This window comes from Physcomitrium patens, chromosome 19, assembly GCF_059467195.1.
Source record: "Physcomitrium patens ecotype Gransden chromosome 19, ASM5946719v1, whole genome shotgun sequence".
Classification (NCBI taxonomy): Eukaryota; Viridiplantae; Streptophyta; class Bryopsida; order Funariales; family Funariaceae; genus Physcomitrium; species Physcomitrium patens.
Genome location: NC_143428.1, coordinates 14,700,268 through 14,844,446, shown reverse-complemented (window position 1 = coordinate 14,844,446; position 144,179 = coordinate 14,700,268). Strand labels below are relative to the sequence as shown.

The window sequence follows — 144,179 nt, the reverse complement described above, 5'->3', positions numbered from 1 at the left end:
TTGCCTTCTGGATTATAAGATGTAGTAAGTGCTAGCTTGATTCTACATCTCTCAAAGAACTATCTAGCCTCAAATGCATCTAATTCTCTATGATCAGCAATAATTTTTCAAATACATCCATATCTATAAACCACATCTTTTACTAAAAATCTACAAACTCCTTCAGTGGATTTTATTCGTAGAGTTCTTTCTTCTACTTGGTTAGATAAATCTTCTCATGCCAGAGCCAAGTACCACATTTGCCATATCTCCGTAGGCATAATAACTAGATTCACAATCCATTTATAATATATTATAAGTGGATATGTAGGATGCAATCCATCTCTATGTCGAATCTCCGAATATATCTGATAGGTTTGGCATGATTCTACAAACTTCACCACATCTCTATACATGTTACGCCACCAATATTTTTCTTTGAGCTTGTTAAAGGCGGCATAAATACCTTTATGGCCAGCCCACAAACTATCATGGAATTCATGGATTAATTGTTCTTGCATCTCTTTCTTGCAAACTACTCTTTGTGGCATTCTATTATTCCGTTTGCATCGCTTCGGTAGGTAACTACCTTGTAACAGGTAGTTGGAAGCCTTCCGTCTAATTTATTTGAAATAAATATCACTCCATCCTGATTGTCTTGATAATGTGCTTAAATAGCGTCTAATATCAATCCATTCTTCTTCATATAATTCTTCTATAAATGATCTTGGATATTCATCCTCTCCTTATTGTATCCTAGAATAGAAGGTAGTACCTATACATTCAGTATCTTCAATCAAATCTTCTTTTTGTTCATATCTAGCTCGGGATAGCATATCTGCTACAAGATTATCCTTGCCTGCTATATGCCTAAATTCAAGATTCAAAGATTTAATATATACTATCCGTCTTAGCATAGGAATATCAGGGATATTATAGTTGGTAATCATTCCCAATAGTGGCAAACAATCTGTTTTCACTATCATTGGTGTCCTAATTAAATAATCTCTTTTATTTTTCATAGTTGGAACTATTTGCTATAGCTCCCGTTTCACCTATGGATAGTTTCTTTGTCGTTCACTTAATACTTTAGCTCCAAACCTAATAACAAACTTGTTTTCTTCTTCATCATTTTATCCTAAAGTCCAACCAATAGCTATTAGATAAGTATCAACTATAAGTATCACTAATTTGCTATCTTTATAACTTATCCTTCGTAATACAGGTAGAGAAGATAATAATTATTTTAGCTTTTGAAATATTTCTATGTGCTTCTTCTCCCATTTAAATCTCTTCTCTTTTTGTAGCAAACTATAAAGAGGATCAGCTACATGTACATAATGAGGAATCCATACACAATAAAATATGCAAGCTCCTAAAATCCTCTGTACCTCTGTTTGTGAGCTACAAATATCTTTCATTCATTGTATGACATCTACCTTATTAGGATCAGGTTTATGACCAAACCATCCACACAAATGTCCCACAATAACAACTTCTTGAACTCCAAAGATAAATTTAGCTCTTGATAGTGTCAAGTGAACCTCCTCAAGTCGAGATAAAATTTTGTCACAGTTTGAAATATGATTAGATAAAAATTTACGGCACCCCTTCTGATCCATTGTTTCATTTTTCTCTTCTTCCACATATCTTTTTATTGAAATATCATCCAAAAAAGGCATAGTCTTTTCTAGAATGAAATCGTGAAGAATCTTATTTATCTCATTTATCATGTAAGCTACTGATTTTGTTACTCCTTGTAACAATGTACACTTCTTAATCAACTCTAAAAGTATCCTCATATTAGTAATATCTTTGCTTCCTTTAATTAGTTGAAATTGATCAAATCTAGAATAAAGTTCTCTAATACAGTAAATAGCTCTATCAGTAAATGCCTCAATAAATACTCCAACAATTGATCCAACTCTAGTATTTCTAATAGTTACTTGATTCACTCATTGCATATCTTGAATGAATTGTAGTATACCATTTTTCTTTGGTATTGTAAACCAACAACTGAAATATAGTGCAAATGATGATTCTAAGATCTTTATTTACATTTTTTCTTTTAAAAGCTCCATAAGTTTAGGTAGATGTGCTTTAGGTACCAAAATTTGTCTTAAATTCCAAGAAACATGTACAACTATAAATATAATTATTGGTGCCACAATACTTGAATCAATACATCAAATTTCTAAAGGTTCAAAAGTAAAAGCCTTTCCATACGTACTTAATATATTTCTAAATTCCAGTTCTTCAACATGTAATAAAAAATTTACAGATCCTATTTTCAACTCATTGAGTGTGTTCTTGGTAAACTTATGGCCAATTTTTTAGGATCCTATAAGCCCTTCTTTCTCAAAGCTTGTTGAACTTGATGATTGGAATCACTAGGTAATGGTATAGCTATAGGTTTTATTTTCTTCTCCACAGTCTTCTACCTAGTTTCAACTTTGACTTCATAATCTTGAAATGCTTGTATAGCTGAGTAGAGCTCTCTTGAATATACTTGTACCACTTGATCTTCATTTCCTTGTTCAACCTCTAAAAGTTCATCCATAAAATCTTCTAAACCAGTCTCCATATATATAGCTACTATCTTATTATCTGCATCAAGTACACCCATTCTTTTTAGGTCTTTTTTAGATTTTTGTAGAACTTTTTTCTCTCACTTTGGTAGATCATTAAGTAGTGTATAGATAACAAATCTATTCTTAGATAATTTTACAACTCTTGTACAAAAGGTACTTTCTTTTTCATGTAAGAATACCTTCTTTGATGTACCACTACATTCCCGCTGTATAGTGGTATTCTACAAAAATCTGTAAACTCTTCACTAATCCTTGGTAATAAATCACTTTGTCAATAATCTTGATTGTGCTCATAGTTTACACGTACTGTTAGAAATTGCACTATCTTTTTCTATCTTGACTTCTAATACAGACATATGCTGATCTATCATCCAAAACATTGGTCTCCATCTTCACAGCTGTAATATATGATTGACCAAGAATTAGTGGGTATGAAGTAGTGTCTTGAACAAATTTTTTTTTTTCTATGGTTACATCTCCAACTTTTACCTTCATATTAGGGTAAGCACCATAAAGATCTCCTCATGTATTACTTGCTGTCTGAATCACCCATCCATAGTTAATATCAATGGGCCACCTTTTACATTTATAGACTTCTTCTGACATAATATTAATTTCAGATCCATGGTCAATGACAGCAATTACTGGTTCTACCAAGTCTTCCATTTTTACTAAAGTCTCTATGGTGGCTCTTGCCTAATGTCCCTTGGTATAGTATCTAAGGCCCTTGTCATCATCCTTATATTCATCCAAATCAAATTGTCCCTTTCTATTGATATAATATTCTGTCAATTAATGTTCCTCTTCTTCAATCAAGATTGTATCAAAAGCATTAGATACAGCAGATTCTCCTATCAATTACCTCTTTTGCTTAATAGTGTCTATGATGATTTCGTGAAACTCTCTCTTTGCAATGCCTAAAATTTCTCGTAGAGTAAATTCAATTTTGGCATTCAATACTCTTTCTTCCAATACTCCTTTCAAATCTGTGGCTGCTTCAATATCTGATTGAAGCTTATAAGTAACATGCTTACTCTTTTTTTTATCTTTATCAACTTCCATCCTTTCTTTCTATTTCTCATTTGGCAGTGGTACTTTTTTAAGGTGCGATGTCAATGGCCCAGCCCTGGATGGTCTATTAGCATGTGGTATAGGTATTTCTTTATTTTGTATTGTTTCTACATGCCTTTGAGATCTCCTCTTCTTAGTTGGCTCTGCAAAAAAAATTCTATTTCATTTCTTCTCCTTTTTACCTCCATTAAAGCTTCATATTGGAACTTTACCAAATAAGCATGCACAAACATAGTATCTACAGGGTCATCCCATCCTATGGTATTTCTAATTATTATAATTGTATTAAATAATTCCTACCTTGTAGTTTTTCTTTTATTCATGTTAATAATAGTATAATTTTATAGATCCCTTGTATTTATATGCTTGTCAAAAACATCCTCCTTCTCTCTTACAGCCTCAATGTCATAAGTAATAGCTTCTTTTGATGCTATAGCCTTTTGAGATAAATGCTCTTCCAAAACCTTTTTCATCTCTTTCTTTCCAAAATTGGTTTTGAAAAACTCACTTGTATCTCGCAATGCAATTTTTTCATCTTTCTATAAAATTACTCTTTATCACAAAATATCAACAAAATCTCCACACTTCTTTCGAGGATGCTTCATACTATCACATCAAATATATCTTTATATATATTCTGGCTTTGATACACATTTGCTCTCACATAATCCTTCTTTCTCTTCTAGCTTTGTCAGTTTGATTTGTAAGTCTTTCATTCTCTTTATCAACTCATCAATCACATCTTTTTGTGGTGCAATTTTAGACATAGGAATTAGAATAGTACTTACTAATATAGCTAGTTCTGGCAATTGCCTACAAGGTATTGTAGTTAGTGGAAGTCTAGTCTCTTGCCTTACTACCACCTTACCTCTACGGTACTCTCTTTTAGCTAGTATGTTCATAACTACAGAGACTTTCCTCTAATCAATAGTAAGTCCATTGTCCTCTATATTATCTTCCAATAGTAATTTCAACTTCCTATGTAAATTCCTATGCTAGCTAATCGAAGAAATAACTCCACCTTATCATTTTTTAGTATAAGCTTGTGTACTCGAGACAATTGAAGAAATGTCTTTCAAATTCTCAAAATAACTCTGTTGCAACCAATTCCTTATTGGATTTATTGACCCATTCTATAAATGATTTTCTTATCACTCTTTCTACATCATCCAAAGAATACTCTTCTTTTAGCTGAAGGATAAAATCCTCTCATTTCTTTCCATGAATTTTAATAATTCCCTTTATATGCTCACAGAGCTCTTGTACAACTGCAAGCTCAAATATTAGGAACATAACTTTCTCCAATACTTTATTGAGCTCCATCTTTCGAAAATAATACTTAAGATACTTCGAAATATTTCTTCCATCAAATTGATCCAATAAACCAACAACAAATTGCAAGGCTTTAGTAGTCATTGCCTCTTTGCGTTCCACTGCTTGCTGTTGTTGCATAAAAAGTGCAAATGCTTAAAACATTTGAATTTTAATAGGATCAAATTGTAATGGAGATTCTCTAGTATTATTCCTCCTATCACTTCTTTGCCCCCTTTCTATAATAGAAAGCCAAAATATTTCTTCAAAACTCTGTATCCCAAAAATTTTTATGTCGGGTTCACTAGGTCTATCGTATGGCATGATTTGCTATCTAAGAATATATTGGATATCTAGCTATGGAGAGTGTAGCTTAAACCTTTATATTAATCTTGTCTTAGCTTCCAAAACTCCTTTATTTTGCATAAAATTCAAAATATAAAAAAATCCCTTCAAAACATATTTTTCTTGCAAAAGATTTTCTTGTCTCAAACTTTTGAAATTCATATCTCTTAATCTAACCATTTTGTTTGTCTCAAATTTATAGGATAGGTAGACTTCATTCTTAATTGATATCACAAAAAATAAAACCAACTGCAAATTCGCTCCTGATCTTCTAAAATCCAAGAAACCCTAATATACACTCAAAACCCTAGTTTACAAGTATCAGAGCACTATTTTCTTAATATCTCAAGAGTCCATTATTTAAATGTCATAAAATTTATATAAAAAGTTTACTTACATGAAATTACACATTGTTTGAAATTTTGAGCCAAAATCTTATCAAATTGCTCAAGATATACTTCAAGATACAACCACTAGTAAATTGGATTACTTACTACCCTTAGATTGCATGCATTGACTTCAAAATCCAATAACTCCTTCATGCGAACTTGAAATTCAATAAGTGGTATGTGAAAAGTGTAGCTAGAAAAGTGCTCTCTAATCATGGTTGCCGATCCTCAATTGCTATTCGTACGCTTGCGTTATGACAAAAAGAGTGACAATAGCTCTCATATAAACACCTTAACTTTGAGTGCTAATATCTCTTTCATATAAACTTCAAATCATATAAAACTTCTACCAAAACCATAGCCAAAAATCTAAACTTGCTGACCCTAGCCTTTAAAGCTCAAATGGCTCCTAGAAACTAATCATAATTCCTAATATGTCTTTGGGTAGCCTCCTCAAAGTCCATTGGTCATGATTTTTGACTAATAGGAATGGAGATTTTCATCATTCATCTCCATTCATCTATATTGGTGCCCTAATTACTTCTTTTGCTACTAAAATCCTTTTTCAATTCTTTTTCTTATAAGATTTATATAATTTATGCTCTAAACATCAAATAAAAGAACGAAAATAAGTTTTCAAAGGTCATCAATGTCTAATAAAGGTGATTCTAAATATTTAGAAGTTACTATAAATCAAAACCAATATTAAAAGCCACTATCAAAAGAAAATTAAAGTAATACAAATTCTATAGTAATCTTTTTAAACAACCTCTTCTAAAAGTAATAATCAAATTATATTCTACGATCAACTAAAATCTACTAACATGGCTCTTACCATGTTACTTAGTAAATTATATATTAAGTACATAATTATATTATTTTCATATAATAGCCGAACCACAATACAATAGTGGATACTTATTTTTGATAGTGATTTTGTTGAATATTTGATAATCAATAGATATTTGTAATGATCCGTCTTTTTTCTTCACCAATAAAATTGGAGCTTCTACTAGAGATTTGAAATGGTGTATGAAGTTCTTGGCCAATTTTTCTTCAATATACTCCTTAAATTCAGCCAACTCATTTTGAGATAAATTGTAGATTGGTCCAAATGGCGGTTGTGCTCTTTCTTAAAGGTCAATTGAGTTGTCATAGGAATGATGTTCCAGAGAAGTATCTGCATTCTTCTTCTCAAACACATCTTTAAAATCTTGATATTGGCTTCAAATGCCACTTGAAGTCTTTCCATCAGTAAAAACAAGTGTGGCATAAATGACACAAGAAGATCCTTCTTTTGCAGCATGCAAAAAAGCTCTTGCACCTACAAATGTAGGTTTAATTATACAAAACTTATGATATTCTACTTGATTAACTACATTCTTAGTTATACTTTAATAAAAGTTAAGACTATGAGAAGTCTAATCTATTTTAGGATTATATTTTTCTAGCTATGATAAACCTAAAATAACTAGATTAGAAAGAGATCTAATAATATTAAATATTACAAAGCTACTATGACTATTAGTTGTTATTTCTATAAGAAAGATTTTATGAGTAACATCTCCTAAAGACAACGGACAACCATCTATGACTTCTACATGAACAAGTTTAGTTTTCTTTACTAAAAATATGCTATGTCTTTTAGCAAATTCTTCATCTAAGAAACATGCTGAGGCTCCTGAATCTAATAAGATAGAGGCTTTGTAATGTTTAGGTCCTAAAATAACATTTATTGTAAAATATGGAGAGGGTTTTGAGGAGAGGATAGGACCTTCACTAGGCATTGTACAAGGTTCCAGCCATAAGGTCCCTATTGTAGCTATACAAATTTGTTTTTCGACATGCTATCTTCTTTGATCCCCGTACTCCTCATTTTATGGTTGGATTGCTTCTTTGGACAATGTTGAGTAGTGTACTTAGGTTCTCCATAATATAAGCACAATCCTTCTTGATGACGATGAGTCTTTTTTTGCTTAGTAAGAGTTTTGAAATGTATCGCATCAATTTGCATATCCTCTACTTTCGAATGTATGTATTGAAGAGATGTTGGTGTTGTCATTGAATTATAGTAATGTTAAGATCTACTTGTACGGTTCTCAGATCGGAATTTAAAAAGATAATTATCACACTTCACAATAAAGTCAATTGCTTGACTCAATGTTTGAGGATCAAGTCAGTTGAACATTAATTATTTTACCTCATATGGTAATTTAAAGAAAAATTTGCTAATAAATGCAATATCATCCCACTTGATATCAGTTATAAGTTGTCAAAAATTGTGAAGCATACAACATTACTAATCGATTGCCTTGTCGTAAAATATAGATCTTATTGATTGCAGTACAAATTGCATCAAGTTTTTCATACATGAATTGAAACTCTGCCAAAAAAGCATCTAGATTATTCAATATTGGATCTCGTCGTTCAAGAAGAGATAAAATCCATGATAATATTGAACCTAAAAAAAGTATACCAATGAATCTAACTTGCGATCCTAGAGTTGGATAGCTTTGGGGTTGAAGTTCAATCACAAGTTATACTTGATTGATAAATCCTCTAGACTTTGATCTCCTTCCATCAAACTACTCGGATAGTATAATTCTTGATTTTCTAACACTGGAAGGACGTTTCACCATAGGAAAAGGGACATGATTTGGTGTAGATATTAAAGCAGATCCAATCATTTCTATATCTTCACTTCCTCCCAATCTTATTACTCCTTTTAGTAGTAAATTGAATTGATGCATTGCAAGCATTAACTCACTCAATTGCTCTTGTATTTGTGCCATTGTACTCTTTATTTCAGCAAGTTCTGCGATGATAACACTCAAAAAAAAAAAGATGTCTAATATTGCTCAAGATAAATAGAAGAGGGGACTTAAAAACAAAGAAAATACTAAGGACAATATCAGTTTGGAAGAGGGTAATCCGTAACTTCCATTATGCTTATGTCTTATGAAGAAAAATGAATAATCAACTCTTAATCAAGATTCGACAAAGCTCTGATATTCTAAGTGTATTCTGTCAATCTATCAAGGATAAGAACATGACAAAAATAAATAAACAAATAAAAACTTCTCTCAAAAAAAGTTGACAAAATAAAAAAAAACTTGATATGTATATTAAAAAAAAAACTGGAATGGCTATTGCCAAAAGCCAAGAAAACTAGAGATCCTTGAAACTAGACTAGAAGCAAGAAAGGAGTTGACAAGAGTAAAGAAGGCTTCACTCTTGTCTCTACATTTACTATCTAACTAAAGGCTATGTGGCGACATTCTATAGGACCTCCAATATATGTTGACTTTATAAAAGACATGCCTTGATTTACAAGGCAAGTTTTTCTACGTATGGACCACATGGTTAGCTTGGTCTTCAAGCTAACAACATGTGTGTCACATGGCCAACTTGTTGACCACGTTTTTAATCCAAAAAGTCAATTAAAGATATCTATAAAGTAAAAGCAGCATCTATAAAGCTTTTAGAAAGCTTCCATAGCAAATACTATAGAATTAATTTATTTTTATCTACTTTTACTTACTTCTATCTATTTATACATGTAATTACTAGCTTACATGTATATGTCCATGATAATAGTATAGAAAGAGCTTAAGAAGAATTGAAGAAAATTCTTCATCAATAGAAGAAGAAGAGATTTAAGAAGAAGAAATAGATAGAAAGATTAGATAGAAGGAATTTAGAACAAGTAAAAATAAATAATTACATAAATAAATAAAAGACGAACAAGTTCAAATCATAATCCAAGGTGAGTATATTTTTAATAATAATTATTTAGTTTCAAAGTTATTTTGCTAATACAAATTGTGCTTTGAAGAGAAGAAGCATAAGAAGAAAGGAAAAAAATATTACTAGCTTGCAATCAAGTAAGTCCTTAAACTTTGTCAATTATTCTTTCTTTGAAATTTTAGAAAATTGCTTGAATATAAGAAACAAGAGCTAGAAGTTGGAGGGTAGAATCTAGGAGAAAGACGCAAGAGAGGTAATTCTTTACTCTCTTTTATAGATATCGATGAGAGAAGGTAGATAGAACCTTTAATTCATTATCCTTAAATCTTAAATCCTTACTTAGAACATGTAGTCAAGATCGGCTAGGCAAGAAGTCATGTATTCTTGAAATTTGTTAAGAAGAGACAAGTTTGTTGAAGATGCAGCTAGGTGAATTCTTCTTCAATGTAGTGTGAAGTGTTTGTAACAAATTATTTTTGTAATATAATCTTTGTTGTTAACAGTTATAGTAGATAATTCTTTAATTATTTTATTGTGAAAAAGCAAGAAAAAAAGAGAGCTTAGACTCCTTGCCGTCCTAATACGGAATTCTTTTTCACAACTAAAATTGCTTAAGGTCACTCTTACACAACAATAGTTCAGTATATTAATTAAAGTTAAGAATAGTTTTACTTGGGATAATACTTAAGCAAGCATTCTTCCTTTAGTTGTTTCTATTTTATTTTCCTTCCATGTCAGAAGGTAATATAAGTGGATTGTAGGTAGAAAAGCCAAAAAATTTTAACTGAATTTTGTAGAGATAGACATGTTTAAATTATGAGTCTAGCTGAATGTTATATCTATAGTTGTGTTAGATGTACTATTCTACTAGATCAAGACAATCTAATTTAGTTCTATCCATTGAAAACTTGGAGAAGGCTATTAAAAAATCTATGCCACAATTTAGAAGAATTGAAGTCCAATGATTCAACAAACAAGATTTACCTATAACCTCACAAGACATATTTGTAATCAATCCATTGAAATTAAATCCTAACCAAGTAGTAGGAGAAGAAAGGTTGAATCGAGAATCTCTTAATTTATTTTGAGGAATAAATCAAGAAGGAAAAGAGTTAAGACCTAGTTCTCCTTTGATAGATTACAAAAGAGAAGGCTTTCTAAATTCTTTATCTATAAATCCCTTGGTTCAACTAAGAGGTTTACCCATTGTAATTCCAAAGGGATTGCAAGAAGCTCTTATATTCCATAACCTCCTTATATTTAAAGGAACTAGAGATGATGATCGATTGGCACACATGGAAAGATTCATGGAACTTCTTACGATAAGTTTAATAACCAATCCGGGTTATTATCTTGTGTGGTTTTCAAGTACCCTATAATATAGAGCTTATGAATGGTATAGAAACCATGCCTCTCAAACCTTTAAGAACTAGGACATGCTTATGAGAATATTTTTAGAAAAGTTTTGGCTAGAAGTAGAGCAAAGCAATGCCCTCACAGCCTTAGCTTCTTTGAGACAAGAAAAAGAGGAAGAAATCATTGAATATATTTGGTAATTCGACCTTATAATAATCAGATTTGTAGGAACTGTGGTTTTGCAAGATTAAATGACTCTTTTAATTAAGAGTCAAAATCTAAACCAAGCTCCACCTCCTATAGAATCTGGTAGACACACCTTAGGGCTTTGGTACAGTCAATGTGGCCAATCAGGGCATACAAGTCAATTTTGTTCAAATCAGCAAAATCACCAAAAAAAATAAGAAGGGCCACAATTATATGCTCCACTTCATAGAAACTAAGGTATGGTAGGTTCAAATTTTCAGTTCTAACTTTAAGAAAATTTCAACTATGGTTTTAAGAACCTGCAATGACAAAAATATGAGGTACACCACCTTTGTAGAAAAAGACATCTACCATGTAGTTTTTGGATAGAAAATAGGATAGTATGTAGAGATTGTGAGAGAAACCATCCTATAAATGTGTGTCAATAACTTAAGAAGGTGATTCCTTTAAAATTTCTATAAGAAAATTATCAATAGCAAGCTCAAGACTAATTGAAGGGGATAAGAAATCTAAATCTAAATGATATCTTAAGACCTTCTTACATGTTTTGTAATTAGAATAATAATCATAAAATCCAACACCTTCCCTTAGGTTTAAATAAACAGAGAGGATTTACTTCATTAAACATGGATCAATCTCAATATGCCCAAGAAAACGATGGAAGAAATCCATAAGATGTAAGATATTTGGAAATACCAATTGAAGAACAAGGTTCTCAAGCTCTTAGAGACCAATCATTTTCTTCTCACACTCATTACATTTTTCATAAAGGAGCACCTTGTAAGGATAAAGAACTTCCTAATTTGCTGGCCTCGACAGTCATGACAAGGTTTAGATATACCAATCCTCCTCCTCCTACTTCAATAGATAGTAAGAAAAATTCAAAAGAATCTCCTCATTTTTTTGATTTAAACAAAGTTACAAGAGTGGCAATAGATAATGTGAGGAAGGTAAGAAAAATACCCTATAATTTAGAATCTACCACCATTCAAAAAACTAAGATAGGAAAAGAAAAAATCCTTGTAGACGAATTTTCTTCTACAGAAGAATAGGAAGGTCCTAAGATTCCTAAACTAGAAGGTGATATCTCATTCCTTCAAAAAAAAAAAAATGATCAAAGGGAGTCTTATGACTTATAAAAAGACTTGAACAAAATCAATGTTGACATAACTATTGGTTAATTATTAGAGATTTCTCCAATAATAAAAAAAGTCTTTTAAAGAGGCTTGTCTATTAAGAGATGCCAAAGGTCTAAGAAAAAAATTCAATCCCATATTAGAACGATTCAAGTGGCATAAGAAGTAAAGAAAATTGAATTAAAAGCATCTATAGTGGATAAAATCATATCTTATACTATTGTGGATGAAAGTAGTGGATCAAATATTATGCCAGTAAGAACTATGGAAAAATTGAGATTTAGTATCACTGGACCTTCTTCATATGTGATTAATATGGTTAATCAAAGCCAAGACACTCCTTTGAAGCAAATTAGTGGTTGTAGGATGATGATAGGAGTTGAAGAGTATTCCCTCACAATACATATTATATACATGCATCCTAGCAAAAATTCATATCCACTGCTTCTAGATAGACCATGATTAAGGGCAACAAGTGCCAAGTTTGATTGGGATGGTAAAAAATTCCATATTATTTATGATCTGGTAAAAAACCTTACAAAAATTTTCATTCAATCCCAAGGATTATTTTTGAAAAAAACTTCATCTTATTCTTTAGAAGATGAGATTCTAAACCTACAACCATAGAATGAATTAAAAGAAAAAAAAATGAGATTTGCTAATTTAGAAGAAAAAGAATTGACTTATCCTAGTATAATCCAATCTATTCCATTAAATTATATGGGTCCATGACTATATGATTGGAAAGGTGATGGAAAATTCACCCAATGGTTAAAAATTCATCCTACAAAAAGAGATGAGATTATAATTGTTTACTTCATAGATAATTTTGCCACTTGGCAAAAAATTGAAGTAAAAGTGGATTTAGCAAGTTTAATAGATGACATCAATTTTAAAGATGTCTTTGGATTAAACTTTGATAGCACTCATGTTCACGAGTTGAATGAGTTAATAAAGGAAGGCAACCTTACTCCACCCTTATAATTTAAACAAACTTCTAATGGTCTTACAATTAGAAATGACATAGTTATTTATCTACAAATTCTAAATGATTGATATAAAGGCCCTACAGAACAAGTTTATATGCATAACCTTGATTAAAAGTTAATGGATGTATCTTTGAAGAAGGAGGATCCAAAACTCATCAAAGTAGGGATTTAATTGATAGAAGATGAATTGACAAGTTACAAATCATTAATTATGGAGTATAAGAATGTATTTGCATGGTCTTATAAAGATCTTAAGGGCATACCTCTAACATAGAATCCCTCTTCTCCTCAATTCAATTCTTGTGAGATAAAAAGAAAGAAGAATGAATCCCAATCTGTAATTTATTGTCAAGGTAGAATTAGAAAAACTCCTCTAAGCATGATTTATTCAACCTGTGGAAATTAAGGATTCAATTTCACCTACGATTTTAGTCAAAAAAAAGAATGAGAAACTTTGAGTGTGCATAGATTACAGGAAATTAAACAAGTTTACTTAAAAAGATCATTTTCATCTCTTTTTTATTAATACCATTTTAAAAAAAGTGGCAGGTCATGAACTTAATATATTTATGGATGGATATTTGGGATATAATCAAATATCCATAACTTAAGAAAATCATCACAAAACTACTTTTATTATATCATAGAGTAGTTTTATTTATGTAGTAATACTTTTTGGATTTTATAATACTCTAGTGGCATTTCAAAGAGCCATGTCCTATGCCTTCTGTGATCTTCTACACAAGTCAATGACAGTGTTTATTGACGACTTTAGTACCTAGTCTTCTAAGATAAAACATTTGGAATATATCCGAACTAATCTTCAATATTATTGAAAGACCAAGATTACACTAAATCTTGAAAAAATATTCCTAGTAGTTCAAAAGGGGGTTCTATTAGGATATGTTCTGTCAAAAAAGGATAGAAAATCCGATCCAAAAAAGGTCAAAGTTAATATAGAATTAAAACCTCCTTCCACGATAACAGAAGTACAAAGGATGTTGAAACATATAGGGTGGTATCGAGAAGTCATATAAGATTATGCAACACTGTCCATGCATATAATTCGACTAATACAAAAAGATGTGAAGTTTGAATGAGGTGAAAAATACCAAGAAGCATTTGATATCCTTAAAAAAAAACTTAGTACCTTTTCCATCTTAAGATCCTTCAATTGGTCATTACTCTTCTATGTGCTTTGTGATGCTTCATCAATAGCTATAGGGAGCACGTTATATCAAGCAAGTAGAAAGAGAAGCAAGGACTATCCCATAGCCTTTACTGGTAGATAATTGAATCTTGCAAAGAAGAATTATACTACCACGGAACAAAAATATCTTGCCATCATTTTTTCTATTAAGAAGTTTAGACATTACCTTCTTTTAAATCTAGTGGTGTTTTTTTATAGACTATATGGTAATCAAGTACCTTATGAATAAGGTTGATTTAAGTGATAGATTTATAAGATGGATGCTTCTATTAAAAGAATTTTATTATACAATAGAATACAAGTCCGAAAAGATGCACAAGCAAGCAGACCATTTATCTCGGTTGTCAGAACAAATGGGTGAAGCCTTGATTGATGATACCTTAATAGATGAAATCTTATTTATAATTTTAATTCCTCTAATTTGGTATGAATTAATTACCAAGTTTTTTATAACTCAATCCTTGCCTTCTCATCTTTCTAAAATAGAATGTAAGAAGGTAAAAATCTATAGTAGACACTTTGGCATAATTGGAGGCAAATTATATAGATGTAAAATTGACGGGATGTTAAAGAGGTGTGTGATGGACAACGAAATTCCTACCATTCTATCGGCATGTTATGATAGTGCATATGGGGGGCATTTTTTAAGGATCTTAATGAACCAAAAAATCCTTAGAGCTAGCTATTATTGGCTTATATTATTCTAAAACGCCCATAGATATACCAAGGCTTGTGATACATGTCAGCGATATGCTAAGAATGACTTAAAGATGAGTCTTCCTCTCCATGTATCCTTACCTTTAGTTCCCTTTGAAAAATAGGAAATTAATTATATTAAAGAGATTCATCCTAATTCCACTAGTAGTATAAAACACATAGTAGTAACAACTGAATACTTGACCAAGTAGGCTAAGGCAAAGGTAGTTAAAGCCAACAATGCCAAGCAGGCTGTAAAATTCCTCTATGAATAGATCATCACTAGATTTGGATGTCCAAAAATTCTAATTAGTGATAAGAGCAAGCATTTTTTAAATAAAGTAATAGAAGACTTAACTAATCAATTTAAAATTGAACATAGAAAAACTATCCCTTATCACCCTCAAACCAATGGACATATGGAAAGGATGAACCAAACTATGGTTAATATTCTCAAGAAAATAGTGACAACATCGAAACGAAGTTGGGATACAAAGCTTTTTGCAACCTTATGGGCTTATAGAACAACCTTTAAAGTGAAAATTCAATGAATATTGTTTTCCTTAGTTTATAGTATAGAAGCAATTTTATCAATTGAATTTGAAATTCCTTTCCTTTGTATTGCCTTGACAGAAAGATTGTCAACTAAATAATCTTGTTAATGTTGTTTCTTCTTTTGTTCTTGTTCATTGCATCTTCTACTTCACACTATCCATTACAAGCAACTCTTAATTGATGCTATCTTATAATTTGGATAGAAGAATGAAATTTATATTCTTACAATACTCTAATATTCATCAAAAGTTGTTTTAGCCATATTGCCTCTATTATACCATAGCTTGCTACCATGTACTCCACCTCCATTATTGATCTTGCAATTATTTGTTGTCTCTTATAATTCCATAAAATAGCTCCCGTTCCAACAAAAAATATATATTCTATTAATGATCTTTTATTATTTATATTTCTAGTCCAATCTGTATCACTATAACTACATAAAGTAATGTTATCACCTCTAAGACGCAATTTGAAATAAAAAATATCTTTTCAATATCTTATAGTCTTTTTGATGGTTATCTAATGGATTGATTTAGCCTTTGCTATGTATTGGTTAACAACATTGACTATATATACAAGATCCACTCTTATGCCAACCATTGCATATATAAAGTGAACCTATTGGTGCTTTATGTGGAACACCTTACATTTGACCCTCAACTTTAATAAAATCTTCATTTTTGAGCTTCATTAACTTCAAATTGGCCTCTAAGGGTGTTCCAATAGGCTTATATTCTTGTATATTGAATCGTTGTGAGCCATTGAATTAACTCACTTTGATATTTAATATAAAAAATATAATTATTGTATTTAAAATATAAAGTTAATGAATTAATATTAGAATTTTAGAAAAAAATAGAAAATAGATTGTTAGTAGCAGACCTGCAATCTAGGATAGCATTTAGTAAGAAAAAAATATAAAGACTATATTTTTTTAGTTAGCTAGTAGTAGACTAATTATAAAAAAAGCCTATTCTATATAGTCCCACTCCTAATTGTGCAACATCTTTGCAAATATTATTTAGCCTCAACTTATAAAGATATAGCAGCGTTGGCTTCTTCAGTCAATGACATTGGCTTACTACCCTTTGAATTGGTGACCTCTTCTTTACATCTTCGTCATCTATCCTTGTATTCAATGGTTCTCCATCCAAATATGCCATCAGATCTTCATTCAACAAACCCAATTTCCATCCCTGAGACTCAAGTCGAGCAATTCGGTTATTACATTCCTCCAACATCTTATGCCATTCTTCTGTCGATTTCAATAGTATCTCTATAGGTGTTGTCACTGAAACTGGCATATTGATCTACACTAAATTATTGGCCTCCTTTGCTAATGTGGCTAGTTTAGTCTGTAATATTGCAACCACTATCTGCAGCCACTCTTGTCGTTCCTTCCAATTGGTCTCCATCCTTGCTTTCTCAGATACCATATTCGCCATCTATTCTTTAACCACAATAGAAAACACGATGCTTGTCAAGAGCCCCCCTCTTACTTCTTACTATGGTCCAATCAATTGAGTCGACTTCCGCTTTTGTAACAAAAAATCCATCTCGGGTTTATGGATAGTAAATTTTAAGCCGATTACCATTAATCCATGTCATAAATTTAATATCCATAAATCTTCCAATTATATTGAACCATTTGGAAATCCGTCAATAACTCAATATGGTCCATGCCATCGAATTTGAAATTTTCCTGAAAATGTTTTAAATCGACTATCATAAAGAAGTATCAAATCATTTGGCATAAGATGGCATTGCTGGAGTTCTAGTAGGTCGACCGTTCTCTGACATGGGTCACAATAATAGACGAATTGGTAGGCATTTGTAATAAGTATTGGCCACCAATAACCAGCCTGTAAAGCTTTACGAGCTATGCTAACTCTTGCAAAATATCCACCACAACTATCCAAGTGGCAACCTTCCAATATAATATGCACTTCAGTCTGATAAATACAGCATCGCAAAACTCCATCCTAGCCTTGTTTACATAAAGCTTCACCAATCATTGTATAAGGTGCACATTTTAATATTAAGCGTCATTTAAGTTTTTCATTAAATTAGGTAGGAAGTTTTGAAATGTCAAGTATTGAACTATTTCACTATACTCCGGAGTAATTATATCTATCACAAATAATTCTGCATTGGATAGTACTTCGTTAATGGGTTCATTTCCCAATATATTGGATAATCGAGATAAATGGTCCGTATTAGAATGTGATTTTTCTGGTCTTACCTGAATAGTAAAGTCAAATTCTTATAAGAGTAGATCCCATCATGCAATACGATCACTCAATTGAGGCTTATTAATCATATATTTTAAAGCATCATGGTTGACTTGGAAAACAAATTTATAACCATGAAGATAATGTCGAAATTTTTGTATGGAATAAATGATCTCCAATGCTTCTCTTTTGGTTATTGTATAATTTCTGTAGCTGCTATCAATTGACAACTTACATAATAAATAGGGTGATTTAAATCCCGATCATCTTTTTGGCTTAGTACAAAACCAATCGCAATATTAGATGCATCCACATAAACTTGGAATGGTTTTGTCTAACAAGGTGCCACCAATATTGGTGCTAAAATCAATTTTTGTTTCAATGTTTGGAATACAATTATACATTCCTTTGTTCAAAATGGACTAGTCCTATCAATTGGTGGTTTTTTTAAGAGATTTGTCAAGGAAAGGCATATAACTGCAAATAGATAGATAAATCACCAACAATAACTGACATAGCCGATAAATGCTCGAATACTAGTAACAGTATCTGATTGCTTTAATTCTACTATAATCTTATTTTATCTGGATCTACAATAATGCCTCCCTTTGAAACTATATGATCCAACAGTTTACTAGAAGATAGACCAAATTGATATTTTTTTGAATTTAAAGAAATTTTATATTTGATACATTGATTCAAATATTGACCTAGACATTCTAAATGCTTGGGTCTCATATTAAATGCACAAAAATCATTTAGAAATATTTCCATTAAAATTCATAAATAATCTTAGAATGCTTATGTCATTACCCTTTGAAATGTAGTTGGTGCATTACAAAGCTCAAATGGCATAACTTTATAGGCAAAGGTCCCCTAATCCATAGTAAAAGTAATTTTTAACTGGTCTTCTTTTACAATTTTAACTTTATTATAACCAAAGAATCTATCAAGAAATGAATAAAATTCATGTCTAGAAATGGCATCCAATATACTATCCATGAATGGTAAAGAAAAATAATCCTTCTTAGTAGCCGCATTTAATTTTCAAAAATCTTGACAGATGCAAATTTTTCCATTATTTTTCGGTACCATAACAATCGGTGAAACCCATTCATTGAAAGGAACCAGATAGATAAATCCAACCTCCAAGAGTTTATTTAGTTCTTCTTTTACCATAAGTGAGTATTTTGAATTAAGTCGATGTTGTCTTTGATGTACTGGTGTAGAGTTCTCCTCCAATATAATTTGATGCTCACAAACTTTAACTCGAATTCTTTTCAAATCCGTATACGATTATGCAAAAGCAGTTTTATGCATTAAAAAGTAATCCACCTAAATTTCTCTCTCCTTGTATTTTATACCATCATAAATCTGAATGATTTGGACAACCTCCTTTGTACCTTAATTAATTGGTTGACATCGTGGAATTTTAGGAGTCCTTGGATTGATGTTTTACTCAATTCCAGAATCTTTCATAATTGAGCTCCTTCATTGTAGTAACATTCATAAGATTTACACTAGATCCTCTATCTACTTGCACTCCAAATAATAATATTCCATCAATTGAAACATCAATCGTAGGTGCACCCGGATCGGAATTCAAACTTACTTGTCAGATTTCTTTATTTTGAGATCTACGACGAATTAATGAGGAATTCAAGATAGTTCGACACTTAGGTACTACCGCCAATAGTTGCTTCATAGAGATCATGGACTGTATGCTGTCTAAATCTTTTAGAATATTTTATGATTCTGTATTAGTGATAATTCTCAATGTCCATTTCTTCTTTCCAATCCTAGACACCAATGCATGTAAATTGGTTTTCTCTATATTGAAAATTGGTAGAGCTATTGGAATTAAATTTGACGAAGCTTGTAAAACCTTATTGAAATGTGTCAAATAAGGATGTCTTGCATTTATAACAAATCCAAAGCATTATTTAAGAACCAAGTATATTAACATTTAAGATCTTTTTATAAAAAAGAAGATTAAAATAGAAGTGATTAATATGAAGTATTGTACAATTGAAGATATGCTTGTTGATTTGTTGATAAAGGCATTAATAAAAGATAGATATCACATGTTGATAAAGGCATTACAATAAGAAGCCTTGACTTATAGTAATGTAGAAGTGTTAAAGTAAATAAGTAAAAATAAAAGTAAAAAAAGTTACTTTATAAAAGATATTACCTTGTATAAGTTGATAATGGTCAAATGATTGAGTCTTGGTAGTTAAAAAGGATATCTTATAGATATAGGAAGGAGTTAAGGACCAAGATTCAAAGTCAAGAGGATAAAGTATGAACTATGTAATATCCAAAGATTAAGTAATAGTAATTAATATTTGGCATAGAATATTTTTGTAGTTAATAAGATGCTAAAGAATCATAGAATCATGTGTATAAAAGTCAAAGAGTGGAATATTTTTTTTTAAGGTAGCAACCACCACCTATAAATATTGAGTGTTAGAAGTGAAAGAAATCTTATTTCATATTCTCTTTAAGTACATCTTTGTTCATGCTAAGTATTGTAATATCATAGTGCTTAATCTTTAATAGCTAAGTAAGAATATTAAAGAAAATAAAAAATATTAAATATAATAAAAAAATATTATACAAGATATTACTTTAGGTAAGTTGCTATTAATTAAATAATTGGCTTTTGATATATAAGAAAGTTAAGAAAGTAGATGAATAAACAAATGATCTTAAAGATATATAGAATTTTTGCTAAAGACATATAATTAAAATAGATTCAATAAAAATGGATAGTCTTTGTATAATATTGGATGTATTAAAATAAGTTAATGATAGTGAAAGTAGAATAAAATACCTCGTATAAGATATTACTTTAGAGAAGTTGCTAATGGTCAAAAGATTGACTCTTAGTGGTTAAAAAGAGCATCCTATGGATATAGGATGAGGTCAAAGACGAAGAGTCAAAGTCAAGTAGATAAAATATGAACTAAGAAATATTCAAAGACTAAGTAAGAGTAATAAGGATTTTCCATAAGATACCTTTGTGGTTAATAAGATACCAAACGATTCTAAGAACATAGTATACCCTCAAGAAAAGTTAGATGCTAAAGGATCTTATAACCATGTATATAAAAATCAAAGAGTGGAAGTTATCTTATAAGGTAGCAACCACCACCTATAAATATTAGATGTTGGAAGTGAGAGATATTTTACTTCATACTTTCTTTATATAGAACCTTATTGATGCTAAGTATTGTGACTAATAGTACTTATTTTTTAATATGTCATGAGTTCACTCACCTTTAATCGTAAGTTTTTAAGTTCTTTGAAGACTTATTTATTGTGAATAGTAGATCTTTTGATTGTTGCTAACGTTAAGTGTTTATGTAAAGTTAGAAGTATTTTATGAGAGAAAAAGGATAATTGATGATTGATAAAGTTTATACATGAGATTTAGATAGAATATAAGATTTTTAAGAAGTCTTATAAGTGAAGTTGAGAGTGATTCAAGAGTGATATTACCAATTCACTCACAAAGATGGTATTTTATGTTTCTAAAGTAGCAACACTTTCTTGTTGATTTTGAGAGTTTTTTTTTCTTTTTTCTTGATTTTCTTTTATACACCTATTATTTAGATATGGCTTTAAGTAATGATGAGGATTTGAAAGTGATTGAAAAATTCAAGAGTGACAACTTCTACTATTGGAAGAAAAAAATGGAGCTTTTATTAGCTTCATTGGATCTTTTGAAAATTGTGAATGAAAGTAGAAAGCCTTCAAGTAAAAATACTGATGTTAAGGTGAAAAAGAAGTAAAAATTTTGTGAAAAGAAGGCTTTTGGAATAATTGCATCAAAATTGGATGATGCTAATTTTTCACATATAATTGCTTACAATGAACTAGTAGAATCATAGAAGACTTTTTACAACATCTATGAGAGTAGAAACCTTGCGAACATTCTATCAATAAGTAAGAAGTTCTTAACAATAAAGTTGGAAGAAAGACATGGCTTCATGTTTCATGTCAATAAGATAAAAGCACTTGCAAATCATCTAATAGTTGTTGACAAGCCAATTGATGGTATGGACATTATATTGACATTGCTAATAAGCCTTTTATAGTACTATAACTACCTCATTATGACATTGGAGTCTATCAATATGAAAGAGCTTACCATAAATTATGTCAAGTTAAGGCGTATCTATAAAGTGATCAAAAGGAAAAAAAAAAAAAAAAAAAAAAAAAAAAAAAACTCCAAAACAACAATTTGGTTCTTTTTTCAAGACAAGGCAAAGACAAATATTTTGAAATTCAGAAAATAATATGAGAAATTCCTATATTTGTAAAAAATTAGGTCCCTTTTTTAGGAATTGCTACAAGGCTAAGAAAAAAATAAAAAGAATGCAAACATTGCTTGTGATAACTTTGATGGAAATAACTATTTTTATAGAAATTAAGAGCTTCCATATTTGCTATATTTAAATAGATTTTAGATTTGGATGCTATTGAATACATGATACTATACAAGTATTCATTTCATAAATATGAAGAAATTCTTACAACCAAAGTTTGATTGGAAGACAATAACATAGTACAAGCCATTGGAATTGAATCCATTATTGTAAAAATTGTTGTGAAGGACCAAATCAAAAATCATGCTTATAAACTATTTTTAACATACTTATCAAGTCTTAGCTTCTAAAAAATCCTTTACTTTGCAAAAAATATTGAATCTTGAATTTAGGCATATAACAGGCAAGGATAATCTTGTAGCAGGTATACTATCCCGAGCTAGATATGAACAAAAAGAAGATTTGATTGAAGATACTGAATGTATAGGTACTACCTTTTATTCTAGGATACAATAAGGAGAAGATGAATATCCAAGATCATTTATAGAAGAATTATATGAAGAAGAATGGATTGATATTAGACGCTATTTAAGCACATTATCAAGACAATCAGGATGGAATGATATTTATTTCAAATAAATTAGACGGAAGACTTACAACTACTTGTTACAAGGTAGTTACCTATCGAAGCGATGCAAACGGGATAATAGAATGCCACAAAGAGTAGTTTGCAAGAAAGAGATGCAAGAACAATTAATCCATAAATTCCATGATAGTTCGTGGGTTGGCCATAGAGGTATTTATGCCGCCTTTAACAAGCTCAAAGAAAAATATTGGTGGCGTAACATGTATAGAGATGTGGTGAAGTTTGTAGAATCATGCCAAACCTGTCAGATATACTCGAAGATTCGACATAGAGATGGATTGCATCCTACATATCCACTTATAATACATTATAAATGGGTTGTGGACCTAGTTATTATACCTACGGAGATATGGCAAATGTAGTACATGGCTCTGGCATGAAAAGATTTATCTAACCAAGTAGAAGAAAGAGCTCTACAAACAAAATCCACTGAAGGAGTTTGTAGATTTTTACTAGAAGATGTGATTTGTAGATATGGATGTATTCAAAAAATTTATTACTGATCATAGAGAATTAGATGCACATCAGGTTAGATAGTTCTTTAAGAGATGTGGAGTCAAGCTAGCACTTACTACATCTTATAATCGGGAAGGTAATGCTAAGAGTGAGTGACGTTATCTTCCTATTATAGAGGCCATTATTAAAGCTTGCAAAGAAAGAGCCAGAAAATGGCCAAGATTATTACCATTTTTTCTTTAAGCTAATCGTACAACTCATAGTTCAATGATAGGATATATGTCAATAGAGTTAATGCAAGGATAGAAGCCCATTATGCCAATTGAAGAGCAAATACCTACTTAGAGTATCTTGCCTTGGCAAGACAATATATCTAAAGAAGAACTTCATGTATTTAAAATTCATCAACTAGAAAGAAGACCTGAAGATGTAAAAAAAGTAATAATAAGACTGAGGGAGTCACACTTGAAGAATAAAGATAGATTTGATAAGCGACATAAGTTGAGGCCAAAAGATATTCATGAAGGTGATTAGATTTTAATATATGACAACAGCTTGGATAACCAACATAATGCTCTTAAAAAGTTCTCTAAGCGTTGGTTTGGACCTTATGTAGTTGTATATGTTTTGGATAATACTACATATGCATTAAGAGAATTACATGGAACAAGATTTAAAATTCTAATTGCAAGAAAACGTATAAAACTTTTCAAACAACAGGATGAAAAATTAGTCCTCAAAGATGTTGAAGAAGAATTTGATCTATCTAGGTATGAAGAAGAAGAATTGGATTTTAAAGAAGTTATTATTGAGGAGGTAATATGATGTCGACCACAACTTTGGTTCTTTTTGGTTCATACCGGAGGATGCATAAGTTTAGAAGGGGGTGGATATCGTATTGTAATTTGGCTATTATATGAAAATAATGTAATTATATACTTAATATATAATTTACTAAGTAACATGGTAAGAGCCATGTTAGTAGATTTTAGTTGATCGTAGAATATAATTTGATTATTACTTTTAGAAGAGGTTGTTTAAAAAGATTACTATAGAATTTGTATAACTTTAATTTCCTTTTGATAGTGGCTTTTAAGATTGGTTTTGATTGATAGTAACTTCTAAATATTTAGAGTCACCTTTGTTAGACATTGGTGATCTTTAAAAACTTTTTTTGATTCTTTTATTTGGTGTTTAGAGCATAAATTATATAAATCTTATAAGAAAAAGGATTGAAGAAGGATTTTGGTAGCAAAGGGAGTAATTTGGGCATCAATATAGATGAATGGAGATGAATGATAAAAATCTCCATTCCTATTGGTCAAAAATCATGACCAATGGACTTTGAGGAGGCTGCCCGAGGCCATATTAGGGATTACGGTTAGTTTCTTGGGGCCATTTGAGCTTTAAAGGTTAAGATCAGCAAGTTTAGATTTTTGGCTATGGTTTTGGTACAAGTTTTGTATGGTTTGGAGTTTATCTGAAGGAGATATTGGCGCTCAAAGTTAAGGTGTTGATTTGGGAGCTATTGTCACTCTTTTTGTCATAACACATGCATACAGACAGCAATTGAGGATCGGTGACCTCAACTAGAGAGTACTGTTGCAGCTACACTTTTTACATACTGCTTACTAGATTCTAAGTTCAAGTGAAGGAGTTATTGGATTTTGAAGTCAATGCATGCAATCCAAGGGTAGTAAGTGATCCAATTTACTAGTGGTTGTATCTTGAGCTATATCTTGAGCAATTTGATAAGGATTTGGCTCAAAATTTTAGGCAATGTGTAATTTCATGTTAATAAACTTTGTACATCAGTTTAAAGACATTTGAATTTTGGATTCTTGAGATATTAAGAAAATAGTGCTCTGATGCTTATAAACTAGGAATTAGAGCATCTACTAGGATTTCTTAGATTTTAGAAGTTCGAGAGTGAATTTGTAGTTGGTTTTTTTTTTTAATAAAATTTAAGAGTGAATTCTACCTATCTTATAAATTTTAGACAAACTAAATAGTTAGATCACGTGATATGAATTTCTAAATTTTGCAACAAAAAAATCCTTTGCGGAAAAAATATGTTTTGAAGGGATTTTGTTATATTTTGAATTTTATGCAAAATAAAGGATTTTTGGAAGCTAAGATAAGATTAATATAATGCTTTAAGCTACACTCTCTACAGCTAGATATCTAGTGTATTTCCAAATAGCAAATCATGCCATATAACATCGGCTCATGACTATCTCAGTCTGACCCTCAGACTAACTTCTACAACTCTTATATACTTACTCCCTATTTCTAGATTCTAACCCTTATCTTGTAATTAACCACTTTTAATAACTAAGTTAACTATCTGTTGTCCTAAATTGACTATTTTATTGACTATTAGTCTATTTTATCAATATCTTATAGAAACAAACTAATATCTATTCTATATAGCTTTACTCTTGTCTGTGCAGCATCCTCGTAAACACACAATTATTACCTATCTAAAAACTACTGAAGAAAACTTTACAAAGTTACTATTTCCACTGACCCATCTAATTGATCATTTTCTGCATTATCTAATGTGGGTTCCATTGATTTTGGTTCTAAATTCAAATCTTCCTCCTCCTCCAATCCATCCATCGACTCCTTCATTAATTAGTTTGAGAGATCTTCATTATACTCTCCCAATTCATGGACTTGAGCCTCCAATTTCAAGATCTAGGCATCACGGAGTTTCAATTGATGCTGCTGTTGACTCATCTATTTTGGAACATCTTCAATTGATGCTTCTGACCAACTCCTCACTATTAACTCTTCTGTCAATTTTACCACCTTTGTTTATAAAAATTTAATTTTGGACCTCAACTTCTTCGTTTCGCATTTGAATTGGTCACTCAATGCCACTTTTTCTTTCATCAATAACTCTACCTTGTCTCCTTCTGCTTGCAATTGATATTTGAGTTTCTTCAATTCTAAATCCCATGTCTTGTGATTCTGGATCGATTCGTCTTCTTGTTCTTCCACAATCTGTAAGATGTGTTCTTTTTCTTTTGTCTAAGACTCATATTGGTGAACCAATTTTTACTGCAATACTAGCTTAGATTCCCCACTTTCTTTTATAGTCCGTTCTTAGTCTTTAATTCTTCAGTTTTGCTTTGATATCACCTTCTTGGTGTCTTCTAAATCTTGTTTGCTACTGCCCTCTATATCCAATGCTCTCATCATATAATGTATTTGAAAAATGTGCTTTAATAAAGCAATCTTAAGAAATATTCCTCCAGACAATCAATCCTATGGAAATATCAACTGATTAATATCCATCGAAATTAAAGTTTCATTCTCTTCCTCGGCCTGGAAACAGATTGGAATCCATTCTGATTCAATAACTAGAACGACCCCTTGTGCCACTATACGACTTGACTCCCTAGTTTTGTGTATTACATTTGTGTAGAATAAGTAGTTATTTTCAGAATGTAGTTATCTAGTGTATAATATAAACAGGGATAGATAACTGCTAAAAAGGTGGTTCAACAAGTAGAATGGATGAATAGTCATGAAAAGTAGTTATCATCCATAGTGTAGGAGTTGGTATCTCGGGGTAGTATAAAGAGGATGAGAGAGAGGAAGAAAATGCCAAACTGTGATAGTCATGAGCCAAAGTTAAGCTTAGTACTTTCTCTTTGTTTCTTTTATTTTCTTTGTTGTTGAAGAATAATGGATAATTTCTGAATACTGAGAAGTGAGTCTGTGGAATAAATCAGAGATTGATTTATGAGTTATTGATTATGTAATTGGAGTACTGAGTAATTGAATTATATAAAAAATTATTGGAAGATTGATTATGGATGGAAGATTATGATTGTTTTTTATTGAGAGTTGTATGTGTGTGTTTTGACAGAGGAAGTCTATGATTATAGGAATTCTGTAAATTCAAATTGGTTGGAGTGAAGTCTATTATTCCTGTTGTTGGATAGAATTTATTGAGTTTTGAGCGGTCTTTTGAGAGTGCAAGGTTGCATATTATTGTTATCAGTTGATGAAGGAGTATTGTTACTAGGAGGAAGCATTGTAGTGTTTCTTAGTATTTTATTGGTTCGGAATACAATTAATTTCTTCCTAATCTCCTTCACTTGCCAATAAAGACTAATTCAAAATATATCAAAATCTGACATTTTCACCTGTAATTCAATCTATAAAACTATTTGCAAAAAATAATAGTAAATCTAGGAGCACTGAGAGTCCAAAAATCAGAATAAGGAGAAGCAGTGATTATTTTAAAATGGAGTTCAGTGAAACAGAAAATTCAATGGCGTCAGGAGGACTAACAATTCCAATTGCAGTCCAAATGGGTGCGGCGGGAGATCGCACAACTAGCGTGGCTCCATTACCTACTTTTAGAGGCATTTTGAATCCATTTTCGACCAATTGGATTTGAAGAGCGACTTAGGAAAAGATTGATGAATAGCAAAATGGTACCAAGAGAAGTGGTACAATTATATTATGGCCGAGTAGCAAATATTTTTAGTAAATGGCCAAATAACCAAATGCCTAATTTGTTTATTTTGTCCATATTAGTTAACAAACTTTACCCAATAGAATTAAAGTTATTTGTGAAGGAGGCCCAACCAACCACTATTGCTTCCTCACTAGCATGAGCAAAGGTGTAGGAAGAATGTTACTATGATCAATTCTTAACCACTAGAGCTACAATGATTTTCACTCAAGCAGGTTATCCAATACCAAGCTAGAGTGAAATTGAGAGCAATTATCTAAGAATGCTGGATTATGGTACAAACCTTAGTGTTAATCTGCAAGGAGTAGTGAATACTGTTCTATTATAGAACATACCACCAACATCTACAGTTCCATATTCTCTATACTCCCCATATCAAAAAATAGTACTTGTGAAAGAGTTATCAAGTAAAATTGGACCAAAGGATCCAAATGAGGCTTTATTGATAACTTTGATAAAAAAAATGGAGGAACTGGGTGTCAACTTAGCAAAAAATAAGAAAAAGATGCATAAACCAACCAATATGCGTCCCAATGTCTGGTGCAACAATTATAAGGAACAAGGTCATTTACTAACAGAATATCTTTCACCACCCCAAATGACTATACAATGTACCTTTTGCGGAGGCAAGCATATTACTACCAACTATTGGAATTTATAGAAACAACAATAATTCAATAACCAGATAATGATCCAACCAACTTCGTGGCATGTCAATCAAGTACAAATGAATAATAGGTTTGGCTGGAATGGAAATCGAGCGAATAAATAAAACAGGAATTATTCTAATTTCTTAAACTGACTAAGTATCAATACTTGTACAGTCCAATAAAAGATCTTACACATTAAAAGAACCTTTAGTAGTAGAAAAGTTGGCAAAATTACAAGTGACAATCTCAATCACCAAGAAAGAATTGCTGCCAAACGGAGTAAAATCGAAACCAATGAAACGATAAAGAGTATTGGAAATTACTCTCAATATGGAATCCTATGACATTCTGAAGGATTTGGATATTATTCAGCCTTCAATTACAATGAAGCAACTTTTGGCTGTAGCACCGGAATGTCGATTTACATTAAATTTAGTATTAATACGACAAAGATCTCGCACAAAAGAAATTCATGAAGTTAGCTTAAACCTAGATTCAGGAGCACCAACAATCGATGTATCAATCGATGATATTTTAATTCCAAGGGTACAAGTCGATGGTGGCTCCAGTGTGAATTTAATGAACACGGATAAAATGGAGGACTTGGATCTAAAGTAATTGCTACCTACAACATTGGTCTTGCGAATGGCAGATCATAGTCGGATAAAGCCAATGGAAATCTTACGTAATATTGCCACTATAATTACGGGATTGACATAAAAAATCGATTATATTATATTTTGATTATAGAATTCTACGTTATCGTATCCCATTTTATTAGGCAGACCTTGGCTTTATCAAGCCAAAGCTAAGAACGATTGGGGCCGAGGCACATCGATAATTGAAAAAGGCCATGACAAGATTGTTCTATAGATGTATCCGGTACAATATCATGGAGAATCTCAATTGCCAGAATCAGAATTTACATCGAACAACAAGAGTCAATCGACGGAGGAAGATGACGATGCTATAGCTTCATCCTAATTTGGCATAGGAAAAAATACTTCAACAGCAAAGGTAAGAGTCTACGAATGTTGAGGTCTTGGTGAATATTTACTTCATCTGGAGGATGCAGCAAACTCCAAAAATGCTATTATCGAATGGATGAACAATCCCGTAGTCAATAGAGTCAGCACATTAGAATCAGAATTGGATAGTTTTCATATGTCAAATAATATTAGATATTCAAATCAGGAGAAGACAATTAAATTAGAGGTTGTTGAAGACCCTGTGTGTCAATCCCTTAACTTGGGCAGCAATGAAATGCTACAACTAGTTAAAATATATGCCGGTGTCGAGATAGAGAGGTTTTGCCTCAAGAAAGCGTTGGACTTTTGGCTGTCACTAATTACTCAATCAAGCTTAATATAAGGAAATCCTAATTTTATATACATAAGTTCTCCTTTTGGGACAATTACACCAAATACTTAAGTCTTAAATAACCAACAACATCCAAATTATGGTAGAAGTACTCTAAAACCTTGTATATCCTTGTGTGGAAATTCTCCCGAACCTCAACAGCTCATAACTCTTGATCCAACCGTCCAAACAAGATCAAAATTTACATGAAGTACTAATATGATATTATTAATTTGTACAACAAATTTCAACTGCAAATTCGTCGCAGATCTTGAGATATCCTCAAAACCCTAACAATCGCTTCAAACCCTATTCTTTATATACCCGCGCACAATTTTCTTCATATCTCACAAACCGTACGTGCAAATGCCATGAAACTTATATAGATAGCTTCTTAACACAAATGTTTACATTCTTCCAAAGTTTGAGCCAAAATTTCGTTCGAAAACTCAAGTTATGGCTCCTAACACTACTTTGAACAAAACCACTCACTTACTGCCTTTGATTTGAATGCGTTGTCTTTAACTCCCTATAACTCCTTCACATAAACTCCAAATGCAAAATTTTCTTCACATAAAATGTATGTCTCGAAGTTGCTCTTCCAGCCGCACCTACCGATCTCCAAAAGCTTCCGTAAGACTCCTCTTAAACTCAATAGAGTAACAGTAGGTCTCAAATTGACACCTTAACTTCAAACGGCTATAACTTATTCACCCTAACTCCAAACCCTATAAAATTTGCACAAAAATTGTAGCCAAGATCCTAAACTTTACAACCCTTGCCTTTGATTTCCTAATGACCTCTTTTAAGTCGCCGAAACCCTTATCAAGGTCGCGGGCAGCCTCCTAAAAGTCCATTGGACATGGATTTCGACCAATGGGGATGAAGATCCTTATTTCTACCTTCATCCAACCATGCTTTGGTTTCATCCCTCTCAATTAACCTCCTATTAGTTTAAATCTTCATCTTTAGGCTTCTACCTTCTCCCAAGGCTTTATACTAAACATTTAGGTCCTATATATATATATATATATATATTTAATGTCAAAATCAAAAGAAATAAAGAAACAAAGTAAAGTTTTTTATTCCAACTCCTTTTAATTTAATCTACTAGCCACTCTAACATACATCTAGATTTATCAACATATAATATGTTTTAACTTATTTTTACATACTGTAAGATTTTACAATACGACACTGATATTATAGGTACAGAATTGGATGCTTAAAAATAGTTTTTTATCTGTCACAAATCTACCTTTGTGTGGTCGTATGCGGATTTGAAAGGGATTCTAGCCAACATGTATGAACATCGCATTATTTTGGAGGAGGGTATTATGCGAGTTCGTCAAAAATAACACCAGCTTAATCTAAAATATTTTTTTTTAGTGAAAGAGGAATTAGATAAACTTCTCGATGTGGATTTTATTTATCCTATTCCGCATAGTGCATGGATGTCACCAATTGTGATGGTACCAAAGAAGAATGGAAAAATCAAGATATGTCAGGATTTTTGGAAGTTAAATGCGCCTATTAAGAAGGACTATTTTTCGTTACCATTTACAGACTGTATTTTGGACGCAGTGGTCGGACATGAATGTTATTCATTTTTAGACGGATTTTTGGGATATAATCAAATTAAAATTACTGAAGAGGACCAGTTGAAGACTACATTTACCACAGATTATGGTACATTCGCCTCTAAAGTAATGCCATTTGAGTTATGTAATACCTCGGCTACTTTTCAACGGGTAATGACACAAGCGTTTTAAGATTATCTATGTTTATCAATAGAGATATTTCTGGACAATTTCTACACATTTAGCACAATGGCTGAATATCTAGCATGTCCAGATAACTGTTTGAATTAATGCGACAAATATGGGATATCTCTAAATTCAAAGAAGTGTCAATTTGGCATACCATCGGGGAAGCTATTAGGATACATTGTCTCTGTTGAAGGTATCGCTATGGACCCTAATAAAGTTATTCGTATTTTGGGTTTACCAAAGCCAGATACGATGATGGGCGTGGGCGATTTTATCAGCCATATTAACTACTATCAGTGTTTTATTGAATCCTTTGGAGTTATCTATCAACAGTTAACCAACTTGTTAAGGAAATCTATGTCAGACAGATCTAGTCCAATATGGACGGAAGATTGTACTTTTGCATTCGACGAATTGAAATAATAATTGATATCTGTCTCAATTCTTATAACACTTAGTTGGACAAAACCGTTTTATGTCTATGTGAACGCGTCCAATGTTGCTATTGGATCCATTCTCAGTCAAAAGGATGAAAAAAGATTAGAACATCCTATATATTATGCGAGCCGACAATTCGTTGCTATAGAACGAAATTATAATACTATCGAATGAGAAGCCCTCAGAGTGGTTTACTTTGTACAAAAATTCTGCCACTATCTACTTGGATATCCATTTGTATTCCACGTTGATCATGATGCACTTAAGTACATGATAAATAAACCTCAATTGAGTGGACGAATTGCTTGATGGATGTTACTTCTCCAAGAATTCAACTTTACAATTAACATTCGACCCAGCAAGAAACCTTCCAATGCGGATCACTTATTCTATTTATCTAATATATTAGGTAATGCGTCGATAAATGATGCTCTATTGGATGCAAAGTTATTTGCTATGGATGTCATTATACCCGAATATGTGTTAGGAACATATTCCTTAGAACTTTCTAGAGAGAAGTTTCTAGAACCTTCTAAAAAACAAGCCTTTGGAACCTTCTAGAAGAGAAGCCTCTGGAACCTTTTAGAGAGAAGTTTCTAGAAGCTTCTAGAAGGGAAGTCTCCGGAACCTTCTTGAAAGGAATCCCCTAGAACTTTCTAGAAGCTTCCTAGTTAATAGAAGTAGCTCAAGAAGTTTCTAGAACCTTCTAGAAAGGAAGCCTCTGGAACCTTCTAGAAGCTTCCTAGTTAATAAAAGTAGCTCGAGAAGCTTCTTAAGTAGGAGTATATATAGGGATCGAGGCTGAAGAGTTCTTTAGTCTCGACCACACATCTCTTGGAGTTCTAATTCACCTTTCTAGTGTTGTTCTTGTACTCATCTGTTTAATCTAGTTCTGTCACTTCTTCTTGAACTTCTTGTTAGATTTTAAGTCTGTATTTTGTGTTCGTGACAGTTTGTCGAGACTACACTAACTTGAGATATTAGAGCTAGTTCTTTCTTAGTAGAGTGTGGATTACTCCTCTACTTGAAGGTATACCAGCATTTTTTAGAGGTTGCGGATTACCCTCCTCTAAACTGATACTTCTTCTGTTACAATATTGGAGTCTTATTCTTCTTGGAGAGAGTGGATTACTTCTCTTCTTGAAATTCTTAAGGCATTTTATAGGTTGTGGATTACCTTCCTATAAACCAATATTGCCTCTTATAGGGTCATTTTTGTCCTTCTTTTAGAATGGCCAGAGGTCAAGACATTAGTATGACAGAAAGTTTGGAGTCTAAGTTAGATGCTATTATGAATGCCCTCGCTACGTTATCACAAAGAATTGCAGAGATTGAAGGAGTGGTGGCAAGGCTTCATAATGATGGAGTATCTGGGATAGCACAATCTAAACTACACCAGCCTCAAATTTCAGCACTTGAAAAAACAACTTTACCTCAGGTTCGACAAGAACCACTAGTTCTACAACATAAGGAGCCTCGAATTAGCCTTCCAGATAAGTTTGATGGAACACGTTCCAAGTTTCAAGGATTCGTCAATCAAATCAGGTTGATAACAATTTTACAGCTCGAAAGATATCCAACGGAGGAGTCACGTGTTGGGCTTGTTGGAACCTTACTTACGGGACAAGCTCTATCATGATTTGATCCTTTGTTTGAGAAACGATCATCTATATTAAACAACTTCGAAACCTTTTTGGAAGCATTTACGAAAGCATTTGGTGAACACGATAAGATTCGATGGGCTACAACAAAGATCCGGTCGCTACGACAAGGGATGCGTTCTACATCAGTCTATGCTTCGGATTTCAGGCAATTAGTATGCGACATCAATTGGGATGAAGAAGCGTTGATGAGTCAATTCTATTGGGATTTAAGAGATGATGTGAAGGATTTGCTGTTAACTCTTCCTAATCCACGAATGCTCAATGAAGCCATTAGCCAAGCTGTGAAGTGCGATAATCGCCTATTCCAATGTCACCAAGATCAAGGCTCAAGACAACATACAATTTACCATGCTCCAACTATGTCGACAAGCGATGTGAATTCGCATTCAAAGATGGAAGACATGCAAATTGATGTGGTACATATCAAATCTCTTACTGTAGAAGAAAAAAAGCGACGTATGGAAGAAAATTTATGCTTGTATTGCAGTGGAGAAGGCCACAAAGTCAGAAACTGCCCCAAAAAGCAAAATCGAGGCATAGTCAAGACTAGGGGAGTATTTATTCAGGAAAACAAGGATGCCCAGCCACAGTAGGAACCGTGCGACAGGAAAATGAAATATCCCAACAACAATCAGGTTCCTTTCTTTCTGCCCAACCTACACTTTGTTTTATAATCGCTCTGTTTATCGGCCCTCAAAAACTGAGAACCTTAGTACTACTAGACTCAGGAGCATCTGCTTGTTTTTTAGACGAAGAATTTGCAAAGCGTCATAAGATCCCTTTAGTACAAAAATCAAAACCTGTTCATGTTGAGGTCATAGATGGGCGACCTTTATCGTCTGGTAGCATCATCCATGAATCAAAACCTATAGAAGTAACGTTTAAAGACCATAGTAGTCATATTATTTTTAATATTATTAGAACCCCATCAAATCCTATTATTCTTGGTCTTTCTTGGTTGGAAAAATATAATCCATTGATAGATTGGAGGTTGCAGAAGATGACTTTTCCCACAAAACCACCCAAGAAAAAACCTAGTAAAAAACCTCGAAAAAAGAAATCCTTATTCATTGGAGCAAGAGTGTTTATAAGATCATCTAAGGAAGGCACTCCATTTGTCATTTATGCGGCTCCAACTACCGAGGAGAAGATCTCAACAGCAAGTATACCCGAGCAATATAAGGATTTTGAAGATGTGTTTCAAAAGAAGAACGCCGACATACTACCGAAACACCGACCATATGATTGTGCCATAGACTTGTAAGAAGGAGCACAACCACCTTTTGGTCCAATCTACAATCTATCGCAAACAGAGTTGGCAGAGTTGCGAAAGTACATCGACGAGAATTCAGCCAAAAACTTCATTCGCCATTCAAAATCATCAGCTAGAGCACCCATCTTATTTGTGAAGAAGAAAGATGGATCATTATGGATGTGTGTGGACTATCGAGGCGTCAACAAGGTAACAAAGAAAAATCGTTACCCATTATCCTTGATTTTTAGTCTCTTAGAACAACTTGGACATGCGAAGATCTTTACAAAAATTGATCTAAGGAGAGCTTATAATCTAGTACGAATCAAGGAAGGAGATGAGTGGAAGACAGCATTCCGTACAAGGTATGGTCATTTCGAATATAATGTCATGCCTTTTGGTCTTACCAATGCTCCAGCGGTTTTCCAACATATGATGAATGACATCTTTCGAGAACACCTCGACGATTTTGTTGTCATCTACTTAGACGATATTCTAATATTCTCTAAAAATGAGGAAGAGCATAAGGAGCATGTTCGTTTGGTCTTAGAGAAACTACGCAAGCGAGGAGTATATGCCAAATTAGAAAAGTATTTATTTCACCAGACGGAGATGGAATTTTTGGGGTTCATTGCGACTATAGAAGGTTTGAAGATGGACCCCAAGAAAGTAGAAGCAATCATGCCTTGGGAGGTTCCGAAGACGGTTAGAGACGTTGTCGTGTTGTAACACGAGTATACCGTGAAAATATAAAGAAAAGGGACTTTTATTAATATTCAGTTACCTCGAATATTGGAAGCAACGACCAACTCCAGTGCAAATACTGAGTGGTCAAGTTCAGTCATCTCGTTATAGTGAGCTGGAGCATACTGAAATGCTCCATTCGATTCCAATAACGGGAGTCAGCAGGAAGGGAAAGGACCAATTCATGCGACGGGTGAGCCTGGTTCGAAGAGCCAATTGGATCTAATTTTGAGAGTCTAATACGGATCCTCTTACCCAATATGAGTCCAGCATTGGTCGGGCAACCCAATGCAGTCTGATTACGGGAAAATCCAGGTCTTACTCCGGGTCCTCTTATCCAATATGAGACCTGTATTGTTCGGGCAACCCAATGCAGAGTAATTACAGGAACATCCAGGTTACTACGGGTCCTCTTACCTAATATGAGACCTGAATTGGTCGGACGACTCAATGTGGATCCGAGTACGGGGTTTCGATTCTGTTTCAATCTGTCCTATTCTCTATGCCATTTTGAAAGCTCTGATGGCGGGAGCTAATTTCGGATCTAAGCTCTGACGATGGAAGCCAATTCCGGATCTAAGATGGAAGATTGAAGAAATTCAGAAGATAAGGTTAGGAGAAGAGGAGATCAAAGGGGGAGGGGTTTTTTGGGATCGAAGAGCTAGGTTCAATTTTTTTTTTTTTTTTGAAGGTTACTAGTTTGGTTTCATGGGAGGTTTTTGAAGATCAAGGAAATTAGAGAGAGGAGCTTCATGCTTCGGGTCGGGGAAGGAAAGACAGAGAATTGGATTTTTCTTCTTCATAGAGTTTTGGGAAGACAGAGGCAATCGTTGCTGAAGTTAGTGTTGTAATGGTGAATCGGGATTTTTAATGAAGTGGGTGTGATCTCTCCTGACTGTTTTGTGAAATCGAGTTACGTCTGTGATTAAAGGATTAAAAAGGTGTCTATAGGATTGAGTATGCAGAGTGAATGAAATTTATTGGGTTAATCTAATAAGACAGTCAGTGGATACAAGATCGTAAGTACAAAGGGGTATGGAAGATTAACAGTTTGGGTTGTTTGGGGTTCTTTGTAATGTCTAGAGACCTAACGGCTGGGGCAAAAAGGACTTCGATAAGCAGTCGAAGGGCATCCGTATAGATTTACGGTGTATTCTTACAATCGTTTATATTCCAGTAGTAAAAAACTGATAGATTGCTTGACTATTGGCGAATCTCCATACTACCTTCTACAGCAAGACGCCCGACGCATTCCCGAGCAAGAAAGCACGTAATACAAAAAAAGTGGTGAACTCGACGTGAAAGCTTGAGGTGGAAGGTATTGGATTTTGGTTGATTTTATCTTTATTTTTATGGAAAACGAAAATAAAAATTTTGAAGGATTTTTGGGAGGAGTTTCTGGTAGGGAGTCTTCTAAAGGACAAGGTATGCATATGGATCCATCTATTGCTAGTATGTTTCAAGCCTTCTCATTATCAATGTAGTAACAATTAAGCAATGATCCAAAGGAAGCTTTGGCAATCAAAGTATTGCAAGCAGTGGTCAATAAAATTGATCAATTTGATGGGAGGAATATTTCAAGGTATTTAATATGTTATGTTCGTGAAATGGAATTAAATCGGGTTTCTGAGAAAAAAATGGTTGCACTATTTGGACTTGCCACGATACCAGAGATAAAAGACCACATTACATCGATTACGGATCGTTATGGGAATTCATGGGAGGATTTTTCACATGCATTGAAAGACGAATATTTCTTGGAAGATGCTGATCGCGTTACTAAGAAGCTGTTTCTAGGATGGATTGAACGGCCCAATAAGAATTTGCAAGCAACAGAGCTACTAAGAAAATTTGAGAGGCAGTACTCTCAATTATCGAAGGTAGAAAAATTGACATTGGAGCCGAATAAAGTTGATCTATTTCTTCAAGCTGCTGATGGAGAATTACAAGAAAAATTAGAACTCCTTCTTGAAGACAAAGAAGAAGATGAAGGATTGACAACGAAGTGGAAGAACGTTGAAGATGCGGTGGGGTTGCTTACAAAAAAAGAAAGGAGGAAGGATAGGAGCAATATTCCAAAAATAGTACAAGCACCCAAAGCTCCAGTACGTTGTTGTATTACGTGCTTTCCTGCTCGAGAATGCGCCGGGCGTCTGGCTGTAGAAGGTAGTATGGAGATTCGCCGATAGTCAAGTAGTCTATCAGTTTTTGACTGCTGAAATATAAATGACTGCAACAATGTACCGTAAATCTATACGGATGCTCTTTGACTGCTTGTCGAAGTCTTTTTTTTTGCCCCAGCCGATAGGTCTCTAGACGTTACAGAGAACCCCGAACAACCCAAACTGTTAATCTTCAATACCCCTTTGTACTTACGATCTTGTATCCACTGACTGTCCTATTAGATTAACCTAATAAATTTCATTCACTCCGCATACTCAATCCTATAGACACCCCTTTAATCCTTCAATCACAGACGTAACTCGATTTTACAAAACAGTCAAGAGTATTCAAACCTACTTCATTTAAAAATCCCGATTCACCATTACAATACTGACTTTAGCAGCGATTGCCTCAGTCTTCTCAAAACTCTATGAAGAAGAAAAATCCAAATTCTATGTCTTTCCTTCCCCGACCCGAAGCATGAAGCTCCTCTCTCTAATTTCCTTGATCTTCAAAAACCTCCAATGAAACCCGAACTGGTAACCTTGCAAAAGCTTGAAAACTAGCTCCCCTCCGATTCCCCTGAAAAAAAAACCTCCCTCTCTAAACTATCTTCTCCTCTAACCTTATCCTCTGAATTTCTTCAATCTTCCGTCTTAGATCCGGAATTGGCTCCCACCTCAAGCTTGGATCTGAAATTGGCTCTCGCTGTCAAGCTTTCTCCTCCGTTTTTACCTTTAAGAAATCCATTTACCGGAAACAACGTTCCCTGAAACGGCACAGAGAACAGGACAGCCCGAAACAGAATCGAACCCCGTAATCGAGACCACATTGAGTCGCCCGACCAATTCAGGTCCTATATTGAGAAAGATGCCCGTAGTAACCTGGATGTTCCCGTAATTGGGTCAAATTGGTCCTCGCGTCAGATTGGCTAAGACCCATAGTATGACCTAGATTTCTCATAATTAGACTGCATTGGGTTGACCGGTGTCGTATTACGTGCTTTCCTGCTCGAGAACGCGCCGGGCGTCTGGCTGTAGAAGGTAGTATGGAGATTCGCCGATAGTCAAGCAGTCTATCAGTTTTTGACTGCTGGAATATAAACGACTGCAACAATGTACCGTAAATCTATACGGATGCTCTTCGACTGCTTGTCGAAGTCTTTTTTTTTTGCCCCAGCCGATAGGTCTCTAGATATTACAGAGAACCCCGAACAACCCAAACTGTTAATCTTCAATACCTCTTTGTACTTACGATCTTGTATCCACTGACTGTCCTGTTAGATTAACCTAATAAATTTCATTCACTCCGCATACTTAATCCTATAGACATCCCTTTAATCCTTCAATCACAGACGTAACTCGATTTTACAAAACAGTCAAGAGTATTCAAACCCACTTCATTTAAAAATCCCGATTCACCATTACAACACTGACTTTAGCAGCGATTGCCTCAGTCTTCTCAAAACTCTATGAAGAAGAAAAATCCAAATTCTATGTCTTTCCTTCCCCGACCCCAAGCATGAAGCTCCTCTCTCTAATTTCCTTGATCTTCAAAAACCTCCAATGAAACCCGAACTGGTAACCTTGCAAAAGCTTGAAAACTAGCTCCCCTCCGATTCCCCCGAAAAAAAAACCTCCCTCTCTTAAACTATCTTCTCCCCTAACCTTATCCTCTGAATTTCTTCAATCTTCCATCTTAGATCCGGAATTGGCTCCCCCCGTCAGAGCTTAGATCCGAAATTGGCTCACGTCATCAAGGCCTTCTCCTTCGTTTTTACCTTTAAGAGATCCATTTACCGTAAACAACGTTCCCTGAAACGGCACAGAAAACAGGACAGCCCGAAACAGAATCGAAACCCCGTAATCGGGACCACATTGAGTCGCCCGACCAATTCAGGTCCCATATTGGGTAAGATGCCCTTAGTAACCTGGATGCTCACGTAATTGGGTCAAATTGGTCTTCGCTTCAAACTGGCTGAGGCCCGTAGTAAGACCTGGATTTCCCGTAATTAGACTGCATTGGGTTGACCGGCCAATTCAGGTCTCATATTGGATAAGAGGACCCGGATTGGATTATCGAAATTGGATCCAATTGGCTCCTCAAACCCGTCATGTGAATTGGTCCTTCTCTTCCTGCTGACTCCCGATATTGGAATCGAACGGAGCATTTCAGTATGCCTTGGCTGACTGTAACGGAGTGACTGAACCTGACCACTCAGTATTTGTACTAGAGTTGGTCGATGCTCCCAATATTCGAGGTAACTGAATATTAATAAAATTCCCCTTTCTTTTTATTTTCACTGTATACTCGTGTTACAACACGGCATCCACCCCCTCTGAACTTGTGCATCCATCGGTATGCACCAATTTACCCAATTGCTGTTTGATTCAGAATATATCCCCTACGTCATTGTCCAGTTCGTCTTCGTCACCTTCATTATCCAAATCACTTTCATCTTCTTACTACGGAATCTCTATACCTTTATTAAGTTCTTCCATATTCATCTCCGCGTGTCTTCGTTTAAATATTTTTACTCGCTTCTCTGCAATTGGTATTTTCAATTTTGTACCATCTAACTCCCGTAATGAGTAAGTCGCATTATCATGAACAGTTGTTACTATATATGGTCCAAACCAACATTTTGAAAATTTCCGCAAAGTACTATGTTGATTATCCAGACTATTGTCATAAACAAGTACCCAGTCACCTTCCTTGATTACTTTTGGTCTCAATCGATGTTGCTTATCGAATCGCGCCTTGTTTTGTAACCTTGCTCTTTTTAACCTTCCCAATGCTATCTGGACATCTTCCGTTCTTTGCTCCAATTGTCGAATCCTAATAGCCAGAAGTTCTTCTCTTGTCAATCCATCTTCCCATGGTAGCATACTCCAAGTAAGTACCTTTTCTTCAATCGGCATAATTGGTTTTTGACCTGTCATAAGTTCTACTCGCATATATCCTATCACCAAACTATGTGTTGTTCGATCAGCCCATAATGCAAATGACAAAAGCCGTGGCCACTCTTTAACTTTCCCATTACAAGCTTTAACCAATGCTTTCACAATCGGCGGGTGACCGCGTTCGCTTTTCGCATTCCCTTCTGGATTATAAGCAGTAGTCAGTGATAGTTTAACTCACATTTTTCAAAGAACTTACGAGCTTCTTGTGCATTTAATTCTCCACGATCTGCAGTGATTTTTGCTACCCACCCGTAACGGCAAATGACATCTTCAAGCAAAAACCTACAAATCTCCTCTGTAGATTTTGTCCTCAATGCTCTTCCTTCTACTTGATTTGATAAATCTTCACGAGCTAAAACCAAACATCTCATCTGCCATAATCCAACCGGCATAATAACCAAATCAACAACCCATTTAAAATGAATAGCCAGAGGATACGTAGGATGAAGACCATCTCGATGTTGGATATTAGAATACGATTGACAGATTTCACATGACTCTACAAATGAGAGTACATCTCGATACATATTTTTCCACCAATATCGTTCCTTGAGTTTAGCAAAAGTAGCCCAGATTCCTCTATGCCCTGCCCATAAACTATCATGAAACTCTTTTAATAATTTTAGTTTTTCTTCCCTTTTGCCTATCACTCGTTGTGGCATCCCAATTCCTTTCTTCGGTCTCTTCCATAAGAATCCATCTCGAAGTAAAAATCCATATGCTTTTTTTCTTATTTGTTTGAATTTTTCTGTAGACCAATTTCCCTGCTTAGACAAGGTATTCAAATAATGACCAATATCCAATAATTCTCCTTCATGAGATTCTTCAAGAAATAACTTGTCTTCTCTGTTGAGATTTGATATTGAATAGAATTTCAATCCGACATCATCAATGTCTTCAACCATTTCGTCCTCCCTCTCGTATCTTGCTCGAGATAGCATGTCTGCTAGTAAATTGTCCTTTCCAGTGATATGCTTAAATTCTGGATTTAGTGACTTAATATAAGCAATCCATCTCAACATTGCAATATCTGGCGTTGAACAGTTAATAATCATTCCAAGCAATGGCAAGCAATCTGTTTCTATTACTACTACTGCCCCAATCAAATAGTCCTTTTCAGCTTTTATAGCCGAAATGACCCCCCGAAGTTCTCTTTTGACTTGCGAATATGCACGCTGACGAATACTTAAAACTTTAGCCCCAAATCGAACTGCAAATCTACTCCCATTCAAATCATCTTGACCCACAGCCCATCCAACGGCAATTCGACTAGCGTCTATAGTAAGAATCACTGGTCTATTGCACTTATAATCAACCTTCCTCAATATTGGAGGTGACATCAATAATTTCTTCAATCTTTGCATTGCCTGAATATGCCTTTCTTTCCATTCAAATCGGTAACCCTTGCATAATAGTTCATATAATGGATCCGCTATGTGAGCAAAATGAGGGATCCAGATTCGATAAAATACACATGCACCCAAAAACCTGCGAACCTCTGTTAAAGAACCTCAATCCTCTTTCATCCTTCCAATTGCATCAACTTTAGTCGGATCTGGTTTTCTTCCGTAAGATCCACATAAATGTCTAACAATTACAACCTCTCGCACTCCAAATACGGACTTCATACCCGATAATGTAAGATGAACTTCTCTAAGCCGAGTTAAAATCTTTTCACAATCTTGTATATGATCAACAACATATCTTCGACACCGCCTCGTATCTAAAGTTTCATCCTTGTCTCCTTCTCTCCACCCTTTTATAGGAACATCATCCAGAAAAGACATAATCTTTTCCGGAATAAAATCTCTCAATACCTTATTCATCCCATTCATCATATGCGCAACTGAGTTGGTCGCGCCTTGAGGAAGAGTGCACATTCTAACCAATCCAAGCGGTGTTCTCATCATTGTCATATCTCTACTTCCTTCGGCAAGTTGAAATTGATCATACCTGAATACAAATCACCCATTGAATAGATCGCCCTTCCAGCAAACGCCTCAGTAAATTCATCCACAATAGGTCCAATTCCTGCATTCCTGACAGTTACAGCATTCACCGGCTGCATATCTTGAATAAACCGCAGTGACCCATTCTTCTTAGGTACCGTAAACCATCGACTAGAATACGGCGCAAATGAAGGTTCTAATATTTTCATCTTTATCTTTTCTTTCAATGATATAAGGTTGTCCTAAAATCAACGGATAAGACGTTGTATCTTGAACGAAGAAATGTTGCTCCGTCGCAACATCCCCAATCCGAATTTTGACATCTGGACAAGCTCCATATAATTCGCCTCGTGTGTTATTAGCTGCTCGTATTGCCCATCCATGTTCCATATCAATTGGCCATTTTTGCTTCTTATAAAGATCTTTAGACATGAGATTTATTTCAGAACCATGGTCCACTTAAGCAACTATTGGTTCTTCTATATCTCCTACCTTCACCAATACCTCAGTAGTTGCCCTTGCTCAATGCTTTCGAGTATAATGGCTCAAAGTTTCCATTTCCTTGTCACTAGAATCTTCGAAACGTACTCGCTGATTATACCCATTTTTGTCATTTCTTAGTTGCTTGTAACCAATATCAACCTCTTCTTCATCTCTACATATTCTTGCATCAATAGCATGACTCATTCCAGTTTCGTCCAATAATTACCTCTTTCTCTTAATGCTGTCAATGATAACATCATAAAATTCCTTCTTTGCAATTCTCAAGACTTCTTTCAATGTGAATTCCACCTTAGCGTTTAATATACGTTCTTCCAACACCCCTTTCAAATTTGTTGCCGCTTCAATGTCAGAAAGTAGCTTATAAGCAATTGATTTGCCCTTATCTTTTGTCTCCGTTGTTTTTCCTTCCAATGATGATGAGGTATCCTTTACACGCAATTCTTGTGAAGCTGCCTCCCGAGCCTTGTCTCCTCGAGTTTGCCTCTTAGAAGAATTTCCTTCTCTAATATCATCAAAATTTCCTCGTCTCTTTTCTTTCATCAAAGCTTCATTGTGGCTCTTAGCAATATATGCATGAACAGAAGGAGACTCAACATGATCCTCCCAACCTGTTCTACCTCGTAATGTAGCTGCAGTTCTCAATAATGCTTCTCGAGGTAATTTCCTTTCTTGCATTATAGAAACGGCAGAAGCCCAAAACTCACTAGTTTCCGTACTTCTACCAATTTCATCATCTACTCTAGTACCATAACTTGCACTTTCTCGTACTACTGTTTCATGCTCTTTTAAGTAATCTTGAACCAATGCTCTCATTCCTCCCTTGCCAAAATTGGTTTGAAGAAGATCCTCCCTATCTTTCAATGCTATCTTCCCATCTTTTCAGCAAATAATTCCCTGCCGTATCATATTATTAAATTCATTGCAATCTTTTCTAGTGTGTGAAGCATCATCACACCAAATGCATCTTTGTACATATCCTTGTTTTGAAACATTCTTCGAATTGTTTATAGAAGTATTCTCTTCAAGTCTTGCCAATTTGATTTAAAGATCTCGCATTCCTCGTATAATTTCTTCCATACCCATATCTGCTTTCTTTGACCAGGATGTCGAAGGTTGAACTGTAGGCATTGTCGGTGGTGTTGTACGTACTGGAGCTTTGGGTGCTTGTATTGTTTTTGGAATATTGCTCCTATCCTTCCTTTTTTTTTTTATTTTGTAAGCAACCCCACTGCATCTTCAACGTTCTTCCACTTCGTTGTCAATCCTTCATCTTCTTCTTTGTCTTCAAGAAGGGGTTCTAATTTCTCTTGCAATTCTCCATCAGCAGCTTGAAGAAATAGATCAACTTTGTTCGGCTCCAATGTCAATTTTTCTACCTTCGATAATTGAGAGTACTGCCTCTCAAATTCCCTTAGTAGCTCTGTTGCTTGCAAATTCTTATTGGGCCGTTCAATCCATCCCAGAAAGAGCTTCTTAGTAACGCGATCAGCATCTTCCAAGAAATATTCGTCTTTCAATGCATGTGAAAAATCCTCCCATGAATTCTCATAACGATCCGTAATCGATGTAATGTGGTCTCTTATCTCTGGTATCGTGGCAAGTCCAAATAGTGCAACCATTTTCTTCTCAGAAACCCGATTTAATTCCATTTCACGAACATAACATCTTAAATACCTTGAAATATTCCTCCCATCAAATTGATCAATTTTATTGACCACTGCTTGCAATGCTTTAGTTGCCAAAGCTTCCTTTCGATCATTGCTTTGCTGTTGCTGCATTGACAATGAGAAGGCTTGAAACAAACTAGCAATAGACGGATCCATGTGCATACCTTGTCCTTTAGAAGACTCCCCACCAGAAACTTCTCCCAAAAATCCTTCAAAATTTTTATTTTCGTTTTCCATAAAAATAAAGATAAAATCAACCGAAATCCAATACCTTCTACCTCAAGCTTTCACGTCGGGTTCACCACTTATGTCGTATTATGTGCTTTCCTGCTCGAGAACGCGCCGGGCGTCTGGCTGTAGAAGGTAGTATGGAGATTCGCCGATAGTCAAGCAGTCTATCAGTTTTTGACTGCTGGAATATAAACGACTGCAACAATGTACCGTAAATCTATACGGATGCTCTTCGACTGCTTGTCGAAGTCTTTTTTTTTTGCCCCAGCCGATAGGTCCCTAGACATTACAGAGAACCCCGAACAACTCAAACTGTTAATCTTTAATACCCCTTTGTACTTACGATCTTGTATCCACTGACTGTCCTGTTAGATTAACCTAATAAATTTCATTCACTCCGCATACTTAATCCTATAGATACCCCTTTAATCCTTCAATCACAGACGTAACTCGATTTTACAAAACAGTCAAGAGTATTCAAACCCACTTCATTTAAAAATCCCAATTCACCATTACAATACTAACTTTAGCAGCGATTGCCTCAGTCTTCCCAAAACTCTATGAAGAAGAAAAATCCAAATTCTATGTCTTTCCTTCCCCGACCCCAAGCATGAAGCTCCTCTCTCTAATTTCCTTGATCTTCAAAAACCTCCAATGAAACCCGAACTGGTAACCTTGCAAAAGCTTGAAAACTAGCTCCCCTCCGATTCCCCCGAAAAAAAAACCTCCCTCTCTAAAACTACCTTCTCCCCTAACCTTATCCTCTGAATTTCTTCAATCTTCCATCTTAGATCCGGAATTGGCTCCCCCCGTCAGAGCTTAGATCCGAAATTGGCTCACGTCATCAAGGCCTTCTCCTTCGTTTTTACCTTTAAGAGATCCATTTACCGTAAACAATGTTCCCTGAAACGGCACAGAAAACAGGACAGCCCGAAACAGAATCGAAACCCCGTAATCGGGACCACATTGAGTCGCCCGACCAATTCAGGTCCCATATTGGGTAAGATGCCCTTAGTAACCTGGATGCTCACGTAATTGGGTCAAATTGGTCTTCGCTTCAAACTGGCTGAGGCCCGTAGTAAGACCTAGATTTCCCGTAATTAGACTACATTGGGTTGACCGGCCAATTCAGGTCTCATATTGGATAAGAGGACCCGGATTGGATTATCGAAATTGGATCCAATTGGCTCCTCGAACCCGTCATGTGAATTGGTCCCTCTCTTCCTGCTGACTCCCGATATTGGAATCGAACGGAGCATTTCAGTATGCCCTGGCTGACTGTAACGGAGTGACTGAACCTGACCACTCAGTATTTGTACTAGAGTTGGTCGATGCTCCCAATATTCGAGGTAACTGAATATTAATAAAATTCCCCTTTCTTTTTATTTTCACTGTATACTCGTGTTACAACACGATACCGGCCAATTCAAGTCTCATATTGGATAAGAGGACCCGGATTGGATTATCAAAATTGGATCCAATTGGCTCTCCGAACCCGTCGTGTGAATTGGTCCTTCTCTTCCTGCTGACTCCCGTTCTTGGAATCGAATGGAGCATTTCAGTATGCCCCGGCTGACTGTAACGGAGTGACTGAACCTGACCACTCAATATTTGTACTGGAGTTGGTCGATGCTCCCAATATTCGAGGTAACTGAATATTAATAAAATTCCCTTTTCTTTTTATTTTCACTGTATATTCGTGTTACAACACGACAGCGTACAACACCACCAACAATGCCTACAGTTCAACCTTCGACATCCTTGTCAAAGAAAGCAGATATGGAGATGGAAGAAATTATACGAGGAATGCGAGATCTTCAAATCAAATTGGCAAGACTTGAAGAGAATACTTCTAAAAAAACAATTCGAAGAATGTTTCAAAACAAGGATATGTACAAAGATGCATTTGGTGTGATGATGCTTCACACACTAGAAAAGATTGCAATGAATTTAATAATATGATACGGCAGGGAATTATTTGCTGAAAAGATGGGAAGATAGTATTGAAAAATAGAGAGGATCTTCTTCAAACCAATTTTGGCAAGGGAGGAATGAGAGCATTGGTTGAAGATTACCTAAAAGAGCATGAAACAGCAGCACGAGAAAGTGCAAGTTATGGTGCTAGAGTAGATGATGAAATTGGTGGAAGTACGGAAACTAGTGAGTTTTGGGCTTCTGCCGTTTCTATAATGCAAGAAGGGAAATTACCTCGAGAAGCGTTATTGAGAACTGCAGCTACATTACGAGGTAGAACAGGTTGGGAGGATCATGTTGAGTCTCTTTCTGTTCATGCATATATTGCTAAGAGCCACAATGAAGCTTTGATGGAAGAAAAGAGACGAGGAAATTTTGATGATATTAGAGAAGGAAATTCTTCTAAGAGGCAAACTCGAGGAGACAAGGCTCGGGAGGCAGCTTCACAAGAATTGCCTGTAAAGGATACCTCAGCATCATTGAGAGAAAAAACAAAGGAGACAAAAGATAAGGACAAATCAATTGCTTATAAGCTACTTTCTCACATTGAAGCGGCAATAAATTTGAAAGGGGTGTTGGAAGAACGTATATTAAACGCTAAGGTGGAATTCACATTGAAAGAAGTTTTGGGAATTGCAAAGAAGGAGCTTCATGATGTCATCATTGACAGCATTAAGCGAAAGATACAACGTCTTATCCGTTGATTTTAGGACAACCTTATATTACGGCAACACAGATGGAAACAAAAGTATTGGACGATGGTTCTGCTTATGCAAGGGTACGTAGCGAGGATGGAAGGAAAGCTGTACAATTTCTAACAGTACCTCCTAACTATGAACGGAATCGAGATAGGTTCAGGGAGAAACCATTGCCAAAGATTGTTGAAGGATTTCAGGATTTTGGGGAGGTACCACTGTAAAGCGAGATTATGGAGGTACAAAAGAAGAGGAACCCTCGCGAGATGAAGGTGCCTTTGATGCCAGTTTTATAGGTATATCGGAGAATGGAAATATTATGTATAAGAAAGTTGATGATTTTAAAAGAAAAGAAAGAAAAAGATTATATGATATTGAAGGACAGTTACGCAAGATAGGTACATTGCAAGATGATGAGAGGATTTTAGGTGTTTATGAAGAAAATGGACTGGAAGATTCATTGGAATTCATTACATCTATTGGGTTAGGAGATAATGATAAGATTGTTGAGATTCATTCGAGAGAGGTTTATACCATGCTTGAATCTTTTCAAGCACCAGAAGTCACACTAGAGACGAGATATAAAACGGCAGATAAGAAGATAAAGCCTGTTACTGGACTATTACCAGAAGATTCTAAAGAACAAAAGGGAGAAGCATCAAAAGAAGCAAGTTTAAGAGATCTAGTGAGTATTGGACATGAGTTTACTAAAGAGACTTTTGAAGAATTGAAGATTGGTTCTGATGGTTTTTTATTGCCGGAGGAAATTACTTGCTTCAAAAAGATGTTGGCTAGACAAGGTAGATCGTTTGCCTTCGAATCTCATGAAATTGGGTGTGTGGATCCAAATATTATAACACCTATGGTTATCTTCACTGTACCACATGTACCTTAAAATCTAAGACCGATTCCAGTACCGAGGGCACATTTACCTAAATTGGTTGAACTATTAAAAGAAAAGATAAAGATGAAAATATTGGAACCCTCATTTTCGCCGTATTCTAGTCGATGGTTTATGATACCTAAGAAGAATGGGTCACTACGGTTTATTCAAGATATGCAACCGGTTAATGCAGTAACTGTCAGAAATGCAGGAATTGGGCCTATTGTGGATGAATTTGCTGAGGCGTTTGTTGGAAGGGTGATCTATTCAATGGGTGACTTGTATTCAGATTATGATCAATTTCAACTTGCCGAAGGAAGTAGAGATATGACAACAATGAGGACACCACTTGGATTGGTTAGAATGTGCAGTCTTCCTCAAGGCGCGACCAACTCAGTTGTGCATATAATGAATGGGATGAATAAGGTATTGAGAGATTTTATTCCGGAAAAGACTATGCCTTTTCTGGATGAGGTTCCTATAAAAGGATGCAGAGAAGGAGACAAGGATGAAACTTTAGATACGAGGGGGTATCGCAGATATGTTGTTGATCATATACAAGATTGTGAAAAGATTTTAACTCGGCTTGGAGAAGTTCATCTTACATTATCGGGTATGAAGTCCGTATTTGGAGTGCGAGAGGTTGTAATTGTTAGACATTTATGTGGATCTTACGGAAGAAAACCAGATCCGACTAAAGTTGATGCAATTGGAAGGATGAAAGAGGATTGTGATTCTTTAATAGAGGTTCGCAGGTTTTTGGGTGCATGTGTATTTTATCGAATCTGGATCCCTCATTTTGCTCACATAACGGATCCATTATATGAACTGTTACGCAAGGGTTACCGATTTAAATGGGAAGAAAGGCATATTTAGGCAATGCAAAGATTGAAGAAATTATTGATGTCACCTCCAATATTGAGGAAGGTTGATTATAAGTGCAATAGACCAGTGATTCTTACTATGGACGCTAGTCCAATTGCCATTGGATGGGCTGTGGGTCAAGATGATTCTAGTAGGAATAGATTTGCAGTTCGGTTTGGGGCTAAAGTTTTAAGTATTCGTCAGTATGCATATTAGTAAGTCAAAAGAGAACTTTGGGGAGTCGTTTCGGCTATGAAAGCTGAAAAGGACTATTTGATTGGGGCAGTAGTAGTAATTGAAATAGATTGCTTGCCATTTCTTGGAATGATTATTAATTGTTCAACGCTAGATATTGCAATGTTGAGATGGATTGCTTATATTAAGTCACTAAATCCAGAATTTAAGCATATTACTGGGAAGGACAATTTAGTAGCAGACATGTTATCTGGAGCAAGATACGAGAGGGAGGACGAAATGGTTGAAGACATTGATGACGTCAGATTGAAATTCTATTCAATATCAAATCTCAACAGAGAAGACAAGCTATTTCTTGAAGAATCTTATGAAGGAGAATTATTAGATATTGGTCATTACTTGAATACTTTGACTAAGCAGGGGAATTGGTCTATAGAAAAATTCAAACAAATAAGAAAAAAAGCATATGGATTTTTACTTCGAGATGGATTCTTATGGAAGAGACCGAAGAAAGGAATTGGGATGCCACAACGAGTGATAGGCAAAAGAGAAGAAAAACTAAAATTATTAAAAGAGTTTCATGATAGTTTATGGGCAGGGCATAGAAGAATCTGGGCTACTTTTGCTAAACTCAAGGAACGATATTGGTGGAAAAATATGTATCGAGATGTGCTCTCATTTGTAGAGTCATGTGAAATCTGTCAATCGTATTTTAATATCTGACATCGAGATGGTCTTCATCCTACGTATCCTTTGGCTATTCATTTTAAATGGGTTGTTGATTTGGTTATTATGCCGGTTGGATTATGACAGATGAGATATTTGGTTTTAGCTCGAGAAGATTTATCAAATCAAGTAGAAGGAAGAGCATTGAGGACAAAATCTACAGACAGGATTTGTAGGTTTTTGCTTGAAGATGTCATTTGCTGCTACGGATGCGTAGGAAAAATCACTGCAGATCGTGGAGAATTAAATGCACAAGAAGCTCGTAAGTTCTTTGAAAGATATGGAGTTAAACTATCACTGACTATTGCTTATAATTCGGAAGGGAATGCAAAAAGCAAACGCGGTCACCCACCGATTGTGAAAGCATTGGTTAAAGCTTGTAATAGGAAAGTTAAAGAGTGGCCACGGCTTTTGTCATTTGTATTATGGGCTGATCGAACAACACATAGTTCGATGACAGGATATATGCCAGTAGAACTTATGACAAGTCAAAAACCAATTATGCCGATTGAAGAAAAGGTACTTACTTGGAGTATGCTACCATGAGAAGATGGATTGACAAGAGAAGAACTTCTGGCTATTAGGATTCGACAATTGGAGCAAAGAACGGAAGATGTCCAGATAGCATTGGGAAGGTTAAAAAGAGCAAGGTTACAAAACAAGGCGCGATTCGATAAGCAACATCGATTGAGACCAAAAGCAATTGAGGAAGGTGATTGGGTACTTGTTTATGACAATAGTCTGGATAATCAACATAGTACTTTGCGGAAATTTTCAAAACGTTGGTTTGGACCATATATAGTAACAACTGTTCATGATAATGCGACTTACTCATTACGGGAGTTAGATGGTACAAAATTGAAAATACCAATTGCAGAGAAGCGAGTAAAAATATTTAAACGAAGACACGCGGAGATGAATATGGAAGACCTTAATGAAGGTATAGAGATTCTGCAGGAAGAAGATGAAAGTGATTTGGATAATGAAGGTGACGAAGACGAACAGAACAAAGACGTAGAGGATATATTCTGAATCAAACAGCAATTGGGTAAATTGGTGCATATTGGAGGATGCACAGGTTCAGAGGGGGTGGATGTCGTGTTGTAATACGAGTATACCATGAAAATATAAAGAAAAGGGACTTTTATTAATATTCAGTTACCTCGAATATTGGAAGCAACGACCAACTCCAGTGCAAATACTGAGTGGTCAGGTTCAGTCACCCCATTATAGTAAGCTGGGACATACTGAAATGCTTCATTCGATTCCAATAATGGGAGTCAGCAGGAAGGGAAAGGACCAATTCACGCGATGGGTGAGCTTGGTTTGAAGAGCCAATTGGATCTAATTTCAAGAATCCAATACGGGTCCTCTTACCCAATATGAAACCCGCATTGGTCGGGCAACCCAATGCAGTCTGATTACGGGAAAATCCAGGTCTTACTTCGGGTCCTCTTATCCAATATGAGACCTGTATTGGTCGTGCAATCCAATGCAGAATAATTACGGGAACATCCAGGTTACTACGCGTCCTCTTACTCAATATGAGACCTGAATTGGTCACGCAACTCAATGTGGATCCGAGTACGGGGTTTCGATTCTGTTTCAGGTTGTCCTATTCTCTGTGCCATTTTGAAAGCTCTGACGGCGGGAGCCAATTTCGGATCTAAGCTTTGACAATGGGAGCCAATTTCGGATCTAAGCTTTGACAATGGGAGCCAATTTCGGATCTAAGATGGAAGATTGAAGAAATTCAGAGGATAAGGTTAGGGGAAGAGGGATCAGAGGGGAGGGAAGGTTTTTTGGGATCGAAGAGCTAGCTCCAAGTTTTTTTTTTTTGAAGGTTACTAGTTCGGTTTCATGAGAGGTTTTTAAAGACCAAGGGGATTGGAGAGGAGCTTCGTGCTTCGGGTCGAGGAAGGAAAGACAGAGAATTGGATTTTTCTTCTTCATAGAGTTTTGAGAAGATGGAGGCAATCGTTGCTGAAGTCAGTGTTGTAATGGTGAATCGGGATTTTTAATGAAGTGGGTGAGATCACTCCTGGCTGTTTTGTGAAATCCAGTTACGTCTGAGATTGAAGGATAAAAAAGGTATCTATAGGATTGAGTATGCGGAGTGAATGAAATTTATTGGATTAATCTAACAAGACTGTCAATGGATTCAAGATCATAAGTACAAAGCGGTATCGGAGATTAGTAGATTTGGTTGTTTGGGATTCTCTGTAACGTCTAGAGACCTACCGGCTGGGGCAAAAAGGACTTCGACAAGCAATCGAAGGGCATCCGTATAGATTTACGATATATTTTTGTAGTCGTTTATATTCCAGCAGTCAAAAACTGATAGACTGCTTGACTATTGGCGAATCTCCATACTACCTTCTACAGCCAGACGCCCGGCATGTTCTTGAGCAAGAAAGCACGTAATACGACAACGTACAATGCTTTCTTGGTTTTGCTAACTTCTATCGGATCTTCATCAAGAATTATTCTCAAGTTGCTGCTCCTTTCACTCGATTAACATGCAAAGATAAGTTGGAATGGGGACCTTTGGCGGAGAAGGCGTTTCAAGATTTGAAGACAGCATTTACTACAGCTCCAATTTTGGTACATCCAGACTTTACAAAGGCCTTCTATTTAGAAATTGATGCTTCAGATTTTGGTTTGGGAGTTGTACTTTCACAAATGAGTGAAGATAAGAAGCTCCATCCAGTTGTATTCTATTCTCGGAAGTTCTCTGCTGCTGAAATCAATTATGAGATCCACGATAAGGAACTTCTTGCTATAGTAGATTCTTTCGAAGAATGGCGTCACTTTCTTGAAGGAGCTGCACATCGAATAATCGTATATACGGATCACAAGAACTTGGAGTATTTCATGACGGCTCGAGTTTTAAATCGGCGTCAAGCTCGTTGGAATATGTCGCTATCTAGATTCGATTTTGTTATCACTTATCGACTTGGAAGACAGCAAGGACTATCCAATACTTTATCAAGGAGATCATATCTTGCACCAAAGGCTGGAGAAGCAACGTTTGATCAACAATGTACAACGTTATTGAAGCCAGAGAGATTTCAACTTTGTGCTACTATTGTATCATTTGATGCTGACTTCCTAAACCAAGTACGTGCTATGACCATTAAAGATTCAATAGCCATTGATATCAAGCAACGTACCAATGACGAGAAGTTCAAGGTGGAGGGAGATCTTTTATACTTTGAAGAGCAATTGTACATTCGAAAAGGACTAGCATGACTCCGAGTTCTTCAATCTCGCCATGATTTTCCAGCTGCTGGACATTTTGGATTCAACAAGACCTTGGAGCTTATTTCTCGAGATTTTTGGTGGCCCCAAATGTGGAAGGATGTGAAAGATTTTGTCTTCTCTTGTGACATCTGTTCAAGATCTAAGAATCCTCAACATCGCCCTTATGGACTTCTACAGCCATTGCCAATTCCACGTTGACTATGGTCTTCAATTTCTATGGACTTCATCACGGACTTGCCATCATCAAACTCATTTGACAGCATCTTTGTCGTGGTAGATCGGCTTACAAAGATGGCACACTTTGTTCCTTGTAAGAAGACATCGTCCAGTGAAGTCACAACAAGACTCTTTCTCGATAATGTGTATCGATATCATGGACTACCAGATGATATCATATCAGATCGAGGTACCCAGTTCGTGTCAAAGTTTTCGAGATCTCTCTTTGGAATATTAAAGGTGGATATCAAGCTTTCTTCAGCTTTTCATCCTCAAACTGATGGCCAAATGGAACGGGTGAACCAAGTCTTGGAGCAGTACTTACGATGCAACATCAACTATCACCAAGACGATTGGACTGCATATCTATCGCTAGCCGAGTTTGCATATAACAACACCCTCCATGTGTCGACTCAACAAACACCATTCTTTTTCAACTATGGGTATCATCCGAAGCTTGATTTATTGAGTCCGTCAACAAATAATAATCCAGCAGCTGAAGGATTTGCGAAGCAACTATCAGAGCTTCAAACTATGTTGAAGCTTCAATTACAATCCGCTCAAGAATCTTATAAGACGTCTGCAGATAGATTTCGGAATCCAGCACCTACTTTCAAAGTTGGAGACAAAGCCTGGCTTCTTCGACGAAATATCAAGACCAAGCGACAATGTGATAAGTTGGACTATCGAAGATTGGGACCATTTATCATCCAAAAGCAAATTAATGCAATGGCATACCGGCTGGAGTTACCGGCTTCTATGAAGGTACATCTAGTCTTTCATGTTTCTCTGTTGGAACCTTATCGAGAGTCATCTTTTCCTGGAAGAGTGCAATGTCCGCCACCTAGTATTGAAATCGAGAACCACAAAAAATACGAGGTTGAAAAGGTATTGGATTCACGACAAAGGTGGGGAAAGTTAGAATATCTTGTTCATTGGTGCGGCTATGACATTAATGAGTAAACGTGGTAGCCAGCTGAAAATCTTGCGAATGCGCCACAAAAGGTACAAGAGTTTCATCAACGACATCTCGATAAACCTAAATCAATTCAATGATAGCTTCTTTCTGAAGCTTGTTCTTCCAACAATATAAGAAAAGGGGAGAGCACCAGCAAAATTCATAGTTGATGTAGTTATTTTCTCCAAGATAGATCGTAGTTTGGTCTTTTGATATGGATAGTCAAGAGATAGATACTATGCCAGTCAGAGTATCGCAACCGAGTAGCTCACGAAGGCGACCCCGAGATGATGAACTACATGTACCACAACGACGACGGAGGATACCGAGTAACCGATCACTGGTGATCATATTTGAGATCGAACCTGCTTACGATGGTCAACCAGAAGGCGTGTTTGCAGGACAATTTCACAATGAGGACATGGAAGTTCATGCTTGGTCAGAAGTCGAAGGCGTGGGCCATTACCGTTGGCTTCAAGGATCGATGAACCACTTGCCTCGTGAACAACAGTTGGAATTCATAGCAGAAGTTATGCGACAAATCTTCATTTTCTTGCGTTGGTACTGATCAACAATATTGCTTCTCAGAGACCTCGAAGCTAAAGGAGGGGGTGATGTTAGGGACATATTCCTTAGAACTTTCTAGAGAGAAGTTTCTAGAACCTTCTAGAAAACAAGCCTCTGGAACCTTCTAAAAGAGAAGCCTCTGGAACCTTTTAGAGAGAAGTTTCTAGAAGCTTCTAGAAAGGAAGTCTCTGGAACCTTCTAGAAGAGAAGTTTCTAGAAGCTTCCTAAGTAGGAGTATATATAGGGATCGAGGCTGAAGAGTTCTTCAGTCTCGACAACACATCTCTTGGAGTTCTAGCTCACCTTTCTGGTGTTGTTCTTGTACTCATCTGTTTAATCTAGTTCTGCCACTTCTTCTTGAACTTCTTGTTAGATTTCAAGTCTGTATTTTGTGTCCGTGACAATATGGTGAATTGATCTTATATCTAAGGTTTCAAAATTTTCTAATTTCCTATAATGAAAAATTAAAGAAGCATCTGATTTTAAAAAGTACTTCATATACCATGATTGGAGATACCTTGTACAAATAAGGGCATGATGGAATTTAACGCTGTTACATCTTTCAAAGTGAAGTTCGTACAATTTTGGAAGGATGTCATTTGGACAGTTGTGGAGGACATTTTGCGCTGTCGTTTGGCGTGATTTTCTATCTAAGAATACACCAGGTATATAGCTGTAGAGAGTTCAGGTTTCACTTGCATATTATACCTTAGCTCCCAAAAAATCCTCTTTGCTTTGTATAAAAACTCAAAATATATTAATATCCTTCAAAACATTTTTCTTCCCACAAAGACCTTTTTACATCAGACTTTAGGATCTCATATATCTCGATCCAACCTTTCAATTTCTTTCAAACTTCTACATAAGATAGATGCTATTTTTAACCCTTATCACAACAAAAATGAACCGTACATCTATCACCGATCTTTCAGCATCTTAGAAATTCTAGCAGGTACACAAAACCCTAACTTACAAGCATCCAAAAACTATTTTCCCTGTATCTCAAAAACCCAAACTCTAAATTCCACAAAACTTATGTAGAAAGCTTCATAACAACATTATACACAATCTTAGAAATTTTGAGTCAAAACCTCATCAAATTATCTAAGACATAGCTCAAATCACAAGTACAAGTAAATCGAGCTACTTACAACCCTTAGATTCCAAGCGCTAACTTTATCTGCCAATATCTCCTTCATCAAAGCTTTGAATTTGACAAAAAGTAGGCATTAATTGTAGGCAAAAAAGTGTTCTTTCCAACTTCAGTCGCCGATCTTTGTTTGCTCTCTGTCTGCGTGCGCAATGCCCCAAAGAAGGATAGTAGGTCCAAAAACTAACACCTTAACTTTGAGCGTCTATAACTTCTTCATAAAAACCCTAAATGATACAAATTTTGCACCAAAACCATATCCAAAACCCTAAACCTTCTGACCTCAACCTCGAAAGTTCGAATGGCCTTGAGAAACTAACCCTAATCCTGAATTTGGCCTCGGGCAGCCTCTTCAAAGCCCATTGGTCATGATTTTTGATCGCCCTATTAGAACTTTTGCAATGCCATTGGTACCAATTTTGATACAAACACCATTCAAAAAATGGGGCATTGACTTTGTAGGACCAATTGCACCTGCCTCTCAAAATGGACATAAACGTTATATTCTAGTAGCCACCAATTATGTCACCAAATGGGCGGAGGCAATGGCAACGAAAACTAATAATGTCAATATCGTAGCAACATTTTTATATGAGAACATTATCACTTGTTTTGGCTGTCCAAAAGAATTGGTTAGTGATCGCTGAAGATATTTTATTAATGCAACAATTGAAGCATTAACAGCGGAGTATGAGATCAAGCACCACAAAACTACACCTTATCATCCACGAGCCAATGGACAGCTAGAAAAGACCAACGGTATCCTATGTAAGATCTTAACAAAGACTATTTCAGGAGTGGGAACCGGTTGGGACACTAAATTGTTTGCAGCTTTATGGGCATACCGTACTACATATAAAGTAACTACTAATTCTATCCTATTTCAATTGGTATACGATCAGAAGGTAATTCTATCAATTAAATTGGAAGTCCAAAGTTTACGAATTACGTTGGATGAACGTATGGAAGACAGAGAATCTCTTCAATATAGGTTAGTTCAATTGGAGAAATTGGATGAAGCTCGGGCTATGGCTTTCTTGATCATGGTAGCTATGCAGTGCCGTAGAAAGAATTAATACGACAGTAAGTTACGGCCAAAATATTTTATGTCCAATGATCTGGTGCTACTTTATGATAGCCACTTTAACAACTTTCTCGATAAATTTTAAGTATGATGGCATGAGCCATATCGGGTGGTAGAAGGTTTTTCTAATGTTTCAGTTCAATTGGAAGATTTTTTGAGAATCCACTTCACAACATGTGTTAATGGGAACCGGTTACGTCTATATTATATATAAATCCGAGATGGATTTACTTAGTGGCGGGAGGGAGTCTCTGTAATAATGATTACCCGACAGGATTGAAAAGATTATGATAGCTAAGAAACGATTGATGGTTAGTTTTGGATACTGAAATTGACTAGTCAAGAAATTAGACATTCTTGATTAGACTTGAGATTAAGGTATACTAGATTAGACATTCTTGATTCGGACCTCAAGTAAGCAGTTAGGAGTGGGGCATTCATAGAAGGTTTCATTGTTGTAAATTTCAGACATTGTGCTTTGAACTATAAGCTTTACGATAGTAATCAGTAGTAGTATTAGCGCGAGGAAGTATTGAGAGTTTGATTTTCGTCATGTCGATAGAAAGAGTGAAGAGAGCACCAAAACAATTGGAAAATCATCGCAATATGACTTTCTAAGTGCGATTTGGAATCGCTGTCTCTTGTAGTTATCACCAATACGGAACCGATGAAGTTAGATATCTGTTAATCATTGAAAAGGTAAAAAGATTTTAGAAATGCACATTTATTTACGTTTTTGTGAGGGTCGAATAAACTACCACTAATTGATGTAGAACGAGTAGTAGAATATCTAGAAAATTATGATCTAGAAGATGGTTCGAGTATAGTAAGAGGAGTCCTTATTGGCATAGATGAGAATATCTTACACAAGGTCTTGCATTTACAAACCGGAGAGCTTGAGGTGGGACGAGATGCATCAAATGACTTCAAGCCAGGAAGCTACTTCAAAAGAGGAATGTTGTCTCTCAAGCGAAATCAAGGATGGAAGGTCCAGGAGGTACTTACGTCCGAACTTATAAAATGGATGCGGTTTGTTCAGAAGTGGTTAGCATTAAATCGGCATACCACCTATATGGCAAAGTGATTACTGTTTTCCGCGATAGAAACATTGGAAGGCATGGTATTCAATTGGACAGCTTATGTGGCCATAAGGATACATGCAGAAATAGGAGCTAAGTGGAAGACAAGAAAGTTTGCTTCACTATTATGTTCTAATTATGTAAACTCAGTGATTGAGTATACATTGAAACAAGAATTTCAACCAGTAATTCTAAGTTTACAAACGGGAATAGTTAGTCTAGGGGTAATGGTGTATGAAGTAGAAAAATCCAGTAAAGCAGCAGAACGGTGTCAGAGTAGAGAGGTTTTGCCTCAAGAAAGCGCTGGGCTTTTGGCTGTCACTAATAGCTCAATCAAGTGTAAAATAAGGAAACCCTAATTTTATATTTATAATTTTTCCTTTTGGGACAATTACACCAAATACTTAAGTCTTAAATAACCAACAACACCCAAATTATGGTAGAAGTACTCTAAAACCTTGTATATCCTTATGTGGAAATTCACCCGAACCTCAACAGCTCATAACTCTTGATCCAACCGTCCAAACAAGATAAAAATTTACATGAAGTACTGATATGTTATTATTAATTTTTACAACAAATTTCAACCGCAAATTCGTCGCAGATCTTGAGATATCCTCAAAACCCTAACAATCGCTTCAAACCCTATTCTTTATATACCCGCGCACAATTTTCTTCATATCTCACAAACCGTACGTGCAAATGCCATGAAACTTATATAGATAGCTTCTTAACACAAATGTTTACATTCTTCCAAAGTTTGAGCCAAAATTTCGTTCGAAAACTCAAGTTATGGCTCCTAACACTACTTTGAACAAAACCACTCACTTACTGCCTTTGATTTGAATGCGTTGTCTTTAACTCCCTATAACTCCTTCACATAAACTCCAAATGCAAAATTTTCTTCACATAAAATGTATGTCTCGAAGTTGCTCTTCCAGCCGCACCTACCGATCTCCAAAAGCTTCCGTAAGACTCCTCTTAAACTCAATAGAGTAACAGTAGGTCTCAAATTGACACCTTAACTTCAAACGGCTATAACTTATTCACCCTAACTCCAAACCCTATAAAATTTGCACAAAAATTGTAGCCAAGATCCTAAACTTTACAACCCTTGCCTTTGATTTCCTAATGACCTCTTTTAAGTCGCCGAAACCCTTATCAAGGTCGCGGGCAGCCTCCTAAAAGTCCATTGGACATGGATTTCGACCAATGGGGATGAAGATCCTTATTTCTACCTTCATCCAACCATGCTTTGGTTTCATCCCTCTCAATTAACCTCCTATTAGTTTAAATCTTCATCTTTAGGCTTCTACCTTCTCCCAAGGCTTTATACTAAACATTTAGGTCCTATATATATATATATATATATATATTTAATGTCAAAATCAAAAGAAATAAAGAAACAAAGTAAAGTTTTTTATTCCAACTCCTTTTAATTTAATCTACTAGCCACTCTAACATACATCTAGATTTATCAACATATAATATGTTTTAACTTATTTTTACATACTGTAAGTATTTATAATATGACAACGAAAAGCAAGACCAATATCTACACTAAAGTGAGTTCCAATTCGGCCAATAATAGAGATGACAACACCAATACCAGTTCCAAAGGAAAGCAACCAATTAGGATTTCAACGGGGTGTAACGGAAGGGTAGAATCTTAAGAAAGTTATATTGGATCAAATTTTCCAACTGCAACTTACGATGAGTAAGCTCGAAGATGAAGGTAGCTTAAAAAGACAAGTGGAAGCGAGCAAGAAAACAATATTGGAGTAAAATTATAAAATCAGAGAACATGAACAAGTCATCAAGGTAGAATCAGAATCCAAGATGCGAGTGAAGGATGGATTGGATGAGAGAGTGGAAAACTAGTAAAAGGAGAAACAAAGAATTCAACATAACTTGAAAAATCAAAGGCTAGAATTACTACAAATTTGTAAATCATATAGATTGGAACAGGAAAAGATGAACGCTCAATTGAAGATGGAACGAGAGAAGAAGGAGGCATTGGAGCTTAAAAAGAAACAATTGGATGACCAATATCGAAACAAAACGGATGAGCTATATACAGAAATTATTATTTTGAAGGAAATAGTAACAAAATTGGAGAGTGATTTGATCAGTATTGGTCAGTCACAGACATCTACCTCAACGAGAGTAAGAATTAAAAAATTAAAAGAGAAATTGCAACAACAGCAACAACAACTGGAAGCTAAAGATGCCAGAATACTCCAATTGGAAGCTCAGGTTCAAGAATTGGGAGCGTATAATGAAGATTTAATAGCTCAATTAAGAGTAAAGATTCAAGACGAGTCGAAGAAAGAAGATATAGTATTGGAACAAGACCAAATGGAGCCAGCGCCAGAAATTGAAGAGATTGAATAATCCGGTTAAAAAAAATAAAAAAATAAAAAAAAATAAAAAATGGTTTTAGTTTATCAATACTGTATTTGTGGAGACGTTGCATAGTTAGGAGTGGAGGTATGTAAAATAAGTAGTTATTTTCAGAATGTAGATATCTAGTGTATAGTGTAAACAGGGATAGATAACTGCTAGAAAGGTGGTTCAACAAGTAGAATGGATGAATAGTCATGAAAAGTAGTTATCATCCATAGTGTAGGAGTTGGTATCTCGAGGTAGTATAAGGAGGATGAGAGAGAGGAAGAAAATGCCAAACTATAATAGTCATGAGTCGAGGTTAAGCTTGGTGCTTCTTCTTTGTTTTTTTTTTATTTTCTTTATTGTTGAAGAATAATGGATAGTTTCTGAATACTGAGAAGTGAGTCTGTGGAATAAATCAGAGATTGATTTATGAATTATTGATTATGTAATTGGAGTACTGAGTGATTGAATTATATGAAAAGTTATTGAAAGATTGATTATGGATGGAAGATTATGATTTTTGTTTATTGAGAGTTGTATGTGTGTGTTTTGACAGACAAAGTCTATGATTACAGGAATTATGTGAATTCAAATTGGTTGGAGTGAAGTCTATTATTCCTGTTGTTGGATAAAATTTATTGACTTTTGAGAGGTCTTTTGAGAGTGCAGGATTGCACATTGTTGTTATCAATTGATGAAGGAATATTGTTACTGGGAGGAAGCATTGTAGTATTTCTTAGAATTTTAGTGGTTCATAATACAATTAATTCTGTGATCCTAACAAGTGAAACTCATGCGCTTAGTCTTTCTCTGTATTTAAATTTCTCTATACGGGTTTATTCTAGGAGGTTTCTTCTAGAATAAGTAAAATGACAATCACAATTTGCTGTATTAACATTCTATACCAACGAATTTTATTCTCTTTGTGGAGGCACTAGCACTGATATTGGATTTTCTCTATAGGTGGTGTTTGATGCAATGTGTATGCAATCACACCATAGACATAATTGGAACAAATCAAATATGTGAACTTCTCCAATTTCCACTTGGCTCCTATCTCTGTATGAATACGAGTGGCTATATAAGTTGTTCAATTGAATACTATCCCTTCAAGCGCCACTACCACTGCATACAATAACCATTTGGACATATATGTAGGATGTTGGTACAATCTTAACCACTTTACCACAAAATAGAATCATTCCATAAGTTCCAGTGAAATTACCTCAATAGTCTGCCAACCTTGGCTCCTCTCAAAAGCCAACATACCTCCCTTGAAATATCTTCATAGATTGAAGTCGCTTGAGTCATCAACTCCTATCGCAATCTCTCTAATGAAAAGAAATAACACCTTTTCTAGGATTGTTCCATCAATCTCGATAATTCATCCTTGTATAACACTCAATCCATCCTTCGGGTCATAATTTAGGATATATTCCTCCTTTAATGATACATTAATTGATGGTAAACAATCTGACTGGTGCAAAAATTGGAACAACTGTGCATTCTAAAAGTATTTTATTCTTCTTGGCATCCAACAAATATCTAACTTTATCGGCTCTATATTGATAACAATTATCACACAAGGTAGTTTTGATGGGTGTCTAGCTCTCACATTTTAGCCACTGTCCTCTTTGTCTGTAGTTCACTTTACACTTTCAATTACCATGATGCTCCTTCTCTCAAACTCTTAACTGGAACTACTACTCTAGAATATACAAGAAACACAAGAAATGTCAATCTCAAAAAAAAAACAACCCAAAACGACACCACTGAATGACCTCTAATTGTTGCCCCACTCCTATTTTCTTACTACTTAGTGATAATAACAACATGTTACCCATATTGTCCATTTTTTACCTCCGTCTCATCTCACACATTAATAATTACTAACTATTCTTTTAGCCGCCTCTACACCCTAATGCACTTATATCATACCTAAGTCTATCATGAGTCCATTCAAAATCACCTCCTCCAAAAAAATAAAAATCCGTCCCGGATTTAATGTATTAAATAACCGTAATGGATTCTTGTTAATGCGGGTACTCAATCGATGGCCCATGAAATCCTCTAATTGAACAGACTCATTAGAAAAGCCTTCAATCACTTGATACAGCCCATACCAACGAACTTAAAATTTGCCCAAAAAATGAGAAAATCGGCAATCATATTATAAATATCAAATCATTGGGCATAAAAATCTTTGGACGTAGTTTATTATCATACTAACTCTTCCTCCGTCTTTGAGTGGCTTCCATGTTGAAAAGAGTTGTAGCTCGTATTTCATCCAATTCTTCCAATTTTGACAACCAAGAGTGAAATGACTCGTTGTCACTAAGACATTCATCCAAGGTAATTTATAAACTTTGAATCTCCAACTTCATAGGTAAAATTGCTTCTTACCCACAAATTAGTTGGAACAGAGTAGTGTTGGCAGTTACTTTATATGTGGTACAATACGCCTACAAAGCCGCAAAGAGTTTGATCTCTCAATCGGCACCCGCCCTCAAAATTATCTTAGTCAAGACCTTGCAGAAAATTTTGTTGGTCTTTTCTGTTTATCCATTTATGCGAGGATGATATGGAGTAGTTTTTTGATGCTTAATCTCATATGTGTTTGTTAAGGCGGCTATGGTAGTATTTATGAAATAGGTGCCACGATCACTTACCAATTCTTTCGGATATCCAAATCAAATTATAATATTCTCATAAAAAAAAGTAGCCACCGTACTGGCATTATCGTGGTGGGTAGCAATAGCCTCTATGTATTTTGTTACATAGTCCATGGCGACTAAAATAAACCACTTCTAGCCCAGTTTTGATGCTAGTATGATGGGACTGATAAAATCAATACTCCATTTTTTAAAAAGTGTCTGTGCCAAGATGGTATTAATGGCATGGCTGAAGTGCCTGTGGATTGATCCATTTGTTGATAGGAATCACAACGACGAACAAATTGGTATGCATCAGAAAACATTGTGGGCCACCAATATCTTGCAATTAAAGCCTTGCAAATAGTGTTATCGCCCGCAAAATGATCACCATATCTATCCAAATAGCAATCCTCTAGTATCCACTGTACTTCACTTGGAAAGATACACCGTCTTAAAATGCCATCTTTGCCTTGTTTATACAAAGCATTGTGAATCATCGTGTACGGGGCACTCTTCAAAATGAGTCGCTTCTTAAGCTTATCGGGGAAAGTCGGGAGAAAAGAGTGGAAGATCAAAAATTGAATGATTTCACTGTACTCGGGGGATATCACATCCACCACAAATAATTTGATATTAAAAAGAGGATCAAGGATAGGCTCGTTGCCAAAAATATTCGACAACCGAGATAAATGATCAACATTTGCATATTTTTTTTCAAGTTGTACAATAATCATAAAATTAAATTCGTATAGAAGTAATACTCATCGAGTAATGCACTCACTCAATTGAGGCTTATTAATCATAAATTTGAGGGCATCATGATCCACATAAAATACAAATGGATATCCAAGCAAATAGTGCTGAAACTTCTGAATCGAGTATATCATATCCAATGCTTCGCGTTCAATAGTAGTATAATTACGTTCGACAGCCACCAATTACCGACTGATATAATAGATAGGATGATCTAGACCCTGGTCATCCTTCTGACTTAGCACTGATCCAATAGCCACATTGGATGCATCAATGTATACATAGGAATACGTCATCCAACGAGGTGCCACCAATATTAGAGCAGAGACCAATTTTTACTTTAATGCCTCAAAGGCCATAGTACATTCCATGGTCCAGAGCATACTAGTCCCATCTGATAGAGGTTTCTTCAATAAGTTCGTTAAAAGTTGACAAATAACTGCAAACGAACAGATAAAGTGATGATAATAACTGACATGGCTGACAAATCCTCGAACACTGGAGATTGTCTCTGGTCTAGGTAAGTTCATTATATGTTGCACTTTGTCAAGATCCATAGTAATACAATAGCTAAAGATGATATGTTTCAATAATTTTTTTGTCGAAATGCCAAATTGACAATTCTTTGAGTTCAACGATATTCCAAACTTAGCGCACTGAGCCAAACATTTGCCTCAACAACTAAAATGATCTTGTTTTGTACTAAATGCATAAAAGTCATCTAAAAAATTTTCCATAAATATCTGGAGATAGTCTTTGAAGGCTTGAATTATTACTCTCTAAAACATGGCTGGGACATTGCATAATCCAAAAAGCATCACGCGACAAGCAAATGTGCCCCAATTTGTAAAAAAAGTTGTCTTGAGCTAGTCTTTCAGTGCAATTTGAACTTGATTATACCTAGAAAATCCATTGAGGAACAAATAATATTCGTGACTTACTATGATATCCAATATACTATCCGTGAAAGGTAATGGGAAGTAATCTTTCTTCGTGGCTGCATTAAGTTTCCAAAAATCCTGATAAATTCAAATTTTTTCGTTCCTTTTCTTGCATCTCCATCAAGCATATTTGGTGTTTCCTCTGGTATATATCTACTATGCTTGTTCCATGTAGGATTAAAAAATAATCCTAGTTGTCTCATCAGTACGAAAGGTACTTGATTTGATGATACCAGTGGAGCATATTGCTCATACCTTTGCTGCTTCTTATCATAGTTCTCGAAGTTTAATGCAGACTTTCGATTAAAATTGGAACTTTGAAAGTTGTTGAATGCTCAATTTTATTAATTAGATCGATTTCCATTCCATTCAAACGTATTTCTCATTTGAACTTAATTGACTTCCTACTGAGTTGATGGAATCATGGTCTAATTACTAAATTATTGTTGTCTTTGTCAATTCTATCAATTAGCTGTTAAGTGCTTTCTTCCGCAAAATGTACATTGATCCATCATTTGTGAGGGTGAAGGACATTTTGTTATCAAATGACCGTGGCCCTTATAATTATTGCACCATACATTGGTCTTAGTATTGGTAGGCTTGTGCCTCTTCTCCTTATCCTTGGCCATATTAACGGCCATTTCTTTCATTTTTTTCATCAAGTTCAATAACAAGGTTCCATTAGAATCTTTTAGAGCTGATATTAATGGTAACTCTATCGTAGTTAACGCTTGTTATTGATACAAAAAATATGGAACATACACTGTTGTCACACTCGATGGTATAGTTTGCAATGACATGATATTAACTGGCCCTTGAATATTGGCACTAGAATTGGCCACTCTTTCTAACATCCGTGGATATCTACCCATTGATCCATTCTAAGTTGGATTTTGATAGCTGCCTTGAACTGGAATCATCATGGCACCCACAGTTAAAAATTGATCATAATAACATTCCTCTCAAACCTTGGCTCTATTAATAAATGCAATTACTATATTTGATTCAACCTCTTTTACAAACATTTTTAGTTTGGATGGGTGCAATATGGATAATACAAAAGCCTCTAGAATTTGGTAATTTGGCCACTTACAGAGTATATCTGCCACACAACCATAGTATGATTCCATTGCCTCTCCTGGACCTATTTTGCTAGTCATTAATCTTTTTCGAAGTAGATTCTCAAAACCAATTGGGCAAAAATCGATTAAAAATACATTCTTCAATGCTTTTTAATTGAGATATTGATCCACTAGTTGGCGATTGTATCATTTAAATGGTGTGCCCTTCAAAGTTGTTAGCAACCATTATAACCAAATATCTTCAATTCTTATTATTGGCTATACATGATAGTAGAAACTAAAACAAATATTGATTGGGATCCGTAGCCAAAAAACCCTTAAAAGTAAGTAATGGAGTCATGCTCGTTGTGCGATCACTCATGTCACCCATTTATACTACTATTAAAACCGCAAGACTATCAATCGCCATTGAAGAGAATAATGTTTCACTTAATCTTTTGTCAAAACAATTGACACCTCTCCTAATTGATTGTTCTGAATTTTCAAGTTTTTTTAATTTGCTATTATTGTCCCTTACTATATTATTTGATTGAATTGGAGGTGAAAATGATGGATTTTGAAATATACTAAATTTGTACTTATTGAATTTATGCCACTCTATAGAATCCAATTTTGATGGAATTCGTAGCTTTTGTTATTGGAAATATATCCAATAGAGTATCCAATTCTTTAATTCTCCCACTCGCAATACGGCCTCAAAGGAAACACTGGTCTATTAACCAAATTTTCTATGAGTGTTCTTGGTAATTTCTCTAATGCTATATTGTGATAGCTCGTTTTACTTATTCCAAATTAATCTAATGGAAATAAACCCATATAGGGAGATTCGAACACAAAAAATGACTAGTTACTTAAGCGTTCACGTTAGGATCACACAATCAATTACCTCCTGAATGTATCGTCTCTATTTTCAATATCTGAACACGCAAGGAAACTATAATCTCCTCCTTCACCTTATCGGTCTCTTCCTTATAGCAATTCAATCATATCAATAATTGCTATTTCCACCAATATATTCACCCTTATAATCTCCAACTGTAATACTGTGCCCTCACAGCTTTCAGCACACAATTACCCTCATTCCAATCACTGGAATTCTTCACACAAAACTATCATTCTCATTATGATGTTTCAGACAAACACAAACTCATTTTCTCTGCTGAATTACAATCAGATTTCAGCATTCAATCTTTCTTCTTCTCAAATAATACCAATCACATTTCCATTCCATAATTCACTTCACAATATTCAGAAACTCTCAATCCTCTTATTCAAAGAAAATAACAAACAAAAGAAAAGAGGTAGCACCAAGCTTACTCCGGCTCACAACTATCACAGTGATGGCACCTTAATTAACTTCTAGAACTCCTATATACTTTCTCTTGATTCTCCAGATACTCACCATAATTCTGTAATTAACCACTTTTAATAACTAAATCACTCATCCATCATCCTGAATTTCCTATTACATGGACTATTAATATATTTTATCAATATCTTTTAAAAACGAATTAATATCTATTCTACATAGCCCCACTTTCAACTGTGCAATGTCCTCGCAAACACTCAATTGATACCTATCTAAAAATTATCTAATAAAAATCTACAAAAATTACAATCCCAGTGGCCTATCTAATTAATCAATTGCCACATTATCTGTTATTGATTCCACCGATTCCGGTTCCAACTGCAAATCTTTGTCCTTCTCCAATCCTTCCATCGGTTCTTGCCTCAACTGATTTGAAAGATCTTCATTATACTCACCCAGTCCATGGACTTGAGCTTCCAATTTCAGGATCTGGACATCCTGAAGTTCCAATCGTTGCTGCTGCTAACTCATCCATTCTAGAACATCTTCAATCGACACTTATGTCCAACTCCTCACTGTTAATTCTTAAATGGAACTACTACTCTCAAAAACACAAGAAATACAAGAAAATGGCACTCCAACCAATCCAAAACAACACCACAAAATGACTTTAACTCGTGCCCCACTCCTATTCTTTTACTACTTGGTGATAATGACAATATGTTACCTATACTGTCCAAGTTCTCCTGTGGTTGCCAAGTTGATAGTTTGACATAAAAGTTCAATGGCGATGTTCTGTTTCAATCCCCACCTTGGTTTAAAGTCAGTCGGTAAGTTTGACAAGTACGAAGTATTGAATCCTGTATCCAGGGCACTAACATGGTGCACATCATATTTGGTCATCCAATCAATACTAAGATAATCCGAGTTTTCCAAGTCCGTCAGGTATATCAAGTACTCCCTCGGACCTCCACATTGATAGACTCCTACCTTTGCAGTTGAAGTATTTTGTCCTACACCAAATTTTGGTGAACCTATAGTATCAGCATCTTTCTCAATCGATTGACTCTCGTTGGTCGATGTAAATTTTGATTGTGGCAATTCAGATTCTCCATCATATTGTACCGGATACATCTGTAGAACAATCTTGTCCGGACCTTTTTCAATTGTCAATGTGCCTCGATGTCAAGGACAAGAACTCGATGAAAGCTAAAGAGTAAGTGAGACTTTTCTCAAAAAGAAATAGGACAAAATAGAAATATGTATATTAAGAAAGAAACTGGAATGGCTATTGCCAAAATACAAGAAAACTAGAGACCCTTGAAACTAGACTAGAAGCAAGAAAGGAGTTGACAAGAGTGAAGAAGCCTTCACTCTTGTCTCTATATATACTATCTAACTAGGGGCTACGTGGCGACGTTCTATAGGACCTTCAATATGTGTTGACTTTGTAGGACACATGCCTTGACTTACAAGGCAAGTTTTTCTACGTGTGGGCCACATAGTTAGCTTGATCTTCAAGCTAACAACATGTGTGGCACATGGCCAACTTGTTGACCACGTTTCTAATCCAAAAAGTCAATTAAAGACACCTATGAAGTCAAAGCAGCGTTTAGGAAGTTTCTAGGAAGCTTCTATATTAAATATTATACAATTAACTTACTTTTATCTACTTTTACTTACTTCTACCTATTTCTATATGTAATTATTAGCTTACATGATTATGGCCGTGACATTACCCCCCCTTCTAGAGACGAGTTCCACGAGGAGCGGTCATCATATGTTGAGGAAATCTATGATGCGACGAATTATATTCGCCACATATTCTGATCTCTGTTCTCTTCGAGGATGATTGATAGGGCCTCTCAACCATCGGTAGTGTCCCATACTAGGGCGGAAAGACCACCCAGTTATTTGATCATTATTGAGGCCTTCATAACTTCCTTCGAATAGAATATTCGGAACACCATCAGGAGTTGTTCCTACCTCTAGCAAAATCACCAAACATCGGGAGTCCCTTCCCAAATCGTGATACCAAACGCGTTGTATCTCACCATCTATTCGAGGAAGAACATGTCGTTCTTGAAGATCTTCATCTCGATTGCGTCGTCTCGAAGGTTGTGACAATCGTAATGTCTCATCCGGCAGGTAAGCAAACGAAGGTTCTTGAGTTGAATCCGCTGGTTGTTGGCTCTCCATCTAATTTGCGTCACAAATGTAAAGAAGTTACAAACAAGGATAGGAAATTGAATGTTATCTTGCCTCAATCTTGTCTCTTTTATAAGAGAGATTTTCATCTTGGTTTTGATGGATGTCGTTGATAAAAAACTTTGACTTTAGCTGATGCATTTGCTAGATTCCTGGATGGCTCCCATGTGCATTCACTAATATCATATCCGCGCCAATGAACAAGATATTCCAGCTTATTTCGGCGCCGCCTTGAGTCTAATATCTCTTCCACCTCAAATTCTTCATTATTATCTACTTCTATAGGAGGCGGTGGCATTTGTCTTCTTCCTTGTATATTCACTGTCTTATATGGTTCAAGAAGAGATACGTGGAATACAGGATGGATCTTCATTGACTCCGGTAGATATAACCGATATGCAACTGGGTTGATCTGTTCAGAAACAAAAAAGGGGCCAAGCCTACGATAGTCCAACTTGTCACAAGGTCGAGTAGTCTTGATATTGCGACGAAGTAGCCATACCTTATCACCCACGTTGATTTGTGGTTGCTCCTTACAATATAGATCTGCGTTTATCTTTTGTCGTTCTTGAGCTTCCTTCAATTGTGTCTTCATTATTGCATGTAACTCTGACAACCGATTTGTCATATCTTCTGCTGCAGGATTATCAACTTTTGAAAAATCAAAAGTATCAAGTCGTGGATGATAGCCATAATTGGCAAAGAAAGATGTTTGTTGCGTGGAAGAATGTACCGTATTATTATAAGCAAACTCTGCCAATGGCAGAAGGATTGTCCAATCATCTTGTTGGTAGTTGATAGTACACCTTAAATATTGCTCCAAGACTTGGTTTACGCGCTCTGTTTGTCCATCAGTTTGAGGATGGAAAGCCGAAGATAGCTTTATGTCCACTTTTAAAATCTTGAAAAGGGTCCTCCAAAATCTTGACACAAATTGAGTTCCCCTATCCGATATGATATCTTTAGGTAATCCATGATAGCGATAGATATTATCAATGAAAAGCTTAGCTGTTTCTTCACCTGTGATAGATTTTGTACATGGCACAAAATGTGCCATCTTGGTGAAACGATCTACTATCACAAATATAGAATCATAAGATCTTGAGCTTGGAAGATCTGTGATGAAATCCATAGAAACAGAAGACCATGATTGTTCTGGTATAGGTAATGGCTGAAGAAGTCCGTAAGGTCGATGACGAGGAATTTTTGATCTTGAACAAATATCACATGATTGTACAAAGTCTTTGACTGACTTCCACATTTGTGGCCACCAAAAATCTCTTGATATGAGTTCCAAAGTCTTATTATATCCAAAGTGCCCTGCTGCTGGAAAGTCATGACGTGCTTGAAGAACACGTAAACGTGCTTCTCCTTCTGGAACATATAGGCGTCCTTCAAAATATAATAGATTATTCTTGAACTCAAACTTAGAAGGATCATGAGACTTGGAAGAATTATTCTCGATATCATAAACAAGAGGGTCTGAGGACATACTGGACTGGATTTGCTTGAGAAAAGTTGAATCAACAGTCAATGTTGATTTCATTGCTCGGAGATGAAATTGCTCCGGTTTCAAGAGGACCGTTCTTTGTTGCTCAAAAGCTGCATCTCCTTCTTTTGGTGCAAAATAAGAACGTCTAGATAGGGCATCAGATAAACCTTGTTGTTTTCCTGGCCGATAAGTGATAATGAACTCGAATCTTGACAAAGACATACTCCAACGAGCTTGACGATGATTCAACACGCGTGCTGACATGAAATACTCGAGGTTCTTGTGATCTGTATACACAGTGACTGGACTAGAAGCGCCTTCTAGATAATGACGCCATTCTTGAAAGGAATCCACCATCACAAGAAGTTCTTTATCGTGGATCTCATAATTGATCTCGGCTGCTGAGAATTTTCTTGAATGAAAAGCTATCAGATGGAGTTTGTCATCTGTTCCCATTTGTGATAAAACTGCACCCAAGGCAAAATCTGATGCATCCGTTTCCATAAAAAATACCTTGGAAAAGTCAACACGATATAAGACTGGTGCAGAGACAAACGATGTCTTCAAGGCTTCAAATGCTGCTTCCGCTTCTTGATTCCATTGGAATTTATCTTTACTAGTCAAGCGCGTAAGTGGAGCTGCAACTCGTGAGAAATCTTTGATGAAGATCCGATAGTAATTGGCAAATCCCAAAAAACATTGGACATCTCTTACCGTCCTTGGAATCTTCCAATCCACGATTGTTTGGACTTTTTTAGAATCCATCATGAGGCCATCATTTGAAATGATGTATCCTAAAAAGTCAACTTGAGTAGTGTGAAATACACACTTTTCCATCTTGGCGTACAATCCTGCATCTCTAAGTTTTTGTAATACTTGACGAACATGTATTTCATGTTCTTCGACGTTCTTGGAATAGATCAGGATATCGTCTAGATAGCAGACGACAAAATTGTCTAAGAATTCACGAAATACATCATTCATGAGATGTTGAAAAGCAGCTGGTGCATTCGTGAGTCCAAAGGACATGACATTATATTCGAAATGTCCATACCTGGTTCGAAACGCAGTCTTCCATTCATCTCCTTCTTTGATCTGTACTAGATTATATGCTCCTCTTAGATCTATTTTTGTATAGATCTTAGCTTGATTCAACTGGTCAAGGAGTCCTGATATCAAAGGTAATGGATACCTGTTCTTGATTGTGATCTTGTTGAGTCCTCGATAATCAACACACATTCGTAAAGATCCATCTTTTTTCTTTACGAATAGAATTAGAGCTCCTGCTGGAAATTTTGAATGGCGTATGAAATTCTTTGCTAAATTCTCGTCAATATATGTCTTGAGTTCAGCCATCTCATCTTGCGATAAACTGTAAATTGGTCCAAATGGTGGCTGAGTTCCTTCCTTGAGGTCGATTGAACAATCATATGGACGATGCTCAGAAAGAATATCTGCATTTTTTTTCTCAAAAACGTCTTGATACTCCTGATATTGACTTGGAATGCCACTTGAAGTCTTTACGTTTTCAAAAATAGGTGCAGCATAAATAGCAAAAGTTGATCCTTCTTTTGCTGCGTGTATAAATGCTTTTGCACCTATCAGTACGGGTTTTACTATACTAGACTTATAATTTTTTACTTGGTTGGTAGAACTATTAATAACACTCTGAGAAAAGTCAAGTTTACGCGAATTCCAATCTATTCGAGGGTTATATTTTTCTAGCCAAGATAAACCTAAAATAACTGGATTGGATGGGGATTTAATTATGTTAAAAGCTATGTAGCTATCATGACCGTCTATTGTTACTTTTATAGGATGAGTTTCATGAGTGACATCTCCAGAAGACAAGGGACGACCATCTATGACTTCTACATGTACTGGTTTAGGTTTCTGTACAAAGGGTATTTTACGACTTTTAACAAATTGTTCATCTAAAAAACATGCTGAGGCTCCCGAATCTAATAAAGTAGAGGCTTTGTAATTCTTAGGTCCTAAATATAAGTCTATTATAAAACAAGGAGAGGATTCTGAGGAGAGGATAGGACCTTCATTAGGAATTGTACAAGGTTCCAGCTGCACGGTCCCTATTGTAGTTGGACGAATCCGTTTTCTGACATGTTGTCTTCTTTGACCGTCGTACCCCTCATTTTATAGTTGCGTCGTTTCTTTGGACAATGTTGAGCAGTGTGCTTAGGTTCTCCGTAATATAAACATAATCCTTCTTGACGACGACGAATCTTTTCTTGTTCAGTTAGAGGTTTAAAACGTACCGTGTCAATTTGCATGTCTTCTACTTCCGAATGTACGTTTGGCAAAGATGTTGATGTTGCCATTGAGTGATAACGTTGAGGTTCCCGTGAATGATTCTCAGATCGAAATTCAAAAAGTCGATTATCACATTTTACCGCAAAATCGATTGCTTGACTCAAAGTTTGAGGATCAGGTAAGTTGAGCATCAATTTCTTTACTTCGTATTGCAATCCATAAAGAAATTGACTGATGAGTGCAGCATCATTCCACTTGATGTCAATTGCAAGTTGTCGAAATTGTGAAGCATACACTGTTACTGAGCGATTTCTTTGTCGCAGAATTCGGATCTTATTTGTTGCAACACGAGTTGCATCGTGTTCACCATACATAGATCGAAACTCCGCCAAAAAAGCTTCCAAATTGTCTAATATTGGATTTTGTTGTTCAAGAAAAGACGAAAACCACGATAATGCAGAACCAGAAAGTAGAGTGCCAATAAACCTGACTTGTGATCCTGGAGTTGGATAGCTTTGCGGTTTAAGTTCAATTGCCAATTGTACTTGATTGATGAACCCTCGAAACTTTGATCTCGTACCATCAAATTTCTCAGGTAAGGCAATTCTTGGTTCTCTAGTGCTTATAGGGTGTTGTATAATTGGAGAAGGAACGTGATTTGTTGTAGATGTTGAAGCAGCTCCGATCATCTCTATATCTCCACTTTCTGCTATTCTTGTTCTTTCCTGTGTTGGTGAATTGAGTTGATGCATCGCAAGCATTAACTCCCTCATTTGCTCTTGCATTTGTGCCATTGCACTCTTCATTTCAACAAGCTCTGCCATAATGACACTAAGAAGAAAAATTTGTTTGATATTGCTCAAGACAAAAGAAAAGAAAGACTTGATAACAAAGAAGATACTAAGAACAATATCAGTTTAGAAGTGGGTAATCCACAAACTTCTAATACGCTTATGTCTTGTCAAGAGAAAGGGGTAATCCACTCTTACTCAAGAAAAAACAAAGCTCTGATATTGTAAGTGTACTCTTGTCAATCTGTCAAGGACAAGAACTCGATGAAAGCTAAAGAGTAAGTGAGACTTTTCTCAAAAAGAAATAGGACAAAATAGAAATATGTATATTAAGAAAGAAACTGGAATGGCTATTGCCAAAATACAAGAAAACTAGAGACCCTTGAAACTAGACTAGAAGCAAGAAAAGAGTTGACAAGAGTGAAGAAGCCTTCACTCTTGTCTCTATATATACTATCTAACTAGGGGCTACGTGGCGACGTTCTATAGGACCTCCAATATGTGTTGACTTTGTAGGACACATGCCTTGACTTACAAGGCAAGTTTTTCTACGTGTGGGCCACATAGTTAGCTTGATCTTCAAGCTAACAACATGTGTGGCACATGGCCAACTTGTTGACCACGTTTCTAATCCAAAAAGTCAATTAAAGACACCTATGAAGTCAAAGCAGCGTCTAAGAAGTTTCTAGGAAGCTTCTATATTAAATATTATACAATTAACTTACTTTTATCTACTTTTACTTACTTCTACCTATTTCTATATGTAATTATTAGCTTACATGATTATGGCCGTGACACTCGATCCCAATCATTCTTAACTTTGGCTTGATAAAGCCAAGGTCTGCCCAATAAAATGGGATACGATAACATAGAACTCTGTAATCAAAATATAATATAAACGATTTTGTATGTCAATCTCATAATTATAGTGGTAATATTTCATAAGATTCCCATTGGCTTTACCCGACTATGATCAGCCATTCACAAGACCAATGTCGTAGGTAGCAATTGCTTTAGATCCAAGTCCTCTATTGTATCTGTGTTCATTAAATTTACACTAGAGCGACCATCGACTTCTATCCCTAGAATTAAAATGCCATTGATTGATACATCGATTGTTGGTGCTCTCGGATCTAGGTTTAAGCTAACTTCATGAATTTCTTTAATGCGGGATCTTCGTCGTATTAGCATTGAATTCAATATAGATCGACATTTCGGTGCTATAGCCAAAAATTGCTTCATTGTAATTGAAGGGTGAATAACATCCAAATCCTTCAGAATGTTGTAGGGTTCCATATTGAGAGTAATTTCCAATGCTCTTTTACATTTCATTGGTTTCGATTTTACTCCATTTGGCAGCAATTCCTTCCTGGCAATTGAGATTGCCGCTAGTAACTTTGCCAACTTTTCTACCACTAAAGGTTTCTTTAATGCGTAAGATCTTTTATTGGGTTGTACAGGTATTGATACTTGGTAAGTTGGGATCGATCTTGATGGTCCCGATAAATTGGTATATGGAACCAAATTGGATTCCTCAGTTTGTTGAGGTTTCAATATTGGGATACGTCCCAATACTGATATTAGTTTGTTTAGTCCCATCGACGGTGCTACTTGCTCTCCTGCGATTAGTTCATCCAGGTCCTGAATTGGATTCTTGACTTTTTGTTGGCCTCTGGTAAACACTACATTCTCCACCTTGACACGATGTACTAGTGAGTCTCATTGAACATGGCCTTTGTCCTCTGCCAATTGGCTTGTTTGCATTTGTTGGTCTCGATTATTATAATTGAAGGACACATTGCATTGCTGATAAGTGTCTCCAGACTACTTACAATTTCCACATATTAAAGCATAGTCATCACTAGCTCTTGGATTAGGCCATTCACTTGCATAATGTCCGATTTGTCTACAATGATAGCAACGAAGTGGTCTCTTGTCAACTCCTTCAGGGATATTGGGTCTCTCTATTGGTATAAAACGACTAGGTCTGTTCCATGTCGGATGAGTAAAGGATCTTGATTGAACCATTGTTACTGTAGACTCTGGTATTGGCTTCATCATGGGTAGATATTGATGGTATCCTAGTTGGTTCATCGCCAATTTGTGAGTATTGGATACACCTTCTTGGTGAAATTCAGAGTTGAGGAAATTAGAATAATTCCTGTTTTGTTTATTCGCTCGATTTCTATTCCAACCAAACCTATTATTCGTTTGTACTTGATTGACATCCCATGAAGTTGGTTGAGTTATTATTTGATTACTGAGTTATTGTTGCTTTCGTAAATTCCAATAGTTGGTAGTAATATGCTTGCCACCACAAAAGGTACATTGTATAGTCATTTGGGGTGGTGAAGGATATTTTGTTACTAAATGACCTTGCCCCTTACAATTGCTGCACCAGATATTGGAACGCATATTGATTGGTTCATGCTTTTTTTTTTTATCCTTGGTCAGATTCACAGCCAATTCATCCATTTTTTTTGTCGATGTTAACATCAATGACTCATTGGGATCCTTTGATACCAATGCATTTGGTAATTCTTTTGTAGGTGTAGGTTTTTGATATGCTGAATAAGGCGCATATGGTGTCGTGTTGTAACACGAGTATACCGTGAAAATATAAAGAAAGGGGACTTTTATTAATGTTCAGTTACCTCGAATATTGGGAGCGACGACCAATTCCAGTGCAAATACTGGGAGGCCAGGTTCAGTCGCTCCGTCACAGTCGGTCAGGGCATACTTACTAGTAATGAAATGCTCCGTTTGATTCTAATAATGAAAGTCAGTAGAACAAAAAAAGACGAATTCAACAATGGGTGAGCCTGGTTCGAAGAGCCAATTGGATCCAATTTCAAGACATCCAATCCAGGTCCTATTACGGACCTCTTACTCAATATGAGACCCGACTTGGTCGGGCAATCCAATGCGGTCCAATTACGGGAACATCCAGATCTTACTACGGGCCTCTTAGCCAATATGAGACCTGAATTGGTCGGGCGACTCAATGTGGTCCTGATTACGAGGCTCTGATTCCGTTTCAGGCTATTTCGTCCTTTGTGCCGTTCTGGGAACGTCCTTTCGGTGAAAGGATCTCTTAAAGGTAAAAACGGAGGAGAAAGCTCTGACGGCGGAGCCAATTCCGGATCCAAGACGAAAGATTGAAGAAATTCAAAGGCTAGGATTTGAAAGAGGGGAGAATTAGGGTTAAAGGGGAAAGAAGAAGGTTTTTGGGGGGAGAAGGGTCAAAGAGCAAGCTTCATGCTTCGGGGCGGGGAAAAAAAAATAGAAAATTGGGATTTTTTTTTTTTATAGGATTTTAGGAAGACTAAGACAATCGTTGTTAAAGTCAGTGTTGTACTGGTGAATTGGGATTTTAATGAAGTGGGTGTGATTACTCTTGACTGTTTTGTGAAATCGAAGTTACGTTTGTAATTGAAGAATTAAAAAGATGTCTATAGGATTGAGTATGCGGAGTGAATGAAATTTATTGGATCAATCTAACAAGACAGTCACTGGATACAAGGTCGTGAGTATAAAGCGGTATCGGAGATTAGCAGATCGGGTTGTTCGGGGTTCTCTGTAACGTCTAGAGACCTACCGGCTGGGACAAAAAAGATTTCGGTGAGCAGTCGAAGGACATCCGTATAGATTTACGGTATATTCTTACAGTCATTTATATTTCAACAGTCAAAAACCGATAGACTGCTTGAATATTAGCAAATCTCCATACTACCTTCTACAACCAGATGCTCAGTGCGTTCTCGAGCAAGAAAGTACGTAATTCGACAATGGGTGTGATGATGATGGTGGTACAGCTTGCAATCGAATGACATCTACAATTCTTTATGGATTTGTACCATAATCATTCCTTCCCAGATAACCTTCAAATGCATCATTCCAATTTGTCATTTGATAACCTCCTTGAGATGGAATCATCGTGGCTCCAATTGTAAAGTTCTAGTCATAGTGACATTCCTCCCATACTTTCGCTCGCTCAAGAGATGATGTAATGGTGGCTGATTGGACCTCTTTTACAAACATCTTCAATTCTGGTGGATGCAGTCCATTAACCAATATGGACAACATGAATGATTTTGGTATTTGATTATTTGGCCATTTTCGAAGTAGATCTTCTATGCAACCATAATATGACTGTACCGCTTCCTCTGGTACTATTCTGCTATTCATTAATTTTTTTCTAAGACGTTCTTCAAAACCAATTGATCAAAAATGGACTAAAAATATATTTTTCAATGCCTCCCAATTGATAAATTGTCCCACAGGTTGGCGGTTATACCACTCAAACGTTGTATCTTTCAATGTCACTAGCAGCCATCTTAACCAAATATCTTCAGTTCTACCATTATTAGCTACACATGCTATAAGAAACTGATATAAATGTTGATCGGGATCCGCATCCAGAATTCTCCAAAAAATAGGTAGTGGCGCGACACTAGTTGTACAATCACCTACTGTATCCATTTGTACTGCAATCGGAACGGTTGGGCCTCCTGACGCCATTGAATTACTTGTTCCACTAAATTCCATTTTAAAATAATCCTTACTTTTTTTTATTCTAATTTTTGAGCTCTCAGTGCTCCTCGATTTACTGTTATTTTTTGCCAATAATTTTATTGGTTGAATTGTAGGTGAAAACGTCAAATTTTGAAATACAATATAGTTATTTTTATTGGCGATCAATTTGTGCTAATCTGAAGACCCACTATTACTCGTTTCATCGGTACCCCTTACAGGAAAAATACCCAATGGAGTACCAAATTCTTCTATGCCTCCTTCTCTTTCAGTTAATGGCTTCAAGATTTCCACTGGAATGTTAACAAAATTTTCCACGAGTATTTTGGGCAGTTTTTCTAACGGTACATACGACTGCAAAATTAACAGTCTCTCCAGTTCTTGATATGTTCGGATGTACCTACAAGCTAGAAACCATGATTTAATCCAATTATGTTGATGCTTCCTTTTAAAATTACGTTCTTTCTCCTCTCTAAGCAAGTTCTTTCCTTGTGCTCTTCCTTGTCTTTCTCTCAACTGATTTATTTTCCTCGATGCAATGCTCTCATTCTTATTAACCATAATCTTGCTTCAAACACTACTGTAATCGTCTTCCATTGCTAATTTTCTCACACGTTTGGTAATTAATTCCTAACACTCAAAGCTATTATCACTCTTCGACAGCGGCGCCAAAATAAGATTACTCGTTTTACTTATTTCAAATTAATCTAATGGAAATAAATCCATATAGGGGGATTTGAACACAAAAAATGACTAGTTGCTTAAGCATTCACGTTAGGCTCACACATAATTAATTACCTCCTGAATGTATCGTCTCTATTTGCAATATCTGAACACACAAGGAAACTATAATGTCCTCCTTCACCTTATCGGTCTCTTCCTTATAGTAATTGAGTCATATCAATAACTGCTATTTCCACCAATATATTCACCTTCATAATCTCTAACTGTAATACTGCACCTTCACAGCTTTTAGCACACAATTACCCTCATTCCAATCACTGGAATTCTTCACACAAAACTGCTATTCATAATATGGTATTTTACACAAACACAGATTCATTTTCTCTGCTGAATTACAATCAGATTTCAGCATTCAATCTTTCTTCTTCTCAAATAATACCAATCACATTTCCATTCCATAATTCACTTCACAATATTTAAAAACTCTCAATCTTCTTATTCAAAAAAAATAACAAACAAAAAAAAAGAGATAACTTGAAGCTTACTCGGGCTCACAACTATCATAGTGATGGCACCTTAATTTACTTCTACAACTCTTATATACTTTTTCCTCATTCTCCAGATTCTAACCATAATTCTGTAATTAACTACTTTTAATAACTAAATCACTCATCCGTCCTCCTGAATTTCCTATTATATGGACTATTAATATATTTTACCAATATCTTTCAAAAATGAATTAATATCTATTCTACATATATACTTCTGAAATATTTGATGTCGATCAATTTCTAAGTATACTCGGATATGCCGATAGGCATGCAACCATGATTTAATCCAACTTTGTCGATGATTCTTTTTTAACTTCTTTTGTTCTTGCTCATTACGTAATAAGTTTCTTGCTTGAGATCTCTCTATTTTTTCTTTTGACTACCATATACTCTTTATTGTTAAGTTCTCATTCTTAATAACCATATTCTTTCATTATATTCTACTGAATTTGCTTCTTATCTACCATCTAACTAAATTGGCAATTAATTCTTAACACTCAGAGGTATTGTCTATTCCCATTAGCAGTGCCAAAATGTGATTGTTATTTTACTTATTCTACAATTTCTTTCAGAATAAAGTTGTATAGGAGAATTCAAACAAAGAGAAAGACTAAGTACATGAATTTTACTTGTTAGGGTCATACAATTAACCATATTCTGAACCACTAAAACATCCTAGCTCATGACTATCACAGTCTGGCACTCAGACTAACTTCTATAACTCCTATACACTTACTCCCTATTCCTAGATTCTAATCGTAATCTTGTAATTAACCACTTTTAAAAAATAAATTAACCATCCGTCCTCTTGAATTGACTATTCTATGGACTATTAGTCTATTTTACCAATATCTTACAGAAATGAACTAATATCTATTCTACAAAGAGATATTAGATTCAAGTATAAGACATAGAAGGTTTAAATATCTAGTCAAATAATGTGGATATGATATCAATAATCACAAATGGAAAACAATTGGCAACCTTATAAATGCACAAATGAAGATTTGAAGGTTCCATCAACGACATCTATCCAAACCAAAAGCAGCAAAATGAAAAACAGTAGCTTGATAAGATAGCTTCACCATGAAGATTCTTAGTTCTTGGCTTCATAAAGAAAGGATAGAGGCAACCTTTGAAGAGGCAATTCTTGTCAAATATTTAGAATAATATGAGTCAATAGTTTGAATTCATGACCATAGCCTATTTATATTCTTTTGATCTTATGTACTTTATACGATATAGATAGTCAAGAGATAAATACCTTGTCAATCATACCATCTCAACTAAGTAACTCATAGAGATGACCTCAAGATGAAGAAAAAACTAAACTATGAAGATGTCAAAGGATATCTAATAATAGATTACTGATAATTATATTTGAGATAGAACATGCCTATGAAGGATGTCTAGAAGGAATGTTTGTAGGACAATTCTATAATAAAAATACCAAAATTCATGCTTGCTTATAAGTAGAAGGCTTGAGATACTATCAATGGCTACAAGGGCCTATATACCATTTACCTTGCAAAAAATAACTAAAATATATAATAAACACCATGCAACAGATCTTCAATTTCTTGCCCATATACTAACTTATTGCAACATTCTTTTTTGGAGACCTCAAAGCTAAAAGAAGAGATGATGTCATCGACATACAACTGAAGAAGGTTCCAAAAGATTCTAAAAGATTCTAAAAGGTTCTAAAAAGTACCAGTAGATTCTAAAAAGGTACTTGAAGGTTCTAAGAGGTTCCAGAAGGTTTTAGAAGGTTCCAATAAATTCTAAGAAAGTTCTAGAAGGTCATAGGAGGTTGTAGAATAAGTAGTTATTTGCTGATTTGTAGATACTTAGTTTATAGTGTAAACAGGGATAGATGACTGTTAGAAAGGTAGTTCAGTAGTTAAAATGGATGAATAGTTAGGAAAAGGAGTTTTCATTAGAGATGTAGCAGTTGGTATCTTGTGGTAGGATAAGGAGGATGAAAGAGAGGAAGAAACCACCATTACTGTGATAGTGTGAGCCGGGGTAAGCTTGGTGCTACCTCTTTTCTTTTGTTGTTATGTTCTTTGAAATAAGAGTATTGAGAGTTTTTGAATATTGTGAAGTGAATCATGGAATGAAAGTGTGAATGGAATTATATGTTATTGAATGAGAAGAAGAGAGATTGAATGCTGAAATCTGAATGTAGTTCAACAGAAAGAGTGAATCTGTGGTTGTGTAAAACACTGTAATGTGAATGGTAGTTCTGTGTGAAGAATTCCAGTAATTGGAATGAGGGTAATTGTGTGCTGAAGCTGTGATGTTGAGGTATTACAGTTAAAGATTATAAGAGTGAAGATATATTGGTGGAAATAATAGTTATTGGTATGACTTAATTGTTACAAGGAAGAGAGTGATAAGGTGAAAGGAGAGATTATCGTTTTCTTATGTGCTTAGACAATGGAAATAGTGACGATACATTGGAGGTAATTAATTGTGTGACCCTAACGTGAATGCTCAAGCAACTAGTCACTCCCCGTGTTCGAATTCCCCTATATGGGTTTATTTTGGGAAGGTTCTTCCGGAATAAGTAAAACGAGAAATCACAGAGATCCTAGAAGGTTCTAAGAGGTTCCAAAAAATTTTAGAAGGTTCCAATAGATTCTAAGAAAGTTCTAGAAGGTCATAGGAGGTCCTAAAAGGTTTTAAGAGGCTTTAGATGATTTTGAAAGTTGCTGAAGAAGGATCTTAGGCTTGTTTTGTTCTCAAATTTCATAAAAACTTTTCAAGAAGCTTCCTAGGACCTAGTATATATAGGAGCCAAGGCTAAGGAAATCTTCACTCTCAACAACTCACTTCTTGTGGTTTAGTTAGGATCTTCTTGCCTTATATCCAATTATTGTTCATATGTCTAGGTAACTATATTTCTTGATCTTGAATCGTTGTCTTGTATATGGTTCTTAAAAATAAGAGGTATTGAAAGTGAGAAGTATCTCATTCCATACTTCTCTTGTGTGCAATCTTGTTGATTTCTACTTTTTTATGTCTTACTTGTTATATTTCTTCAATAGGTTATAGGTCCACTCACACTTTGTTATGCCATTCAAGTGAATTTGTATCATTTTTTTATAGTTGTACTTGTGTAGAATAGATCTTATGGTATTTGCTAATATTAGATTTTTAAGATTGAAACTTATATTTTGGATATAAAGAGGTACTAACTTTGATCTTATAAATCTCTAAAATTACTTTGTGGGTTCTTATCTCCTAAGATTGAGAGTCTAAGATGCTATAAAAAGATCTTGATAGAGAGTATTTTGAGTAAGAAAATACTACTTTGTTCACAAGAAGGCATTATGAGATTCTGCTAATATTAAATTATTTTGATAATTTCAAGCTCATATTGACTCCTTTTCTTGATATTTTATGATAGAATCTTTTTTAGACATGGCTTTTAATAAAGGTGAAGATTTGAGAGTAATTAAAAAGTTTAGAGAAGAGAATTTCTACCATTGGAAGGTCAAAATGGAGCTTTTATAAGCATCTTTGGACCTTTGAGATATTATAGATGAAAGTGAAGAGGTCCCAAGTATATATGCAGATGCTCAAGAAAAAAAAAACTTTAAAAGATGTGAAAAGAAGGCTTTTGGCATAATTGCCACCAATTTGGATGAAGCCAATTTTTTCTACATCATCTCTAGCAAAGGACTAGCAAAAGCATAGAAGACTCTTTGCAACATATATAAGAACAAGAATTTGTCCAACATCATCTTTATAAGGATGACGTTCTTTACTTGTAAGATTAAAGAAGGTGAAGATCTCAGGGCTCATAACAATAAAATAAAGGCTCTTGCAAATCAATTAGCAATTGTTGACAAGCCTATAGAAGAAGGAGATATTGTCATGACCTTGTTGATTAGTCTTCTCGAGTTTTATAACTACTTTATTGTGGCATTAGAATCCATTAAGTTGAAGGAACTTACAATGGATTACGTAATAGCAAGACTTGCCTATGATACCATACAAATATTTATTTGATATTTATGAAGAGATTTCAGTAACAAATGACTTTATGGAAGACAATGGCATCGTACAAGCTATTGGAATAGGCTCCATTATAGTAGAGATTGTTGTGAGATGATAAACAAAGAAGATATGATTGAAGGATGTCTTGCATGTATTCAAATTCAAGAAAAACCTCTTTTTGGTGAATAAATTAATTTTACATGGTTGTAAGGTATAATTTGATAAGAATGGGTGCTTTATGAAGACATTGGATGGACATGATATTGCCAAGGACTTTAGAGATGGTAACTTTTACTTCATCAAATACAAGATGGTGAATGGAATTGAAGTGGCCATATTTGTCAAGTTTCCACTTGATCAAGATAAGTTTGGCATTTGACATCGACGCCTTAGTCATTTGAATGCCAAGAGTATGAAGGAACTTCAATCTATGGTAAGTAGCATGTATCTTGGTCAATTTAGCTATAATGCCAATATACTTGCTTGTAAAGGTTGTACTTAAGGTAAATAACAAAAGGCCTCATTTTCAAGTAGAGTAGCAACATGTATGAGCAAGTTATTAGAAATTATACATTTGGATGTTTGTAGACCTATGAGGATACTATCAATAGGAGGAACATGATATTTTGTCTTATTCATTGATGATTTTTCAAAGAAAAAGTGGATTTACATCATCAAATATAAGAATGCGTACTTTTCTAGATTCAAGGAGTTTAAGGCAATTGTAAAAAAGCAACAAGATTGTAAGATCAAGGTATTGAGCATGGACAATGGAGGTGAGTACATATCAAAGCATTTTGATGAATTTTTAAAGATTCAAGATATTACAAAATAAACCTCTACTTCATACACTCTACAACAAAATAGAGTTGCTGAAAGAGCAAATCGCATCATTGTATAGATGACAAGAAGTATGCTACATGCAAAAAAAAAAAGATTTGACTATTGGAAAAAGCTATGGTAATAGTAGTGTATATAAGGAATAAGTGCCTTACAAGTGCACCTACATCAAAAACTCCCGAAGAAGCTTAGAATGGGAAGAAACTTTATATTTCAGACATGAAGACTTTTAGATGTATTAGCTATGTAAAGATACCAGATTGTATGAGGTCCAAATTTGATACAAATGATACAAAATGTATGTTTTTTGGATATTATGAAGGTATCTAGGCATATAAGCTAATAATTTTGAATACCAAGAAGATCATCAAAAGTCATAATGTAAAAATTTTGGAACGTAAGAGTGCTTGTGAGTACTTGAAGATGTCTCCAAGTAGAAGTAATAATGTATTTATAGACACATCTTCAATTTTAGTAAATAAAGAAGAAGATAATGATAACAATGAAGATGAAGAGATAAAGAAGTTGAAGAAGGAGGCTTCTATAATTCTTAGGACCAGCAATGAAGATTTTTAAGATGTTGAAGATGATGATGATGATGAGGATTATCAGCCTTTAAGTGAGAAAAGACAAGATTTAAAAAAAAAAAAAAACTTGGAAGCAAGCATAGAATACAACAAGATGAATCTTCTTCAAATGAAAGGAGATATCCTTTGAAAAATAAAAAAAAACTTGGTGAATGGTGGAAGAACCATATCTTTTCTAAAATAAGTGAAAAACATACTAATGTTGTACTTCTTATTGATCCATTGAATTTTTGTGATACAATGAAGTCCATAGATGGAATGAAGTATGAGAAGGCCATGGAAGATGAATATAAATCACTCATGGATAATAAAATATGAGAATTGACTCAACTTCTTTAAAATCAATCTTTGATTGGTTGTAAGTAGATGTTTAGAACCAAAAGAGATGTAATAAGTAATGTTATGAGATATAAGGCAAGATTAATTGTCAAAGGCTTCTATCAAGTTGTTGGTGATGATTTCAATGAGACATTTGCTCCCGTGGTCAAATTCACCACCATTAGAACTATTGTGGCAATTGGAACAGCAATGGCCTTAGAGATGCATCAAATGGATGTGAAGACGACTTTCTTGAATATAAAGTTAAAAGAAGAGTATGAGATGAATGACTTGGGAGAACTCAACTATTATTTAGGAGTAGAATTTATAAGAGATTATGATAACAAGACCATTATAATGAGCTAAAGTAAGTATATTGAAAAAGTGTTGAAACGATTCAATATGAAGGATTGCAAGTCCATTGGAACACCTTTAGAAGTCAACTTGAAGTTGAAGAAGCTTATAAATGAGGAATTTATTGAGGTTAAAGATAAAATAAAAAGTGTTGTATAAAAGACAACAATAGGCTCACTCATGTATACAATAATTGGTACAAGGATGGATCTTGCATATGTGGTGAGTCTTGTGAATCAACACATATCAAAGATTGAACCAATCCATTGAGAAACCATCAAAAGGATCATGAGGTACTTAAAAAGTACTATAAACTTTAAATTGTGTCTTAGAAGGAATAAAGTTGTATTATATGGTTATTGTGATGTGGATTAGGTTGGAGATGCAAATGATAGAAGATCAACAATGGAATATGTATTCTTTGTTGGAATGAGAGCAATCTCATGGAATTACAAGAGACAACCAACAATTGCAAGGTCCACAATGGAGACAAAATATATGGCAACAAGTCATGGTACAATAGAGATAATTTGGCTAAGATGACTTTTAGAAGATATTAAACTTATACAAATAGAAGCAATTCTAATAAAGTGAGATAACCAAGGATGTCTTATTTTTGCAAAGAATCCAAGGCATCACTCAAGAACTAAGCACATTGACATTCAACATCACTTCATAAGAGAGAAGATTGAAATTGAAGTGATTGACATAAAGTATTGTACAATAGAAGACGTGGTTGCTTATTTGCTCATGTAGAATAGGCAAATAAACTTTGTGGTAAATTGCTAGTTGATTATTGATAACCTTGAGAATTATACTGATGGTTAGGTACTTTAGTTGATAACAGTAGGTTGTTAGTGGAATAAATAGTTAAGAATTCAAAAGATCATAACCATTGAAATCTGCTCGTCGACGGATCATCTTTTTGGTAGAATAAAGAGATTGAAGAAAGAGAGATCGAAGCTAAACTATGAGAGTCGTAATCCAAAATATTGAATTCTTTGTGATGAATTAAGAAACTAAATACAATAGGTAAGCTGAAGATCAGTAATTGAATATATATAAACTACAAAGAGAGTAAATGAAAGATAAACGGATAAGAATATGGAAGTATTGTTGAATTGATAGTTGTAAAATGGATTATGGATTGAATTAAGATGGAAGTAATAAGCCTTGGTATTTTGTAGTTGATAATTGATTTCAGATAGCCAGAGTATAGTCAATTGTGATACGAACAGATCCAATTCATATAACCATTCTTTTCCCATGTTCGAACCCATCTCTATTAGTTCAATTGCTTTGGTATATTAAAGCTTGAACACAATGAGAACAACATCTCACGAAATTACTAGTGAAGAATAGCCATCAGAAATTAACAAAGGTATTAGGATTAATAGTCTTTAATCAATAACAAAGTAGGAGTATTAAAATAAATAAGTATTACCATAGATATGATAAAGTAGATAAATATTACATTAGGTAAGTTGCTAATAGTTAAAGGGCAACAAAAGGATGAACGAAAGTAACTAAGATGGCAGTTAAGATTTATGTGGCTACTAGGTTAAGAAAGAACCTAGAATTTAGTTGAATGAAGTAGAAATGGATGTAATATCAAAAAGATGGAAGTTGTCTTGTTGGTTAGCAACCACCACCTATAAATAAAATGTGTTGGAAGTGAGAGATATCTCATTCCACACTTCTCTTGTTTGCAACCTTGCTAATTTCTACTTACTTATATTTTGCTTATTGTATTTTTTCAATATTGTCAACACTCTTAGCATAGAAATTTCACGCACTACAAAAACATTAATGCTATGCCTATAAAAAAAAATCCGAGTTTACATTAAAAAATTGTATAATTGAAGTAAATTAACTTTATAACTAAATCCAAAAAAAATTGCTTCTACAGATACAGTAGGAAGAAGGATTAATATGTCCAAGAAATTTAATGGAAAAATATCAATATTTTTAAAAAAATTACAACAAAATCAAGTTCTATCTAAGATTGCATTCATTCTAATACCTTAATGGATTTACTCAAGTTGGATTCATAGGTGCACTTCTATGTAGAATTGCTCTCTTTTAATTTGTACCTTTGATGGAAAAGGATTCATGATTCTTTTATGATTTGAATTCATTCTTAAAATTTTTTATGGCCAAATTTAGAAAAAAATGATCAAAAAAGAGTAGCAAAGTCTAAGTTCTTATTTTTATGATAAGTATCATGATCAACTACTATATATGCTATTGAATTTCAAAACCTTGTTTGTGATGTGGATTGAAATGAAAAAGCCCTCATTAATCAATTTTGATATGAGTTGAAGGATAATATCAAAGATTTATTATTAACAATGCCAAAAGCAAAATCTTTTTAAACATTTCATTGTTCAAGCCATTGCATATGATAATTGATTATTTGAAAGATGTCAAGAACAATGATTTGACTAGAGAAAAACAAGTCAAGTAATGATAGCAATTCCTAAGTTTTTAGAAACTTATTCATTGAGGCCACAACTAATATAAATTGATATAATATATTTTAAATTCTTCACAAAGTCCAAATAAACTCGACATCATCAAAAAAACTTGTACTAATATTATAGAAAAGCCAAACACACTGCTCAACATTATCCAAAGAAGCAATGCAATGACAAAATGAATAGTATGGTTATCAAAGAAGACAATGTATTAAAAAATATTTTTTTTAACTATAATAGAGATCAAGCAGCTAAAATCTTATCTAATTTCTAATAAAGGTCTTATTCTTTTTTTAGATCCTTCATCTTATTTTACAATAGAATTTTATTTAGGACCAAAAAAATCACAAAGTTTTAGCCTTAATACAAAACTTTTATTGATGTAATACAAAAGCTTTTATTATTATAGCAAAAAAAAAAAAATCATCTTTTGCAATATATGCCATGTTTATTTTTGATGGTGAAAAGATGTCAAATGGTATTTCTAATTAGTATCAAGATTTTTAAGATATTTTTGAAAATATATATATATATATATATATATATATAAATATATTCTTCTAAAGTATTGATCTATGATTGTTTAATTGATTTGCAAGGACTTCATCCACCATTTGGATTAATCTATAACATATTGTAAAATTATTTGGTTATATTAAAGAAATAGATTGAAAAAAGCTTGGCTAAAAACTTCATATACTATTTGAAATCTTCAAGAAGAGCTCTTATCTTATTTATAAAGAAAAAAGATAGATCTCTATGTATGTGCAAAGATTATCAGAGACTTCATAAGATTACCATCAAGAATAAGTATGTACTATCTCAAATTTCAAGACTTTTCAACTAATTGAATAAAGTAGAGATCTATACAAAAATAGATCTATGAAGAACATACAACTTGATCTACATCAACAAAGGAAATGAATAGAAGATTGCTTTTCAAAAAAGATATGGACATTTCAAATATAATGTCATCCCTTTTGGACTCACAAACACACTAGTTGCATTTTAACATTTCATAAATGACATTTTTTGTGAGTTTCTTACTGATTTTATTATCTATTATATAGACAATATTCTAATCTATTATAAAAATAGAAAAGAGTATAAAATTCATATTTATTATATATTATAAAAACTTAAAGATATATGATTATATGCCAAGATGAAAAAGTGTGTATTTCGCACTACTCAAATTGACTTCTTAGGATACATCATTTCTAATGAAGAACTTATGATAGATCCAAAAAAATTCCAAACTATCATAGATTGGAAGATTCTAAAAACAGTAAAAGATGTCTAATATTTTTTAAAATTTTCCAATTATTACAAAATCTTCATTAAGAAATTTTTTTCAAGTTGCGTCTCTTCTTATATGCATGACATGTAATGATAAACTTGAATAGAAAAAAGAAGCTAAAGAGTCTTTTGAAGCCTTAAAGACAATATTTATTTCTATACTAATTTTTTATTGTGTTGATTTTTTAAGGTATTCTTTAAAAAATAGAAACATCAAACTTTGCTATAAGTGTTGCTTTATTATGAATGGAAATAAATGATAAGCTCCATTCAATAGTTTTTTATTCAAAAAAATTATAATAGCCAAGATTAACTATGAAATCCATGATAAAGAACTTCTTGTAATTATAAATTCATTTTAAGAATGGCATTATTATTTAGAATGTACTTCTAATTTAGTCATTATATATATAGATCACAAGAACTTTAAGTACTTTATGTCGGTTGTCGTAATACATGAAGTCTTGCTTAAGAATGCTTCGGGTACCTAGCTATGGAAAGTAGAATGGAAATTGCAACAAAAAAATCTTAACTCTAATAAAATACTAATTAAACTCTAATTAGACCATAATAATGCTAAGTAAGCTTTAATCAAATTCAAAGAAACCTCAAAGAAATTTCAAAGAAAAAATTAGAAATCTTAAAGAAATATTAGAATGATCATAAATATATCTCAAATACATCTCAATTCAATCTTAATTTAATCCTAGTTAAAATCTTATTGGACTTCATTCAAACTTTAGGCCAAAACTAATTAAAACTTAAACCCTAAAAAAATCCTAATAAAATCCTAAATCCTAAATCAAATCCTAAATCCTAAATCAAATCCTAACCAAATCCTAAACCAAACTCTAACCAATCTCTAAAAAAATCCTAAATCCTAAATCAAACTCTAACTAAATCTTAAATCCTAAACCAAATCCTAAACCAAATCCTAAATCCTAAATCAAATCTTAACTAAATCTTAAACTCTAAACCAAATCCTAACCAAACCCTAAATAAAATTCTAACCAAACCCTAAAAAAATCCTAAAAAAAATCCTAAATCCTAAACCAAACCCTAATCAAATCCTAAACCAAATCCTAAATCCTATAATAGATTTAAACCTCAATAACTAATAAATGAACCATTGATCTTAACTCAAATTTTGCACACTTTCTAAAAATTAAGTTGAAAAAAAGCATAAAAAATTTGAAAAGGATCAAAATTACCAAATAGACAATAACCTCAAAAATGTGCTCAGGTATTGGTCAACTTCCTTCTCCAACCTTGATACCAATCTTCCAGAGCCAATATCTCTCTTTTTCACCATTTGATTGATTTCAAAATTCTCATATACATACGAAAACAAGTCTAATATCCTCTCACATAAATTTCACTCTAATCCAACTAGTAGATTGTAAGAAATCTTAAAAATCCTCATTGGACCTAAAATTCTACTTTTTGAGACCTTGACCAACTTAAACCTTAATAATCCTTAATTCAACCGTTAGATCAAGCTCAAATTTACAATATATATTGAACACAACTATAAACATTTATGTACAAAATTTCACTTATAGATCTATTACAAAACTCTTTAAATCATCTAAAATATAAACCTTATTTTATTTTATAAAACTCATGTCATCCAAAACAAACCTTGACTTTACAAAGCTCTTACAAAGTCAATACAGATCCAAATCATCCAAAACCAATGCTCATAGAAACCTTATCCAATCTTCTATCAAACCCTACTCTTCAATCTGCCAAAGAGTCCCGAGTTTTTGTAGATACTTGGTTTGTGCCTCAAGGTCTGATTTTGACCTAAGTTGATAACCGGTCCTCCTTGGGTATCAATATCTAATTTTTCTACGTAAATTTTGCTAGAATTTACTCTTAATTTCTTCCTAAAGATGTCTACATCATTTAATTTTTTAATCTACCTTATTTTACCTTATTTTTGGCCCTACAAAATAAATAGAAGCTATTTTTTTCTAAAAGGGCACCATTACTACTAAAAGTTTTACTACCTTTCTATCTTTTATCCATATTTTTTATCTTTTCTTTTAACTTGGCTCTTCTATAATAAGATCCATATTATTATCTTTCACCATATGGTTGTGTAACAATACGATACCATACACGTTTTGAATTGTTGTCAAGTCCATTAGAGCATATCTTTATCAAGTTTTGATTTCAAGTTTACTTATTCATTCAAAAAACTGCTAGGTTTGTCAAGTGTCTTTTCTAGATATTTTTATCTTGTACTAAAAGAAAAAAAATGTAGCTTTTGATCAACAAAGAAAAATTCTCTTAATGCTAGAGTATTTTTATCTTCAAGAAATAAAATCAATATTGAATATTAATTCAATTTTTGTCAATAAAATTCAATCAAATATATCTTTTGATCCTCTTATTTATAATATTAAGAATGATTTTTTAAATTCTTATGATACTTTCAAGTTTGAGTTTTAAAATATTTTATTTTGAAGGACAATTATATATTCTTAAAGATAAAGCAAGATTATGTATTCTTCAAACATGTCATAATTTTCTAGCAATGAGACATTTTGGATACAATAAGACTTTGAAGCTAATATTTAGAGATTTTTGGTGGCTTCAAATGTAGAAGGTAGTCAAAGACTTTGTAAAATCATGTAATATTTTTTCAAGATATAAAACTCCTTGTCATCTATCTTAAAGACTACTTCAGCCATTACCTTTTTCAAAATAATTATGGTCTTTTGTTTCTATAGATTTTATTATATACCTTCTAGTCTTAGATTTTTATAATTTTATATTTATAGTAATATACTATTTTATCAAAATAGTATATTTTATATTATGTAAAAAATCTATAATAAGTGAAGAAATAGCTAAGCTTTTTCTTGACAACATCTATTACTATCATGGATTTTCCAAAGATATTATATCAAATAGAAGGACTGAATTTGTATCAAGATTTTAGAAAATTCTTTTTATATTAGATATAAAGATTTCCTTGGCTTTTCATTTTGAAGCTAATAGATAAATGAAATGAATGAATTAAGTTTTAAAGTAGTATTTAATAAGTACCATCAACTATCATTAAGATGATTAGACAACTCTTTTGCCATTGGTTGAATTTACATAAAATAATTTGATATATTCTTCTATTCAAAAAACACATTTTTTTGCCAATTATGATTACCATCTATAACTTGATACTTTTGATTTTTTTAAAATTAATAATCTTAAAGCACAAGATTTAGAAAATTTTTAATTAATATTTTATATAAAAATTAAGGTACAATTAAAGAAAGCTTAAGAATAAAAAAAGATCAATATAGATGTCTATTATAAGGAATAACTATAATTTAATATGTGTAAGAAGGTATGATTATTTTGTCACAATATCAAGACTATTTGTCTTTGTGACAAATTGGATTATGGTAGGCTTGGACCTTTTTCTATTTGTAAATAAGTCAATCCTATTGCTTATTGATTACATATATAAGAGTCTATGAAGAGTCATTCCGTATTCTATATATCTTTTTTTAATCCTTATAAGACAGTAAATATTTCAAAAAGAAGACAAATACTACCTCCTTTTATAGAAATAGGTAATAATCAAGAGTTTGAGATGGAAGAAGTCTTAGATTTAAGGCAACACCAAAATAGATTAAAATATCTTATTTATTGATACACATGAATGCTAACAAAGAAACTTTCAAATACAACAATAAATATTGAGGCTTTTCATCAATATTTATTAAAAACAACAAAAAGCATAGCAAATCTTTGCTATAAAAGAAATAAGTTCTAAAGAAGATATTATTCTATCTTCTATTCTTATTTATAAATTTTGTAAATTTGTATTACTAAGAAGATAAAAAACCAATAATCTATAGATTTAATTTAAGAGCTTTCATTTATTGACTTACAAGAAGAGTCATTATAATTGTCACAACCTTCAAGACAAGATTATTGAGATGAAGATCTTTAAGAATGACATGTCTTTCTTCAAATAGATGATGAAATGCAATGTATTTTATATCACAACCTTGAAAGAGATACTTGATATTTGGTGATTTTATTAGAGGTAGAAATGAATCCAAACAATATTTCAAATATTTTAATTAAAAAAAGTTATGAAGGACTTAACTGTCAAATAACATGGTAGTCTTTCTATTTTGGTATAAAATATTATCAATGGTTGAGAAGACCTATCAACCATTTATAATAAAAACGAGATCAATATATGTGGTAAATATAATTTATTGCATCTTAAATTTTTTAACATATGATAATAGCTCCTCGTAGAACTTGTCTCTATATAAAAGAGTAATGTCTTATATATATATATATATATATATATATATATATATCCTAATTTTTATCTATATTATTAAATAGAAGTACGTAAAAATATATTTATTTCATAATTTTTTTTAGAATAGCTTTTTAGAAGCTTCTTGACTTTAGCAATAGCCATTCTAATTTAATACTATATTATTTTTAAGTAATTCTTTAATATTTTGAGTGATACAAAAATGTATTGAAATTTTTTTTTCTTTGAAATTCATATCCTTGATAATTTTATAAGATTATCAATTTATTATTCTTATCTATTTTTAAAAATGAATAAATTATCTTACTTCTATTGTTATATTTTGAAGATTTTACATTATCTATTTTTAAATAAACTATTTAGTTTTCATTTGATATTAGAGGTTGCAAATTACTTTCTTTTAATTTGACTTATGAATTTGTTAAGTTGTTTGAAAGGGAAGGAAACATCATGAATGCTACACTTTGCAAAAGTGAGAATAGATTTGAAACTATTACTGATCTTTAAGAACTTATTAATACTCTCAGGATAGAAATTTTACACGTTATGAGTGTCAATTATGGAAATATTAATTCTACACTTATGAAAGAAGTTCAGAGTCTATGTTAAGAAGTTGTACAATTGAAGAAAGAAAGTAAATCAACCTCAGAATTAAATCCAAGTATTCTAACCTTGAAAGATGTTTGATAGTGGTTGATGGATTTAAATTATTTTTTCACAATTCTATACAAATATTTTTAGAAGTTTTTTATATCTTAGACATGAATAGAAATAAAACTAAGTATTCTATAATCTTCATTCTGTCACATTTATGCTTGCTACTTATTAATGTCCTCAATTAAATGAACCATCTTCTTAACTTCTTATAAATTATTTGGCCTTTTTTTTGATGATCTCTTAGATTATTCTTTTACTATTAAATCTTTAAATGAAGAAATGAATGAAGATATCATTTGTAAGAAGAATTTATACAAATCAAGTTATTATAAGTTTAAATTATCAAATATATTCAATAATATCTTCTCCTTTTTCTTATTTCAAAAACAAATGGATCATGAGGGCATTACTTTGCCCCACTTTTGCTCTAAAATTTTCTAAAAATATTTTTATGAATATGTCTCAATTATTAAAGATTTTAAAAAAGTAGTTTCTATATTATTTGTAAGTTCTATCTTTTAGGATACTTGAAAATCATACAAGATAATAATCAAGGTTGGTTATTAAATTTGTTATGAGAAGTTTTATGAACCTCTCTACATGTGCCAATGGATCATCATCTCTAATCTTTTTAAATAAAGGGAGGTTGTAAGGCATAGGAGCTGTTTGTAAATCTTTAGAAATTATAATTGAAAAATCTTTTGATTGAATCAAAAAATTGATGGATATAGGAGTGGATGTAGATTCTTTTTCATATTCTATTAGAAAAAAAAAGAGGTGTTGATCCTTCTCTCTCTCAATTTATCTCTACAACTAAATTAATAGAATTAAAATTTAACTTTTTTTTCCTATTTTTTTGTCTAGATTTAATTCAAATGGATTTTTTAAAAAAAAACATCTTCTAACATTAAAATTAGAAGTTGCTTGTTTAATCGTTAAGTCTTTATTTATTTGAGCTTTCATTTATTTTTCTTGCTGATAGGTTTAGGATTTTTTAGATTTAAAATAAGACTATTTTTAATTTTAATTATTATAAAAAATTATCATATATATGAGTGAATCTATACAATCTCAATTATGAAAAAGAATTCCATACCAGGATGGCAAGAAGCTTAAGGTCTTCTTTTTTCTTGCCTTTTTATAACAAGATTATTAGAAAATTGTCTACTATAATAGTTAACAACAATTATTTATTAAATCAAGTATTTTATACAATGCAGTAGTCGACTCACTTATGTATGCAATAGTTGGTATAAAGAAGGATCTTGCATATGCAATGAATGTTATGAGCCAATATTTTTCAAAATTTGAACCAATCTATTAAACAACCATCAAAAGAATCGTGAGGTATTTAAAAGGCACTTTGCATTTCAAATTGTGTTTTAGAGGTGATAACATTACTTTGTATGGTTATTGTAATGAAAATTGGGTTAGAAATGCAAATGATAGAAGATCAATAATAGGATGTGTTTTTTTGTTGAAATGGGAGCTATCTCATGGAATTACAATTGCAAGGTCAACAATAGAAGTTGAGTTATGGCAACAAGCCATGGTGCAATCGATGATTTATTGTAAGTAATTACATGTGAAAAATTGGCATCATAAAGATTTCTTGCAATCTTTTTAATGAACTTTCTTTCATTATATTTTTATTTCTTTACTATAACATTAGCATTTTTCTTTGGAAACTATTCACTTTCATCAATAATATTTCAAAGGTCGAATAAAGCCACTAAAAGCTCTATTTTATTCTTTAAGTGGTAGAATTTGTCACTTCTAAATCACTTTTAAGCCTTCATCATCACTTGAAGCTATATCTAAAGAAGAGATATATCAGAGAAAATCAAGAAATAAAAAGATAGAATTCTTAAAATTAATAAGAAGATGTTGTTGCCTTAAAAACCCAGAATGTCTTTTTTATCAATAAATTAGTGATTTCACTCTTTAATATGTTTGAACTTCACTTATAAGACTTCTTATAAGTCTTATACTCTATCTATATCTCTTAAATAAGCTTTGCTACTCTTTAATAACCTCTAATCTTACATAGCACTTTTTATCTCAAAAAATAGTTCTTATCACTATTTGAGGATCTTTGAAGAAGTTGACATGAAAGCATATGAAAACACAATGTTAATATACAAATGATGTAATTTAGGAAATAAAGACAACACTAGTATTTTAAAACATCATTCTAAATATTTAACAACCTTCAAGACTATGAATGCACTTAATAGCAAGCAAGAATAAAACAACATTAACGACTTGATGCAAAAGTAGGATTAAAAGATACCAAACCCTAACATTAACAAAAAGAATAAGATCTACTCCTTACAACAAGAAAAAATTCAAAGAACTTCAAAACTTCACAACTAAAGGTGACTAGATTTATAACCTATTAAAGAAAAAAGACCTTTGAAGTCACAACACATAGCATTAATAATGTTGAATACAAAGAGAGTATGGAATAAGATATCTCTCACTTCTAATATCCATTACTTATAAATGGTGGTTGCTTCCCTAAAATATAACTTCTACTCTTTGACTTTTATATATTAGGTTATAAGATCCTTTGGCATCTAAGTTACTAGAAGGATATCTTTTGGTTCTAGAATTCTTTAGCATATCAATTACTAAAAAAGTATCCTATGTCAAATACTAATTATTTTGACATAGTTTAAAAATATTTCTTAGTTGATTTTTTATACTCTTAATTTTGACTCTTAGTCCTTGATTTCATCTTATATCCATAAAATATCTTTTTTATATATCAAGATTCAATTCTTTGACTATTAGCAATTTATCTAAAATAAAATTTTCTACAAGATAAATTATTTTATTTTCTTTTTTATTTATTTATTTTAATATTTCTAATAACAAAGTAGGAATATTAAAATAAATTAATAAAAATATAAATAGAATAAATTATATTATAAAAGATATTACCTTAAGTAAGTTATTAATTATTAAAAGATAATCTTTTGATATGTTGAAAGGTCAATAAATATAAGATAAGGTCAAGGACCAAGAGACAAGGTTAAGAGAATAAAAGATCAACTAGAAAATATTTATAGATCAGATAAGAATATAAAATATATGCCATAGAATATTATTGAAGTAGGTGAGTTGGCAAAAGATCTTATGAGTATAAAAGATATTATTGCAATAGATAAAATATCAAATAATATATTTGATATATCTTTGAATGGATGTAAATGTTTAAGGATAGTAATTATTAATAAGGATAGCAACTACCACCTATATATAATCAGTGTTGTAAGTAATAGCTATCTTATTCTACTCTTTTCTTTGTGTGTATTCTTATCAATATTATGTGTTGAGACTTTTAACTTATGTTTCTTAAATACTCACTTATATACAATAGTTGGCATCAAGATTAAACTTTTATATATTATGAGTATTATGAGTCAATACATGCCAAAAGCTATACCAATCCATTGAGCTACCATAGCAAAAATCATGAGTAATTATAAAGGCACTTTAAACTGCAAAAATTATCTTAAAAGTGACAACATTGCATTGTATGGATATTGTAATGAAGATTGTATAGGAGATACAAATAATAGATCAACAATAAAGTATGAATTATTTGTTGGAATGAAAAATTTTATGGAATAGTAAGAAACAATCAATAATTACAAGGTCTATTATAGAAGCAAAGCACATAATAACAAGTCATGGTATAATAGAAGCAATTTGATCAAGATAAATTTTGGATGACATTGGATTTGTGTTATTGGAAGCAATGCTAATAAAATGTGACAATTAAAAATACATTGTTTTTTAAAGAATCCAAAGCATTAATTAAGGACTAAGCACATAGACATTCAATAGTACTTCATAAGAAAAAAGATTAAAATGGAAGCAATTGGCATAAAATATTGTACAACAAAAGACATACTTGTCGATTTGTTAATAAAAGTATTAATAAAAGATAGGCATCACATGTTGACAAAAACAATAAGTTTAAAATTTTTAACCAATATCAAATAAAAGTACTATGACAAATAAAAATAAAAGTAAAATGAGTTTCTATCTAAAATACAAGAGTTTGATTAAATCAAAAATCAACAAGTATTCCTTTATACCTTTTGTGTATTAGTCAATATTCATTTGAATAAACAAATGATATCCATTATGATGCCGTTTTCTAGTATCTCAACTTCTATTCTACACAAGAAACACCATTGTTAAAATTACGTATCTAACAACACTGTAGCTTGAAGGAGCAAGAGGCTTCTTTTGTAAATACCCTCGATTAATTCCTATTTAATCCGCCCTTTTACATTCTGAATGTACTACTCTGATCAAACCTTAGTCGAAGTTTTTCTAAAGAAATTGAAGGAATTCCTTTCCCATTCAAATTGCAGTAGTAGTGAGATAAGTCATAGGTGAATCTTCCCATCATTCACATATTGAAATCCTCCCATCATTCACATTAGAAAGCAGAGAATTCCTTCCGGACAAGGAAGTGCAGATGTCATAGCTACTCTGCCAGATGTTTGACTGTCCTCATATGAAGACCATGAATAGTGGGATGCACGAGGCTATCGCCACCAGTTGGTTTCGCCCAACCTGGACACAATCGACTCTTTTTGTCAGAACCACATGACGCTCTTTCATTATCTTTTTAATAACCTGATAGATAACATCCATGATATGGGAGGGGTTGATACAGGAAACAGATTGGATTCGAAAATGGTGCACATGTGTTGGATTTACTCATGACAGCTCGAAGTACTTCAAATAAGCAGATTGGAGAATAAAGCTACGAAGGATCTAATTAATCATGAGCAAACTCTTGCAAGTCTTGCACCGCCTGAAGATACTAAATCTTTGAATGGTCACTCCAGCAAACTCCAAGATAAAACGTTCAAAGCAACCACTTGAAAATCCAGGGCCCTCTTAAAATGTAGTGACTCAATTAAATTATGGAGTGGGATGCCTAAAATTACTGTTTTAGTTTGACATAATAGCAGATGATTAGCTAACAAAAGGATATATCCCAGCTTATTTGAGCAGATTTCAGTGTGTTCGACTACATTAATCCCTAATGGTATGATAGTAAGCGAAAAGAAAGGACAAAATGGTGAAATTTTAACGTATCCGAGCGGTCATAACTGCTATTTTAAAAATATATAAATGATCCACCCTTTGTGAAATAAAGGATTATGTGACATTAGGAATTATTAACAGAGAAGACACGATGTGCACTATCAGCATATCTTCTTCACTAGCGATTGAATTTGGCAAATTATTTTCGCAAGTTTTAGTTACTGACCTTTATCCTTCACAACGATTCTCTCTTTCTCTTTGATAGCTGCTGAAGAGTCATCACCTGAACCGAACGCGTCAACCGTTGCATATTTCTTGATTCTCCACGTGATCATTATACTAGAAATAATGCCGATGGCAGGAAGAACGTAGGACAACATCCCAGGTTTCGCACCAGCACCATCGGCTCCGAGTTGTGTGGCAGCACTAGTGAAACTTCCAATCGAAGTATTCTGAATAATCATAGGCAGGCCTCCAGCGACCGTTGGAAGGAGAAAGTCCACAAAGAAGTCAACATCTGTTGCTGCGAGACCGTAGTTGATAATATAAGATGGAACGGGCGAAAATCGTGCCAGGAGAACAAACTTCCAGCCGTCTCGTGCTACACCTTTATTTAAAACATTGAAGTATTTGTTCTTCTTCACCGTATTGTTCGCCCAACTAAAGCTCCGGAATAAAGCCCTGCAATCAAAAAAAGGTCGCCAGTGCTTTAACTGATTGAAGCTCTCATGAAGACAACGTCTTAATGCTGTATATTCCAAGTCAATCCACTTGGTCACACTAAGTACGCAAAAGTTGTACAATTCTCAATATAAAGAGACACTCCAATAGCAATAGAACTGTAAGTAGTTAAAACTCTCGGCAAAAAATGACATATTGGAGTGATAGATGTTGCGTAGACATCACCAGCCATCGCCACTCAACAGGACATATTAAGACCTAATTTGCACCAGTCCACGTTAAACCCTCATTGTAAGGACCAACAACTCGGTTCTAGGTGCAAAATTAGTGTCATACACAAGTCTGCAAGATCCGTGACCTACACAACACTATCAGAACATCGCAACTTGAGTGTCTGGAGGTGATTTTTAGGTCACCAGCTATTCAGCCTTACGAAGGAAGGATTCGCCTCAAAAAGAAAGCGACGGCTTTATATTAACAAAGCATAACGCTGATTCAAATACAGAAAGTATGCTAATAAATTTGAAGATGAGAAATAATGTTCGAACCTTCCAAGCCAAAATGCAAGAGCTGCGCCCATAACCTTCGCACAAAACACGCAGAGGATACCTCGGAGGAAGCCAAAGAGGAAGGACGCGGCAGCTTCGAAGATAATGGCGTAAGGAAAACACAAAGCGATGGCTATAGTGTGCACACAAATAAACACGGGCATTGCAGACGGCCCCAGCCCATCTGCTAGCACATGTAACTTGTCCATCATGGCTCGTTTGTCGCCCCCATAAGCATTATTGATTGCAACATACAGCCCCCCCGTCGTAGCTAACAAACCCACCAACCCTAACTTCGCCGCGTTTCCCATACCTTTAAAACTTTTCGTCTGAACACCCACGTCACAGTCAGCCCGACTAATCTTATACGCTAATTCTACCTATAATCCGCCCAAGGATCTCACAAAAACCCCAACATAACGAATCATACCGTCATTTTCACTGCGGACCAAGTTTCAAATTTCTGAACTACTTTTTTTAATCAGGCCCAGTTTCACCAAAAGCATCCCGAAACGAAAACTGAAATTCCAGCAACAGAGCGCGGAAAACCAAGTAGAACGAGCTGGAAACCGCGACTGAGCACCGAACACGACAGTGTCAGCTTCGGGGAGCTGATCCAACTCCGCACCAAAACAACACGCACCACGCCACGCGAAGCTTCCAATCGGGATGATGTCCTGATCGATGTTAACATGGTCGCGCGACCAGGTGGCAGTCGGTACCAACTCCCTCTCCCTTGGCTGGCTGGCAGGTGTCCGTCCTCCATCTCACTAACGCCAACTTACTGGTGAATCTATTGACAGGTAGACTCTAACTTACTGTTCTCCACGCGCATGCAGGATGCTCATTGGTTTACAGAGATAGGAATTTACAAACATAGGCCCCATCCCATGGAAACTCTTTCCCATAAGATCGCAGTGATGGGTTGTTGGTTACAATTCTAATTCAGTTTATCAACAGCAGCTGAAGACGCGACCGTTGCGGTTGTGAAAACGCAATCCACTGGAGCATGTTGCAGTTGTTCTTTCTTCAAGTAAGCGGTTCAATTATCGTAAGGAATTCTTCAACAGCACGAAACGAGTGCTATATTCATTGTCTACTGGTACCGATGGCCTTATCCTTCCATAACCAGGAAAATATAAATCACAGCAGCCTTAAAATTAGTGCCACTTTCGTAATTTTATGCATTGATAATTAAATCATGTGGATAAGAATTACAATTTTTAAGAAGTTTTTAATTACATCACATATAAAAACATAATCTACTTGTACTTTGTTTTTAAAATATATTTAATAAATAAATAAATTTTGGTACCATGTTCTTTGTGACTTTTTAAAGCAATTTAATGATATCATTAAGTTTCATATAAGGTAGTCCTTGCCTTGCACAAATTCATTGGATTGGTGTGTGTATATACATATATATGTTTTCTTCTTTTAACAAATAAAATTTAATATCTATTTGATACATATCAAAGTCTATTGTTGTTCTAATTGCCTCAATATTTTTACTAGTATTGAATTTAGACATAGATGCAAATAAACTAATGAAGTAAAATTCTTTTTTCTATTATTTAAATATATTGATATTTATATTTTATATTTTTTACTACTTATTTATATAAATAAAATACATGATTTTACAATATATTAATATATTGGCAAAAAAAGAGTTACATTAGTTTGTTCTTTGTAGAAATTCAAAAAAATATAAATTTTCTAATATTCTTAAGTACTCACTACTTGTACTTAAAATATCACAAATAATTGCAAAGATACTATTTTTAATATAGATTATTTATATTTACTACAAATTTTAAAATATCTTTGTTGATTTTTTGAAGTGTTGAGATTTTGTATATGTATAATAAATGCTCATACTATTTAAGTAAATATTTGTAAATAGAAATAAATAAGAGTAGATAGAAACATGTTGCAAAGATAATATCTTCTTTAAGAAGCTTTCAAGATCTTTTTTTAATAAAAATTAGATATTTAGAATTTTATAGATAAGTCACAATGCCATTCAAATTTGTCCCACATGTTTCTTAATTTTAGAAAGTTGCATTAGAAGCAACTTACAACTTGACGCTTATGCCATAACTCATGCATTTACTTGGAAGCTTCTACAAGACACTCTTTGTAACTATTATATAAGGATGTAAGACTAAGACCATTTTCAATCTTATCAATATTTTTTTTGTATTTTAATATTAATTTAATTTTTTAAAATTTCTTTGTATTTGACTATAATCATTTGTTTTATTTTGTTTTTAATTTGATAACTATTGTTTCTTTCATTATTTTTTTCTTCTTTAATAACTCATAAGTATGTTATCTTTTAGATTTTATATAGATATATGTCTTTTACAATATATTCTTAGGTTTTATAATATGTTTTAGTATATTCTATTTTATCTTGATCAAAATATGTGGAAGATATGTCTAAATTCAATCTATAACTTGTACTTGGATATATATTTAAATACTCATAGTCACTCTTATAATACAAAAAATTGTATCATAAATTTTATTAATTTTGATTTACAAAATATGAACTGATAAGTTTTTATTCTTTTATAATATCTAAAAAATATATTTTTTTAATAATATTTTGATTTTAGTTATAATATGATTTCATTGAATTATATAAAAAAATAATTTAAAGGTCATTTATATGTATACAAAGTGTAGTATTCTTCTATTCTATATTTTTTATGTTGTTAAAGATAGTTGATGTAAGTGGAACTTAGAATTTTGAAAAAGATTTTTTGGATTTATTTATTAATTTTTTATTATATAATGACCAATTATAATATAATTTTTAAATTTTTATTTAATTTAAAATTATAAATAATGAGTGTAATATATCATCTTATTTTATAAATTTTATTATATATATATATATATATATATATATATATATATACACACACATAATATTTTTAATGTACCCAAAAGAGTTATTATCAATTAAAGATATATTTTTATATATATAATTAATTAATTTATATATTATAATATTATATTACTTTCTATTACATTTATTTATTAATTTTTTTACAATTATTATTTAAAATTTTAAAATTTTAAAATTATTTATTAATAAAATATTTTATAAAATATGAGCTAAAATATTTCCATAAGGAGGAAATAAACTCCACCTTACCAATTTTTGGTGAGTAACATCTGATACACTCTTAGCCATTTAGATTTTGTTTCAATGACAAAGCTTTATTTTAAAGTTATGAACTTTTTTTGTTCACTATATCTAAAGTTTGTTTCTGTATCATTCTACCAATGTACCAAAAGATTGGACTATATTACCAAATAAACTTTTTTTTCATTCATGTTTCTCTATTAAATAAAAAGTCATTTTTTTGCCTTCATGTTTTCTATAAAATTGTGCTTTGTGGTAACGACCATATTATATTTTATATTTTATATTTTAAAATAATATATTTTTTAAAAATAATTTGCTTCTATGAGAATGTTGGCCAAGAGTTAGCTTTTTTGGAGTTAGTTTCTAGCTTTTTAATTATAAATTTGATCTAACTCCATATTTTATTTTGGCTTTAGAATAATTTCAAAATTTATATAGAGTTTATTTAAAAAGTCTTAAATTACATAGTAGGAAGGTATCCTTAAATGCTTGATTATTTTATAAATTAATTACCAAATATCTTTAATAGACTAGCCAAATTAACATTGTCTCTTTTCAAATTCTTAATTTCAACCATATATTTTTTCATTTAAATTAATATAGATCATTGAGGATATTCTTTTATTTGAAAGTAACTAGATTGTAAAAATCATAAAATTAGATATTTCAATAATATTAAATAATATTTTTTCCACAATCAAGATCATGTGATGAAATTTTTGTATAACTTTTATTTATAAAGGTCTTTTATTACTTTTTTAAAATTTTATTTGATATTTTAAAATATATATATATATATATATATAATGATTTTTTAAATTATTTTCTTGAATGAAAAGCTACTAAGTAAAGTTTATCATCTACTAATTTTTGTAATAATATTGCACTTAAAGCAAAGTTTAATGTGTCTATTTTCATAAACAATGCTTTAAAAAAATCAATACAATAGAAGATTAAAGTTGTTATAAAAGCTCTTTTGAAAGCTTCAAGTTTTTTTTCAATCTCTTTATTCCATTCAAGTTTGTCTTTACAAATCAAACATATAGTTGGAGTTGCAACTTGAAAAAAAATCTTAATAATACTTCAATAGTAATTAGTAAATTTTTAAAAATATTAAATATTTTATATACTTTTTTGGAATCTTCTAATCTTTAAAATTTTGGATTTTCTTGAGATCTATCATAAGGCCATCATTTGAAATCATATATCTTATAAAGTCAATTAAATTTGTGTAAAATATACATTTTTTTATATTAAAATATAGTTTTATATGTCTAAGTTTTTGTAATACACAATAAAGATGAAATTTATACTTTTTTATATTCTTAGATTACATTAAAATATCTTTTATATAATAAAAAAAAAAATATTTAAAAATTCTTAAAGATATTATTCAATAGATGTTCAAAAGTAGTTGGTACATTTGTAAGTCTAAAAGGCATGACTTTAAATTCAAAATTCTTAGATTTGATTCAAAATATAGTCTTCTATTCATATTTTCCTTTAATACATATGAAGTTGTATGCATTTTGTAGATCTATTTTAGTATAGATTTTTACTTGATTTAATTGATTAAAATATCTTGATATCAAAGATAAAAGATACATATTCTTGATGGTGATCTTATTAAATTCTTAACAATCTATAAACATCTTTAATAATTTTATTTTTCTATTTTTTGTTTTTTACAAACAAGATAGGAATTCTTGATAGAGATTTTGGATGGTATACAAAGTTTTTAGCAAGTTTCTTATCAATGTACTCTTTAAGTGTAGCCAACTTGTTTTGTAATAAATTATAGATTGATCTAAATGGTTATTGAGCTTCTTCTTAAAGATTAATTGAGCAATTATAAAAGAAATGTTGTGAAAGGATATCTTCATAACTTAATAATCTTAATACTGACTTAGAATATTAATTGAAGTCTTTTCACTATCAAAATTGGGTATTGCATAAATAACAAAATATGATCCTTATTTTGCAGCTTACGTGAAAGCTTTTGTACCTACTAATAAAAATTTGATTATATTAGAGTTTTATTTTTTTATTTCAATAATAAAATTTTATATTATTTTATGAAAAAAATTAAAATAATAAAAAATATAATCTATTTAAAGATTATACTTTTTTAGCCATAATAATCCTAAAATAACTAGATTAAAAAGAAATCTAATTACATTTAATATTACTAAGTTTTTATGTCATTTAATTACTACATTTCAAGGAATGGTTTTAAGAGTAATATTTTTAGAAGAAAAAAAAACCATCTATGAATATTACATGCATAATTTTATTTTTTAATATTTATTATTTTTTAAAAAAATCTTTTTTATAAAATAAACCAAGGCCCTTAAATCTAACAAAAAAGTGGTTTTGTAATTATTTAATAGATTATTTATAATAAATTATATTATATTTTAATTCATATATAAATTAATTAATCAAGGCTCTATCATTTTAATCCATATTGTAAAGATAATTTTGGAATTTAAAAACATATATAGTAATTGATCATATTCTTTGTTATAAAAATAGGAATTTTTTCTCTCTACTATTGCTTTTCAATCACTTTTTTCAATCTAGCCATAATCACCTCTAAGAATGAATTGAGATTACATAAAAATTATAAATATTAAAATATAAATCTACAAAGTACAATTTGAAATATGAATATGTCTATAAATTCAATTCGATTAAATCAATTAGGATATTAAAAAAGATTTAATGTTCAATAGATCTTGACTTACTATAGAAATCTTCAAAATTTTGTTTATATTTGTAGAATGTATAAATGACTTTTCTAGTTCGTTATCGGTTAAATAGTAGTAATGTTGGGATTTAGATGAATGGTTAGTTCGATTAGTTGTTAATAGTAGGAAGTTAAGAACATATGCAGTTAAGAAGCCAAAGTTTCACAACCTGTAGAATCTGCTGAATGACGATTCATATTTTGGTAGGATAAAGAGGTTGAGGAAGAAGGAATGGAGGCCAGACTGTGATAATCGTGAACCAGGGTAAAGCTTGGAGCTACCCTTTTGTTTTCTTTGCTTTTGTGTTTTTTTTTAGTATTGGATTTAAGAAAAGGATTGCTGAAAGTGTGATTGAGATATTGAAAATTATGAATTCGAATTAATTAATTTGGAGAAAGAAAGTGTGATTGTGATAATAGAGATTATTGCATTGTGATAGTAGCACTGGAAGATTGAGTAAAAGTAAAGGAATTGAGAATTGAAGTACTTTGGAAAGAGATTAAGCATCCTGTAGATGTCAGGAATGTCAGTGATATTGAGTAGCTGCAGGGCAGTGAACGATTGTAGAGATTGTGAAGGGATTGAATTGAGATGAAGAAGAGAACTTTGGAAGTTTTAGATAATTAATACAAAATCAATTGTGACATAACATATCCAATTCATATAACGAGTCTTTCCCCGAGATCGAACCCACTTATACTGATCAAATATCTTGGTGTTTTGAATCCGAGTCAAACGACGATTACATTTTTGGCGCCATTGCCGGGGATTGACAACAGTATGAAATGTTAAAGAATTGATGGTACAAAAGACGAGATCAAAGGAGTATGAGCGGTGATTACGACTATGATAATCACAGAGGGAATCAACAAGTAAAAGAAAGACAAGAGCGATTTTATTTCAGAAATTTATTACGACAACAACAAGAAGGGATTCAACGTAAGAAACGTTGATGGAGTTGGATAAAGCCGTGGTTGCATGCATGTGCGAGTATTCGAGCATATCTAAGTTTCGAAAGAAGTGCAATATTGCACCATTATATACCATTGGAGAAATTACCATGAGAGCTTGTAGGAGATACCGTGAGTAACGAAGCGTCAGAGTCAAGTTCAATAATTATAAGAATTTTAAGTACAGAAGAATTGAATAATAGCGATAGTTTACAAGAAAGAAGAGTGAGCAAATATCAAATTGGAACAAAAAGAAGAATTCATATTAATATAGCAAGAAGACTAGCGCAAGCACCAATGGCAGAAGAAGTACCCGCAGTGCCAATAGCGGTACAGATGGGAGCAATTGGAGATCGCACCACCAGCGTGGCTCCATTACCCACGTTTAATGGATGGCCGGGTTCTGATCCCAATCAACACCTGTCCCAATTTTTGACAGCGTGTGTAGCCAATAATGGCAGAACTGAAGATGTCTGGCTGCGATGGCTACCAGCGACTTTAAAGGATACAACATTTGAATGGTATATTCGACAACCAGTGGGACAATTTCCTAATTGGGAAGCATTGAAAAATGCTTTCTTAAGTCATTTTCGACCAATAGGATTCGAAGATCGTCTTCGAGAAAATTTGCTGAATAGTAAAATATTTGTAGGAGAATCGGTGCAGTTGTATTATCGCCGAGTTGCAGATATATTACGTAAATGGCCAAACAATCAAATGTCAGACGCGTTTATATTGTCAATAATAGTGAATGGGTTGCATCCCCCAGAATTGAAGATGTTTGTTAAAGAGTCTCAACTAGTTACGATAGCTGCGTCCTTAGCACGTGCAAAGGTGTGGGAGGAGTGCCATTATGATCAATTGTTGATGGTGGGAACCACAGTGATTTCTAGTGTAGGAAATCAAGTTCCAATGACCAATACGATGATAGGGAGCTACCCACGAATGATTGCGCCTAGTATGAGAAATTCCAATTCTCAAGGAGTAGTTAATGCCACTCCTTTGCAGGCGATACCACCCGTGGTAACTTATCCTTTGCCGATGGCATATCGACAACCTGAAGTATCGATGAATGCAACAATTAACGATTCTAACGAAGTTCTATTATTAAATCTAATGAAGAAAATGGAAGAATTAGCCGTGCATATGACTAAAGATAAAGAGAAAAGGCATAAACCTTCTAATATGAGACCTAATGTATGGTGTAATAACTGTAAAGGGCATGGACACTTTGATACGGAATGCCCCTTGCCTCATCAGAAGATGGGACAGTGTATGTATTGTGGAGGAAAGCATAATACTGCCAATTGTTGGTACTTACCAAGACAACAAACAATGATACAACCAATTGTATGGGATGTAAATCAAGTGCAAACAGGAAATACGGGTGGATGGAATGGAAATAGAAATAATAGAGTAAATCGTGGTTTCGGAAATTTCCAAAATCCTAACTATAATCAGCTCTACGGGACCAATATGCAGAATGGTGGCCAAAATCAAATGGGAAATCAACCATCGATGCCAATACAACAGACCAATTCAGCAATGGCGACAGCTAGTCAACCTGGATCCTTTACTGCACCAACATGGAACCGACCTGGAAGGTATGTCCCGACGGAGACTCCCAATGTACCTGACGGGATAGGAAGAAAACCAGTTCGTTGTTTTTGATGCCGCCAATTGGGTCATTATGCAAGTGATTGCAACAACCCAAGATTTATCGAAGAATACGCACCTCTTTGTGCAAATTGTAAGCAATCTGGTCATTACCACTACCAATGTAATGTGCCTTTTAATCCAAATAGTAGGGACCAGCACATGACATCAACAGTGCAAATTATAGAAGAAACAAACAAACCACAGGAATCTCTGGTACATCGAGTGGAAGCGATTCACGCAGTATTGACAAGAAATCAGCAAAAAGGCAAAGAATCAATTCAAATATTGGAGAAATCGATACCAGCCCCGGTCAATAGACCAATACCAAAATCTGCTCCATTATTGGACGAAGCGTCACCGTCACAACCCAATTCGACCAATATATTGGTGCGTCCACCAATTTTACAAGTACCAATATTAAACCAATACGGTGGACAGTCGCACCATTTAAAGGATCCAATTTTCAAGGAGCAGTTGCAACCAAAAATCTAGGAAGTACCAATTCCTGATATTGGAAGTACCAATATACGGGGACCGGGATCCGAAATCCGTAAGAAAAAAAAGACATTGGGAATCATGACCAATATGGAACCCTATGATATTCTGAAGGATTTAGATTCAATTCAACTAACAATCACAATAAAGCAATTATTGGCAATAGCACCAGAATGCCGTAACACCTTAAACTCTTCTTTGATTCGATGAAAAAATCTTCAAAAAGAAATTCGTGAAGTAAGTTTGAATCCGGATCCAAGCGCGTCGACTATTGATGTATCAATTGATGGAGTATTAGTTCAGGGTGTACAAGTGGATGGCGGGGCTAGCGTTAACCTCATGAATGTGGATACAATGGAAGAATTGGGATTGGACTAATTAATGCCAACTACGGTTGTTTTGCGAATGGCAGATTCAAGTCGAGTCCGACCTATGTGTACTTTACGAGGAATTGATACAGTTGTTGCGGGGATTACATACACAATTGATTATATTGTATTCCGATTGCAAAGCACAGTATTGTCATATCTAATTTTGTTGGGTCAACCGTGGCTATATCAAGCTGAAGCTCGGAACGATTGGGGTCGTGGAACGCTAACAATTGGAAAGGGTAAGGATAAAATAGTGCTCCAAATGTATCTTATCCAGTATCACGGAGAAACTCAAATTACCAGTCCAGAATATACATCGGACTGCGAACAGGAGTATATGGAAGAAGAACTGGTTGTTTCAAAATCAAAGGCCGTCGAGGCACGGGAAGTTGCAGTACAAAATAGGAATATTTACCATTGTGGAGGACCAGGAGAATATTTTGTTCCTCCAGACGTTATTGATGATTCAGATCATATGATTGCACACTGGATGCAGCGAAGAGATGTTAATCAAGTTGGTGCTATAGATCCCGAATTGGAAAGCTTCAATTTGTCGGAGTTTATGAAAGATCCCGAAACAGAGCAGAAGATTACCGCTGAAGTTCTTAATGGACCAAATTGTCAATCAATAAATCTAGGCACAAAAGATAATCCCAAATTGATTCAAATTTACGATGGTATAATGGATAAAACTAAAGAGCTTTGGACAGATTATTTTATAAAACATAAATCAGCTTTTGCTTGGTCTTATAAAGATTTAAAGGGTATTCCAGCTGAAGTTTGTGAGCATCGAATAAAATTGGAGGACACGGCTATACCAGTACGACAAAGGCAACATCGACTGAATCCTAAATATTCGTTGATGGTAAAGGAGGAATTGGATAAGCTTCAAGAGGTGGGATTTATATATCCTGTACTACATAGAGAATGGGTTTTGCCGATAGTTATGGTTCCCAAGAAGAACGGGAAAGTCTGAATTTGCCAAGATTTTCGAAAGTTGAATGCTGCTACAAAGAAGGATTACTTTCTTTTACCATATACAGATAGTATCTTAGACGCAGTAGCAGGCCAAGAATGTTATTCGTTTCTTGATGGTTTTTCCGGATATAATCAGGTACAAATTGTAAACGAGGATCAATTAAAGACCACGTTTACTAAGGATTGAAGAACTTTTGCTTATAAGGTCATGCCTTTCGGACTTTATAATGCGCCAGCTACATTTTAGAGGGTGATGATGCAAGCATTCCAAGATGAGCTGCGGTTTTCAATGGAAATCTTTTTAGATGATTTCTGCACATTCAGCACTAGAGAAGAATACTTAGAAAAATTAGGCCGGTGCTTAGTGTCACGGACACAAAATACAGACTTGAAATCTAACAAGAAGTTCAAAAAGAAGTGACAAAACTAGATTAAACAGATGAGTATAAGAACAACACCAGAAAGATGAGCTAGAACTTCAAGAGATGTGTTGTCGAGACTGAAGAACTCTTCAGCCTCGATCCCTATATATACTCCTACTTAGGAAGCTTCTCGAGCTACTTCTATTAACTAAGAAGCTTCTAGAAGGTTCCAGAGGCTTCTTTTCAAGAAGGTTCTAGAAACTTCTTGAGCTACTTCTATTAACTAGGAAGCTTCTAGAAATTTCCAGGGGATTCTTTTCTAGAAGCTTCTAGAAACTTCTCTTCTAGAAGGTTCCAGAGACTTCCTTTCTAGAAGCTTCTAAAAACTTCTCTCTAAAAGGTTCCAGAGGCTTCTCTTCTAGAAGGTTCCAGAGGCTTGTTTTCTAGAAGATTTCTAGAAACTTCTCTCTAGAAAGTTCTAAGGAATATGTCCCTAACATCACCCCCTCCTTTAGCTTCGAGGTCTCTGAGAAGCAATGTTGTTGATCAGTACCAACGCAAGAAAATGAAGATCTGTCGCATAACTTCTGCTATGAACTCCAACTATTGTTCACGAGGCAAGTGGTTCATCGACCCTTGAAGCCAACGGTAGTGGCCCACGCCTTCGACTTTTGACCAAGCATGAATTTCCGTGTCCTCATTGTGAAATTGTCCTGCAAACACGCCTTTTGGTTGACCATCGTAAGCAGGCTCGATCTCAAATACGATCACCAGTGATCGGTTACTCGGTATCCTCCATCGTCGTCGTGGTACATGTAGTTCTTCATCTCGGGGTCGCCTTCGTGAGCTACTCGATTGTAATACTCTGACTGGCATAGTATCTATCTCTTGGCTATCCATATCAAAAGACCAAACTACGATCTATCTTGGAGAAAATAACTACATCAACTATGAATTTTGCTGGTGCTCTCTCCTTTTCTTATATTGTTGGGAGAACAAGCTTCAGAAAGAAGCTATCATCGAATTGATTTAGGTTTATCGGGATGTCGTTGATGAAACTCCTGTACCTTTTGTGGCGCATTCGCAAGATTTTCAACTGGCTCCCACGTTTGCTCATTAATATCATAGCCGCACCAATGAACAAGATATTCTAACTTTTCTCACCTTCGCCGTGAATCCAATACCTTTTCAACCTCGTATTCTTCGTGGTTCTCGATTTCAATACTAGGTGGCGGACATTGCACTCTTCCAGGAAAAGATGACTCTCGATAAGGTTCCAACAGAGAAACATGAAAGACTAGATGTACCTTCATAGAAGCCGGTAACTCCAGCCGGTATGCCATTGGATTAATTTGCTTTTGGATGATAAATGGTCCGAATCTTCGATAGTCCAACTTATCACATTGTCGCTTGGTCTTGATATTTCGTCGAAGAAGCCAGGCTTTGTCTCCAACTTTGAAAGTAGGTGCTGGATTCCGAAATCTATCTGCAGACGTCTTATAAGATTCTTGAGTGGATTGTAATTGAAGCTTCAACATAGTTTGAAGCTCTGATAGTTGCTTCGCAAATCCTTCAGCTGCTGGATTATTATTTGTTGACGGACTCAATAAATCAAGCTTCGGATGATACCCATAGTTGAAAAAGAATGGTGTTTGTTGAGTCGACACATGGAGGGTGTTGTTATATGCAAACTCGGCTAGTGATAGATATGCAGTCCAATCGTCTTGGTGATAGTTGATGCTGCATCGTAAGTACTGCTCCAAGACTTGGTTCACCCGTTCCGTTTGGCCATCAGTTTGAGGATCAAAAGCTGAAGAAAGCTTGATATCCACCTTCAATATCCCAAAGAGAGATCTCCAAAACTTTGACACGAACTGGGTACCTTGATCTGATATGATATCATCTGGTAGTCCATGATATCGATACACATTATCGAGAAAGAGTCTTGCTGTGACTTCACTGGACGATGCCTTCTTACAAGGAACAAAGTGTGCCATCTTCGTAAGCCGATCTACCACGACAAAGATGCTGTCAAATGAGTTTGATGATGGCAAGTCCGTGATGAAGTCCATAGAAATTGAAGACCATGGTCGACGTAGAATTGGCAATGGCTATAGAAGTCCATGAGGGCGATGCCGAGGATTCTTAGATCTTGAACAGATGTCACAAGAGAGGACAAAATCTTTCACATCCTTCTACATTTGGGGCCACCAAAAATCTCGGGAAATAAGCTCCAAGGTCTTGTTGAATCCAAAATGTCCCACAGCTGGAAAATCATGGCGAGATTGAAGAACTCGGAGTCGTGCTAGTCTTTTTGGAATGTACAATCGCTCTTCAAAGTATAAAAGATCTCCCTCCACCTTGAACTTGTCGTCATTGGTACATTGCTTGATATCAATGGCTACTAAATCTTTAATGGTCATAGCACATACCTGGTTTAGGAAGTCAGCATCAAATGATACAATAGTAGCACAAAGTTGAAATCTCTATGACTTCAATAACATTGTACATTGTTGATCAAACGATGCTTCTCCAGCCTTTGGTGCAAGATACGATCTCTTTGATAAAGCATCGGATAGTCCTTGCTGTCTTCCAAGTCGATAAGTGATAATAAAATCGAATCTTGATAGCGACATATTCCACCGAGCTTGACGCCGATTTAAAACTCGAGCCGTCATGAAATACTCCAAATTCTTATGATCCGTTGTCGTATTACGTGCTTTTCTGTTCGAGAATGCGCCGGGCGTCTGGCTGTAGAAGGTAGTACGGAGATTCGCCAATAGTCAAGCAGTCTATCAGTTTTTGACTGCTGGAATATAAACGACTGTAAGAATACACCATAAATCTATACGGATGCCCTTTGACTGCTTGTCGAAGTCCTTTTTGTCCCAGCCGGTAGGTCTCTAGACGTTATAGAGAACCCCGAACAACCCAATCTGCTAATCTCCGATACCGCTTTGTATTTAGGATCTTGTATCCACTGATTGTCTTGTTAGATTAACCCAATAAATTTCATGCATTCCGCATACTCAATCCTATAGACATCCTTTTAATTCTTCAATCACAGACGTAACTCGATTTCACAAAACAGTCAAGAGTAATCAAACCCACTTCAATAAAAAAAAATCCCGATTCACCATTACAACACTGACTTCAGCAACGATTGACTCAGTCTTCCCGAAACCTTATGAAGAAGAAAATCCCAATTCTCTGTCTTTTCTTCCCGGACCCGAAGCATCAAGCTCCTCTTCAATCCCCTGATCTTCAAAAACCTCCAATGAAAACCCGAACTGGTAACCTTGCAAAAGCTTGAAAACTCCTTCCCCCCTGATTTCCCCTCCTAACCTTATCCTCTGAATTTCTTCAATCTTCCGTCTTAGATCCGGAATTGGCTCCCACCTCAAGCTTGGATCCGAAATTGGCTCTCGCCATCAAGCTTTCTCCTCCGTTTTCACCTTTACGAAATCCATTTACCGAAAACAACGTTCCCTAAAACGGCACAGAGAACAGGACAGCCTGAAACAGAATCGAATCCCGTAATCGGGACCACATTGAGTCGCCCGACCAATTCAGGTCCTATATTGGTAAAGATGCTCGTAGTAACCTGGATGTTCCCATAATTGGGTCAAATTGGTCCTCGCGTCAGATTGGCTAAGACCCGTAGTACGACCTGGATTTTCCGTAACTAGACTGCATTGGGTTGCCCCACCAATACAGGTCTCATATTGGGTAAGAGGACCCAGATTAGATTATCGAAACTGGATCCAATTGGCTCCTCGAACCCATCGTGTGAATTGGTCCTTCTCTTCCTGCTGACTCCCGTTATTGGAATCGAACGGGGCATTTCAGTATGCCCCGGCTGACTGTAACGGAGTCACTGAACCTGACCACTCAGTATTTGTACTGGAATTGGTCGATGCTCCCAATATTCGAGGTAACTGAATATTAATAAAATTCCCCTTTCTTTTTATTTTCACTGTATACTCGTGTTACAACACGACATCCACCCCCTCTGAACCTGTGCATCCTCCAGTATGCACCAATTTACCCAATTGCTGTTTGATTCAGAATATATCTCCTACGTCTTTGTCTAGTTCGTCTTCGTCACCTTCATTATCCATATCACTTTCATCTTCTTGCTGCGGAATCTCTGTACCTTCATTAAGGTCTTCCATATTCATCTCTGCGTGTCTTCGTTTAAATATTTTTACTCTCTTCCCTGCAATTGGTATTTTCAATTTTGTACCATCTAACTCCCGTAATGAGTAAGTCGCATTATCATGAACAGTTGTTACTATATATGGTCCAAACCAACGTTTTGAAAATTTCCTCAAAGTACTATGTTGATTATCCAGACTATTGTCATAAACAAGTACCCAATCACCTTCCTCAATTGCTTTTGGTCTCAATCGATGTTGCTTATCGAATCGCGCCTTGTTTTGTAACCTTGCTCTTTTTAACCTTCTCAATGCTATCTGGACATCTTCCGTTCTTTGCTCCAATTGTTGAATCCTAATAGCCAGAAGTTCTTCTCTTGTCAATCCATCTTCTCATGGTAGCATACTCCAAGTAAGTACCTTTTCTTCAATCGGCATAATTGGTTTTTGACTTGTCATAAGTTCTACTGGCATATATCCTGTCATCGAACTATGTGTTGTTCGATCAGCCCATAATGCAAATGACAAAAGCCGTGGCCACTCTTTAACTTTCCTATTACAAGCTTTAACTAATGCTTTCACAATCGGTGGGTGACCCCGTTCGCTTTTTGCATTCCCTTCCGGATTATAAGCAATAGTCAGTGATAGTTTAACTCCACATCTCTCAAAGAACTTACGAGCTTCTTGTGCATTTAATTCTCCACGATCTGCAGTGATTTTTCCTACGCATCCGTAGCAGCAAATGACATCTTCAAGCAAAAACCTACAAATCCTGTCTGTAGATTTTGTCCTCAATGCTCTTCCTTCTACTTGATTTGATAAATCTTCTCGAGCTAAAACCAAATATCTCATCTGTCATAACCCAACCAGCATAATAACCAAATCAACAACCCATTTAAAATGAATAGCCAGAGGATACGTAGGATGAAGACCATCTCGATGTCAGATATTAAAATACGATTGACAGATTTCACATGACTCTACAAATGAGAGCACATCTCGATACATATTTTTCCACCAATATCGTTCCTTGAGTTTAGCAAAAGTAGCCCAGATTCTTCTATGCCCTGCCCATAAACTATCATGAAACTCTTTTAATAATTTTAGTTTTTCTTCCCTTTTGCCTATCACTCGTTGTGGCATCCCAATTCGTTTCTTTGGTCTCTTCCATAAGAATCCATCTCGAAGTAAAAATCCATATGCTTTTTTTCTTATTTGTTTGAATTTTTCTGTAGACCAATTCCCCTGCTTAGTCAAGGTATTCAAATAATGACCAATATCCAATAATTCTCCTTCATAAGATTCTTCAAGAAATAGCTTGTCTTCTCTGTTGAGATTTGATATTGAATAGAATTTCAATCCGACATCATCAATGTCTTCAACCATTTCGTCCTCCCTCTCGTATCTTGCTCGAGATAGCATGTCTGCTACTAAATTGTCCTTTCCAGTGATATGCTTAAATTCTAGATTTAGTGACTTAATATAAGCAATCCATCTCAACATTGCAATATCTGGCGTTGAACAGTTAATAATCATTCTAAGCAATGACAAGCAATCTGTTTCAATTACTACTACTGCCCCAATCAAATAGTCCTTTTCAGCTTTCATAGCCGAAACGACTCCCCAAAGTTCTCTTTTGACTTGCGAATATGCACGCTGACGAATACTTAAAACTTTAGCCCCAAACCGAACTACAAATCTACTCCCATTCGAATCATCTTGACCCACAGTCCATCCAACGGCAATTGGAGAAGCGTCTACAGTAAGAATCACTGGTCTATTGCACTTATAATCAACCTTCTTCAATATTGGAGGTGACATCAATAATTTCTTCAATCTTTGCATTGCCTGAATATGCCTTTCTTCCCATTCAAATCGGTAACCCTTGCGTAATAGTTCATATAATGGATCCGCTATGTGAGCAAAATGAGGGATCCAGATTCGATAAAATACACATGCACCCAAAAACCTGCGAACCTCTGTTAAAGAACCACAATCCTCTTTCATCCTTCCAATTGCATCAACTTTAGTCGGATCTGGTTTTCTTCCGTAAGATCCGCATAAATGTCCAACAATTACAACCTCTCGCACTCCAAATACGGACTTCATACCCGATAATTTAAGATGAACTTCTCCAAGCCGAGTTAAAATCTTTTCACAATCTTGTATATGATCAACAACATATCTGCGACACCCCCTCATATCTAAAGTTTCATCCTTGTCTCTTTCTGTGCACCCTTTTATAGGAACATCATCCAGAAAAGGCATAGTCTTTTCCGGGATAAAATCTCTCAATACCTTATTCATCCCATTCATCATATGCGCAACAGAGTTGGTCGCGCCTTAAGGAAGAGTGCACATTCTAACCAATCCAAGCGGTGTTCTCATCGTTGTCATATCTCTACTTCCTTTGGCAAGTTGAAATTGATCATAACCTGAATACAAATCACCCATTGAATAGATCGCCCTTCCAGCAAACGCCTCAGTAAATTCATCCACAATAGGTCCAATTCCTGCATTCCTGACAGTTACAGCATTCACCGGCTGCATATCTTGAATAAACCGCAGTGACCCATTCTTCTTAGGTACCGTAAACCATCGACTAGAATACGGCGCAAATGAAGGTTCTAATATTTTCATCTTTATCTTTTCTTTCAATAGTTCCACCAATTTAGGTAAATGTGCCCTCGGTACTGGAATTGGTCTTAGATTCCAAGGTACATGCGGTACAGTGAAGGTAACCATAGGTGTTATAATATTTGGATCCACATACCCGATTTCATGAGATTCGAAGGCAAACGATCTACCTTGTTTAGCCAACATCTTTTTGAAGCAAGTAATTTCCTCCGGCAATAAAGAACCATCAGAACCAATCTTCAATTCTTCAAAAGTCTCTTCAGTAAACTGATGTCCAATACTCATTGGATCTCTTAAACTCGCTTCTTTTGATGCTTCTCTCATTTGTTCTTTAGAATCCTCTGGTAATGGTCCGACAGCAGGCTTTACCTTCTTATCTGCCGTTTTATATCTCGTCTCTACTGTGACTTCTGGTGCTTGAAAAGATTCAAGCATGGTATAAACCTCTTTCGAATGAATCTCAACAATCTTATCATTATCCCCTAACCCAATAGATGTAATGAATTCCAATGAATCTTCCAGTCCATTTTCTTCATAAACACCTAAAATCCTCTCATCATCTTGCAATGTACCTATCTTGTGTAACTGTCCTTCAATATCATATAATCTTTTTCTTTCTTTTCTTTTAAAATCATCAACTTTCTTATACATAATATTTCCATTCTCCAATATACCAATAAAACTCGCATCAAAGGCACTTTCATCTCGCGAGAGTACCTCCTCTTTTGTACCTCCATAATCTCGCTTTATAGTGGTACCTCTCCAAAATCCTTAAATCCTTCAACAATCTTTGGCAATGGTTTCTCCCTCAACCTATCTCGATTCTGTTCATGGTTAGGAGGTACTGTTAGAAATTGTACAACTTTCCTCCCATCTTCGCTCCGTACCCTTGCATAAGCAGAACCATCATCAAGTACCTTTGTTTCCATCCGTGTTGCCGTGATATAAGGTTGTCCTAAAATCAATGGATAAGACGTTGTATCTTGAACGAAGAAATGTTGCTCCGTCGCAACATCCCCAATCCGAATTTTGACATCTGGACAAGCTCCATATAATTCGCCTCGTGTGTTATTAGCTGCTCGTATTGCCCATCCATGTTCCATATCAATTGGCCATTTTTGCTTCTTATAAAGATCTTTAGACATGAGATTTATTTCAGAACCATGGTCCACCAAAGCAACTATTGGTTCTTCTATATCTCCTACCTTCACCAATACCTCAGTAGTTGCCCTTGCCCAATGCTTTCGAGAATAATGGCTCAAAGTTTCCATTCCCTTGTCACTAGAATCTTCGAAACGTACTCGCTGATTATACCCATTCTTTTCATTTGTTGGTTGCTTGTAACCAATATCAACCTCTTCTTCATCTCTACATATTCTTGCATCAATAGCATGACTCACTCCAGTTTCGCTCATTAATTGCCTCTTTCGCTTAATGCTGTCAATGATAACATCATGAAACTCCTTCTTTGCAATTCCCAAGACTTCTTTCAATGTGATTTCCACCTTAGCGTTTAATATACGTTCTTCCAACACCCCTTCCAAATTTGTTGCCGCTTCAATGTCAGAAAGTAGCTTATAAGCAATTGATTTGCCCTTATCTTTTGTCTCCGTTGTTTTTCCTTCCAATGATGCTAAGGTATCCTTTACACGCAATTCTTGTGAAGCTGCCTCCCGAGCCTTGTCTCCTCGAGTTTGCCTCTTACAAGAATTTCCTTCTCTAATATCATCAAAATTTCCTCGTCTCTTTTCTTCCATCAAAGCTTCATTGTGGCTCTTAGCAATATATGCATGAACAGAAGGAGACTCAACATGATCCTCCCAACCTGTTCTACCTCGTAATGTAGCTGCAGTTCTCAATAATGCTTCTCGAGGTAATTTCCCTTCTTGCATTATAGAAACGGCAGAAGCCCAAAACTCACTAGTTTCCGTACTTCTACCAATTTCATCATCTACTCTAGTACCATAACTTGCACTTTCTCGTACTACTGTTTCATGCTCTTTTAAGTAATCTTGAACCAATGCTCTCATTCCTCCCTTGCCAAAATTGGTTTGAAGAAGATCCTCCCTATCTTTCAATGCTATCTTCCCATCTTTTCAGCAAATAATTCCCTGCCGTATCATATTATTAAATTCATTGCAATCTTTTCTAGTGTGTGAAGCATCATCACACCAAATGCATCTTTGTACATATCCTTGTTTTGAAACATTCTTCGAATTGTTTATAGAAGTATTCTCTTCAAGTCTTGCCAATTTGATTCAAAGATCTCGCATTCCTCGTATAATTTCTTCCATACCCATATCTGCTTTCTTTGACTAGGATGTCGAAGGTTGAACTATAGGCATTGTCGGTGGTGTTGTACGTACTGGAGCTTTGGGTGCTTGTATTGTTTTTGGAATATTGCTCCTATCCTTCCTTTTTTTTTTTTTTGTAAGCAACCCCACTGCATCTTCAACGTTCTTCCACTTCGTTGTCAATCCTTCATCTTCTTCTTTGTCTTCAAGAAGGGGTTCTAATTTCTCTTGCAATTCTCCATCAGCAGCTTGAAGAAATAGATCAACTTTGTTCGGCTCCAATGTCAATTTTTCTACCTTCGATAATTGAGAGTACTGCCTCTCAAATTCCCTTAGTAGCTCTGTTGCTTGCAAATTCTTATTGGGCCGTTCAATCCATCCCAGAAAGAGCTTCTTAGTAACGCGATCAGCATCTTCCAAGAAATATTCGTCTTTCAATGCATGTGAAAAATCCTCCCATGAATTCTCATAACGATCCGTAATCGATGTAATGTGGTCTCTTATCTCTGGTATCATGGCAAGTCCAAATAGTGCAACCATTTTCTTCTCAGAAACCCGATTTAATTCCATTTCACGAACATAACATCTTAAATACCTTGAAATATTCCTCCCATCAAATTGATCAATTTTATTGACCACTGCTTGCAATGCTTTAGTTGCCAAAGCTTCCTTTCGATCATTGCTTTGTTGTTGCTGCATTGACAATGAGAAGGCTTGAAACAAACTAGCAATAGACGGATCCATGTGCATACCTTGTCCTTTAGAAGACTCCCCACCAGAAATTTCTCCCAAAAATCCTTCAAAATTTTTATTTTCGTTTTCCATAAAAATAAAGATAAAATCAACCGAAATCCAATACCTTCTACCTCAAGCTTTCACGTCGGGTTCACCACTTATGTCGTATTATGTGCTTTCCTGCTCGAGAACGCGCTGGGCGTCTGGCTGTAGAAGATAGTACGGAGATTCGCCAATAGTCAAGCAGTCTATCAGTTTTTGACTGCTGGAATATAAACGACTGTAAGAATACACCGTAAATCTATACGGATGCCCTTTGACTGCTTGTCGAAGTCCTTTTTGCCCCAGCCGGTAGGTCTCTAGACGTTACAGAGAACCCTGAACAACCCAATCTGCTAATCTCCGATACCGCTTTGTACTTAGGATCTTGTATCCACTGATTGTCTTGTTAGATTAATTTAATAAATTTCATGCACTCCGCATACTCAATCCTATAGACATCCTTTTAATTCTTCAATCACAGACGTAACTCGATTTTACAAAACAGTCAAGAGTAATCAAACCCACTTCATTAAAAAAAAATCCCGATTCACCATTACAACACTGACTTCAGCAACGATTGCCTCAGTCTTCCCGAAACCTTATGAAGAAGAAAATCCCAATTCTCTGTCTTTTCTTCCCGGACCCGAAGCATCAAGCTCCTCTTCAATCCCCTGATCTTCAAAAACCTCCAATGAAAACCCGAACTGGTAACCTTGCAAAAGCTTGAAAACTCCTTCCCCCCCGATTTCTCCTCCTAACCTTATCCTCTGAATTTCTTCAATCTTCCGTCTTAGATCCGGAATTGGCTCCAACCTCAAGCTTGGATCCAAAATTGGCTCTCGCCGTCAAGCTTTCTCCTCCGTTTTTACCTTGAAGAAATCCATTTACCAAAAACAACGTTCCCTGAAACGGCACGGAGAATAGGACAGCCTGAAACAGAATCGAACCCCGTAATCGAGACCACATTGAGTCGCCCGACCAATTCAGGTCCTATATTGGTAAAGATGCTCGTAGTAACCTGGATGTTCCCGTAATTGGATCAAATTGGTCCTCGCGTTAGATTGGCTAAGACCCGTAGTAAGACCTAGATGTTCTCGTAATTAGGTCTGCATTGGGTTGCCCGACCAATTCAGGTCTCATATTGAGTAAGAGGACCCGGATTGGATTATCGAAATTGGATCCAATTGGCTCCTCGAACCCGTCGTGTGAATTGGTCCTTCTCTTCCTGCTGACTCCCGTTACTGGAATTGAATGGAGCATTTTAGTATGCCTCGGCTGACTGTAACGGGGTGACTGAACCTCGCTACTCAGTATTTGTACAGGAGTTGGTCGTTGCTTCCAATATTCAAAGTAACTGAATATTAATAAAATTCCCCTTTCTTTTTATTTTCACTATATACTCGTGTTACAACACGACACCGTATATACGGTTACTGGATATGCAGCTCCTTCAAGAAAGTGACGCCATTCTTCGAAAGAATCCACTATAGCAAGAAGTTCCTTATCGTGGATCTCATAATTGATTTCAGCAGTAGAGAACTTCCGAGAATAGAATGTAACTGGATGGAGCTTCTTATCTTTACTCATTTGTGAAAGTACAGCTCTCAAAGCAAAATCTGAAGCATCAATTTCTAAATAGAAGGCCTTTGTAAAGTCTGGATGTACCAAAATTGGAGCTGTAGTAAATGCTGTCTTCAAATCTTGAAACGCCTTCTCCGCCAAAGGTCCCCATTCCAACTTATCTTTGCATGTTAATCGAGTGAAAGGAGCTGCAACTTGAGGATAATTCTTGATGAAGATCCGATAGAAGTTAGCAAAACCAAGAAAGCATTGTACGTCTCTAACCGTCTTCGGAACCTCCCAAGACATGATTGCTTCTACTTTCTTGGGATCCATCTTCAAACCTTCTGTAGTCGCAATGAATCCCAAAAATTCCATCTCCGTCTGGTGAAATAAATACTTTTCTAATTTGGCATATAGTCTTCGCTTGCGTAGTTTTTCCAAGACCAAACGAACATGCTCTTCATGCTCTTCCTCGTTTTTAGAGAATATTAGAATATCGTCCAAGTAGATGACAACCAAATCATCAAGGTGTTATCGAAAGATGTCATTCATCATATGTTGGAAAACCGCTGGAGCATTGATAAGACCAAAAGGCATGACATTATATTCGAAATGACCATACCTTGTACGGAATGCTGTCTTCCACTCATCTCCTTCCTTGATTCGTACGAGATTATAAGCTCCCCTTAGATCAATTTTTGTAAAGATCTTCGCACGTCCAAGTTGTTCTAAGAGACTAGAAATCAAGGGTAATGGGTAACGATTTTTCTTTGTTACCTTGTTGAGGCCTCGATAGTCCACACATATCCGTAATGATCCATCTTTCTTCTTCACAAATAAGATGGGTGCTCCAGCTGATGATTTTGAATGACGAATGAAGTTCTTGGCTAGATTTTCGTCGATGTACTTTTGCAACTCTGCCAACTCTGTTTGCGATAGATTGTAGATTGGACCAAAAGGTGGTTGTGCTCCTTCTTACAAGTCTATGGCACAATCATATGGTCGGTGTTTCGATAGTATGTCGGCGTTCTTCTTTTGAAACACGTCTTCAAAATCCTTATATTGCTCCGGTATACTTGTTGTTGAGATCTTCTCCTCGGTAGTTGGAGCCGCATAAATGTCAAATAGAGTGCCTTCCTTAGATGATCTTATAAACGCTCTTGCTCCAATGAATAAGGATTTCTTTCTTCGAGGTTTTTTACTAGGTTTTTTTTTGGGTGGTTTTGTGGAAAAAGTCATCTTCCGCAACCTCCAATCTATCAATGGATTATGTTTTTCCGACCAAGAAAGATCAAGAATAATAGGATTTGATGGGGTTCTAATAATATTAAAAATAATATGACTACTATGGTCTTTAAACGTTACTTCTATAGGTTTTGATTCATGGGTGATGCTACCAGACAATAAAGGTCGTCCATCTATGACCTCAACATGAACAGGTTTTGATTTTTGTACTAAAGGGATCTTATGACGCTTTGCAAATTCTTCATCTAAAAAACAAGCAGATGCTCTTGAGTCTAGTAGTACTAAGATTCTCAGTTTTTGAGGGCCGATAAATAGAGGGATTGTAAAACAAAGTGCAGGTTGGGCAGAAAGAAAGGAACCTGATTGTTGTTGGGATATTTCATTGTCCAACCGCATGGTTCCTACTGTGGCTGGGCATCCTCGTTTTCCTGAACAAATACTCCCCTAGTCTTGACTATGCCTCGATTTTGCTTTTTGGGGCAGTTTCTGACTTTGTGGCCTTTTCCACCGCAATACAAGCATAAATTTTCCTCCATATGTCGCTTTTTTTCTTCTATAGTAAGAGATTTGATACGTACCGCATCAATTTGCATGTCTTCCACCTCTGAATGTGAATTCACACCGCTTGCTGACATAATTGGAGCATGGCAAATTGTATGTTGTCTTGAGCGTTGATCTTGGCGACGTTGGAATAGGCGATTATCGTACTTCACAGCTTGGCTAATGGCTTCATTGAGCGTTTGTGGATGAGGAAGAGTTAACAGCAAATCCTTCACATCATCTCTTAAACCCCAATAGAATTGACTCATCAACGCTTCTTCATCCCAATTGATGTCGCATACTAATTACCTGAAATCCGAAGCATAGACTGATGTAGAACGCATCCCTTGTCGTAGCGACCGAATCTTAATTGTAGCCCATCGAATCTTATCGTGTTCACCAAATGCTTTCGTAAATGCTTCCAAAAAGGTTTCGAAGTTGTTTAATATAGATGATCGTTTCTCAAACAAAGGAGCAAACCATGATAGAGCTTGTCCCGTAAGTAAGGTTCCAACAAGCTCAACACGTGACTCCTCTGTTGAATATCGTTCGGGTTGTAAAACTGTTATCAACTTGATTTGATTGATGAATCCTCGAAACTTGGAACGTGTTCCATCAAACTTATCTGGAAGGCTAACTCGAGGCTCCTTATGTTGTAGAACTAGTGGTTCTTGTCGAACCTGAGGTAAAGTTGTTTTTTCAAGTGCTGAAATTTGAGGCTGGTGTAGTTTAGATTGTGCTATCCCAGATACTCCATCATTATGAAGCCTTGCCACCACTCCTTCAATCTCTGCAGTTCTTTGTGATAACGTAGCGAGGGCATTCATAATAGCATCTAACTTAGACTCCGAACTTTCTGTCATACTAATGTCTTGACCTCTGGCCATTCTAAAAGAAGGACATAAATAACCCTATAAGAGGCAATATTGGTTTATAGGAGGGTAATCCACAACCTATAAAATGCCTTAAGAATTTTAAGAAGAGAGGTAATCCACTCTCTCCAAGAAGAATAAGACTCCAATATTGTAACAGAAGAAGTATCAGTTTAGAGGAAGGTAATCCGCAACCTCTAAAAAATGCTAGTATACCTTCAAGTAGAGGGGTAATCCACACTCTACTAAGAAAGAACTAGCTCTGATATCTCAAGTTAGTGTAGTCTTGACAAACTATCACGGACACAAAATACAGACTTGAAATCTAACAAGAAGTTCAAGAAGAAGTGGCAGAACTAGATTAAACAGATGAGTACAAGAACAATACCAGAAAGGTGAGCTAGAACTCCAAGAGATGTGTTGTCAAGATTGAAGAACTCTTCAGCCTCGATCCCTATATATACTCCTACTTAGGAAGCTTCTTGAGCTACTTCTATTAACTAGGAAGCTTCTAGAAGGTTCCAGAGGCTTCCTTTCTAGAAGGTTCTAGAAACTTCTCGAGCTACTTCTATTAACTAGGAAGCTTCTAGAAAGTTCCAGGGGATTCTTTTCTAGAAGCTTCTAGAAACTTCTTTTCTAGAAGGTTCCAGAGACTTCTTTTCTAGAAGCTTCTAGAAACTTCTCTCTAAAAGGTTCCAGAGGCTTCTCTTCTAGAAGGTTCCGGAGGCTTGTTTTCTAGAAGGTTCTAGAAACTTCTCTCTAGAAAGTTCTAAGGAATATGTCCCTAACACTTAGGTAAATATGCTAAATTTAGAATTTCTTTGAATTCAGAAAAATATAAATTTGGGGTATCATCAGGAAAATTATTGGGTCATATCGGATTGGAAACAGGTATCGCTACCGATCCGGATAAAATAAAAATTATATTAGAACTCCAAATACCTGATATAGTCACAGGTGTTCGTACTTTTATTGGGCATGTTAGCTATTATCGACGTTTTATTTATCTATTTGCTGTTATCTGTATTCCATTGACAAATTTGTTGAAAAAGCAACTACCGGACAGCCTCGAACCAATTTGGACCAAGGAATGTACAGTTGTGTTTGAAACATTAAAACAAAAATTGGTTTCTGCACCAATATTGGTTGCCCCTTGTTGGACAAAATCTTTTGAGGTTTATGTTGATGCCTCTAATGTAGCGATTGGTTCGGTATTGATCCAGAAGGATGATAAGGGCCACGATCATCCTATTTATTATACAAGCCATCAGTTGGTGGCTGCCAAACGGAATTACACTACAACTGAGCGAGAGGCTTTGGAAATGATTTATTCTGTCCAAAAGTTTCGGCATTATCTTCTTGGATATAAATTTGTCTTCCACGTGGATCATGACACTTTAAAATATATGATTAACAAGCCCCAATTGAGTGGCCGCATCGCAAGATGGGTATTGCATTTATAAGAATTTGATTTTACTATTAATGTACGGCCGGAGAAGTCGCATGCCAATGCGGACCATCTATCGCGACTGTCTAATATATTGGGAAATGAACCCATTCCTGATGCATTACCTGACGCTGAGTTATTTCTTGTCGACCTAATTACGCCGGAATATAGCAAATTGATACAATATTTGACTTTTTAAACTTTTCCTTTCCATTTTACAAAGAAGCTTAAGAGAAGATTGGTTTTGAAAAGCGCACCTTATACTATGATTGGAGAAACTTCATATAAACAAGGGAAAGACGATATTTTACGCCATTGCGTTTATCAGAATAAAGCACGCTTTATATTGGAAGGATGTCATTTGGATAGTTGTGGTGGACATTTTACAGGCGATAGTACAGCACGCAAAGTTTTACAGGCGGGATATTGATGGCAGACAATGTTTGCGGATGCTCACCAGTTTGCACGTCGTTGTGACCCGTGCCAGCGAATTGGTCTTCTTATGGATACATCCGCGATGCCGTTAGTTCCAATTCTGGCACAGGCACCTTTTAAAAAATGGGGTATTGATTTTGTGGACCCAATTGCACCTGCCTCTCGTCATAGACAAAAACGGTATATATTGGTTGCCACGAACTATATTACCAAATGGGCCGAAGCGAAGGCAACAAAATCTGATAGTGCTAGTGATGTAGCCACATTCTTATATGAAAATATTATTACACGGTTTGGCTGTCCAAAAGAATTGGTCAGTGATCAAGGAACCCATTTCATTAATAGTACAATTGAAGCATTGACTGCTAAATATGAGATTAAATACCGCAAGATGACACCGTATCATCCCAGAGCAAATGGCCAAACAGAAAAGACCAACAGCATATTATGTACAATTATCATTAAGACAATATCTAGTGCAGGCACGGATTGGGACACTAAATTGTTTGCCGCTTTGTGGGCATACCGTACTGCATATAAAGTTACGACTAATGCCACACCCTTCCAATTAGTTTATGGTCAGGAAGCAATATTACCTATCGAATTCAAAGTTCAAAGTTTGCGCATTGCACTGGAGGAATGATTGGGGGATACAGAGTCGTTACAAGTTCGTTTCCCACAATCGGAGCAGTTGGATGAAACTTGAACCAATGTCCTATTGAGACAGGAGGCCACTCAAAGGCGATGGAAAAGTTATTATGATAGTAAATTAAAACCAAAATTTTTTATGTCCAATGATTTGGTAGTGCTTTATGACAGTCGTTTTAAAAATTTTCTAGGAAAATTTCATATTCGGTGGCATGGGCTGTACAGAGTCATTGAGGGTTTTCCCAATGGCTCAGTTCAATTGGAAGACTTTATGGGTGCTAAATTTACCACGTATATAAATGGGAATCGGCTACGTCTGTATGCTACATAAATCCGGGATGGATTTTATATCAATGGAGGGGGGAGAGAGAAAGCCAATTTAGTATTGAAGTGACAGCGCAAGAGTTGTGATGGGAAGGGAAGAGCGTGTGATGATGAGATTATGGACGGGTTGAGTGAAGGTGAGCCGTCAGGAAGACACTAATAGGATAGGTTTTTATAGGCCTGTTAGGTTAAGTCATATCAGGAGGAGAACCAGGGTAGAAGTTAGGAGTGGAGCTCTTGGCTGGCATTGTTTACATTACAATTTCTTGATTCACATTGCTAAGCACAGGTTTTAGAGGATTATCGTGAGTAGCGAAGATGGTGATTGAGCATAAGAAGAGGACAGCTACGAGAGAGGAGCGACAGCATAATATCAAGACGAAGGGAGCATTGCCACCAATGGAGTGCGTGATAGTGACCAGCATGGAGCCGGTCGCTATGGACATTTTTTGGTCACAAAGGAGACAACGAGAGTTTCGCACTGCGCAGATGTATGGGTTTCTGAAGTTTTTACAGAGGCTACCACCAATAGATATAGCATTGTTAACGGAATATGTGACGAATTATGATCTGGAAGACGGGTCTAGTGTGGTTTATGGGAGAATTATTGGTATAGATGAGGTGACGTTGAACAAGGTTCTATATCTTCCCATGGGTGAGCTACCGGTATCGGGAGACTTGGAGTCTGATTTTGTTCCAAGCAAGTACTTCAAGTCGGAAAACGAAGCGTTTGAGAAAAATCAAGGGTGGAAGACAACGGATGCGCTTACGCCGGAGCTGGGAGAATAGATGCGGTTTGTGAAGAAGCGATTAGGGCTGAACCGACATTCAACGTATATGGCAAGGAGGTTATTGTTTTCAGCAATTGCGATGCTAGAGGGGATGGTCTTCAACTGGGCAGCGTATGTTGCGACCAGAATCCATGCGGAATTGGACTTGAAAAGAAGAACAGGGAAGGTTACCACGATGTTATGCTCCAACTACGTGTGTGAAGCAATTAGATATCAACTGAAGCAACCTTCAATGGTGGAGAGACTAGACACTATAGCAAGAGAGACAAGAGTAGAGTCAACGCCATTGCCATCAAAACAAGTCAAGGAAGCGGCAATAGCAGAGTGCAGCCAAGCTAGAAATTACGAACGGACCAATGTCATCTCGTCATCTAGAGAATTGGGTCATCCCAGTACCAATATGGCCGTCACTCCACCAGTACTGGTAGAGTATTATCAACGGGTGGATTTATCGGGAGCTGGCCAGCAGGCAAGAGAACTCAAGGAGTTAATCTTGGTACAAATTACTCAATTACAGATGGCCGTTGAGAAAATGGGCAATGAATTTAGCCTTAGACAGGTACTGGAGGAGAAGGATAAGATCATTGAGGATCAAAAGAAGAAGATTGGGAATTTACAACGTGCTTCAGTAACGGACGCTCTCAAATATTCAAGATTAGAGCACCAATTCAAGGAAATCCAAGCGGAATGGGCCAAGGAGAACAAGTTGGCAAAGAGTCTGATGGAGCTTATCAAGCAGGAGTGTATAGAGTTGCGGAACCAATACCAGGAGGAGAAGAATAGGGTGGCAGAATTAGAAGCCAGGAGATCCAAATTGGAGGACAATTTTCAGAGACAATCGGAGAACTAGAAGACGGAGAACGAGCAATTGAAGAGAAGGATTGCCAAATTGGAGGTAGAAATGATTACAGTTACCACGCAGCAAGGAGAGGTCAATCCAACAAGTACATCTTTACGGGAATTAGAGAAACAGGTGCATGCCCTAGAGGAGCAGCTGAAAGAGCGAGACACCAAAATTGCACTTTTGGAGTCTTACGTTCGGAAATTGGGAGCACTTAAGGAGGACTTGACAGCTTTATTGAACGGAGAGTAGGTGGGAGAGGGAGTTGGAGAAGAAGCTCAAGAAGTCGAAACCAATCTCACTTATGGAAATGATGAAACGGACCAAGGCGGGCCAGAGGTTCAGACATTGGAGGAAGCCAATGATGTGGTGATATTGTAAAACATAGTACGAGGTGGTTTGCGAGGACGCTGCACAGTAAGGAGTGGAGCTATGTAGAATGTATAAATGACTTTTCTAGTTCGTTATCGATTAAATAGTAGTAATGTTGGGATTTAGATGAATGGTTAGTTCGATTAGTTATTAATAGTAGAAAGTTAGGAACATATGTAGTTAAGAAGCCAAAGTTTCACAACCTGTAGAATCTGCTGAATGACGATTCATATTTTGGTAGGATAAAGAGGTTGAGGAAGAAGGAATGGAGGCCAGACTGTGATAATCGTGAGCCAGGGTAAAGCTTGGAGCTACCATTTTGTTTTCTTTACTTTTGTGTTTTTTTTTAGTATTGGATTTAAAAAAAAGATTGCTGAAAGTGTGATTGAGATATTGAAAATTATGAATTCGAATTAATTAATTTGGAAAAAAAAAGTGTGATTGTGATAATAGAGATTATTGCATTGTGATAGTAGCACTAGAAGATTGAGTAAAAATAAAGGAATTGAGAATTGAAGTACTATGAAAAGAGATTAAGCATCTTGTAGATGTCAGGAATGTCAGTGATATTGAGTAGCTGCAGGGCAGTGAACGATTGTAGAGATTGTGAAGGGATTGAATTGAGATGAAGAAGAGAATTTTGGAAGTTTTAGATAATTAATACATAATCAATTGTGACAAAACATATCCAATTCATAAAACGAGTCTTTCCTCGAGATCGAACCCACTTATACTGATCAAATATCTTGTTGTTTTGAATCCAAGTCAAACGACGATTACAATATTCTATCAAACCTCATTTACATGTATAAGTTTCATTAATAAATTTTAATTTGTAGAATTGTTAAATTTTATTTATAGATTATTTAGATATAAAATTATTAAGATAAAAATCTTCTTATTATTTAAGTATTTATGAAAATTTAGATGGATCTATTAGCCACAAGAATCTTATTAGAGAAAAAATATTAGAATATAATCTTAGTAAGTCTTAGAAGCAACTATCTTAGTTGAATTGATATTTTTGTTTATTATTAAATATTAATATTTAGTTATTGAGATTAATATTTATATTGGCCTTATATATATGTAATATTTAAAAAAAACTATAAATATTAATTAGTAGTTAGAAAAATCATAAAATAAAACTCATATCTATTAAATTATTTATATAAAAAATAAAAATTTGAGTTAATTTAAAATTATTTTATTACTATAAAAAATCACCAAAGTTGAAAAAAATAGATTCAATTTGATATTAAAATTAGAAAATATTATAGAGACTTTTAGAATTTATTTAAAATATATTTAGAATTGATTAGAAGTTTTAAGAATAATTTTTAAAATATTATTAAAAATATTTTTTATCATTTTGAGTTGCCATTATAAAACAATTGAGTATTATTTGATGGCCATATAAGATTTCTAGAATAATTGGATGTTTTCAAACACCACAATAAAGTAAAAAATTTAAAAATATTAATTCTATTAGTGAGAAATAAGAAGTCCAATAGCTAATATAGTCTTTGTATAAAAGAAGGTACAGAAGTTTTATATAGGTTGTAGCACTTTAAGTATACATAGGATAATAAGACTAAGGCTTTATAGCCTCTCTAAAACAATTATAAATACTACATATGAATTTTTCAAGGACAAGAACTTGATGAAAGAAAAAAAATAAGTGAGACTCTCTCAAAAAAATATGACAAAATAAAAATAGAAAAATATGTATATTAAAAAAGAAACTTGAATGGCTATTGCCAAAAAATAAAAAAAAACTAAAGACTCTTGAAACTATACTTGTAACAAGAGAAGAGTTGATAAGAATAAAAAAGGCTTTACTCTTGCCTCTATATATACTATCTACTTAGGATCTATGTGACGATATTCTTTAGGACCTCCAAAAACGTATTGACTTTGCATGACATATATCTTAACTTGCAAGATAAGTTTTCTATATGGATACCACATAGTTAGATCAATTGATAAGCTACCAATACATGTGATACGTGGTTAGCTTCTTGACTAAGTTTTTAACCTATCAATCAACTACAAATACATGTAAAGTCAAAATAGTATCTAAAAAGCTTCTAAAAAGCTTTTCTAGAAGGTATTATAAAATTAATCTATTTTTATCTACTTCTACCTATTCATATTATATGAATAATAATTATATTAAATATATATATATATCCATATCATATTCCTCTTTCTAGAGACAATTCTATAAGGAGCAGTGATCACATGTTGAGGAAGTTTAAGCTACAAAAAATTATATTTATCATGTACTCTGATCTTTATTCTCTTTGAAGGCAGTTAATAGGTCCTCTCAATCATAGGTAATGTTCTATTTTAAAACAAAAGACCACCTTATTCTTTAATCATTGTTGAAACCTTAGTAAATTTTTTCAAACAAAATATTTGTAACATCATTAAGAATCATTCATACCTCTAATAAAATCACCAAATATTGAGAGTTTCTTCTCAAGTCATGATACTAAATACATTGTATCTTGCCATCTATTTGAGGAAGAACATATCATTCTTGAAGGTCTTCATCTCTATTATGTCATCTTGAAGGCTGTCATAATTGAAATGTCTCATCCAATAAGTCAATAAATGATGGATCTTAAGTTGAATCTGCTCGCTATTATTCCTCCATCTCTTTAACACCACAATTATATAAAAACTACAAACAAGGATAGAAGGTAGAATGCAATCTTTTCTAAATTGTGTTTCTTTTATAACAAAGGTTTGTTATTTTTCATCTTGATTTTGACAAATATTATTGATCAAAAGCTTTGACCTTTTTTTAATGTATTTGTAAGATTTTTTTTATTGACTCTCATGCATGTTTGCTAATATTGTATCCATACCAATAAATAAAATATTTCAACTTATGTTGGCATCGCCTTGAGTCTACAACTTCTTCTACCTTGAATTCTTAATTATTATCCACTTCTATAAGAGAAGATGGTATTTGACTTCTTTTCAAGATATTCATTATCTTATATGGCTCTAAAAGAGATATATAAAATATAAAATGGATTTTCATAGACTCTGATAGATGTAATTGATAAGCAATTAGATTGACTTATTCACAAATAGAAAATGGTACAAGTCTACAATAATCTAACTTGTTATAAATACAAATAGTTTTAATATTATAATAAAATAACTATGTTTTATTATCAATATGGAAATGAGATTGTTTGTTGTGATAAGTATTTATGTTGTTCTTTTGTTATTCTTGAGCTTTTTTTAGTCACACCTTTATTATTGTACATAGCTCATATAAATGATTTGTCAAATCTTCAATTATAGGATTATCAACTTTTGAAAAGTCAAAAGCATTAATTTGTAGATGATAATCATAATTAATAAAAAAAAGGTATTTTTTTCATAGAAAAATATACTATGTTAATATAAATAAATTCCAATGGCAAAAGAATTGTCTAATCATCTTATTGATAGTTAATAGTACACTTTAAATACTATTCTAAAACTTGATTTACACACTTTGTTTGTCCATCAATTTGAAGATGGAAAGTTGAAGATTATATCATATCGACTATTAGAATCTTAAAAATTATTTTCTAAAATCTTGATATAAATTGAGTTTTCTTATCCGATATAATATCCTTAGGCAATCCACAATATTAATAGATATTATCAAGAAAAAGCTTAGTTGATTCTTCACCTATGATAGATTTTGTACATGGTACAATATATGCCATCTTGATGAAATGATCTACTATCACAAATATAAAGTCATAAGAATATTAAACTAGAAGATCTATAATAAAATCCATAGAAATAAAAGACCATGGTTTTTTTGAAATAGATAAAGGTTGCAAAAGTCTATAGGATCAATAATGAGGAGTTTTTGATCTTAAACAAGCGTCATATGACTAGAAAAAGTCTTTTACTACTTTTCACATTTAAGGCCACTAAAAATCTCTATATATATAGTATCTAAAGACTTGTTGTCTCCAAAATATCCAACCACTAGAAAGTCATGATGTGCTTGAAGAATACATAAATATGCTTTTTTTTCTAAAATAAATAGATATCTTTTAAAATAAAGTAGGTTGTTTTTAAATTCAAACTTAGAAATATCATGAGACTTAGAAGAAGGATTTATAATATAAAAAATAAGATAATTAAAAGACATACTTAATTGAATTTGTTTGAGAAGGGATGAATCAATAATCAATGTTAATTTTATTCCTTGAAGATGAAAATGCTCTAGCTTTAAGAGAATTCTTCTTTTTTGATCAAAAGATGCATCTCTTTCTTTTGGTATAAAATAAGAACATCTAAAAAAGATGTCTTACGAACCTTATTATATTTTGAGTCGATAAGTGATCTTAAAATCAAATCTTGACAAAGACATGCTTCAATAGATTTAGCAAAAATTCAAAATATTTGCTAATATAAAGTATTAAAGATTCTTGTGGTTGATATAAATAGTAGTTGGATTAAAAGTACCTTCTAGATAATGGTACTATTTTTGAAACAAATCTAGAATTACAAGAAGTTTTTTATTGTGAATCTTGTAGTTGATCTTAGTTATTAAAAAATTTCTTGAATGAAAAGATATTTAATGAAGTTTATCATTTATTTTCATTTATATTAATATGGCATTCAAAAAAAAATTGATGTATTTTTTTCTATACAAAATGGCTTAAAAAAATCAACATATTACAAAATTAGTGTAAAAATAAAGATTATTTTTGAAGCTACAAATAATGCTTTTACTTCTTGATTCTATTGATATTTGTCTTTATAAGTCAAACATGTAAGTAGAACTATAATTAGAGAGAATTTCTTAATGATTATATAGTAATACTTGGAAAATTTCAAAAAATATTACATATCTCTTACCATTTTTGAAATCTTCTAATCTATAATATTTTAAACTTTTTTAGGATCTATCATAAGTCTATCCATTGAAATGATGTATCTTAAGAAATTAACCTAAATAGTAGAAAGTATATAATTTTCTATCTTGACATAGAGTCTTCTTTTTTTTAGTTTTTGTAACACACAACAAATATAAAGTTTATGTTCTTCTATGTTTCTCGAATAGATGAAGATGTTGTTTAGGTAATAGACAACAAAGTCATTTAAAAATTCTCAAAAAATATCACTCATTACATATTGAAAACCTATTGATGGATTTATATGTCTAAAAAGTATGATATTGTATTCAAAATGTCCATATTTTGTTCAAAATACAATCTTCCATTTATCTCCTTTTTTAATGTGTATCAGATTATATGCTCCTCATAGATCTATTTTTATATAGATCTTAACTTGATTCAATTCATCAAAAAGTCTAGATATCAAAAGTAGCAAGTACCTATTTTTAATAGTGATTTTCTTAAGTCTTCAATAATCAACACACAGCTATAATAATCCATCATTTTTCTTCACAAATAAAATTCGAGCTTTTCTACGAGATTTGGAATAGTGCATGAAGTTCTTGGCTAAATTTTCTTAAATATACTCCTTGAATTCAACCAACTCATTTTGTGATAAATTATAAATTGATCCAAATGGCAATTGAGCTCTTTTTTGAAGGTCAATTAAGCAGTCATAGGCATGATTTTATAATAGAGTATCTAAATTTTTTTTCTTAAATACATCTTAAAAATCTTGATATTGACTTAAAATGCTTCTTAAAGTCTTTCTACCATTAGAAACAAGTGTAGCATAAATAATAGAAGGTAATCCTTGTTTTGTAACATGTAAGAAAGCTCTTGCATCTACAAATATAATTTTAATTATATTAGACTTATGACTTTTTACTTGATCAAATATATTTTTAATTATATTTTCAAAAATTCAAGACTATAAAAAATTCAATCTATTTTTGGATTATATTTTTTAGCCATGATAAATCTAAAATGATTGGATTAGAGAGAGATTTAATGATATCAAATATTACAAAGCTATTATGACCATTAGTTGTTACTTCTATAGGAAGGATTTCATGAGTCACATTTCTTAAAGAAAATAGATGACCATCTATGACTTCTACATGAACAAGTTTAGTTTTCTTCACTTTAAGTATATTATGTCTTTCACTGAATTCTTCATCTAAGAAACATATTGAGGCTCTTGAATTTAACAAAAAAAAGGCTTTGTGATGTTTAGGTCATAAAATAACATTTATCATAAAATAAGGAGAGAGTTTTGAAGACAAAATAGGACCTTCACTAGGTGTTTTACAAGGTTCTAGCCGCATGATCCCATTGTAATTGGACAAACTTGTTTTCAAACATATTATCTTCTTTGATAGCCATATTATTTATTTTGTGGTTGTGTTGCTTTTTTAGTTAATGGTGAATAATGTGCTTAGATTCTCTACAATAGATGCATAATTTTTTTTGACAATGATAAGTCTTTTCTTATTCAATAAGAAGTTTGAAACATATCACATTAATTTACATATTTTCTACTTCCAAAGACATTAACATTCTCATTGAATTATAATGGCATTGTAATATACTTGTGTGACTCTCAAATCATAATTTAAAAAGTCAATTGTTACACCTTACAACAAAGTCAATTGCTTGATTTAATGTTTGAGGATCAAATAAGTTGAGTATCAATTTTTTGACCTTATATTGTAATCTATAAAAAAATTAGCTAACAAGTATATTATCATTTTACTTGTTATTAATTACAAGTTGTCAAAATTGTGAAGCATATAACGTTATGAATTGATTGTCTTCTTAAAAAATATGGATCTTATTAGTTATAATATGAATTACATCATTTTTTCTATACATGAATCAAAACTTTGTCAAAAAAGCTTCCAAATTATCTAATATTGGATCTTGTTGTTCAAAAAAAGATGAAAACCATGATAATGCTAAATGTGAAAGAAGTGTATCAATGAATCTAATTTATGATTTTGGAGTTGGATAGCTTTGAGGTTGAAGTTCAATCACAAGTTATATTTAATTAATAGATCCTCAAAATTTGAATCTTATCCTATCAAACTTCTTGGATAGTGTAAATCTTAATTCTCTAATATTGGAAGGATGTTCTATCGTACGAGAAGAGACATAATTTGGTACAAATATTGAAGCAATTTCAATCATCTCTATATCTTCACTCCTTACTATTTTTGTTGTTTCTTGTCGTGATAAATTAATTTGATGCATTGTAAGTTTTAACTCTTTCAATTGTTCTTGCATTTGTGCCATTTTACTCTTCAATTCAAGAAGTTCTACCATGATAATATATAAAGAAGGAAAGATGTTTGATATCAATCAAGTCAAATAGAAGAGAAGAGTTGAAAACAAAGAAAAAAAATACAAAGAGTAATATTAATTTACAAGAGAGTAATCTCCAAATCCTAATATGCTTAAGTCTTATCAAGAAAATTGATAATCTACTCTTAATTAAGAAAAGCCAAAACTTTGATATTATAAGTGTACTCTTGTTAATTTTTCAAAGTCAAGAATTAAATGGAAGTAAATAAATAAATAATAATTTTTTTAAAGAAATATGAAAAAATAGAAATAGAAAAATATATATATTAAAAATAAAATTAGAATGGCTATTGCCAAAAGAGAAGGAAACTAGAGACTCTTGAAACTAGACTAGAAAAAAGAGAGGAATTGACAAGAATGAAGAAGGCTACACTCTTGCTTCTATATATACTATCTATCTAGTATCTATGTGATAACATTCTATAGGATCTCCAAAAATTAATCTATTTTTACCTACTTCTACCTATTTTTATTACCAAAGTAATAATTATAGTAGATATATATTTATAATAGAACCTTAATATGGCTTAAATTCTTGATTTCTTAAATGAATTTATCTTTATAACAAAAACTATTCATTTAATTTAATTATTATTTATATTTTATATTTAAACATCAATAATTTATTTTTTATGATTTAAATTTTTTTTAGTTTTTATTTCATTTTAAAAAATATATATTAAATAATAATTATTTTTAAAAAAAATATTTATATTTTTTATAGGATTAAAATCCAATGAATAGATTATGACTAATTTTATAGTGTTTAATTGTTTGATTACACTTATTTTACGTATTTTTTATTTTTTTTTATTTATTTATTACTTCTTCTAGTATGTACTTAAAATTAAAAGTAGTTCTTAATTGGAGCCACCTTTTAATTTGAGATAAAGAATGAATCTCTTATCTCTTGATAATTTCATAATTTTTTAATTAAATATTAATTTTATTATTAACTTCAATTATAAGCACAAAAAATATTTTTATAATTAAGGTTTGTAATATATGAAATTTCCACTCTAAAATTTGAATAAAAAGACCAAAAAATCTTTAAAAAAAATTTAAAGCACAACAAGAGAAGTAAGATAATCTATTCACTTCTAAAATAAAATAATAATATTAAATTAGTATTTTTGTAAGCTTTTCAAGGATATGAATCGCAAATAATTAAACGTCAATACATTCTTGTGTCACTTAAAGAGAGTAGATACTTATTCAAAGATAATATAATATTAAAATTAAAATAATTCTTATCAAAGATAAAAAGATTAGAGACTCTTAAAATATGACTAAAAATAAGAATGATATTAATAAGTATAAAGAAGGCTTCATTCTTACCTATTTCTATATATGCTTTCTAATTAGAAGCTATATTATAATACTCTATAGGACTTCTTATACATATTCAACTTACAAAACATGTATATAACTTACATGATTAGTTTCACATGTGTGCATTATAGCAAATTCTCGCTATAAGTAGCTAACTTGTTGGCCAAGTTTCTAATCCATAAATCATCCATAGGCACATATAAAGTCAAATTCGCATCTATAAAACTTGTAAAAATCTTTTCTACAGGATAATATCAAATTTATTTATTTCTATTTATTATTATTTAAACCTTTTAAATCAAAGTAAATATTTATGTCTATGGTAACAAATAGAAGATCACTTATTGTGTAAAATATAAGTTCTTTAAATATAATGTTATGTCTTTTGATTTTATAAATTTACCAACTATTTTCAAATACTTAATAAAAAATATTTTTTATAAATTCTTTGATGACTTTATTATGTATTATTTTGATAATATTATACTTTTTCTAACACTCTATAAAAACATAAATAATTTTCTATCTCGTCTTATAAAAATTATAAGACAATAAACTATATATCAAATTAAGAAAAATATATAGATTATGAACTTTAAATAGGATTTATTAGATATATCATATTAAATAAATACTTAATGATAGATCCAAAAAAAATAAGGCTATCAATAATTAAATAATTTTAAAATCACCATTTAAAGTCCAATGCTTTTTTTAATTTGAAAACTTCTATAACATCTTTATTAATAATTGTTTTTAAATAGATGCTCTACTTATAAAATTGACATATAAAAATTAACTCAAATGGAGATCAAAAGTCAAAAAAGTCTTAGAATGCTTGAAGACAACATTTACTACATCTCTTATTTTGATTCATCTAGACTTTTTTAAGCCATTTTTTTTATCAAAACTAATGCCTTAGACATTGAATTGAGAGAATTTTTGTCACAACTTAGAAAAAATAGAAGATTTCATGCAATTAGACTCTACTTTAAAATATTCTTAGTTATGAAGATATATTACAAGATGTACAACAAAGAACTTCTTGATATTATAAATTTTTTCCAAAAATGGTACTATTTTCTTGGAGGCACTTTACATTCATTGATTGTGTATACAAATTAAAAAAATATTAATTATTTTATATCAAATTATATTTTAAATTTTCATTAAATCTATTGAAATATATTTTTATATTAATTTGATTTTAACATCAAATTTTTTATTTAAAAAGAAAAATGAATTATTATATATTTTAATAAGGCAACCAAACCTCATGCCAAAAGAAAGAAAGGCAATATACAATTAATAATAAATAAAACTCTTGATACTTAAGAATTTTTGTATTCAAATTAAAATTATATTAATTCTAGTAGATTTTATTTTTTTAATCAATTTTATTCAATCTTAACTTTAGATATTTTTAATTTTTAAATTAATGATTAATTTATGATTATCATTAAAAATTAAATGTATTATCTATTGATAGATCTAAAAATCTAATAAAAAATAATTTTGGAAGCTAAATATCAAATATCTAAGCTTATTTGAAGCTTCAATTGAAAGAAGCTTAGGTATACACCATAAAGCTAGTTGATATGAAAAACAAAGAATAAATCACATTTTAAATTAGTAAAAAAATATGGTTGTTGTAATATAATATAAGAACTATTTGACCATGTAAAAATTTGGAGAGTTGAAGATTAAGACCATTTTCTATTTGAAAGAAAATTAACTTATTTTTTACTACCATCTATGGAGGTACTTCTTATTTTTTACATCTATTTTTTAAAATTGTATTAAAAATAAAACATATTAAAAAAACTACAACCATTACTATATAGTATTGTGTAGAATAGATATTAATTCGTTTTTGAAAGATATTGGTAAAATATATTAATAATCCATATAATAGGAAATTCAGGAGGACGGATGAGTGATTTAGTTCTTCAAAGCAGTTAATTATAGAATTACGGTTAGAATCTAGAGAATCAAGGGAAAGTATATAGGAGTTGTAGAAGTTAATTAACGTGCCAGACTGTGATAGTCATGAGCCAAGGGCCATTGCTGTGATAGTTTTGAGCTGGGGTAAGCTTGGTGCTATCTCTTTTCTTTTGTTTGTTATTTTCTTTGAATAAGAGGATTGAGAGTTGTTGAATATTGTGAAGTGAATTATGGAATGGAAATGTGATTGGTATTATTTGAAAAGAAGAAAGATTGAATGCTGAAATCTGATTGTAGTTCAGCAGAGAAAATGAGTCTATGTTTGTGTGAAACACCGTATTGTGAATGGCAGTTCTGTATGAAGTATTCCAGTGATTAGAATGAGGGTAGTTGTGTGCTGAAAGTTGTGAGGGCGCAGTATTACAATTGGAGATTATGAGGGTGAATATATTGGTAGAAATAGCAATTATTGGTATGACTGAATTGCTATAAGGAAGAGATCGATAAGGTGAAGGAGGAGATTATAGTTTCCTTGTGTGTTCAGATATTAGAAATGGAGACGATACATTCAGGAGATAATTGATTGTGTGATCCTAACTTGAACGCTTAAGCAACTAATCATTCTCAGTGTTCGAATCCCCCTATACGGATTTATTCCCATTAGATTAATTTGGAATAAGTAAAATGAACAATCACATTTTGGCGCCACTACCGTAGAGTGATAATAGCTTTGAATGTTAGGAATTAATTACCAAACGTGTGAGAAAATTGGTAATAGAAGACGATTTCAGTAGTGTTTGAAGAAAGAGTATGGTTATTAAGAATGAGAATTTAACAACAAAGAGAATAAAGTAATCAAAGGAAAGAACAAAGTGATCACAAGCAAGAAATTTATTGCGTAACGAGCGAGATCACAAATTGAAAAAGAAGCATCGACAAAGTTGGATTAAGCCGTGGTTGCATGCTTGTCAACATATTTGATTGTACCCAAAAGACGATCGACCTCTAATATTTCAGAAGTACATACTATTAAAAAAATTACTAAGAGCACTTGCGGGGAGCGCTACTAATAGTCCACCATACCTCTCCAAGCCATTAACGGAAAATGAGGAAGGCACAGAGGAATTAGATACTCCACTAGGTATTTTTTCAATTGAAAATACGTTCAATTCTAATAAGACTGGTTCTAAAGATCGGCATAAATTACTTGCCAATAAAGACCAATTTAGAGTATATCAAAACCTGTCGTTTTTACTTCATATTCAACTAGTAAAATTATTTGGGGATAATAATAGTCAATCGAGAAGGCCTTAAAGTCCGAAAAAGAATTTTGTGGGAGAGAATTTTTATTTTAATAAGAAATTGAGCAAAACACAAGCATCTTTAATGATGTCAGGATGACCAGTCATTCCGATTGCAGTACAAATGGATGCAGTGGGCGATCGAATGACTAGCATCGTGCCATTACTTACTTTTTGAGATTTGCTACGTGGGGATCTAGATCAACATTTGTCTCAATTCTTAACGGCATATATAGCCAATAATGGCAGAACTAAAGATATTTGGTTAAGATGGCTACTAGCGACATTGAAAGACACAACATTTGAGTGGTATAACCGCCAACCTGTGGGACAATTTATCAATTGGAAGGCATTAAAAAATACATTTTTAGTCCACTTTTGACCAATTGGTTTTGAATAACGTCTTAGAGAAAAATTAATGAATAGTAGAATGGTACCAAAGAAAGCGGTACAGTCATATTATGGTCGCATAGCAGATACACTTTGAAAATGGCCAAATAACCAAATGCCAAAATCATTTGTGTTGTCCATATTGGTCAATGGACTATACCCACCAGAATTGAAGATTTTTGTAAAAGAGGCTCAATCAGCCACTATTGCATCATCTCTTGAGCAAGCGAAAGTATGAGAGGAATGTCACTATGACTAGAAGTTAACAGTTGGAGCCACAATGATTCCATCTCAAGGAGGTTATCAAATGATAAATTGGAATGACACATCGAAAGTTTATGGTACAAATCCACAGGGAATCGTAAATGTCGTTTGATTGCAGGCTATACCACCATCATCATTACACCTGTATGTGCCTTATTCTGCATATCAAAAACCAACACCTATGAAGGAATTGCCAAATGCATTGGTATCAAGGGATTTCAATGAATCATTTCTGTTAACATCGACAAAAAAAATGGATGAATTGGCTGTGAATCTGACCAAGGATAAAGAAAAAAGGCATAAACCAATCAATATGCATCCCAATGTCTGGTGCAGCAATTGTAAGGGGCAAGGTCATTTAGTAACAGAATGTCCTTCACTACCCCAAATGACTATACAATGTACCTTTTGTGGTGGCA

General features: G+C 33.9%; 1 protein-coding gene and 1 long non-coding RNA gene across 3 annotated transcripts; one reads left to right on the top strand and one right to left on the bottom strand.

The window, feature by feature from the left end:
- The first annotated feature begins 49,111 nt into the window (after positions 1-49,111).
- Positions 49,112-118,655, top strand: LOC149987408 (uncharacterized). The gene is made up of 2 exons (XR_016498588.1): positions 49,112-49,316; positions 118,485-118,655. It is a non-coding gene; the product is annotated as an uncharacterized LOC149987408 (long non-coding RNA).
- On the bottom strand, positions 99,336-102,140 carry LOC112272850 (uncharacterized). 2 transcript variants are annotated; one of them, XM_024501008.3, is made up of 4 exons: positions 102,000-102,140; positions 101,570-101,898; positions 100,567-101,021; positions 99,336-99,860 (listed from the first exon to the last, which is right to left on the bottom strand). In XM_024501008.3, exons 1-4 carry the CDS (start codon positions 102,003-102,005, stop codon positions 99,772-99,774), a joined length of 879 nt encoding a protein of 292 aa, XP_024356776.1. In that variant the 5' UTR covers positions 102,006-102,140; the 3' UTR covers positions 99,336-99,771. The 2 variants fall into 2 exon arrangements, with proteins under 2 accessions (XP_024356776.1, XP_024356777.1); XM_024501009.3 differs by having other exon boundaries at positions 100,624-101,021.
- Positions 118,656-144,179: the final 25,524 nt, after the last annotated feature.

What these genes read in the sequence shown, in the direction of transcription:
- LOC112272850 (XM_024501008.3), bottom strand. An exon ending in CTTGCATTTTGGCTTGGAAG is followed by an intron (nt 101,022 to 101,569) that starts GTTCGAACATTA and finishes TTTTGATTGCAG; the next exon opens with GGCTTTATTCCGGAGCTTTA. An exon ending in AATCGTTGTGAAGGATAAAG is followed by an intron (nt 99,861 to 100,566) that starts GTCAGTAACTAA and finishes GATTGTGTCCAG; the next exon opens with GTTGGGCGAAACCAACTGGT.